The following is a 137,117-nucleotide window of genomic DNA, read 5'->3' as shown; positions in this document are numbered from 1 at the left end:
CTGGTGCCTTAATCTCATGGTATGAGACCCTGCTGCTTCTGATAAAATCTTTATAGCAATGGGAAGAGACAGTTAAGTGGCAATATAAGAGCCTCAATAGGCCAACAGGCAGGCTTACTACTTGCCATCTATTCCACTGCAGGTAATATTCCAATGGCCAGAGGAAGTCATTGGGGATGGCCCATGACATCCTTCCTGATACTCTGATTCCTCCACTTTCTAAGTCTCAAGACGGAAAGGGTTGTAAAATTTGGTCTGATACTGCAGATGATTCTCTGGCTACTATGATTTGGGTAAGAATGTAACCAGAAAAAGAGTCTTGTCCAGCTGGGCAATTCAGAAGAGACATTGAAAGAAAATACCTGCTCAATGGAGTTGAAGACTCCATGCAAGTCAACAAGGAAGATGTGTGATAGTTCACCTCAACCTCAGTAATGATAACTTTGAGAATAATTTCAATACTTTGGTAAAGCAGGGAAGAAAGGGAGATTGCAAACAGAACAATAACTTACAAGGACGAACGGTAAAGCAGTCTGATGTAAAGTCACAGACTTGAAGTGTTAACTATGCTTCCTTTTCCCAGTTATTGCTTAAGCTGATGAGTATTTATGACATCTTCAGATTTTATTTCAAATTTCCAGTATTCACAGTGTTTTGCTCCTGCATTGAGATAACAACAGGTATTTTGTTCAGGACAGAAAGAAATGATCATTCAAAGTAGAAGTTGGTACAATTAATATCAATTAATAGAAAGCCCATTGAAGAGAGGTTAGCAACCTGTTGGGTGAAAATAAGGTCAAGGGAGCAGGAGGTGGGTCCTATAGACAGGAAAAATCTCGGATAAAGTTCAATGAAGATAGAAAATAATCCAGAGATTGATACGAGATAAGGACGGTCAATTACATATCCACCTTGATGCTATCCACTTTAATTTTAACAAATTTATCCTTTATTACAGTTAAAAATATTTAATATTATCCTTGCTGTTCTCAATTTTTTTCTTTGTCGTGCTGTCCTACAGTTGACTACTCACTATGTGACACTATGGCAAGGTCCTTCACATGACTACAAGCTAGGTGACATGTTTGTATAGCATTGTATTTCTTTCTCAAATATCTCCTTTCATGCATTATCATTTACATCGTGATTTTCCTAAGTTACCTACTATTCTCACTGCTGTTCTCATGCATTAGCAGTTTGTTATTCTCATCAGTTTCTGCAAAAGTATGAGACAGTCAGTATTTGAACCATTCCAGTATTTTAGTGGTACCTGTATGTCTTGTTGATGGCTGTTCACCTGGATGATGTTTTCTCTCTGGAGTGTGTTATGTTGTTGTTATTATAGTACCCGTAGTTGCCTTCCTGATCAGACATCTGTGGTGAAGGCATAGCTTTCCTAATTATATGTAAGTGCTTGCAGTTGTGATGGTCTGCCAACAGTTCACTTTCATCGTATGTGATCAAGCTGATGACTGCTGCATACAGATCTCAAATTTCCACTTGAGCTAACATTTGTTGAGAGCATTGGAGGTTTGTACCCTGACTGGCTTTCCAACATTCAATTGTTGATGGCACATGTGCCAAATGGAAATTGGCTTTCTGCCATTTCAGTTTGATTTTGTCACTATCTCTGGTTTTAGTGGCTTTTCTGTTGTTGAAAGTGCAGCTTGGATGTGGTGTGCCATTACTCTTTGTTTTGGGCTACTTTCCAGTTTACTGGGGAGGTCATGGAGTCGATGTTGGTATTGAATTTCCAATCCTTTGTGAAACAGCTGAATTCTTCACTCGTGAACTCAGGGCCTTTGCCACTCATCACAATGTTGTAATGATTAAAGCATGCTTTGATGCATTCCACATCTCACCAGCTGACATTAAAATCAGCTGGTCTACCTCGAGTAGTCAGAATAATAGTCCATAGCAACAAGATAATCAGCCTCTGTGAGGATGAAGAGTTTATTCCCAGCATCATGATCCATTTGAAATTCTCGTGTCAACAGTGGCCCTCCAACTTACTTAGCTTGGTATTCATTATAAGCATTGCACTGGCTGATGTGACTCTTGAATTCAATGCTCGTGTTTGGCCATTACAGGACTTGTCTTTCTCAACTCAACTCAATTTCTTGGTGACTTGCATGGATACACTTTAGCATCTCTCTTTTCAAATCCTTAAGGATAATGACTATAGTCTTTGTACAAATGACATTTTGGGCTGTCAATTCATTGCTGCATTACGCTCTTATGATCATTGGAGAACCTTAAGATTTTCAAAACTTCTTGCAAAACATGGAGAATTGCACTTGGTCAGATAGTTTACTTGATTTGAGTAAGGCACCTGTCTGTTAGATACGATGTCTCTGCTGGGTTAATGACTTCCAGAACATGTTGAGCTGTTGCTTCAAATTAAATGTGGGCAATTTCATATTCTATTGTAGCATCTTCTAATTATTCACCAAGAATTCTGCTCTTGCTTTTTAATTAACTCTGTTATAATTGTTTAGCTTTGGCATTGTTCGTGGAAAACTGCCAGTTCTGTTCCATATCACCTTTTATTTTGACGAGCACCAGGAGGTGTGACGATACTGCCTCTTTAACAAGGTTATAATAGAAATATAGAATCCCTCCAGTGTGGAAACAGCCATTTGGCCCAATAAGTCCACACCAACCCTCCAAAGAGTATCCCACGTAGACCCATGCCCCTACCCTATTATTTTACATTTTCCCTGATTAATGCACCTTAACTACACATCCCTGAACACTGGACATATTAGCATGGCCAATTCACCTAACTTGCGCATCATGGGACTGTGGGAGAAAACCGGAGGGCACACGCACAGTTAATTTAAATTCTGTTTTCTTTTGTTCGTATTTCAACCGTACTGTGTAAATAAATTGTTTTGCTTGCAGCTGAGTGGTTTGACCCGCTGCATCACTCCTGGAATATTCACTTTACATTTTAAAAAATAAAAGTTTGGGTCTGGGCTACCTTCTTAAAATATTATGAGCGGGTCTGGCCCAGTCCATAACAGAAGGGCTCACCTGATTTCTGCTTTAGGTCTTGAAGTTCATTGTGTTGATTCCTATATTTGGCTTTGACTAGAAGGGTGTGATGAAATTTTTGAAAATTTTTGACTTGGTATTTTTAGCTTTATTCAGTTCCCAACCAGTATATTCTCCCTGTGTCTGCGTGGGTTTCCTGTGGGTGCTCCGGTTTCCTCCCACAGTCCAAAACTGTGCAGGTTAGGTGAACTAGTCATGCTAAATTGCCCATAGTGGTAGGTGCATTAGTCGGGGGAAATGGGTCTGGGTGGGTTACTCTTCGGAGGGTCAGTGTGGACTGGTTGGGCCAAAGGGCTTGTTTCCACACTGTAGGGAATGTAATCTAATCTATATAAGTGTTTATACACCTTTCTTCATGCCCACAAAAGTATGTCCATGTTCTTTATATTTTAGAGCAGCACAAAAATCTCAGAGAGTTCTCAGGTTGAGACATTGCTTCAGTGGGAGCCAAAGGAAATTCAATATGCACAGAGATGAGGATAGACAGAACTTGGTGTGAAGATATGGACAGCAGAGGTTTGGATAATCTTAGTTTTATAGAAGTTGGAAGCTGGGAAACTGATAATTAATTGCATTGCAATATTCAATTCTAAGCTAATACAGGCAAGCATGGGAGTATCAGTAGCAGATGAGCTGAGACTGGACAGAGTCAGATAATTAAACCATAAACAGATTGGAGTTAGTACATGTGATAATTCTGATAATCATTCAGGAACAAAACATTGGTACTTGGGAGAAGTGAACTGTGTTGAAACTTTCTTCTGAAAGGAAACTGAATGTGTACTTGCAAAATTAAAACCTACAGGGATTAGGTCTATTGGATATCAGAGTCAGCACAAGTTCAAAGAAATGATTGACCTTTTTCTCTGTTGGGTGATTCTGTGATGCTTGGGCATATCCCTTGTAATAGGGCAGCAATAAATCATGTTATTTTACACTCCTTTATGACATCCTGGTTACTTTAAGTCTTAAAGTGATGGGAAGAACTTTGATTTTATTTCTACACAATAAATGTACATGGTTTACTTTGCAAGAGTGTTACAACCAGGTGAAGAGGAGGAACTTGTTTTTTTCTTTTTTCCCCACTTCTTTCCTGTAACAAGTTTTCAAATTAAGAACAGGGCACTGTTTTGTGAATACAGAACATTCTAGGCTGATGTACTCGGTAAGAAATAATCCAGACCAGTATCCGTGATAAGAGTTAGGTTTATTGCTAAAATCTATTAAGATTACAAGTACAAAAAGAGTTTTAAAATCTACAAATATGCCCCACTTCTTACTAATGCTTGTAAACATACACAATTGCCAAGTCTACAAAAGGAAATACAACTTTACAGAGTATAGGATGATCAACCTAAGTTAAAAATGCAAATTTTTAAAAATCAATAATGATTCACTCAATGCACAGATACGGTTTCTTTAACTGAAGTGCTGGTTTGAAGTTGTGGCTGACATGTCTATTTTCATTACTGTTGAATTCCAATGGTTTTCCAAAGAGGTTTTATCTGCTGAAATAATGTAATCAAGCATTTATTTCTTGACAAAACAGTGTTCAAACGCTAGATGGTGTATCAAAGACAGATGGAAGGTTTGATGCCTCACTGGGGTATTGTGCTGAACGCCAAGTGTCGTTATTCATGGAATCATCGCAAAAGTTAAAGATTCTAAAAAAGTACATTAAATTCCCCAATTTACCAGTCCTTTATAGCTAGGTTGCCAGAAAGCAAGAACCAGGTTTTCATACTTAACAAAAATAACTATTCATTACAAATAAATAGATTTTAGCCACAGATAAATAATAATAAACTATCAACACGTAACTCTAATTAAAGCTCTTGCGCCCCTCATAAATATCTTTCTCTGCACACATACAGTCAAAGGGAAAAAATATTGATGCGATGGGCAGAGGAAATGAGTGGGATGCAGTTTAATGGTCTCCTTTTCACCAAGTTCACTGAAATGGTCCTTTTCGGTTTTCGGGATGTGTGGCTCCTTGATTCTTCTTCTCCAGCTACATTTACTTTCTTGTAGAAGGTGGAGGGTGGCTAGTTCACAATTACAGTATAAAGCTCTTGGGCTTAATGGTTAAGCTTACAGCAATTTTTGAGGGCAAAATAAAATGGCTTTCTTTCAGCTTAAGATCACTTTTACTGGAGAGAAAAGAACCAGTGCTTGCCCTTTCAGACAGCTGGTGGCTTCTCCTACACATTCACGCCCCTTAACCTACTCAACTACCTGGTAGCCAATATCATAGTCACTGGCAATCAGAAGCCATGTTCATTGATAATTAGTCACTACTCCACAAACCATTTAGCTATTTGTTGCTGGCCAAACTTTCATTTGTACACAGCCCACCTGGCCCCAGCTAATCTTTAAACAGGCTTCCCCTACTTGAATAAGAGATGGCCAGCTTGACATTTGAATAATAACATATCTTTGCAGGATAGACCAAAACATATGGAGAAAAACAAAAGGTTTATCCTAGTATATCTTTATAAAAAAGGTCACAAGAGGGTGCTATCACATTGTTTTGGATTAGTGGTGCTGGAAGAGCACAACAGTTCAGGCAGCATTCAAGGAGCTTCGAAATCGACGTTTCGGGCAAAAGCCCTTCATCAGAATAAAGGCAGTGAGCCTGAAGCGTGGAGAGATAAGCTAGAGGAGGGTGGGGGTGGGGAGAAAGTTGCACAGAGTACAATGGGTGAGTGGAGGAGGGGATGAAGGTGATAGGTCAGGGAGGAGAGGGTGGAGTGGATAGGTGGAAAAGGAGATAGGCAGGTAGGACAAGTCCGGACAAGTCATGGGGACAGTGCTGAGCTGGAAGTTTGGAACTAGGGTGAGGTGGGGGAAGGGGAAATGAGGAAACTGTTGAAGTCCACATTGATGCCCTGGGGTTGAAGTGTTCTGAGGCGGAAGATGAGGCGTTCTTCCTCCAGGCGTCTGGTGGTGAGGGAGCGGCGAAGGAGGCCCAGGACCTCCATGTCCTCGGCAGAGTGGGAGGGGGAGTTGAAATGTTGGGCCACGGGGCGGTGTGGTTGATTGGTGCGGGTGTCCCAGAGATGTTCCCTAAAGCGCTCTGCTTGGAGGTGCCCAGTCTCCCCAATGTGGAGGAGACTGCATCGGGAGCAACAGATACAATAAATGATATTAGTGGATGTGCAAGTAAAACTTTGATGGATGTGGAAGGCTCCTGTGCAAGTAAAACTTTGATGGATGTGGAAGGCTGCTTTAGGGCCTTGGATAGAGGTGAGGGAGGAGGTGTGGGCACAGGTTTTACAGTTCCTGCGGTGGCAGGGGAAAGTGCCAGGATGGGAGGGTGGGTTGAAGGGGGCGTGGACCTCAACAAGGTAGTCACAGAGGGAACGGTCTTTGCGGAAGGCGGAAAGGGGTGGGGAGGGAAATATATTCCTGGTGGTGGGGTCTGTTTGGAGGTGGCGGAAATGTCGGCGGATGATTTGGTTTATGCCAAGGTTGGTAGGGTGGAAGGTGAGCACCAGGGGCGTTCTGTCCTTGTTACGGTTGGAGGGGTAGGGTCTGAGGGCAGAGGTGCGGGATGTGGACGAGATGCATTGGAGGGCATCTTTAACCACGTGGGAAGGGAAATTGCGGTCTCTAAAGAAGGAGGCCATCTGGTGTGTTCTAAGGTGGAACTGGTCCTCCTGGGAGCAGATACGGCGGAGGCGGAGGAATTGGGATTATGGGATGGCATTTTTGCAAGAGGTAGGGTGGGTAGAGGTGTAATCCAGGTAGCTGTGGGAGTCGGTGGGTTTGTAAAAAATGTCATTGTCAAGTCGGTCGTCATTAATGGAGATGGAGAGGTCCAGGAAGGGGAGGGAGGTGTCAGAGATGGTCCAGGTAAATTTAAGGTCAGGGTGGAATGTGTTGGTGAAGTTGATGAATTGCTCAACTTCCTCGCGGGAGCACGAGGTGGCGCCAATGCAGTCATCAATGGAGCGGAGGAAGAGGTGGGGAGTGGTGCTGGTGTAATTACAGAAGATCAACTGCTCTAAGTAGCCAACAAAGAGACAGGCATTGCTGGGGCCCATACGTGTGCCCATGGCTACCCCTTTGGTCTGGAGGAAGTGGGAGGATTCAAAGGAGAAATTGTTAAGGGTGAGGACCAGTTCGGCCAAACGAATGAGAGTGTCAGTGGAAGGGTACTGTTGGGGACGTCTGGAGAGGAAAAAATGAAGGGCTTGGAGGCCCTGGTCATGGCGGATGGAGGTGTAGAGGGATTGGATATCCATGGTGAAGATGAGGCGTTGGGGGCCGGGGAAATGGAAGTCTTGGAGGAGGTGGAGGGCGTGGGTGGTGTCTCGAACGTATGTGGGGAGTTCCTGGACTGGGGGGATAGGACAGTGTCGAGGTAGGTACAGCACAGCAGTTCAGGCAGCATCCGAGGAGCTTCAGCAAAATCAACGTTTCGGGCAAAAGCGCAAAACGTCGATTTTGCTGAAGCTCCTCGGATGCTGCCTGAACTGCTGTGCTCTTCCAGCACCATTGATCCAGAATCTGGTTTCCAGCATCTGCAGTCATTGTTTTTACCTCAAGGTAGGTAGAGGTGAGTTCAGTAGGGCAGGAGTATGCTGAGACAATGGGTCGGCCAGGGTGGTCAGGCTTGTGGATCTTGGGAAGGAGGTAGAACCGGGCAGTGCGGGGTTCCCGGACTATGAGGTTGGAAGCTGTGGGTGGTAGATCTTCTGAGGTGATGAGGTTCTGTATGGTCTGGGAGATGATGGTTTGGTGATGGGGGGTGGGGTCATGGTCGAGGGGGCAGTAGGAAGAGGTGTCCTCGAGTTGGCGTTTGGCTTAAGCGGTGTAGAGGTCAGTGCGCCAGACTACCACTGCGCCCCCTTTATCCGCTGGCTTGATGGTGAGGTTGGGATTGGAGCAGAGGGATTGGAGGGTTGCGCGTTGTGAGGGTGAGAGGTTGGAGTGGGGGAGGGGGGTAGACAGGTTGAGGCGGTTAATGTCCCGGCGGCAGTTGAAAATGAAGAGGTCGAGGGCAGGTAATAGGCCAGCGCGGGGTGTCCAGGTGGATGCAGTGTGTTGGAGGTGGGCGAAGGGGTCCTCGGAAGGTGGGCGGGAATCCTGATTGTGAAAGTAAGCTCGGAGGTGGAGGCGACGGAAGAATTGTTGGAAGTCACATTGTTCCTGTCTCATTGAATATGTTACACAATGTCCAATACTCTTGTTTCCCAGTTATTTAGAAATCTTGCTCAACGACTTGTTGGGTGTTCCTCAGAGGATATTTCCTTTCTTGATTGAAACATTCAGAACACAGGGAAGAACGTTAACCCATTTTGTGGTGAGAATCTATTATACCTGAACAAGCAGCTACGCAAACAGTACTTAGAATGAGTTTCAGGTTAATTACCTTTTTAAAAAAAAGTCATCATAGAGTCATAGAGATGTACAGCATGGAAACAGACCCTTCAGTCCAACTTGTCCATGCTGACCAGATATCCCAACTACTACCCTCGGCGTGAAAATGTTGCCCCTTAGATCCCTTTTATATCTTTCCCCATTCACTCTAAACCTATGCCCTCTAGATCTGGACTCACCCACCCCAGGGAAGAGACTTTGTCTATTTATCCTATCCATGCCCGTCATGATTTTATAAACCTCTATAAGGTCACCCCTCAGCCTCCGATGCTCAAGCCTGTTCAACCTCTCCCTCTCACTCCTTCAAGAATTCTTTGTTTTTATAGCAGTCCTTTTTGTCCCCTGTCCACAATCAAAAATAAAGAAAAATTTTTAAAAAGTGCCTTTACAAGGGATTCTGGCAGCTTATGTGTTCTCTGTCTGAAACCAAATTCAAAGTCATAGTCATATCATTAGAGTCATAGAGACGCTACAGCATGGAAACAGACCCTTTGGTCCAACTCATCCATGCCGACCAGATATCCTAACTTAATCTAGTCCCACTTGCCAGCACTTGATCATATTCCTCTAAACCCTTCCTATTCACATACCCATCCAGATACCTTTTAAATGTTGCAATTGTACCAGCCTCCACCACTTCCTCTGGCATTCCATACATGCACCACCCTCTGTGAAAACGTTGTTCCTCAGGTCCCTTTTAAATTTTTCCCCTCTCACCCTAAACCTATGCCCTCTAATCCTGGACTCCCCCACAATCCCCGGGAAAAGATCATGTCTATTTACCTTATCCATGCCCCTCATGATTTTATTAACCGCTATAAGGTCACTCCTCAGTATCCAACGCTCCAGCGAAAGCAGCACCAGCCTATTCAGCCTCACCAGATCGATCAAATCCTCCAACCCTGGCAACATCCTTGTAAATCTTTTCTGAACTCTTTCAAGTTTCACAACATCCTTCCAATAGGTAGGAGACCAGAACTGCTCATGATATTTCAAAAGTGGCCTAACCAATGCCCCATACAGTCACAAAATTACCTCCCAACTCCTTTATTCAATGCTCTGACCAATAAAGGAAAGCATACCAAATGCCGCTTTCACTATCCTATCTACCTGTGACTCCACTTAATTAAACTCCATCTGCAACTCCTCAGCCCATTGGCTCATCTGATCAAGATCCCATTTTATTCTGAGGTAACCTTCTTCACTGTCCACTACACCTCCAATTTTGGTGTCATCTGCAAACTTACTAAGCATATCTCCTATGTATACATCCAATTCATTTGTATAAGTGATGAAAAGCAGTGGATCCAGCACCAATCCCTGTGGCACAGCATTGGTCACAGGCTTCCGGTCTGAAAGGCAACCCTCCACCACCATCCTCTGTCTTCTACTTTCACGTCAGTTCTCTATCTAAATGGCTAGTTCTCCCTGTAGCTCATGAGATCTAACCTTGCTAACTAGTCTATCATGAGGCACCTTGTCAAAAGCCTTACCGAAATCCATATAGATCATGCCCACCACTCTGCTCTCATCAATCCTCTTTGTTACTTCTTCAAAAAACTCAATCAAGTTCGTGAAACATGCACAAAGCCATGTTGACTAGCCCTAATCAGTCCTTGCCTTTCCAAATACATGTGAATCCTGTCCCTCAGGATTCTCTCCAACAACTTGCCCACTATCAATGTCAGGCTCATCAGTCTGTAGTTCCCTGACTTTTCTTTAACACCTTTCTTAAACAGTGGCACCACGTTAGCCAACCTCCAGTCTTCTGGCACCTCACCTGTGACTATTGATGATTCAAATATCTCAGCATGGGCCCCAGCAATCATCTCCCTAGCTTCTCACAGAGTTCTAGGGTACAGCTGATCAAGTCCTGGTGATTTATCCACTTTTATGCATTTTAAGACCTCCAGCACCTCCTCCTCTGTAATATGAACATTTTTCAAGATGTCACCATCTATTTCCCCACATTCTATATCTTCCATGGCCTTCTCCACAGTAAACACTGATGCAAAATACTCATTTAGTATCTCTATCTCCTGCGGTTCCACACATAGGCTTCCTTGCTGATCTTTGCGGGGCTTTATTCTCTCCCTAGTTACCCTTTTGTCCTTAACGTATTTATAGAATCCCTTTGGATTCTCCTTAACCCTATTTGCCAAAGCTATCTCATGTCCCCTTTTTGCCCTCCTGATTTCCCTCTTAAATATACTCCTCTAAGGATTCACTCGATCTTTGCTGTCTGTACCTGATATATGCTTTCATCTTTCTCTTAACCAAAACCTCAATTTCTCAACTCAACCAGCATTTAATACACCTACCTGCATTGCCTTTGGCCCTAACAGGAATATACTGTCTCTGTCTCAGTAGTAGCCACACACGCAGATGACAAGCAACATGAATTCGACTGGGACAATACTACTATTAAAGGACAAGCCAAACAGAGAACAGCCAGGGAATTCCTAGAGGCATGGCACTCATCCACAGATTCAATCAATAAGCACATCGACCTGGACCCAATATACCGACCACGGCAACGGTCGGCTGGAACTGACAACCGGAAGCGGCAGATTCAAACCACTACAAATGGCGGAGGAAAGATCACAGAAGCGCTTCACAGGAGGCTCCCAAGCACTGAGGATGTCACCTAGACAGGGGACGAAACGTCTGCAACACAAATTCCCAGCTCAGCGAACAGAACCACAATAATACCTATGGCTTATATATTTAATATTTAATCAAGACACAGAACTCAATAAAATATATAATCAAGAAAGAACTCACTCTACTCACTATTGTAGATTTACAGCAAGGTTACACTTAAAAACTATGCACTTATCTGTTCTTGTGCTGTGAGCTCCTCTAAAGAGGTTCCTCCAAAGTCAGCTGTGACTTTTGCTGTTTATTAATTTTTCCAAGACACACTCCAATGTCCACTGATACTGGAACTCAAACAGCAAAGGCAAAGGCAGTAACTGTGCAGATTCACAGCTGTGTCAGACAGCAGCATAGGTTTCTTTCTCTGACCATGTGGACCTTGCCTTTGATTGTCTTCCTCCATTTTGAAGTGCTGTTGTTTTCATACTTTTTCCCCCAAAGATCCAAACAATGCAACTCTGAGCTGACTGGCCATAGCTAGTTACTGTGCACAAGAAAATAAAGGGTGATTTGGTGATGGGATATCTGCTTCTGGACAGTTATTTCAGTGGCGACAGGAAGAAAACTACATTCGTGAAGAACATTTGCTTGCAACAGTCATCTTGGAGTTGGGGTAAGCATTCTGGCATCATGACACGATTAAGGAAGCTTGATTTGTTTGATCCCGGGCCATGTATGTGGAACGGATGTGATATTTTTTCCGGGCAAATGACATTTGGGCAGATGAAAAGCAACAGGTTTTCCTTCTGACTGCTGTGGACCTGCAGCATTTTCTGTTGTTAGGGACTTAACTTTCCCAGAGGCAACACCACTGAAATGTTCCAAGAGTTGATGGAATTGGTTAAGGAATATTGTAACCCCAAACCTCCTCTAATTCTGGGATGCTATCGGTTTTATTTGGCATTTAGAGAACGAGCAGAATCTGTATCTGGATTTTTGATGATATTAAAATGATTGACAGAGGCATGTGATTTTTGGGTTAAGCCTGAATGAGATGCTGAGAGACCGTTTGGTATGTGAGATTATTGATGTAACCATGCAGAAGTGCCTATTAGCTGGAGCTCAACTAGACTTCAAACAGGCACTACAGCTGACTTTGTTATCAGAAAATATGGCAAGTGAAGCGTGGGAGCTACAGGGCATCCCAATGGAACTGGATACACTCATTTATCTGACTGCGCTTGGGGAACACCACTTGACAGTAGGCAATTGCAGGGCATTTCCTCAGCAGAGGGACACCAGGCCATCCCACAGCAGCATCTCACAAAAAGCCAAGCTTTGGCCAAGTGGCTAAAAAGGCTCTTCAGGATCTGGGGCGGCAAGCCATTGTAGTTGCTGCTGGTATGCAGACTTGAAAACAGCAAAGAAGTAGTACAAGGCCTGACTTGAGCAAGAAAACTCATTGAACAGTATCCAGGAGAATGGACACTCTGGGAAGACCCTTTAAATGTGGGTTGGAACAATTAAATTGCTTTGTGACATTCAAATTCTATTAAAATTAATGTTTGGTTAAATGGTCACACAGTTCTTTTGGAGGTCGACATTGTAGCAGCTCTGTCAGTATTTGCAGAATCTGTCTTTAACAAGATTCGCTTGGTGCTTCAATCCTTAAGTTTGCGCAAGACCTTAGCCATACTAAGAATATACACTGGGGAACCATTAAGAGTATGGCTTCGGTTCCAGTCGCCTATAAGAAGCAGTTGGTGCAATTACCACTAAGAGGTTCAGCCTACTGGGTCAGAATTGGTTGAACAACATTTACTTAGATTAGCTCAACACTTTGCAATTACAAAATGGCTGCCTCAGTCAACTCTTAGTGAAATACCCAGGAGACTATCAAAGGGCCCAAAGCCACATTTCATGTTGACCAAGAAGCAATTCCATGATTTTGCAAGCCCGCCCAGTGTCATTTGCTTTGTGGGCAAAGGTAGAGATGGAAATCAGGTGGTTGGAGAGAGAAGGAATCATCAAACCAATGCAGTTTGCAGAATAGGCAGCATCGGTTGTGAAGCCTGTCAGCTCAGATTGTTTTTGTGGGGATTTTAAGCAAATGATAAACCGCTTCTTGCAACTGGATAATCCTTCACAAAGAGGACTTGTAAGCAAAGTTGGTGATGGGGTGAGCTGTGCTTTATGAAGCCGGACATGAGCAATACCTACCTGCAATTGTGACTGGATGAAGAGTCCCAGAAGTATGCCACAATTAACACTCACAAGGGTTCATATTAATATACAAGACTGCCATTTGGAGTATCATCGACCTGCACTCTTTTCCAGCGGATGACGGAGAACATTCGACAAGGGCCACCCCACGTTGTCATTTATCTGGAATGGAAGAACAATAAAAAGCACTTGGAGAACTTGAACATAGTGCTTAAAGGTTTCTCCCAGACAGGCATATGCCTTAGAAGGGAAAAATATATGTTCCAGGTACTCAAGTGAGCTATTTGGATTACAAAGTTAACAAAACCTGGTTACGCACATTGGAAGAGAAAGTGAGAGCAATAAAAGGCTCCCACATCTGTACCGGAACTTAGGTGTTTCGTTGGGTTAGTGAATTATTATGGAAAATTCAAATGTAACTTGGCCTCCGTTTGGCACCTTTACAACTGCTATTGCACAAGGGTCAGCCTTGTAAATGGTTGCATAGCCAAAAAGCAGCTATCGTCATCTAAGGTGTTGGCTCACTACAATCCGAAGTGAGGTGATGCTGACATGTGATGCCCCTCCATATGGTATCAGGGGATGTGTTGGCACACCGGTTGCCCAATGAAGAGGAAAACCCAATAGCGTATACTTCCTGAACTTTGGTTGATGCCGAACAAAATATGCCCAGATAGTGAAGGAAGGTTTGGCAGTCACCTGTGGTGTGAGGATGTTCCACCAGTACCTTTACAAATGGGAATTGTCATGGTCACAGATCATAAACTCCTGCTAGGGATATTGAAGGAAGACACAGTCCACGATGAATGCAGCCTTGATACCATTACTGCCGGAAGAAGATGAGAAAACTCTCCTAAGGTGCTCCGGGCGCAAGAGCTGGGCTACACACCGCTCGTGTCAGAGTCCGAGGCAGAGGAACCGGACTTGGGGCAATAACATTGTAGGAAAAGCTACAAACCTGGCCTACATCCTCGGGCTTTTTTGTGGCGGGGGAAGGAATGTAATGATTGAAACCAGGTGGATCTTCTTGACTGAGATCCTTGATTGGCACAGGTTAGCAAGCCCAGTCAGGAAACCCTAGCTGACCAATATAAACAAGGGATCTAAAAAAACCAGGGGATTTGACTCCAAGCTAGTTGGCCACAGTAAGTATACTGTGCACTCGTAAATAAAGGATGACTTGGTGATGGGACCAAGCCTCTGTGCAGTTATTTCAATTATGAAGTTAAAAAAAATCAAATTAGAAATCCAACATGATTTAATTTTTTTTCTCCCACTCCTCTAATGTGAAAGGTACTGACACATTCTATTTTACACTAACATCAGTAAGGTTCTTGTGTCCCTATCAAGCAGCAGTTCTCATGTTGTGGTTCTGTTCGCCGAGCTGGAAATCTTGTTGCAAACGTTTCGTCCCCTGTCTAGGTGACATCCTCAGTGCTTGGGAACCTCCTGTGAAGCGCTTCTGTGGTGTTTCCTCCAGCATTTATAGTGGCCTGTCCCTGCCGCTTTCGGTTGACAGTTTCAGCTGTCCGCTGTAGTGGCCGGTATATTGGGTCCAGGTCGATGTGTTTGTTGATGGAGTTTGTGGATGAGTGCCATGCTTCTAGGAACTCCCTGGCTGTTCTTTGTTTGGCTTGCCCTATAATGGTAGTGTTGTCCCAGTCATGTTGCTTGTCGTCTGCGTGTGTGGCTACTAAGGATAGTTGGTCGTGACGTTTCGTGGCTAGTTGATGTTCATGGATGCGGATCGTTAGCTGTCTTCCTGTTTGTCCTATATAGTGTTTTGTGCAGTCCTTGCATGGGATTTTGTACACTACATTAGTTTTGCTCATGCTGGGTATCGGGTCCTTCGTTCTGGTGAGTTGTTGTCTGAGGGTGGCTGTTGGTTTGTGTGCTGTTATAAGTCCTAGTGGTCGCAGTAGTCTGGCTGTCAGTTCGGAAATGCTCCTGATGTGGCTTGTCCTTTAGGTTGCGGCATGTCCTCGTTCCATTGTCTTTCTCATAGGCATCTGTTGATGAAATTGCGCGGGTATCCGTTTTTGGCGAATACCTTGTATAGGTGTTCTTCTTCCTCTTTTTGCAGTTCTAGTGTACTGCAGTGTGTTGTGGCTCTTTTGAATAGTGTCTTGATGCAACTTCGTTTGTGTGTGTTGGGGTGGTTGCTTTCATAGTTCAGGACTTGGTCTGTGTGTGTGGCTTTCCTGTATACCTTTGTGGTGAATTCTCCGTTCGGTGTTCTCTGTACCATCACGTCTAGGAATGGGAGTTGGTTATCCTTTTCTTCTTCTCTCGTGAATCGGATTCCTGTTAGTGTGGCGCTGATGAACATCAACTAGCCACGAAACGACACGACCAGCTATCCTTAGTAGCCACACGCAGACGACAAGCAACATGAATTCGACTGGGACAACACTACCATTATAGGGCAAGCCAAACAAAGAACAGCCAGGGAATTCCTAGAAGCATGGCACTCATCCACAAACTCCATCAACAAACACATCGACCTGGACCCAATATACCGGCCACTACAGTGGACAGCTGAAACTGACAACCGGAAGCGGCAGGGACAGGCCACTATAAATGCCGGAGGAAACACCACAGAAGCGCTTCACAGGAGGCTCCCAAGCACTGAGAATGTCACCTAGACAGGGGACGAAACGTTTGCAACAAAAATTTCCAGCTCGGCGAACAGAACCACAACAACGAGCACCCGAGCTACAAATCTTCACCCAAACTTTGAGTTCTCATGTCTCAATAATGATTGTTAATTGGCTATTTAACCATGAATGGTTAAGCTAATGCTATCTGTGTCCAACATTAACAATATGCATCCTCCACTAGCAATTAGAATCAGAAACATCACTTGGTTTTAACTAAATGGTCCAGGATTGCAGAGGCCAATTATTACGTTCCTGCCACTCATTCAGCACTCTATAGCTCAACAGCCTAGACATTACAGCATGTTTACCATAATTATTTCTATAGTTCTGTAATCTTAGTTGTTAATTTAGCTTGCATTGTTGAAAAGCTCGTGATTTAGAAGGTGGCATTTATAACTTCATAATATGATCGAGCATAAAGGGGAAATTATGCCTGGCAAATTTACAGGTAGGATAGATAAAGGTGAAGCAGTGGGTGCAATATATTATAAACAGGGGATTTAGCATCTTCTCAGTTGGGGGGATTGACTCTAAGCTGGCTGGCTACAACCAGTCTACTGTGCGCAAGTAAATAAAGGTGACTTAGTGATGGAATACCAGCCTCTATACAATTATTTCACAGACAAATATGATTTTGGTACAAACTGACCAATAACATCAATGCATATTCCCCCTGCCAACCTTGGTGAACAGAAGGTACTACCAACAAAGTACTCTCTTAAAATGGGACAAGACATTTTTGTGTACATGCCCCCCTATGTTTTGAATGTTTCAATCAAGAAAGGTGTTCTTAAGAGGATATTTCCTAACAAGCGGTTAAACAAGATTTGTTAATAAACTGGGAAACAAGAGTGTTGAGCATTGTGTAACATTCACAGAGGAAAAAAAGGGACAGCAGCCTGTTGCGACCTTTTATATATGGATATACAAAGCTAAAGTAGCTATTGTTTTCCATTAGTGAATAAACTGTTTTAGTCTATCCTGCAAAGGTATGTATTCATATTCAACATCACAAAGTAGCCGATCATATTATTACATTATTGTTTGCTGTACCCAGATTGAATCACAAGCACCAACAGCCAATCAGTATTTCATTGGCTCTCAAGTGGCGCTACGTCAATGCAACTTGTCTTTCCCTGATCGAACTGCAGCTCTTTTTTTAATGTGGGCGGGGCGCACTGTTGAATCAGTTTGTACCGTACCTCCTCCTTTTGCTTTACGAAGGGAACAGTGTGTAGATCTGACTGATCGGGAACTGGTTGTGACTGGATTAGAGCCGCGTCCGCCGGTCACTCTCGCTGTAAAATGGCGGCGGTCGAGGCCAACATCGAATATTCGAAAAGGCTCCAGAGCCGTTTGGAGCGCGTGAGCGAACTGTCTGAGTTCGCGCGGGAATGCGGTCACTCCATCAACGGCATCCTGTCTGAGCTGGGCTGGAGCGGAGAGAGTCTAGGCCTCGGCATCCCTCTTGCCGGGACAGAGCCGGTATGAGAGGCCCATTACGATGATCACACATGTACCCATTGTAGGGAGAGGAGGAACAGTCTGCAATTAGCCCAGTTATAGAGTGTACACATTGATATAAACATATATCTAATTTGCATGAGAGGTCTAGTCTGCAGCCAGCCTTTACATATAGATCGTACATACTCTTGTATACAATTGACGAGGCCTCTGCTGTCATAAACCTATGTGTAGGAGAGGCCGCGTGTGCAATCGGTTTTCTGATAAAGTCGGAAGTCACATGACATCAGGTTATAGTACAACAGGTTTGTTTAAAATCAAGCTTTCAGCATGTTCGTTCGTCGAGTGAAGTCATTATTTTAGATAAACCTATTGGACTATAACCTAATGTCTTTTGACTTTGTCCACTCCAGTCCCAACACCAGCATCTCCACATCACGGTATTCTGATAGTGTGTAAATCAGAGAAACCTGATCTGCAGTCAATACACAGTCTAGACTGGTCGATTTTATATATATTTGCACGTGCAGTAGTTACCTGGATAAATTATAATATGCACATAGTAGGTGAGTCAGGACAAGGCAGAGGTTGAGTTTTTTTTCACTTGTGTGATGAGGGCCTTGAACTCGCCTGAAACAATAGTAGAACAGAAACCCTTACCACTTTAAAATAAAGTGTTTAAGCATTTGTAGTCCCAAAACCTGCCTATAGAATGAGAGCTGAAAGGTGGAGTTAGACTGGATAGGTTTTGGGCTGATTTGGTCTCTTTCTGTGCTGCAAATCGTTGTAGGCTATACAGTTGGGCTTTTTAGGATTCACTGTTGTAGAAGAGGTTTAACCAAAGTATTGCTTGTCGTAAGATGTGCTATATCTTAAAATGTATTTTACTTTTTATACCTTCTACATTTAAAACAAAAAACACTTAACTATGGCCAGTAGGCTGCATTTATTGCATGAGTCCCAAGATTGAGAACTTCAAGTTCCATTCGCAAGCATTGCAAAATCTAGGTTGATACTCCTTGTGCATAACTGAGCATGATTTTTTAATTCACTCCTGGAATGTGGACATTGCTGGCTGGGCTAGCATTTATTTCCTATCCCTCGTCCTTAAGATGTGGTGAGCTACTTTCTTAAACTGCTGCTTAAAGTGTGCTATCGGTAAACCCACTTAGCCCTTAGCAGGGAATTCCAGGATTTTGCCCCATTTACAGTGAAGGAACAGTCATATGATTCCAATTCAAGATGGTGAATGGCTTGGAGGGGAAATTGGTGGCTTCTCATGTGTAGACTGCCCCTGTCCTTCAACATGGAAATGGTCATGGGTTTAGAAGGTATTGTCTAAGAATGGTGTATAGAAGGAGGTCATTCATTCCATCATGTCCAAACAGGCCAAAAAGGAGATTTTCAGTCTAATTCCACCTTCCAGTTCATGGCCCATTATCCTGTAGATTACAGAAACTCAAGTGTATATCCAGTTTTAAAATGTGATGACAGTTAAGCCGAGGCCCCTGTCTGCCCTCTTGGATAAGAATAAATTATGCCATGGTTCTATTTGGAAGAAGAACATAAAAGTAAACTGCCATTTTTAACTGGCAGTTAAAATTTCTCTAAAAGGACATGTTATTCAGTGAGTATAACTTTGTTTGAGGAAGTTTGCTATTTATAGTTTGGTTATTGCTTTATGTTACAACAATTATAATGTTTCACAAATACTTCATTTTTTAAAAGCGCTTTTGAATTTGGATACAACTAACAAATATTTTTAGGTTAAAATGAAACCATATTTGTAAACAATAAACCAGATGTAACTTGTAACAAAAGTTTTTGAAAAAGTACAAGTTATTAACACATCAGGTTGTGAATTAAATTAAAAGGAAGAATATTTATTATAAAGTGAAGGGGCATTGTGTCATATGACACTTTTCTTTGGTGTTTAACCCAATTTTACCTTGTAGGAATGGGAAGGATTATTGGGTTTCATTAGGTTAAACTTTCCTTTTAGCTCTGTCTGAATGTAGTGTTTTGTTTTATATCGAGCTTTATTTTCTCTGTATATTACAATTTAGAAATATCTTGGATGTAACCCTTTCTTCCCTATAATCTTTTCAGCCTGATCCCATTGTTACTTGCCCATTCGATGCGAATCACAGGCTTTTAAAATCATCACTGGAAAAACATACTGCATCTTGTAGGCTGAGGAAGCTGGAATATTGTCAAGAAGAAGAGGTCTGTATGCAAGTGTTCAAAATATAGTTGACTAATTGTTCATGGCATAATCCAGGTGCAAATCAGTTTTTGTTCAAATAACTTTATGATTTTCAATTTTCTAGAAAGTGATAATTTTTGTATCAGAGATGCAGATTAGAAATGTAAAAATGTTGCAATTTGCCCTTTAAATTTAATCAGTTCATTTATTCCATGATGGTCACATCATGGTATTTTTCCATAGTGATTTTTCAGGTGGTGTATTTTTTTCTGATCTGCGACTTCAGCTCTTTTATCCATTTCCTGTTGAAGTTAATTAGCATTGCTGGCTCCATGGAATAGAATGGGTTATGAGTAATATATCTGGAATAGTAGAGAGAGAATAACATACAGGTTTTTATCTGCAGCATAGATATTTATATATAAAGGATAGAATTTAGAACATTACTATTGCCATACAACTATTTAAACTGTATCAATCATAGAGAGCTCCCTGAATTATTTTCACAGTGAAACTCAACATTACCCTTCTGCTTTTGCCTTTCCCTTTCAGAATGTAAGCTAAAATGTAAATCATTTTTGAAATAATAAAAAGGACCCACATGCTAAGAATGCTTTGTTATACCTGAGTCAGGGTTTGTAGTGAAGTATCTAGTACATGAAGTTTGGTAAATGTGATTTTTGTGAAATAGTAAAATCTAAAAATGATTTACTTGAATAGACATATTTGTAGGACAATCCTTTTTTTAGAAGGCATGTTGATTGGTATTTTAGATGCAAAGAGTAATGTTTCTAACATTAAAAGGTTATCCCAGAATTCTTGGGAATGTGTTAAATATGATTGTTAATAAGTAATCAATCATAGCTCATCTTTAAGTTTTCGTTTCTGTGTAAGTTCATGTTTTAATTTTATGATCTTTTCTTGATTGTTTTAATGTTTAGGCTGAAATGTATGATCCCTCATTTGCCTATGAGAATACTGTGGTATCTGCATTCAAAATGGGTAAGTATAACAACATTGGTTTCAAGGTTACTCGTGTATCTTCGAGGTTTCATTTTCTTGATAAACTGATTTCATTAAATTTAATAAGCTTGTAATAATTAATGACTACACACTTAAAACTTAGAAATGATAGGTACCTATTTTACAAAGAATTGGAGGATATAAGGCCCAAAAGCAGACCAGTTGGCCTTCAGTCTAGACCAATGCTCATGCTGCACCTCAGCCTTCTTCCATTTTATCCTTTTTCTAAATTTATCACTGTAGCCTTTATAATTTCTTCTCCCACGTATGCTCAACCAGGTTCTCCTTCAATGCATCAACACCATTCACTTCTTAATGCTATGATAGTCTGTTTTGTATTTTCTACGTTCTTTGTGAAGAATTTTCCTTTAGCTCTTTACTGGATTTCTTGGTGATGATCTTAAATTAATGGTCTCTAATTAGTCTCCTCTTCACTATAGGAAATGTTCTGTCTGTAATTCTGTCTCTTCAAACCTTCCATAATTTTCTCCCCTCAGCCTCCACTTCAAGAGAAGAATGTGTACCCAACATTTCCAGTATCATCCTTGTGAATCTTCTTTGCAACTTTTCCAGTACCTTCTATATCCTTTATAGAATATGGTGGTCAGTGGGCCTGGGGAGAAATCCTATTGGAACACTTGCTATGTGGTGCCATAAGAAAGTTGACAAATAGTATTGGGTTGCCAAAGTATTGTATTTTAGTCTTTGCCTCAATAGAAATCCCTAATGCATCAGTTTTTTGTATGATCTATATTTTGAAAGTTTTTCTGTCTCAAATATGATCTTTCTATCAATGAATTCTCGAATTTCTTTTGAGTATCAACAAACCCCATTTAAAAAACAGGATTATTTTAGTTGCTGATTGTGGAGCTAAAGGCTTGACACTTCTAACGTGTAGTTAACGTTTGAATCTTTTCTCTGGGCATATGTATTCGTATTCTGGATGTTACATTTTCCATGTTAAAAACACAATTAGGTACACTTTCTGAGTAAAGACAAACAGTCTCAGTGTACTTTTTTGAATATTTGATTTGTTTGTGTATGAAATGCACTGTGCAAAACAGAGAATTGAGGGGATCGTTTTTGGTTCTATTTAGATAAAGATTTGCAAGCTCAGATAATTCAACAAGCAAAAAGTAAAGCTCCATTTGGAAAAGAAGATAAAGTGTTTTCTCAAGGTGAGAGTATTCATGTTTTTCTCATCTGCTTAGAATACGATTTCAATAGGCTTTTGAAGTTTTTTTAAAAAACTGCTATTTAAATAGGGTGTTAGTTAGCATGGAAATGTGTTGCTGGAAAAGCGCAGCAGGTCAGGCAGCATCCAGGGAACAGGAGAATCGACGTTTCGGGCATAAGCCCTTCTCCTGTTAGTTAGCATCCCTAATCACAAGATGGTGCCACTGTAAAATAGTCTTCTTGAAATAGTTGGAACAAGCCTTTTGGCTGAACTATTAGTTATATTATCAGTGATAACTGATTAAGACCAGGCTTTCATCTTTCAATTGCTACCTATCAATATGTATATAATGTGCAGAGAGATTAAAATGTCATTACTATTTTGAACATTGAGATAAAGCACATCAAGTCTATCAATAATCGCTCTGTCCATTAAAAGATACGATCTCCTGCATGTTTTTTGTCACTGCTACTAATGCAAATTCTAGGGAAGACAAAAACAATTATGAACAATTTCAGGACACGCTCTTGGGAAATTCTTTTTAAACTTCAAATGTCTAGCTTGTTCAAGATATATTATTAAATGATGCTAATCCTTCTCCTAGTTCTTACGCACAACGAAAGATTTGGCTTGCTTTAGTTTATCAAGACTAAAATTATTTTGTTTTTCTTGGATGAGGCTATCACAGAATAAAGATACAAGTTGAGCTACGAGACAATTGTGAACCAATTTAAAGGTGAAGATGGGCCCATGTTGTGTGCACTATTTCAAAGTTAACAGATTTCAGACCCGTTTCTGAGGCCCTTTAATAGCATTGTCTTCAAAAATGTCTGAAATTTTGTTTAAAGATTCAGACATCCTCTCAAAAGTAGCTGTATGTTAAACCTGTATTTTTATCCTCCTGAAAGTGAATAGAAATTGACTTCTCCTTGTACTAATATAGAAAATCATTTTAGAATCTATTTAATCTATTCCTTTTGAGGGCTTTAAATACCACAATAACAACACTGTTCAGCTTCATTTTCTTCCTCTTTAATGTGAGAAGCCCTGGTACTGCTTGTCTTTCTCCATTAAGGAGATGTCCAAAACTATTTATCAGCAGACAGAAGAACCTTGTGTTTTAATAGTCGTGATAGCTATTCCAGTTCAATCATAACTTAATCCTGTAATTTGTGGTAAATGCCCTCTGTTGAAATTAATCATGCCTTCTATTGTTAATCCTTGTTATGGTTGTGACTGAAATTATTCAGTCTATTATGCAAATACATGGAGATAATTAACTCAAGTCTGCAGAGTTCGGTATTTGTCAAAAGCCATTCACCTTTCATTTGTGGTCAAAACATTTTAAAAATAGCACAATAAAATTGTATAGCAAGACCTCAGTTTTCTTTAGTGCTAAAACTTGTGTCCTGCTTGACCTGAACTTTTCCTATACTAGCCAGTAGTAGTGTATGTGTTGGAAGTGGGGTAGGTTAGTTTAATTGGCTGGATGGCAGGTTTGCAGTACAGAGTAACACCAACAACATTGATTAATTCCTGCACCAGCTGAAGAGGACTGTTTTTCTCAACCTCTCTCCTGACTTCAGACATGTTGACCCTCAGGTTAAACTACCACCAATCATCTCTCTAATGAGAGAGCAGCCCAGTGGTCTGGTTGGACTGTGGCACCTTTACCTTGTTGAAGATTGGATTTCTGTGTTTACTATTTTGATTATCCCTCTTATTGACCCTTGCAGTACAGAAATGCAGTTCAAGAGAAAACCAAAAACTATGTTTTATGTAAGCTGTCATCAGTTTGGATGAGTGAGGAAAATCTTTTTGTAAATTTTAATTCCTACTCTTAAAGGACTGTCTATCTCTAATGAAAATGTCAAAATAACATTTGCCAATGGCTTTGAGCAATAAAGTACAATTGCAGTTGTATTCTAGTTTACTTTACTAATAATTAGAGACATGTTTGCCCTAGTTAACTCTCCATTATGGCTGTTCTTCTCAATTAATAATGTATTGCATTTGCGAGATGTAGGTGCTGTTTTTTTTCTCTTTTGTTTGAAACAGTTGCACGAACTTCGTAATAATCGTTACCATAGAGAAATCTTTTTCATAATATTTGGTAGCATGTTATGCCTTTTTCTCTTCCCTTCTGGATATTTCAGTACATTTGGTTGGCAATGAGGGAGAGTAGGTATGCAGTTAGCTGGAGGCTGATACAAGTGACAAAACAAGCAACTTATGTGAAATGTAGCTGCATAAGCTTCACAATATGTGCCCTTCCACCCAACGTGCATAAAAGATTTTGCCTATCAAATATGTGGAATTAAAATTTTGCTTCCTTCACACTAGTTGTTAAATTTTGGTTCCTATAGCTAACGACAAACTTCAGCTCATGCTTTGAACATAGTTCTAACATTGTTACAATGACAGTAAACTACTTTACTGTAATTATGTTGATGCACATTTCACTAAATAGTTGGATTCCTTTTTGAACATGATAATTTAAACTTCTTGGTTTTTCTCTTTCAGTAACAGGGGTGAGTATATTTGACAGGAATGATGAACATGAAAGAATGTTCTCCTCATATACAGATTTGCACAGAATTTTACTTGATGTCATACAGTATCCTTTTAAAATTATTATATCCTTTAAAGATGAACTTCAACTTAATGGATTGGTTAAATAAAATTAAACTATTGTATTAAGAAATTTGATCTGTACTTGATGATTGCTGAGTAGACCTACTCACACATAAATGTGCTTTGAATATACTGCTTTTTTAGCAGATCTGTTGTTTACAGGTCTGTTTATATCTGACTCCATTAGCTGGCGCAAGAAAAGATGATGAACTTCAATAATTAATTAACATTTTTCAAATCTAATTTTTGGTTGTTGCCATGCAAATTGACTGCTAAAGGCAAAAAATATTATCTGTAGAGGTTGATATCCTACTTAAATATGTGTGAAGAATTCATACCAGGAAACAAAACAAAGAATTTTAACTGTGACAACAGCCTTTGTAAAGCCTTTAGTATAATAAAATGTCCCATAATCATAATCATCAGAAAATTAGTACAGAAAATAATGGAGAAAAGATTAGATCCAGTTGGTCAAAAATATAAGGTTTAAGGAGTGGTTGTGAGTGAAAATTAAAGAAGCTTATGGAGGGAATTCTGGAGCATCAGGCCTGGACAGTCAGTGGCAAGGCGACCTAAAATAAGCTGAAGGAATTGGTGTGCAAAAAGCAAAGTTGGAGGAGTTCAGGACTTTCAAGGGTTCATAGGAATGCAATAGTTTAGAGACATAGGGCAAAGCTTTGGCTGGATTTGAACAGGAAGATTGAAAATTTTAAAATCAAGGTGTTGAGGGATTTGGAGGTAAGGCCTGTCATTGAGTCACAAGTGAACAAAACCAGTTATAGTGCAGGTTGCAAAGCTTTGGATGTTAATTTTTGGAGAACAGTAAACTTGCCTGGAGGCCTTGGGAATGTTTGAGTGGAGAAGTAACAAAATCATATGTCAAGATTTCAGCAGCAGAAGGGGCTGAGTTATGGAATTAGGAGTTGGTAGTCTTGAAGAGATTATGGTAACAGAAGTTTTGGGTCAAATAGAATGCTGACGCTGCATGCCATTGTGCTGATTAAAGCATGTCCAGAGGTTTTAATAAATAACTAGATGGATCTAGTTTACAAAGTTAAAGAAAAACACCCACTTCATCAACATACTGAACATTGGATAGTGCATAATGGTAATAAATGCATCTTGGGTAAGTAATTATATAAGTAATGTTACTTGAGGTAAATTGCACTGGGCAGATCTGGAACTGGTGTCTTATTTGCTCTCCCTGCTGAAACATCATAGCTTTTCACAAAATATAAAGGCTTCTTTGATACTATGATAAGAAGTTTAGAACCCGTAATCTGCATGTTTTCATATGTGTCTTCTTGGTTTCAGTGTTTTGCATTAAATTACCAACCTTTCAACATTTCCTAGATGACCCAATATTGAGGCATTACCTTTTCCCCAGATTTCTCAAATTTTTGACAGATTCACTGCAATTTTAGTTAATTTTTGACAAATATTTAGAACATCCTACTTTAAATCTATTGCAATAAGCTTGATTTATCAACAGCACATAATAGTGAATTTAAAGTGTAGTTCATTTTAGTTTTGTAGAGACAAGTGATTTTTATTCTTTGCAATGCTTCTTACTGATCTCCCAAGATACATAATCAAGGTTGTCATTTCACTAGTGCTACCAATAACACTTAATGTCAGATTGTGAAACGGCCTGAATTTGGTGTAGAGGTTATTCTTTTTTTTAAACTTGTTTTTCTATCTGCTTTTTATGATCTGAATGAATTTGATTAGGTTTGAGAAGGTAGAAGTCTGTGGACTGATGCATTCCACTACTAATGCCATCCTGAATTTTATTTTGGAAACAATTCAGACTTTGTGTAATATTGTGTATTCATAACACAGAATTCTATATTTTTTGGATGAAAAGCTGCTTTGTAAACTAATATTTTTGCCTGGGTTTCAATTTCTACTTCCATTCCATTTTTTAATTGCTCAAATAGAATAATCTGGACTTTTGATATATTGCAGTTGGTAACTGATGAAAGGATAATTCTGTGATTTAATGCTCATAATAAGGAGAACATTGAGGAGAAGTCACAGGTTTCATGCTGAGAATTTCTGGACATATTCTTGTGAATGCTGGCCCCTATTGTCAGCATTTATTGTAGAATTATCCTGAATGTTTATTCAATGATGTGACCAGATTGCTTTGAGTATGTTCAGTGGTAGAGCATTTGACTGTAGATCATAAGGTCTCTGGTGTCCCCTTGGGTTAAATCAACACTCATCCAAGGCCGTTAAAGCTTTTTTGTTTTTCCGTGGGTAACGCGCAAAGCTTGTAGTTTCAGTGGAAGTGTTCCAGTTAGTTGTGCTGGTTTTGATACTTCCAAGAGTTCTAACTAGTAGCCTGATCATGCCATGGTAGCTTTGGTATTGAGGATTTGCTTTGGAACTCTAATTATATCAAGATTGTTTATATTCTCAATACTACTGGACTTGCTGTAAATGTGAAACAATTTTTGTATATTCAAAATTTGACAATTTTGAAAACATACTTGCTCATCACTAGATTTTTTGATCACTGAATTTATGAAATATAAAAATAAATGCTTTCTCTTTTGTGTTATATGCATACAATAGGCCATTTTCATTCGGGAATTGGACATTTGCACAATTTTTGGAAAATTATGTAAAGTTTAGGAGTAACTGAGTAAACTGTTAATATACATAGGTGATTATTCGTCAGTACCTTGTGAGGTTCCTGAGAATCATAAGCGTTTCATCTGTGACCTAACTCCTGCTGATCGCCTAGCTATCTATGAACATGTTGTTCGAGAAACCAGTCAGCAAAGAACTAAATCTTTTGAAAATGATGGTGATTTATACGTGGACCTTGCTGCAAAACTCAGCCGAGGTTTGTATTTAACTTTTCTTTTAACTTTTAGCTTAAAATAGCCAGTGTATTCATATAATATTGTAAGAAAACAATACCCAATTTGAAGTACCGGTGTTGGATAGAATACAACGATCATCTGTTTCCTATTTTCATGTGACTCAAAACTTTTATAAAAGGGAATGGTCGGTCCCTAGGAAGTAGTAAGAATCAGAGGGTCCTTTGTGTACATGTGCTCTAGTCCCTTTCAAGTAGCAAGACATATATATAACTGGTTAACAAGGCAAATCGAATACTTGCCTTCATTAGCTGACGCATAGAGTTTAAAAACAGGGAGGTTGTGCTGGAACCATATAAAAAGTTGGTTAGGCCACAGCTGGAGTATCGTGTGCAGTTCTGAAATCCACATTATAGGAGGAATGTGATAGCACTGAAGAGGATGCATAAGAGATTTTCAGGATGTTGCATTGAAGGAGAGGTTAGATAAACTAGGGTAGTTTTGCTTGGAGCAGATGAGACCGAGGAGGTTGGGGGACAGGATAGACAGGAATAAATTTATTCCCTTGGTCGAAGAATCAAGACTGAGGACACACATTTAACATAAGGGGCAGGAGTTTTAGAGGGGATATGAAGAAACCTTTCTTTCACCCAGAAGGTGGTGGCAATCTGGAACTCACTGCCTGTCAGGGTGGCAGAGACAGAAACCCTCATGCATCTTAAAATGTATTTAGATTTGATTCCCTACAGTGTGGAAACAGGCCCTTCAGCCTAACAGGTCCACACTGAAGAGTATCCCACCCACACTCATTTCCATACATTTACCCCTGACTAATGCACCTAACAACACTGTGGGCAATTTAGCTTGGCCAATTCACCCAACTTACACATCTTTTGGAATGTGGGAGGAAACCAGAGAACTCGAAGGAAACCCATGCAGACACTGGGCGAATGTGCAGACTCCACACAGACAGTCACCCGAGGCCAGAATCGAACCCGGGTCCCTGGCGTTGTGAGGCAGCAGTGCTAATCACTGAGCTTGTGATGCCAAGACAAACAAGGTTGCGGACCAAGTGCTGGAAAATGGGATTAGAGTAGTTAGATGCTTGCCTTTGATTGGAGCACACTCAATGATCCGAAGGATCTTTTTCTGTGCTTTAGACCTCTGACTACATAAATGATTCGGATGCGAGCATAAGAGGTACAGTTGTAAGTTTGCAGGTGACACCAAAATTGGAGGTGTAGTGGACAGCGAAGAGGGCTACCTCAGATTACAACAGGATCTGGATCAGATGGGCCAATGGGCTGAGAAGTGGCAGATGGAGTTTAATTCGGATAAATGTGAGCTGCTGCATTTTCGGAAAGCAAATCTTAACAGGACTTGTACACTTAATGGGGAGTGTTGCTGAAAAAGAGACCTTGGAGTGCAGGTTCATAGCTCCTTGAAAGTGGAGTCGCAGGTAGATAGGATAGTGAAGAAGGCGTTTGGTATGCTTTCCTTTATTGGTCAGAGTATTGAGTACAGGAGTTGGGAGGTCGTGTTGCAGCTGTAGAAGGCATTGTTTGGCCACTGTTGGAATATTGTGTGCAGTTCTGGTCTCCTTCCTATCGGAAAGATATTGTGAAATTTGAAAGTGTTCAGAAAAGATTTACAAGGATGTTGCTATGGTTGGAGGATCTGAGCTACAGGGAGAGGCTGAACAGGCTGGGGCTTTTTTCCCTGGAGCGTCGCAGGCTGAGGGGTGACCTTATAGAAGCTTACAAAATTATGAAGGGCATGGATAGAATAAATAGACAAAGTATTTTCCCTGGGGTCGGGGAGTCCAGAACTAGAGGGCATAGGTTTAGGGTGAGAGGGGAAAGATATAAAAGAGACCTAAGGGGCAGCTTTTTCACGCAGAGGGTGGTACCTCTATGGAATGAGCTGCCAGAGGATGTATTGGAGGCTGGTACAGTTGCAACATTTAAGAGGCATTTGGATGGGTATATGAATAGGACGGGTTTGGAGGGATATGGGCCGGGTGCTGGCAGGTGGGACTAGATTGGGTTGGGATATCTGGTCGGCATGGACAGGTTGGACCGAAGGGTGTGTTTCCATGCTATACATCTCTGACTCTATGACTATAAAAACATATAGGGTCATAACATAAAATCAAGGAAGGTCACTAGGTCCCAAATATAACTCTGATTTCTCTTCACAGATGCTCCCAGGCCTGAGATTTTTCAGCAATTTCTATTTTCGTTTCAGATTATAGCATAGTTAATTTTGTTAATGAATTGTGATAGACTATTTATAATCCTTTATTTGAATGAATGTATAAATATTATGATTGCTACAAATAAAATAAATGGCTCTAAATTAAAGTTTGTAAAATTGTTATGCATAATAAATTGTGCAGAAAATGGCAAAGAATAGATTAATGGTGATGCAGCAAAATTTTGACAAATGGAGTTCCTTAGAGAGAGCTATGAGGTCAACCAACTTAGATATAATATAACTAGATCAAGGTAATTACTGAAATGGAAGAGTAGAAATGTTTAAAATTTCAAAAATCACGCAGTACTGGACAGTTACAAATAAAAAGGCTCATGAATATTAGCCTTTATCTCAAGCAGGTGAAATCACATGAAATGAAAATTATGCTACAGTTATATAAAGCTCTAATTGGGCTGTTTATTTTCTGTGCATTCTACTTTAGTAATACATGCACTGAAGTATGTTGAATTGTTCTGACAAGTTGCACAGATTCTGTTTGTTTCCTTGAATATTTAAATCTGAGGAGTTGGATTGAGGTTTTAAAAACAATCAAAAGAATTGACATGTAACATGGAGCAGGTGGGCAAGTCAAGAACAACTGTATGTAAAATCAGAGCTAAGCTATTCAGTGGGAATATCCCCAAAAGAATGCTTTTCAGATCAGGTCAATTGAAAATTTCAGGATTGATAGATTTTTATCAGGCAAGAATATTGAGGGTTACAATAGATGAAGTTGACATATATCTGGCATAGTCTTATTGAATGTGGAACAGGCTCAAGGGGTTGCATGACCTGTTCTGTTTCTCTCACTTTTCTTTTTTCACTTGTGATCCTACTGATTCTTTGTAGTAACCTATTCTCTGGCAATTTGTACCGATTATTGATGAAAATTATTGCATGTGGTTGCAATAAGTAGGGTCATTTGGTCATCTTGAAATGAAATACTTCTGAGAGTTTCTGTTCACTTATTGAGTGTCTCTAGATATAATTATAACACAACTATGCTATCCAGATATTGTCGAATAATGTTTGGAACTATGGAATTATAGTATTGTTCTCATGTAGATTAATAGTTATTGGAAGTTGCTTTGTATGTATAACCCATACTTGGATAAAACTTTGATTTTACAGCCCCTTTTCTATATATAAAATCAGTATTTATAAAACGTTTTCCACATCTAAACACAGATGATGAACAGAAAGGACCAAAGTCACATCTTGAAATTCTTGCTGAAATGAGAGATTATAAACGTCGTCGTCAATCGTACAGAGCCAAGAATGTTCATATAACGAAAAAATCTTACACAGAGGTAAGTATCTGTAAGTTAATGATGCAATGTCCTGTATTTCCCTTTTCTCTCTCTATCTTTACCTCAGTTCTTTCCCTGTTTATCTAATATGCCTCATCAATAAATAAAGAATAGATGGAGGACACAAAATGCTTGCAAAAGAATAATAATATGAAGGTATTAACAAAGAGTTAACTGGGTATCTAGCATTGCAATCCTTGCATTTTTCTGTGGAAGACATTATTTCTGCAGCAAACTAGAAGTATAACCCATTTTATCAGCTTGTATGTATTCTGCTGTGGTTCTGTTTGCTGAGCTGGAAGTTTTTGTTGCAAATGTTTCGTCCCCTGTCTAGGTGACATCCTCAGTGCTTGGGAGCCTCCTGTGAAGCGCTTCTGTGGTGTTTCCTCCGGCATTTATAGTGGCCTGTCCCTGCCGCTTCCGGTTGTCCGTTTCAGCTGTCCGCTGTAGTGTAAGAACAAACAGTCTTACCACAAATTCAACCTAAACTCTGGGTCAGATACGTTGATGACACCTTTGTAATCATTAAAAACACGGAAATAGAGAAAACACACAGGATCATCAACTCCACACTCACAGTAATCCGATTCATGAGAGAGGAAGAAAAAGACAACCAACTCCCATTCCTAGACGTGAGGGTACAGAGAACACCAAACGGAGAATTCACCACCAAGGTACACAGGAAAGCCACCCACACAGACCAAGTCCTGAACTATGAAAGCAACCACCCCAATACATACAAACGAAGTTGCATCAAGACACTATTCAAAAGGGCCACAACACACTGCAGCACACCAGAACTGCAAAAAGAGGAAGAGGAACACCTATACAAGTATTCGCCAAAAACGAATATCTTCGCAATTTCATCAACAGATGCCTAAGGGAAAGACAACGGAATGAGGACATGCCGCAACCCAACAGACTAGCCACACTACCATACATCAAGAACATCTCTGAAATGACAGCCAGACTACTGCGACCACTAGGACTTATAACACCACACAAACCAACAGCCACACTCAGACAACAACTCACCAGAACGAAGGATCCGATACCCAGCATGAGCAAAACTAATGTAGTGTACAAAATCCCATGCAAGGACTGCACAAAACACTATATAGGACAAACCGGAAGACAGCTAACGATCCGCATCCACGAACATCAACTAGCCACGAAACGACACGACCAGCTATCCCTAGTAGCCACACATGTAGACGACAAGCAACATGAATTTGACTGGGACAACACTACCATTATAGGGCAAGCCAAACAAAGAACAGCCAGGGAATTCCTAGAAGCATGGCACTCCTCCACAAACTCCATCAACAAACACATCGACCTGGACCCAATATACCGGCCACTACAGCGGACAGCTGAAACTGACAACCGGAAGCGGCGGGGACAGGCCACTATAAATGCCGGAGGAAACACCACTGAAGCGCTTCACAGGAGGCTCCCAAGCACTGAGGATGTCACCTAGACAGGGGACGAAACGTTTGCAACAAAGATTTCCAGCTCGGCGAACAGAACCACAGCAACGAGCACCCGAGCTACAAATCTTCTCTCAAACTTTATGTATTCTGTAATTTACTCAATTAGAGCAAAAAGAAAGAGTTCTGAAGTTGTTATTCTCCTTGAAAATTGGGACACACATTAATCACTTTTAGACACGGAATTTAATCTATGTTATTTGTAATCTCGACCACATTGCTGAAAGATTACCCAAACATCAACTTGAAAGTTAAGGATTTAGTGCCCATTTGTTTTAAACATAATTTTTGCACTTTTGATTTGTTACCTGCAAATGCCTGTTGTCCACCACAAGTAGGGAGAGGGTGCCCTCTAGAAGGTAAATAATGGAGGTTCACTTAATTCCACCAAAAAATATAAAATCAGAAGGTCTGAGCATGTTTTCAAAGTTGTTGTTTGCACACTTGTCAGTTTATCGTTTATGAAATGTAATCTTGTTTATTTTACAATTAAATTTACAGATAATTAGGGATGTTATTAGTGTACATATGGAAGAACTCTCAAGACAATGGAAAGACCAAAATGACTCTGGGAACTCAGAAGAGCATGATGACCAGAGCTATTCATTATCTTTGAAAAGCTCTTCAATTTCTCGCAGGTATGCAGTCTGTTGAAATTGTTTTCATTCAATCAACAAGAGTGATTAAAATTCAGATAAAGGATGAGGTGGCATGTTGATAGTGAGTGCATAATCCTTTACTCTTCCTCTATTTTAAATATGCAATAAATACCTAAAGAAAATTGGCAAAACTTCTAAATGATTAAACTTTTACTCAAATACTAAAGTTACATTTTATTTGAAGAATTTGAAGCACATATGCAACAACATAGAGCCTCACTGTCCAAAATATAAGGTCAACCATTTGACTGTTGTACGAGATGTAGTGTCATTTAAATTTGAATGCTGTACATTCACTCATAGGAGCCAATATTGAAACTATAATCAGTTTCTGTAGGACTTCATTTATCAGGAAAACAAATTCAAACAGTATTGTTTAAGTAGAAATATCTAAATGTTAAATTCCTACAATGGTAAATGAAATAGCTCTTTTAAAATAAAATATATTTATAAATAGCCACTTCATAGTACTGAACCTGATAGAGCCCACAGAGATATGTAAGGAAATTCTTGTGCTTAGTTGTGGATTCAAATATGGCAAACGTATCCATCTACCATATCATAAATATGTAAGTGGTTCTGTGCTATTTCATCAAAAAACATGTTTCATGGAATCTAACAGAGATGTTTGTAAGAGCTGCTGCATCTCCACTAGGCTCAGCATCTACTTGATATATTGCTGCAGTGCAGATGTGCATGAGTTCCTCGAGTGGTACATTGGTGAATAGGCTAGCAATGTCAAATGAACTCATGGACACTATTGTTATTGATGCGTAAACCCTGTATTGTCTTCGTAAATGTGAACGAGTCCTTCACCATGTAAATAGAAAATACGTTCAAAACTAGTTGTAGCAATTCATTACAACTATTTGGCCAATTCATGCTGTATTTGAATCCAGAACTGCATGTAAGAATTTATTTGCATTTCTTGAGGATACTCTAGCTTTCCTGAGCAAACAACAACTTTGAAAAACATGTTTAGACCTTCTGATTTCATATTTCTGGTGGAATTAAGTGAAACCTCCGTTATTTACCATCTAGAGGGCACCCTGTCCCCACTTGTGGTGGTTAACAGGCATTTGCAGATAACCTTCCCGAATAAACCTGCTGAGGTATAACTGGACCTTGGCACATGCTATCATGTAAATATGGAAGTTTGACTGTTTTCTGTGCGTAACAAATTTCTAAATTTCGTGAAGGTTAGAAGATAGAAAGATTGAGGAAATAATAAACTAAAGGCTACATCCTACTTGTGTAGCCAGATGACAAGTGGTCCATACTATGGCATATCATAGTGAGCAAAACCCCAGAAGCAGGTCACACCTTGCTTGAGACAGGAGTAGTGGGAAAGTCCCAAGATGAAGAAAGGAATGTGGAATCAGTATTGCTTTGCTGACCTTTATTGGCAACATTGCAGCATTCTCCTTTCACTTTACATGAATTGAAAATCACCTTTTCATTTTACTTCTCTAATTGCAGAAATAGCCTTGTGTTAAAGTTCGCATTTACATGGGTGCATGTTTTTCTGTTATAGAAGATCTGGTGATCAGAGGTCTCCTTCAATGGAATCTAAATCTACCAGAAGTAGTAAGATTGTAGAACATGACAGCCGGAAAAAGAACCGCAGCCAAAGTCCATGTGACCGGAGAAGAAGTCCAGATTGGGAAAAAGAAAGAGATTCAAGAAAAAGAAGAGAGAAGTAGGTTTATCTCTGATTGGGAAGTAGTTCATTTGCAGACAATTGAATCCTTGTGTGTATCTGTAAAAATGTAACATTTTTGATGAATAATTTCAGAGAACATCATCCTCGTGATGAGGACCGGCATCGAAGTTATAAGCGGCGCAAGTGAACTGGAAATACGGATACAGTGAGGCTTTGGAATCCAACTTATAAATTCCTTTACAAGTACTGAGTGCAAAGACTGATTTTTCTTTTAGAAACTGTTCTTAAATGAATGTCCACAGCTGATTGCACAAAGTGAAAATTGTTAAACATCCAGTTGATATGACAGTGAACTCATCTGACTCACCCCCTTATTACTTTAAATAATGTCTGCAGTGGTGAAGTAAAAAGTAAGAACAGTTCTCACCCAGAATGTATTGTGAAAATTAATGAATGTATTTCAGTGGCAAATCTGAGTATCATGAGTTTTAAATTGTATTTCCAAATTGCTGAGTTTCATTTATGTGTGACATTGTCTGAACTGTTAAAACTGTTTACAGCACAGTACTCTTGCGTATCAATTCATCTCTGTATGATTCCCTGTTTACCAACTGTAATTTATTCATATTTTCAAGGTTATCTTTTTTAATTAAATGTTTGAATGATAAACTGAATTCAGGTGACTCAATGTTTATTTAGCTTCAAATAAAATTTCCCTCTGGTCATATTTTGAGCAACTTTCTTTTAAATTAAAAGTAACTTTTTTTTCACATTGAAGCAATTAACTCCTTTATATGCTTTATAATTAATGAATAATTCTTGGGTTACCTGATCTTACTAACTGTGAACTTTCAGTTTTGTATATATATAAGAAAGGGGACTAATTCAAATTTCTACATTTTAAAATAAATAAACACATACTGGGTAACAAGTTCATTGTTAATTTACTTCAAGAAAGACCTTCATATACAGATGAAAGTTTTTAATGATGTATCTTCATGATATTGGAAAATACTTTACAACAAATGGATTACACTTTGAATTGTTTTTATAGGTATGCAGACAGCCAAATCTGGCATGGCAAATGAACCAATAACTGGAATTTATGGTTTTGTTAGTTGTGGAAAAAACTTTGTCGAATCTTTTTAGTAGTTTCACCAATGCTTCATCTGACATATTGCATTTCCGACACTGCAGAACTCTGTTTGCACTTCAGTGAATTGTTAGTTAAAATTATTTGTTCACCTCTTGAGGTTTGAACTTACAACTGGGAAAAATCAATGCTAACTGAGCTAAACTTGACAATTGTGGCTGTATTTACAAATTTGAATAGATTGTTTAATGCTTCACACTAAAATAAAATATGTTTTCCTAGATTTTTTTAAACCCCTGGTTTATCCAACATTGGATTTTTGTATCTGTGGTTATACTATAATTTGACTTTAGTTTCAATGTAAAGTTAAAGATTTAGAGCTTTACTGACCACTGGCCTTGAAGCAATTAGCCAATGTATTCAATCTTTCTGCAGTTATTCATGCAGTGAGTCACATACAGCCAATGTACACACTGCCAACTCCCACAAACAGTAACATCAAAATGACCACATAATGTGGTTTGGTGGTATATATTGAAGGACAAATATTGGTCAGAACACCAGGGTTCACTTCAAAATAATGCTTTGGGATCAGGATGGACAGGAACTTGGTTTAGTCTCTTATCCAAAAGATAAGATTAGGATTCTACCTTAAAGTGTAAATGAAGTTATGTTTTTATTGTACCTATAGGAGGACTACAGAAACATTTCAGCCATGTTTAGTAATCAGATTTCTAGTCAGTTCCCATTTAAGATGCTGGATCAGTATTTAAATATAGATTTCCTTAAATTTCTTGTCCAAGATCAGATCCCAAGATGTAGGCACAGTATATCTGCAATGTCAGGGTCAAGTTTAGAGTGGTGCTGGTAAAGCACAGCAGGTCAGGCAGCATCCGAGGAGCAGGAAAATCTATGTTTCAGGCAGGAGGCCTTCATCAGGAATGAGGCTGGAAGCCTCTGGGGTGGAGAGATAAATGGGAGGGGTTGGGTGGGGAAGAAGGTAGTTGAGAGTGCAATAGGTGGATGGAGGAAGGGGTAAAGGTGATAGATTGGAGAGGGTGGAGCAGATAGGTGGAACAGATCATGAGGATGGTTCTGAGCTGGAAGTTTGGAACGAGGGTAAGGTGGGGGAGGGGAAATGAGCAAACTGGTGAAGTCCACATTGATACCCTGGGGTTGAAGGGTTCCGAGGTGGAAGATGATGCGTTCTTCCTCTAGGTGTCGGATGGTGAGGGAGTAGTGGTGGAGGAGGCCAAGTACCTGCATGTCCTCAGCAGATTGAGAGGGGCAGTTGAAATGTTGGGCCATGGGGCTGTGGGATTGATTGGTGTGGGCGTCAAGGAGATATTCCCTGAAGCGCTGTGCGTCCAGTCTCCCCAATGTAAAGGAGACTGCATCGGGAGCAACAGATGCAATAAATGACATTTGTGGAAGTGCAGGTGAAACTTTGGATGTGAAAGTCTCCTTTGGGGCCTTGGATGGAGGTGAAGGGGGAGGTGTGGGCATAGGTTTTGCAATTCCTGCAGTGGCAGGGGAAGGTGCCAGGGTGGGTTGTTGGGGGTAGGGGGGCGTGGGCGTGGACCTGACCAGGTAGTCATGAAGGGAAGGGTCTTTGCGGAAAGCAGATAGGGGTGAGGTGGGAAAATATATCCCTGGTCGTGGTCCATTTGTAGGTGGTGGAAAGTTTGGTGGATGATGCAGTTTATGCAGAGGTTGGTGGGGTGGGAAGTGAGGACCAGGGGGATTCTGTCCTTGTCAGCACTGATATCTACAATGTCAGTGTGGTATTGTGCCTGTATTGACCTTGCAGTAATGTGTGTACATCGTTTGCAACTGACTTCTTGCAGAAAGTAAAGGAACCTCATAATTTGTTTAAAGAAGCCTATCTTTGTATGGGCTACATATCTGAAATAATTAACTGGTGTGACTAACTGCACATGTAAGGTTTATCCTGTAACAATTCTAGCTCCATTGCCTGGTGTTACTAAACTGAACTGATCTCAACATCCCAATGTTCTAAAATTGTAAACCTGAGTTATTGAGTAACATGCAGATATAGGCAAGAACATATGCTGCAAAACTAATCATAGTGTGCAAAGCTCACAAAAATTTAAAACACTGCACTCACGTAAGTATGGGCTGTCCGACAGCATATGTTCATTATTGCATGCATTATTTTTCACTTGTGTTGCTTGTATAGTAAAGGGGATATCTGTTTAATGTGGATGATGCTTTCAGTTTTTATTTTCCATAACTTCTGTATACAATAACATTGCAAGCTTGCTATTTTTTTAAAAATCCTATTTTAAGCAATAGGATCTTTTGCTGTGTTCAAAAAATATACATTTATCAAATGAGTGACTAATACTGAACAAGAAAGCAAAAACAAACTAATTTTTAAAGTTTTAATCCCACTTGAAAATCATTATCTAAACAATTTTGACTGTAAAAACTATAGAAAGTAACAGCCACAAATAAATATTAAAGCTGACATTTCTCTGTTCATCAGAAAGCTGTTGGATAGTCTTTCAAATGTACTGCCTATAATATGGAGTCAGAAAGATAGCACAGTAAAGTCTTTAAGAATGCTGAAGAGTTACAAATTTGGTTTTTAAACACTCCTTGGACTATTCAGCTAGGCCAACTTTTTTATGGAATGCTTGGGTTATAAGTCATCGTAAGTACAATGATGTGACGCAGTAACGGTAGAAATACCACGTCATGGTCATAAATTGCAGGCTTAAATTGGTAAATTTACAGAATGTTTGTGTTGAAGAACTGAAGTATTTCACACTTTGAGCAGATGGTCCTCTGAAATGAGCCTGAGTGAAATCACATAGGGGCAGATGAAACTTGCATTGAAGAAGCCTGTATCATGAGACCTATCTGCCAGATAGTCCCGAGAGAGAAGATTTGAGAAATCGTCCCCTATGCTCCATTATGAACCAGAGCATTTGAGCTTTAAGTTATCTGGAAACCTTGTTGTGGGTGAATTTTTTGTGTAGACTAAAATAATGGCAGCTACAAAAGTGGAGGTAAGATATATGCTGTTAGAATTACCTAACAAAAATGTATTGATGAATCCGATTCCACATTAGAATACTTGGGTTCCATTAGGCTTATCTCCAAATATTTTGGTTTTCAAACATGATGGTGTCTAAATACTATTTCTGTATTTACTGTAGATCTCAGCTTGATTTGTAGCAACACGGATTTCACCTAACCGTAGTTATGTGGTTGGAGGAACTTTTTCAGCCTTAATTGAAAGCAAAATCAGCAGGAGAATGAGTGACTATTGAAATAGTTTTTTTTAAATGGCAGGAACATGTTTCCAAGTCATGTATCTGACCCCACCTAGCAAGGATAGCCAGCTAATAAAATAAGAGAATTAGTACTCTAATGCAATAGATGATCAATACACTGAGCTCAAAGGCATCACATATTGGGTTATAACATTTAAACTAGTAGTTACTATGTCTGGTTCTGCATTAGACTGACTACTCTCTACTCCACCCTTAAGATTTTCCGTGCAGTTAAATTACTTAAGAAATAGTGTTGACTAAGTTAACCAGGATAATGGTATTTTGATATTTTACAGTATTTTGGAAAGTCAACTAAGTTTTATTCAATTCCAGCTAACTTCAAGAGAAAAGATGCAGGTTTTTTTGAGATTACATTAGTTGAACATGTAAGGTTGCAATGTCTCTCATTGGTAGCACAAAGACCCAATAAAGATTTTTTTTAACTATTTAATATCTTACAACTTTTGGGTATAGCTGGTAACTTTTTATAAATGCACTATTCCACATTGTAAAAAGGAAGCAATAAAATGTTGCATCATTGGACTGTTTAAATTTGGAAAAAAGAATGAAGGTAGGTGTTAGGAATTAAACAGGTTCGCTATAAACCTCGCTATATATCTTTGTGTTCAACCTAGGCAGTCCAAAATGCTGAGAGCTAGGAACAATTCAATTTGCCATGATATTTTGATGTTCTTCTTTAAGAAGAATCTCCAGGCCATGGAGATGATGTTAGAGGTTGATTAGGATGATAACAAGGGTGAGGGAATTTGGTTATGAGCAAAGTCCAAAGAAAATTAAGCTCTTTCATTGGAACAGAAAGATTGAAAAGGTACCTGAAAAAAGTGCTGAGAATTATTTATAGCTTTGCAAAATTAAAAGTCAACTACTTGGTAATACTTCAACATTTTCATGAAATATTTCACTTTTAAAGAATGATATTTATTACATTCTGAATGGTAAAAATGTTTACGCTGAATGGCTAGTTATTGAGTTAAGTATTGAGTTGAAACTTCTTTATAGCTTATTATTGAATTAATGACAGTTCTGTGAATTGGCCCGTTTAAGAATCATTGGTAAGGAATAGTTTAAAGTAGATAGATAAGCCATGATAGGTAAGTATGTAATTCTCCTTTTTTTTATTAGAAAAGGGTAAGTTTTATGTATTACTTGAAAAGGGAAGAGCATCAGAGCCACGAATATATTGCATTATTTTCAGTTCAGACCATGCAATGGAAGTTGAAGGATGTAGCTCCACTGGAAAAAAGGTGCTGAAAATGTGAGAAAAGGATTAAAACTAAGCATTGAGTTATGAAATGGGACAAGACAAATGAAAGGATGCAATGTTTAACGGCTAGTACCTATTACTAAAATATAAATAATACCTAACATCCAGTTTCTGGAGTCATAGGCTAATGATTTGAAGTCTTTATGATCATTTCAGTTCTTTGTAATTTTTGTTGAAGTCATATACTTTAAGTGTTAGTGTAATTTGAGTAGGCAATATGCATGTGTTAATATATGGAAATGTGCAATATCAAATGGGAAAAGTGTACAAAATGTAATAATTTAAAGTGCAACTACTGCAAACACAACTTGAGAGAGAAGTACCACCTCTCTCTATTTGTACTAGTATAGCATTTTGTTTATTTCGCATGCTGGGGTGAACTAACTAATTGATTCAGACAGACTGACCGATGCTGGATCATCCTTTCTTAGCCTTTGAAGATAATGAGAATTGCTCCCTTCATGTGAAATGTTTATCTTGTATGAGAAATAATTGATTCATCCGGCTGGATGACAAAGACTCACTTTATTACAATGAGATCACCTGTAAAATCCAATAAGTTAAAAAAAAATTTAAACTTAGGAATGCTGCCAAAATTTGATAGAATAAAATTTTCAAAGCTATAATAATGAGTAGAATTGAATCTGCACATTTTGGATTGAAAGTGATTTAAGGAAGTCTGTTCTTCTTTTTGGATACTGTTGAATTTTGTATTTTTCACCCTTCTTTTCTTACTAATTCTATTCTCCCCTCTTGAAGGCATTGGGTTTTTGTTTGGCACAGTTCCTGAGAATCTAAATGTTCTTGCCCATGTTTCTCAAACTGTGTAGGATTAGCAGGGGCCAATAGAATTCAGGTACTTCTTCCTTACCAAGCATTGAGGAGACTTCAGTTTTGCCAAGCACAGATAACTGAGCAAAGAATGAAAATTAAACTTAAGGCCTTCCTGATGAATAACTAAACCTTGTACAGGGAATAAACAAGAGTAATGAGATGTCAGTCTTTTCAAAAAGTAAGCTTCATAAGTGTAGTGGGGTCCAGTTTTGGCTCAGCCTGTGGAGGAATTTTTTCATTTTAGAGGTAGTGCAATGAAAGGTCATAAGATGGAAGGGTTGGCCAATCTAAAAGATCAACGAGGAGAAATTGAATACAACGGACCTTCTTCTAAATTCTAGAGTTTAGAAGAATGACAATTGATCTCATTGAATTATATAAGATTCCTTGAGAACCTGATAGTCGATGCAGAAAGCATCTTTCCCTGGCTGGACAATCTAGAATAAGGGACAAATATTATGGCTTTAGGCCGTAAGAAATTTGTTCATTCAAAGAGTTGTGAATTTTTGGAATTGTGTATCCCAGAGTGTCGTGGATGCTCAGTGTGGAGCATATTCAAGGCTGAGTGTGAAGAGTTTTGAGTTCTAATGATATCAAAGGATACGGATACTCGACAGAAAAGTGGAGTTGAAGTTATCGATCAGCCACAATAAACTGATTGGTGGAGCAAGTTCAAATAGCTCTGTGGTATACCGCTACTCATGGTTTTACTTGTGTATTGTTTTGATTCTGTCATCTGTGTTACAACTATTAACATTGCCAGTGATAGAAATATAACTCCAAATGATTACTCTTTTATGTAATTATGGAGAGGAGATCATAACAAATGTGATGGCATGTAATTTATTGTCAGTCCAATTAATTTATAAGTTGATACTAATATCATTTGTGGTGGATGTTGTCAAATTAATTACTGATAGATTAATGTACAGTATGCTCTATAAATTTCACATTAACTTCAGAAGTAAACAATTATTTGATAACCTTTGCAGGTTTCCTATTGTGAATTAGGCATTCGGTGATCGATGATTTATAAAGGGATTTAGGTTTTTTGGGGGAAAGCTAAGTCTGTCAGAGGGTTAACCTTTGACCTCAGATGGAATCCAGCTGGAATGAAAGCCTCTTCTGTATGCTGGCTTTAATAGGCCTATGTGAAATATGTTTGGGCAGTCTCACTAAGCATGGGTGCATAAGCATTATGATACTCATTATTTAGTACAAAAGTGGCAAATTTTGAAGTGACAGAATGGTCAATTCTGCTAAAAGTTATTTTTGATAGAATATAAGGGTTTTTCTGAGGGTCTGGCATATTGTTTCTAATTGTAATTACTTGTTAGTTTATCTCACTGTATTCATTACTACCTTATACTAGAAATATACAGTATGTGTAGATGCTAGAATTATTATTATGGCAGACTTGTTATTGGCCTCACTGTAGTTGGAGTAGGTATGTGAAAAAAATCAATGAAAATTTCATGATCCCGATCAAGGGCATAATCCACCTCAAGGTGGGTTGTGCTAAGAAATGTCAGGTGAGGAAAGGGTCTGTTGATCTAAGATTTTGCATTCTTCACCACAGTTGAATCATCAGTTGTTAATTTGAAAGCATCATACATAAGATTAGGCGAAAGTGAGAACTGCAGATGCTGGAGATTAGAGTCGAGAGTGTGGTGCTGGAAAAGCACAGCAGGTCAGGCAGCATCTGAGGAGCAGGAGAATTGACGTTTTAGGCAAAAGGATTCCTGATGAAGGGCTTTTTCCTGAAATGTTGATTGGCTGTTTGGCACCCTGGCATGGTCATCTGATTTCAGATAAAAGCAAAATACTATAAATACTGGAAATCTGAAATAAAAACAAAATGTTGTACAAACTCAGCAAGTCAGACTGCATTTATGGAGATAGAAACAGTTAACAATTTGAGTTCAATATGATGCCTTCAGAATGCTGCTGTTAGGGCAACAAGGGAGAATATTCAGAACAATATATTTTCAGTCATTAGCTAAAAGTTAATGTTTAGGGCCTTCAAGTAATGTTAACAAACTTAGGAGAATGCATTCACATTCATGATTTTGTCCTGCCTATATTTGGGATAGGGGTGTCGTGGTTGGGGAACACAATGACTTAGTGGTATTATCATTAGACTGTTAATGATGGTGGAATTTGAATTCAAATTTTAAAAAGTCTAGAATTAAGAGTCTAATGGTGACCATGAATCCACTGTTGATTGTCAGAAAAACCAAATTGGTTCATAATGCCCTTTAGGGAAGGAAACTGCCATTCTTACCTAGCCTGGCCTGTGAATCCAGACCAACAGCAAAGTGATTGACTCTTAACTGCCCTTTAGGCAATTTGGGGTGGGCATTAAATGCTGGCCTGGTCAGCCACACCCTCATCTCTTTAACAATTTTTTAAAAAAATTGATGAAATAAAGGGAATTCCTGTAGGATGGCATACCCTATCATGGCCAGTGGCTTGGCAATATTTGACAATGTAATTAACAACAATCCAAACAACACTTGATAGCTTTATGTGTCGTATTCATGGCAGATTCTACCTCTCTGGTATTGTCCTCTTCAGCCATCAGTAAAGATTTTCTATATAAAGTTACTCCTATCTGAAATGGAATGTTTTCACAGATAAAAGGATACTGATGACAAATACTTAGTTTTGTTCATATTTACATTTTACAAAGTTTGATTTGGTAAATTTATTTGCTGCAGTAAAGAATTTGTTGACGTATTATGCTAAGAGATCTACAGAAGATAAGGAAAATTGAAGCACTCAGCAGATGAGGCAGCATTCTGTCAAGAGAAAAATAGGGTTACAGTTATGGGTTTATAATCTGTCATGACTTCCAGATAACTATCTCATTCCCATTCACTTCAGAGATGGTTCTTCGCTTACAAAAGATTTTTTTTAGCATTTATTGTTCTTTAAGCTGAAATCAAGTTCTCAAATTGTCACAGTAGGATTTCAACCTGTGTTCTCGAGATTACTAATCCAGTATTTTAACACTAAATGTCTCCACAGTGCAGTTTGTTGCAAAAGCAGATGGTCTCCTTAACATACATGCTTCTAATATTTCCTGTCGAGTTTACTGCCCCTAGACGTTTGCTTGAGAGTTGGATATATTGAAGGATTGCTGTGTGCATGGAATAGACTTATTAAAGTACATTCCAGACACACCGCTATTTACTGACAGCTATTTTTCAAGTTGGTAGTTATATGATAATTGAGCTTTGTCACTCTGTTCACTGTGTTGTATTTGTTCAAATAAGAAATGGGAATTTGTGCTTCATCGTAGTATTAACTTAATGAACCCTTCCATTGGATTTCATTGCTTTTACTTGCACTTCCCTAACAAGGATGTTCTAATTGTATCAGGATAAGAAAAGGTGATTTGTAAAATATTGGGTATTAAACATATAACGTTTCTTTACCTTTCAATTATCAATTTATAATGTTTTCAATCCCAAATTACAGATTTCTTCAACACCTGTGAGGAGACATGTGCTGTGGCTAGTAGTTTGTTTCCTAATTTTTCGACATTCACTTGATGTTAGTTGTGAGGAATATTTCGACTCCATCTCTGGTGAGTAGAATCTGAACAACCAATTTATTATTACTTGATTTGGAGTTTCTTGGTCCAATGTTCTCTATTTATTTGTCTTTCATATCTGTTTAAATAAGATCATGAACGAAGTGTCTTTTCATTATCTAAACACTGATGGAAGATTTTAGTACAAAATAAAGACTAACCTTCACACACACTACCTTTACAAAAATGGGCGGCATGCTGGTTCTTTGGTGAACACTGCTGCCTCACGGCACCTGGGGCCTGGGTTTGATTTCATTCTCGGGCGACTGTCCATGTGTCATTTGCATATTCTCCTTGTGTTACTGTAGATTTCCTCCCAGGTGCTTCGGTTTCCTCCCACAGTCCAAAAATATGCAGGTTAAGTGGATTGGCCATGCTAAATTGCCCAGAGTGTCCAGGGATGTATCGGCTAGATGGAATAGCCATGGGAAATGCAGGGTTGAGGAATAGGGTAGGGGAGGTCAGCGTGGGATGCTTTTCAGAGGGTTGGTGTGGACTCAATAGGCCAAATGGCCTGCTTCCACATTGTAGGGGTTCTATGAGAAACCATTTGATAATCTCTGCTTTTATTGGAGAGTTTAGTCTTCAGACTAAGTTATTCTTGGTCAAAGTTAAATATTTGTCTTAATTGTCATCTTGTCTTGAGAAACACATGCTTGAATTTATTTATTTATTTATTTATTACATTTATTTGCTTGTTTATTGAGTTTAATTTGATATTTTTCAGATATTCTCCAAGATATTTTTTCCTGCCATTTTTATCAAATCATGTAAAATGTGACCTGTTTTTATACCATACCTATGTTTATTTTTGAGTAATTAGGATAATAAAAATGGGTGGGGCAGCACAGTTGTCTGGATTGCTGGTTTATGAAGTAGAATGATGCCAACCACATGGGTTCAGTTCCTGAACCAGCTGACGTTACCATAAAGAACCCTCCTTAACCTCTCCCCTCACCTAGGGCATAGTGACCCTCAGGTTAAAACAATAACAAGTCATTCCTCTCTAAAGAGAGAAGGAGTCTGAGGTCCAGTAGGACTTTGGTGACTTAATTCTTTACCCTAGAATAACAACTTTCAAAAACAGAATGGAATTAATAGAAAGTTTTCCTGGCTATGATGGCATACTTTTCTGTCCTTTCTGGAGTTTTGCAGTTTATACATTTCACAGCTTATTGCTTAATTTAAATTGTTTCTGGCTGTCAAAATGAGTGCAAAGATTTTTAAGTGTCAAAATTGTTCTACAAAGTTAAGCTGGAAGACAAGGTTTGTTATTTATCTGGCAGCAGCCATTTTCTACACGACTTCCAGCTAAACTCAATGTATTAGGGTTTTCTGTATATTATCTCTTTACCATGTTTTATTCTCATTTCTTTCTAATGAAGTGAAATGATTTTTAAAAATCCTCTATGCATACATTCTTTGTAGAAAAATTTCTGAATTCAGTTTTTCTATAGCTAATTGCCATTGCTGCCTTTTGTTAGAGTGTGCTTTTGCACACTAATCAACGCACAGTGATCCTGATAATGAAATGATTTTTAGTGAAGCCATCCATTTTGTTTGTCCAAAGAATTTAATTTCATGTTAGATAAATAAACAAAGTTTAAGGGTTCTTGGGGAGGCAGTTCTTAAAAAAATGTAATGTTTGGATTAGTTTTTTGTTTTTTAATGCCAAAGCACATTTTCTCTGTGATTTATGTTTTAAAATAGCCAAATCCTTATGAGCAAATACATAATTAGAAGGGGGATTTAGTAATGGATTTTGAACCTCCGGATTGTGAAGGGAATATTTTTATTGATAATGCCAGGACATTTTAAATATTATTAAAATTATGAATTATAAGTTAATACAGTTCATTGAAATGCAAATGACTGAAAAATATTGGCAGTTTTGTAATTAGCTCAAACCTCCTTATCATAATTACATGTTCAGTCTTGGATTACGACAGTTTTTTAAAAAATTCCTATATGGTATGTGGGTATTGCTGGCAAGGTCAGCATTTGCTTCCCATCTCTAGGCTGTCCTTGCACTGAGCTTGCTAAGCCAAATAAGAAGGCTGAAAATACAAGACGTTCTGAAGCTTTGTCTCATCAATCTATAATGATCAAAACGTTTTGTGCTTGAATACCAGTAGCAGAGCTTCACAAATCCTTCTGTTCACAGACCAATCTCCCAGGTCTGTATCACTCAGATGTAACTCATCACACAGACTTGAGCATCATCGTGAACTAGGGTTATTGGAGTGTAGGGCTGGAGGCATGGAGAGGTCTAGGCCTGTCAGTTTCCATTTTCTGGGTTACTGTTTCCTGAAGGCAACTATTGGGGTCAAGGCTTAGAGACATCAGTTCTCCATGCTGTTGCCTCTAACTGGACCCTTCTGTTGGCTACTCAAGATGCAGAAAATACCTCTGTAAATCCAACAGTCCACATCAGGTAATGTTGCAACTGAAGTTAACTGTTGTTTCCTTTAGGAGATGATGAAATAAATTCCTTTGAAGCTCTAACAGCTGAAGGTTTGCACAGAAATGCATCAGGAAGCCTTTCTTATGAGAATGAACTGTCTGGTGATGGCAATGTAATCACAACAGACACTCATGATATTACTGAATCTCCATCAGGATTTTATCCAGAAATGAAAAGACCTGACTCTGATGACCTATACCTCACAGCTTCTGGAGATCCTGACCTGGAAGAAACTGGGCCCAGCATACCTAAGGACACAGATTACACTAACCATACAAGCGTTTACATTCCTGCCTCTGTCCACACCAAAACATTTACACACCAAAGAGAATCATCAGATACAGCGACTGAGTCACTTCCCATCCATGATCTCTTAGAGAGTAAAGGTACGTGTGCTGGTTGATATGTGGTAATGTACATGCATGCAATGAAAACAGAAGTTAGCTACCATCTGATTTCGTGTTCAAAGTCATGAACATAGAACCAGATTAAGAGTGTGGCCATTTCAAATTGAGATAGAGAGAAATTTCTTCAGTCCAATGGTTCTGGATCCTTCGAATCGTCTGCTCTGGGGGCCTGTGGTTGTTCAATTCTTGGGTAGATTTGAAACAGAGTTTAATGCATTTTTGGACATGAAGTGATGTGGGGATGTTATATGAAGATGGAGTTGAAGTAGAAGATCAATAATGACATGAAATGGGAGAACAGGCTGAAAGGGAGAAAAGGGTTATTGCTATTGCAGTTACTTCTGTTCCAGAATAGACCACCCATCTTCAATTTAACAGTTGACACCACTTATTATTTGCATTTCTTTCAAAGCTTGTACTCCCAAATCAAGAGCTTCAAAGTATTAACAAGAGTAACATTGGTACATGACTTATTTCTTTTCTTCTTGATACTTTATTTTATTCCATCTTATTTTGTTTTCTTCCAACCCAGTCCTGAGTTGTCTTTGCTCGAAAGTATTACTGTTTACTATACTTTAATTTATTAGTGTCACTAGAAACTGTGAAACTACTGTCTTGACTCACTGGCCAGGATTATATGGGCCCTCCAGAGGCGTTAGGAAAAATCAGGAGGCAGGAAGGGGTATGGAATACCCTTCTCCTTCCTGTTACTATGGTATTTTGCTTGCATCAGGGAACGTGAATAAAGAACACAGAGGCTAGTTCAGGGTCTCTTCATGCCACCACTAGCAATGACTCCTTGTGATCCTTCACTTCCCCATTGTTTTTCATCATTACAACTCCTGTCCTCGCCACTTCATGCCTGACTGTGTTCCCTATGACCCTCAAAATCACTTGATTTGCTGCAAGGCCAGCATCTATAAATGAATCTTGCAGCTTGATACACTCCCTGCAATGGCCACTACTCCCAGTGGTGCTTTTGGAACTGAGGTACTACAAGTCTTCTCATAGATTAGTCAGGATCTGTGCCATAAAGGGATGGGAGCCCCATTGGCAGTTAAGTTGCCAGAAAATACATTTGGCTGTGGGATTTGTAGTGATTGTAAGGAGGTAAGCCAGGTGGACCTCATAAAATGAATTCCCTGATTGGGGCTGTTAATCTGATCCTATCAGGGAGCCCTGGCTGACAGTCTTTCACTGTGTCTCCCACCTGCACACACACAAAAAAAAAAACAAAAAAAAAAGAGCAGGAGTGTGACGTCCGGTACGTGGCCACCGCCATCCGACGCCTTAAAACGGCGGTGCTCGGACCCGACTTAGTCCACCAGTTGGAGGACGCTCAGGTGTGCGGTGGGATCCCGTCCGCGCTCACTCCAGCCCGGACGGAATTTCACATTGGCTCCAAGGTCCCGTACTTCCCGCGGGAGCCTGTGCCCCACAATCTGAGCCGCCTCCGAAATTTTAATCTTGTTTCGTTTAAGGAGGTGAAAAGGAAAGCCCTGTGTAGACTGCTGCTGCACACCGTCCACCTCTTCTCCCTCATCCACCATCCGGATACGCCTTGGCGTGCCCATTTGCCACCGGGCGGTGGGGATCCCCAGTGGAGGGCTCTCTACGCGGGAGTCCTCCCCCTTTCTCTCGGATCTGGGGTGGAGGGTACTGCACGCAGCAGTCCCCTGCAACCGCAGGTTGCGGTGGTTCACGGACTCCCAGCCCAACTGCTTGTTCTGTGGCGCTGTGGAGTCCGTGGACCATGTATATATTGGGTGTGGGCGTTTGCACTCCCTTTTTGATTTTCTGAAAAACCTTCTCCTCTGTTTTTGGCTGCACTTCAGTCCCACGCTCCTGATCTTTGGGCACCCGGTACGGAGGAGGGAGGGCAGGTCTGAAGACCTCCTCGTGGGTCTGCTCCTGGGCCTGGCCAAACTGGCCATCAACAGGTCCAGGCATAGGGCTGTGGAGGGGGTCGTTAGGGCCGACTGCCTGCCCCTCTTCCGCGGCTACGTTAGGGCCTTGGAGAAGGAGCACGCGGTGTCAACCAACACCCTGGAGTTGTTCAGGGAGAGGTGGGCACCGCAGGGAGTGGAGTGCATCATTTCTCCCTCCAATTCTATTTTGATTTAGTCCCTACCCTCCCCTTCACTGTTTTGATCACACAGCACTGCCCTTTGATGTGAAGGGCAGTGTTTGTCACTGGCCACCCGCGTGTTTTCCTATCTTCCTGGTGGTGGAAATTGAATAAAGATTCGTGCACTTTGTGTCTTTCACTGTGTCTCACACCTGCACACACACACCATGGGTGCTGAGAAAAAATAAGCACTACCGCACTTAGGTGGTAGTGTGGGGGTTAATAAAAAAAAGAAAAAAAATATATATAATCAAGAAATTCGCGGTGTCCACCAACACCCTGGAGTTGTTCAGGGAGAGGTGGGCACCGCAGGGAGTGGAGTGCATCATTTCTCCCTCCAACTCTATTTTGATTTAGTCCCTACCCTCCCCTTCACTGTTTTGAACACAAAAAAAAAAGAAGAGAAAAAAAAAAGAAAAAAAAAAGAACAGGAGTGTGACGTCCGGTCCGTGGCCACCGCCATCCGACGCCTTAAAACGGCGGTGCTCGGACCCGACTTAGTCCACCAGTTGGAGGACGCTCAGGTGTGCGGTGGGATCCCGTCCGCGCTCACTCCAGCCCGGACGGAATTTCACATTGGCTCCAAGATCCCGTAATTCCCGCTGGAGCCTGTGCCCCACAACCTGAGCCGCCTCCGAAATTTTAATTTTGTTTCGTTTAAGGAGGTGAAAAGGAAAGCCCTGTATAGACTGCTGCTATACACTGTCCACCTCTTCTCCCTCATCCACCATCCGGATAAGCCTTGGCGTGCCCATTTGCCACCGGGCAGTGGGGATCCCCAGTGGAGGGCTCTCTACGTTGGAATCCTCCCCCTTTCTCTTGGGGATCTGGGGTGGAGGGTGCTGCACGCAGCAGTCCTCTGCAACCGCAGGTTGCGGTGGTTCATGGACTCCCAGCCCAACTGCTTGTTCTGTGGCGCTGTGGAGTCCGTGGACCACGTATATATTGGGTGTGGGCGTTTGCACTTCCTTTTTGATTTTCTGAAAAACCTTCTCCTCTGTTTTTGGCTGCACTTTAGTCCCACACTCCTGGTCTTTGGGCACCCGGTACGGAGGAAGGAGGGCAGGTCTGAAGACCTCCTTGTGGGTCTGCTCCTGGGCCTGGCCAAACTGGCCATCAACAGGTCGCGGCTGTGGGCCGTGGAGGGGGTCGTTAGGCCGACTGCCTGCCCCTCTTCCGCGGTTACGTTAGAGCCCGGGTGTCCTTGGAGAAGGAGCACGCGGTGTCGACCAACACCCTGGAGTTGTTCAGGGAGAGGTGGGCGCCGCAGGGAGTGGAGTGCATCATTTCCCCCTCCAACTCTATTTTGATTTACTCCCGACCCTCCCCCTCACTGTTTTGATCACACAGCACTGCCCTTTGATGTGAAGGGCAGTGTGTGTCACTGGCCACCCGGGTGTTTTCCTATCTTCCTGGTGGTGGAAATTGAATAAAGATTCGTGCACTTTGTATCCTTCACTGTGTCTCACACAAAAATAGAAAAACAGGTGTGCTCCCCTTCACTGTTTTGATCACACAGCACTGCCCTTTGATGTGAAGGGCAGCGTTTGTCACTGGCCACCCGGGTGTTTTCCTATCTTCCTGGTGGTGGAAATTGAATAAAGATTCGTGCACTTTGTGTCTTTCACTGTGTCTCACACTTGCACACACACACCATGGGTGCTGGGAAAAAAATAAGCACTACCGTACTTAGGTGGTAGTGTGGGGGTTTAAAAAAAAAAGGAAAAAGAAAAAAAAAGACAAAATAAATAAAAAAATAATTAAAAAAAAGAACAGGAGTGTTCAGTGGTGAAGGACTCTCCATTTTGTGTTAGGACTGACTCTGAACTGCCTGGACCACACAGTCAGTGTATTTTTTACTGCTGCTGTGTAAGAAACAGAAGAACAGGAGTGTTGCCCACTGTCCACCGCTTTTCCCTGATCCACCGACCCGAGCTGCCTTGGCATGCCCATTTGCCACCAGGTAGTGGGGATCCCCAGTGGAATGCTCTCTATACCGGAGTCCTTCCCCTTTCACTCGGGGAACTGGGGTGGAGGATGCTGTACATAGAGGTCCCCTGCAACTGCTGATTGCGGTGGTTCACGGACTCCCAGCCCAACTGCTTGTTCTGAGGTGTTGTGGAGTCCGTGGACCATGTATATATTGGGTGTGGGCACTTGCACTCCCTTTTTGATTTTCTTAAAAACCTTCTTCTCTGTTTCTTGTTGCACTTCAGTCCCACGCTCCTGATCTTTGGGCACCCGGTACGGAGGAGGGAGGGCAGGTCAGAGCGCATCCTCGTGGGTCTGCTCCTGGGCCTTGCCAAACTGGCAATAAACAGGTCCAGGCAGCGGGCCGTGGAGGGGGTCATTATGGCCGATTGCCTGCCCCTCTTCCATCGTTACCTTCGAGCCCGGGTGTCCCTGGAGAAGGAGCACACAGTGTCCACCAACACCCTTGAGCTGTTCAGTGAGAGGTGGGCACTGCAAGGAGTGGAGTGTATTACTTCCCCCTCCAACTCTATTTTGATTTAACCCCTGCCCTCCCCTTTACTTTTTTGATCACACAGCATTGCACTTTGTTGAGAAGGGCACTGCTTGTTACTGGCCACTCTGGTGTTTCCTTTCTTCCTGGTGGTGGAATAAAATAAAGATTTACACACTTGTTGTTCTTCACTGTATCCTACACCTGCACACACATGACATGGGTGCTGAGGAAAACATAAGCACTACTGCTGTTAGGTGATAGTGTGGGGGAAGAAAAAAAAGTAAAAAGAAAGAAAAAAAGAACAGGAGTGTCAGACATCCTGTTCGCGCTGAGAGCTGGCTCTGAGGGAGCTGGATCAGCATTGAGAACTCTCTACTTGTAAATAAAGGGTGACTTGGTGACAGGATGCTGGCCTTGGTAGAGTTGTTTCTGAATTGACTCCAGTATTCCTGCCCTTCTAGAGCCACCATTACCCCAACAAAATCCTGCTCAGTGTATGGTTTGAGATTGCCAAACCTGCCAACTCCTATTTCCTCTCCTGGGCTTGCTTTCTCTTTTTGACAGAGTTAAGATCCACCACCATTGTGCTTAGCTTTAGTTTCAGGCTCTACCACAAAAGACAGCATTACATATGTTCACTCCAGCAAACTGCACATTCACATTTCAGACAGAAGTGAGAATATGAGCATGCAAGTTAAGAGCAGGTACAGGCTATTCAGCCCCTCTTTACTGCTCCATCCTTTAAGAAGATCATGCCTGATCAGATTATGGCCTCAAATCTATACTCTTGCTAATTCCCAGTTGATGGGTGTGGAATAGATCTTCATGGTCCTTTTTTGCTCATCTACATTTAACAGATAGAAATTTTGTTCCTGTGTTCACCAGCCTTTCATCTCACCGCAGATGAAATTCAATAAAGGTATTATTGTGATCTCGCGAACACAGGAACAGAAAACACTAGATAACGTGAGCATATGCAAAGTAAATGAAATTTTACTTTCAGTCTGACACGTAATAGAACATCTTCAGAAAAATTATGGTGATATGAATTCTCACTCAACATCCAAAATTAAGCATGGTAGACCTGACAAATTAATTTTTATCTTTTACCATTTATAATAAGTCTTTAATACATTTTATGACTAATATTGGTGTACTTTTTAAAATTGCCAATAGCCTTTTCTTTGTATGGGGGGAGTAGTGGCTCAGTGGTTAGCCATTGCTACCTCACAGCAACGGGGATCAGGGTTTGGTTCCATCCTCAGGCGACTGTGTGGAGTTTGCACATTCTCCCCATGTCTGCATGAGTTTCTGCTGGGTGCTCCGGTTTCCTCCCACAGTCCAAAGATACGCAGGTTAGGTGGACTGGCCGTGCTAAATTATTCGCAGTGTTAAGGGATGTGTTGGCTAGGTAGATTAGCCATAGTTAATGTTGTGGGGATAGGTGGGAGATTGGATTTGGGTCGGATACTCTTCAGAGGATTGTTGCAGACTGAATGGGCCGAATGGCCTCTTTCTGGACCCTAGGGAGTCTATGAATCCTTGGAAGAACTAACTTTAATCTAGAAGTTGCTATATGTCCCTGATATTTGTTTTAGTGCAATTTTTAAATGAAAGCGAGAATGTCGGAGGATAATTTGTGACCAGCAATTCTCCTCAACTGTTTTCTTACAAGGTTAATAAATGTACCACCATCCAATGTGTCCTTGCCTGTCCCATGTTGCCTGTTCAATTCTAATTCCAACAATTAATAAATTAATTAAATGTTTAATTTAAGTTTCAACACAAGGATCTGTTCTGAACTGTCAGCACTGAGATCAGTTATATCCTCTTATCGTCAACTAGAAAACTAATCCTTTTCACAGAGAACTTTACTTGCCTTCCCTTCCACAAATTCTGTGTTAAAAACCATCTGTCACAAGACAAACTGGAACCTTACATCATCAGCAATTAGCTTGTTTTTAACCCCCTCCACGGCCCGCTGCCTGGACCTGTTTATGGTAGCAGTGCTAACCACTGTGCCACCGTGCCGCACAGCGCCAGAGACCCGGGTTCATTTCCCGCCTCAGGCGACTGACTGTGTGGAGTTTGCACGTTCTCCCCGTGTCTGCGTGGGTTTCCTCCGGGTGCTCCGGTTTCCTCCCACAGTCCAAAGATGTACAGGTCAGGTGATTTGGCCATGCTAAATTGCCCGTAGTGTTAGGTAAGGGGTAAATGTAGGGGTATGGGTGGGTTGCGCTTCGGTGGGGCAGTGTGGACTTGTTGGGCCGAAGGGCCTGTTTCCACATTGTAAGTAATCTAATCTAATCTAATCTAATTTTCGAAAGCTGATTGGAGGCAGATGTTCGCAGGTAAAGGGACGGCTGGAAAATAGGAAGCCTTCAGAAATGAAATAACAAGAATCCAGAGAAAGTATATTCCTGTCAGGGTGAAAGGGAAGGCTGGTAGGTATAGGGAATGCTGGATGACTAAAGAAATTGAGGGTTTGGTTAAGTAAAAGAAGGAAGCATATGACAGGATAGATCGATGAATCCTTAGAAGAGTATAAAGAAAGTAGGAGTATACTTAAGAGGGAAATCAGGAGGGCAAAACAGGGACATGAGATAGCTTTGGCAAATAGAATTAAGGAGAATCCAAAGGGTTTTTACAAATACATTAAGGACAAAAGGGTAACTAGGGAGAGAATAGGGCACCTCAAAGATCAACAAGGCGGCCGTTGTCTGGAGTCACAGAAAATGGGGGAGATGCTAAATGAATATTTTGCATCAATATTTACTGTGGAAAAGGATATGGAAGGTATAGACTGTAGGGAAATAGATGGTGACATCTTGCAAAATGTCCAGATTACAGAGGAGGAAGTGCTGGATGTCTTGAAACAGTTAAAAGTGGATAAATCCCCAGGACCTGATCAAGTGTACCCGAGAACTCTGTGGGAAGCTAGAGAAGTGATTGCTGGGCCTCTTGCTGAGATATTTGTATCATCGATAGTCACAGGTGAGGTGCCAGAAGACTGGAGGTTGGCAAATATGGTGCCACTGTTTAAGAAGGGCGGTAAAGACAAGCCAGGGAACTATAGACCGGTGAGCCTGACCTCGGTGGTGGGCAAGTTGTTGGAGGGAATCCTGAGGGACAGGATGTATATGTATTTGGAAAGGCAAGGACTGATTTGGGATAGTCAACATGGCTTTGTGCGTGGGAAATCATGTCTCACAAACTTGATTGAGTTTTTTGAAGAAGTAATAAAGAAGATTGATGAGGGCAGAGCAGTGGATATGATCTATATGGACTTCAGTAAGGCGTTCGACAAGGTTCCCCATGGGAGACTGATTAGCAAGGTTAGATTCATGTAGTACAGGGAGAACTAGCCATTTGGATACAGAACTGGCTCAAAGATAGAAGACAGAGGGTGGTAGTGGAGGATTGTTTTTCAGACTGGAGGCCTGTGACCAGTGGAGTGTCACAAGGATCAGTGCTGGGCCCTCTACTTTTTGTCATTTACATAAATGATTTGGATGCGAGCATAAGAGGTACAGTTAGTAAGTTTGCAGATGACACCAAAATTGGAGGTGTAGTAGACAGCAAAGAGGGTTACCTCAGATTACAACAGGATCTGGACCAGATGGGCCAATGGGCTGAGAAGTGGCACATGGAGTTTAATTCAGATAAATGCGAGGTGCTGCATTTTGGGAAAGCACATCTTAGCAGGACTTATATACTTAATAGTAAGGTACTAGAGAGTGTTGCTGAGCAAAGAGACCTTGGGGTGCAGGTTCATAGCTCCTTGAAAGTGGAGTCGCAGGTAAATAGGATAGTGAAGAAGGCATTTGGTATGCTTTCCTTTATTGGTCAGAGTATTGAGTACAGGACATTTGTTAGAAAACAACATGCAATTCTGGTCTCCTTCCAATCGGAAAGATGATGTGAAATTTGAAAGGGTTCAGAAAAGATTTACAAGATATTGCCAGGGTTGGAAGATCTGAGCTACAGGGAGAGGATGAACAGGCTGGGGTTGTTTTCCCTGGAGTGTCGGAGGCTGAGGGGTGACCTTATAGAGGTTTACAAAATTATGAGGGGCATGGATAGGATAAATAGACAAAGTCTTTTCCCTGGGGTTGGGGAGTCCAGACCTAGAGGGCATAGGTTTAGGGTGATGGGGAAAGATATAAAAGAGACCTAATGGGCAACTTTTTCACACACAGGGTGGTACTTGTATGGAATGAGCTGCCAGAGGATGTGGTGGAAGCTGATACAATTGCAACATTTAAGAGGCATTTGGATGGGTATATGAATGGGAAGGGTTTGGAGGGATATGGGCCAGGTGCTGGCAGGTGGGATTAGATTGGGTTGGGATATCTGGTTGGCATGGACGGGTTGGACCAAAGGGTGTGTTTCCATGCTGTACATCTCTATGACTCTAATTAGACTTTATAAATGTTTCAAAATAGTTATAATAAAGTTTAAATAGTGCAAAGAATCTCATTGTTACACTTTCAAACCATGACAAATATCACACAGCTTTTGAACACAGTTTCATGATACAAATGTGTGCACAAGGAGTGAATTGAGAAATAATTAAAAAAAACTAAGGTACTATTATTTTAAAGTTAAATAATTTTTAAAAAAACAAGCTGAACTATGCAAATGGAAATCAAGCATTTAAATACCTCTAACTGCATACAGTCTTAATTTCAACATTGAAGCCTATTTTCATGAAATTGTTTTCTTATGAGATAAAGTTATGTGGAAACCAGTATAAATACTATCAGTTAACAGTGATATCAACTTACACAAACGTACTGCAAGAATGGAGCTGTCCAGGTACCAAGATCCAAATTGGATTTCTCCATAACAGAACAGCTTTTGATCAGAACACTTGGCAAAGGACTATGTGAGTAAACTCTGAGATTAAAAAAAACATGGCTTAATTGCACATTAAAGAACAATTATCTTCCATTCATATTGCATCATTAGGATGACGTGGTCGCTCAGTGATTAACACTGCTGCCTCAGCAGCGCCAGGGACCAGTGTTCAATTCCAGAGATGTGCAGGCTAGCTGGACTAACCATGGGAAATGCAGGCTTATAGGGATAGGGAGGTGGGTCTGGGTGTGCTGTCTTTTTGGTTGGTGGGGGGAGACAGTGTGGACTCAATGGGCTGAATGGCCTGCTTCCACACTGTAAGGATTCTATGATTAATTGTCAGCTCATTACATCATTAACATTCATAGCTTTGCTAACAAACATTTGAAACACTATCCATCACTGTTCACCACTAAAATATGCTGGCTATAAAACTCCGAGGTGATCTTGTATTTTGCATCCACTAGGTTGCAAAGTATGCCTGGCATTCATAGTGATTCAGTTATAGTGATGTCTTAGTTCTATTGGGGCTTGTCTCATGAATTCTTCAAGTTGTATCTTAAATATAACATGAGGCATCACTATAGTGTTATAATACTGGCTGGCTCCCACTAGCTTGGCATTTGCCTCTGAATGTTGAAACTTATTGTGCTGTCTAGCATTTTCCATGCTGCTCTCCAGAATATTTTGTTTGCCTTTTAACTTGGTTTATGCTGTATTTTTCTGTGTGACATGCAATGTTGTGTTGTTCCTTAGACCATCGTTTTAAAAAGAAAAAGTGATTATGAAAGATTTCTGATTCTTCCTGCTAAAGAGATCTTGCAATCTTCAGATAAAAGTATGCAAAATGAAGCATTATTTAGGAGCATTACTGTCTAAGTTGAATAATTATCTATAGATTTGGTGACAGTTGCATTTTCCCTCTGTTCCAGTTACTGACATGTTGAAAGCATTAGGAGTGTCAAGCACAGTTGGTGTCTACGAAGTGGAAGGATCCCAAATTAATTTAAAGGCTTATCGTCTAGAGCCAAGTGTACAGATTAGGAGAGAATCAAGGTATGAAATATCAAAGAAAGTAAGCTTTACATCCATGTAGATCCATTTATGACCATCTGACATCATAAAATGCATTACAGTCAATGAAGTTCACTGATGTATAGGGAGTCAACTATAAAGTTTAATGTGCAGATTACTTTAATTGCTTCTTGCTAAATGTATGTACGCATCCTCAAAATAGTTAAATAAAAGGATCACTCTCTAAAGCTAATATACACCCCTCTGATAGCTTTTTTTCTTAACACTAAGTGCAAATTACTTTACATTTATAACCAATTTACAAAGTGAATATTCCCCACTTGCTATAAAATATTTTAGAAAGATTATCTTGGATATTTCATTAACCTATGATTGTTATGAAGATGTGGGTGTACTGTACCTTTAAGAAAGTTAAAAGCTAGCAGAACTATCTGACAACATCAAGTGTTCTGAATACAGTAACAGTGGGGTAAACCCTCCTGCTTAATTTAAACCAGCAACACAGGAAAGATTTATCCCATGCAGTAATCTGTGAAAATTCGATAGGCCAAAAAAGTAACAACCATATTTCTTAAAGTATAACAGAGAAAAATTAACTAACAACTCTTTACAACTCCTTCCTCTAACCTATCTTTTACCTACCCCTTCTACAATACTAGTCCGATAAAAACCCCTGATTAAGATTTACCAAAATTCAACTTTTCAAAAACCAGCCAGACATCAAATCTTTTCTTCTTCTTAGGGATTTCTGCTTCACAGGTTACTGATTGATAAAGGTACCTTTTAAGAGAGCTATTCTCTGGGCAGTCTGCAGATGTCACTGGCATGGCAGTTCTCCTTCCAACTGTTCAATTTTCCCCAGTCTTATACTCCCAAAGCATCGGATTGTGTCATTGGCTATTAAGATTGTCAATATACTAAATTCAAACTGGATTGGAGTTTGGTATTTTTTAGGGTAAATTTAAACTGATTGGCCTAATTTGAATCTGCTTTGTTGTTTCCAGGCAACCCAGCTAATGTAGCTTTCGACCAAGTATTATATTGTTACCTTATTCAGAACAGTTGATGCTGTCAGGTAGTTCTGCTAGCTTTTAAGTCTCTTAACAGTACAAGTACACCCTCATTTTCATAATAATCATATTGTTGGGATGCTTTGTGTTTCTGGACAAATTCATAAATGAATAGGATGTCAAGATATTAACTATTATAAACAGAGAACTGTTTTGTGTTAATTGCTATTGCCTTCTCTACTTTGTTGTGGTACAGTTAGAATGTGTCCGTGATTAAAAGTATAATTAAAGCATTCATTGCACACCACAAAATATTATTAGCAGTGAATGAGAGAGTATAATATTATTACTGTCAAGGTAATGCTCATTAGTGATAACATTTTAAAGCAAACTAGTTTATTTTCATACCAAAGCTGCTGACTCAGCATTAACCGAGAAAATGCCGCAGCTTTGCTGATTCAGTTCGAGAGCAGGTAGGTATTGATCCAACAGTTTATGAATACATTAAGCTTTTATTGCATATGGAATGGAAGAAAACTTGCATCAGTGTAGATATCTGACTGAACCTACTGCTTTGAGGTTGAGGTACGTTCTGTGCTTGCATTTTTGAACACATCATATCAACATTCTTTCCTGTGAGTCTCATTAACAATGTTTGGACTTCTATTACATGTAACAAAGAAAGTAGAACATGAGCAACATTTTTTGCTGATTTAACTGCCTCTATGGAAAGAAAGCAAAGTAAATATGTTATGACCGTGGGCGGCACGGTGGCACAGTGGTTAGCACTGCTGCCTCACATCAATTCCCGCCTCAGGCGACTGACTGTGTGGAGTTTGCACGTTCTCCCCGTGTCTGCGTGGGTTTCCTCCGGGTGCTCCGGTTTCCTCCCACAGTCCAAAGATGTGTAGGTCAGGTGAATTGGCCATGCTAAAATTGCCCGTAGTGTTAGGTAAGGGGTACATGTAGGGGTATGGGTGGGTTGCGCTTCGGCGGGGCGATGTGGACTTGTTGGACTGAAGGGCCTGTTTCCACACTGTAAGTAATCTAATCTACAGCTTATGACCAGTGACAACATCAGAACACTGGACTTGAAACATGATCTTTGTGTTCTTCCCACAGATGCTGTCAGATTTGCTGAGTTTCACCAGCAATTTCTGTTTTTGTTTCAGATCTCCAGCATCTGCAGTTCTTGTTTTATTTTTGCTGAGTTATTGTGTTTCAGCAAATGCCTTTTATAAATGCAATTAGAAGGAACTTTAGTTTCCTCTCTAATATTCACTTCACAATAGGATTGTGTCCTATCATTTCATTTTTGCCTCTTTCTGGGAGGGAAAGTGCTCTTTGTTTGGTTTATCCCTGACCATCCAGTCAAATTCTCAAATTCATTGGCCATGATTTTTGTTTGATGTGGGGAGGGATCCAGAGGGTGTAGGGCAATTTTCCAACTGGGAAACCCAGAATAATTTGTTTCCCTCAGCTTTGTCAAATTTAACTGTAGGATTCAAGCACAAAGTTTTGCTTCTGATTTCTCGGCCATAGCTACACTGATGCAAAGCTTTGGCCAGTCAGCCTTTCCACACAAGGGCACAGATAGGGAATAGAGAGGAAAAAATTGGAAAAGCCAAAGTTTGAGGAGGGAGATCAGAAACCAGAGTGCATACAGATTTAAGGTTAGAAGGTAGATTGTGCATCAAAGCAAGATATTAAACCACAGCAAGTGTCAAATCAGAGGCCAAGGTCAGGGAAGATCACAGGCCAGAAGGCATATCGGAAGGAACTGCATGGGGTTGGATGAGGCAAGTAAGCTGGATATAGCAGGGCATACCCAGATATCACCACCCTTTTGATACCAAGTTTTTCAAGATCCTAGAAACCATAAAGAGAGCTAAAATTTAAAGTACTATTTGAGGCAGCTTCTGGGATGGTTGGTTACCTGCAACATTCTGTCTTCTTTTCAAAAAAACAGTGGATGCATTAAGAGAGATTTGGGATCAGAAATCAGACTACTAATGTTTTTAAATTCTAGTTGACCCAACCCCACATATTTTTGGCATTTAAAATTCCCCCTCCCCCCCCCATTATGTTGACAGACCTCATGACTTATCCCACTGTGGTTCAGTTCATTAGTACAGTATTGTGGGTGACACTGGTCAGCAGTGTTCCTTCGTTAGAAAGTTCTCATCACTTTGCTTTTGAAATATATTGTTCACATTTGTGTGATGAGAAATATGATTTTTGTTTTGCACATTTTTCAGGTTGGTTCATCCATATGGGTTTCCCAACGAATTATCAATTGTCGCAACCTTTAGAATGAGAGAAAATACCCCTAACATGGTGTGGAATCTGTGGGAGGTAACTGACAGATATGACAACGAGCAATTCCGACTCAGACTGTATGGTGAAACCAATGCTGTTGAACTCTACAATGTGGCAGCTGTAGGAGAGGAGGTCACCACTTTTGAAAATGTGGGACAACTGTTCAACCAGGCCTGGCACAAGCTCTCACTTAGTGCCACAAAAACCCAGCTGACTCTGTTTGTTGATTGTCAGCAGGTTGGCACAGCTCCCATTCGACAATACGGATTCATTGGTACAGATGGAGTTACTGTTTTGGCAACAGGAGCAAGGAGGAACACTACACTTCCAGTAAGCAACTCTTGTACTCCATTTTTCTCATCATCTCTTTAGCCACACTATACCTTCTCATGGGAACGTAGGAGATTGAGAGGTGACTTTATAGATGTTTATAAAATCTTGAAGGGCACAGATAAGGTGAAAGTAATGGTCTTTTCCCCAGGGTAGGAGAGTCCAAAACTAGAAGGCATAATTAAAAAAGACCTGAGAGGCACCTTTTTCACATAGTGGGTGATTTGTGTGTGGAATGAACTGCCACAGGAAAGGTAGGTGCAAGTACAGTTATAACATTTAAAAGACATTTGGACAGGTACATGAATAGAAAAGGTTTAAAGGGATATGGGCCAACTACAGGCAAATGGGACTAGTTTAGTTTGAGAAACTTATTCAGCATGGACTAGTTGGACCAAAAGGTCTGTCTCTGTGAGGTATGACTTTATGACTCTATAACTTAAGTATAGTCAAAATTGGACTTTTGAGGCAATTTGAGAGGCTTTTAAAATTGAGAAATTTTAAAAGCTTTTAATATTTTCCAGTATACTAGGATTATAAATCAAGATAATTTGACAATTCTATCTATGCTCAAATATTCTATAACATTCTGTTCTAAATGATTACAATTTTCCATATTCTTTGATGAAGGGCAATTTATAGTAAATTATATCTACCCAATTTCATAGCTCATCATTAGATAACGAGAGGTGATTTGGAAGTGGTGAAGGTATTTAACTAGATTGCTAACATCAATGCTGTTAATACATTATGAGCAATAAAGCAGAAACACGGGTAACATTAATAAAGTTCCATGCTTCAAACACCAGATCAAGTTGCAAACTATGTAGATGATCATAAGTTTAATGTCACAAATTAGCTTAATTCTTGCAAGATGAATAGTTGCCTCTTGCTTTTTGTATGTGAAGCTTCAAATTATGTTGAATCTTGGCATGGATTTTGCAGTAATACTGATTCTGAAATTCGGTTTTCCCAGTATTACAAATCTGAAGTGGACACCAATTCTTGAAATCTGCACATGTTCACAATAACATGCACATTTAGAGGTTACTGTCAGTGATACTATACTCCTCTAGAAGGTGTTGTATTGATTTGACAAGGACTTCCACTCACACCCTATTAATCTCTCTACAAAAGGACTTGAAAAAGTCACGTCATTAAAAGGTGTACCAACTCCATGAATACTCCTAAGTGCCCTCAATCGCTTGGGATGAATAATTTTCTATTTATGAAATGTCCATGCTTTCTGTTGTGATAAAACAATGCCCCATTTTCAAAATAATATTTTAAAGTATGTTTATTTTTGATTTACCTCCTATCTTAATCCAGTCATAATCCTTTATTTAACATACAAAAGTTTCAATTAGAAATAAAGTTGAATGATGCTTTTCACTCCCTTGTATGTTATTTGTCAATATTTTAATGCAACTATTTACTCCTGTTGACATCATTACTGATGCATGTCAAGACATTTTCTTGACTTAGCACTAGATTTGACCATTAGGAATAGGGAAATTCCTGCCACAGAGATTGCTTGACCTTTGTAGGCAGCATTCTACAATTTACAGATGATACATTTTACTGCACCACTGTCTGCAAAATCCAAGTCAGTATTATGCATTTGGACCAAAAAGATAAAACTGCTTATTTAACCAATGACCACACATATACTAAGTTAACCACATACTGTTAAAGTGCTGAAACTGAACAATTCATCATTATAATTTGATACTTGTGGGCCCAGTTTCAAACTCTGCACAAGCAAAAAGGATTTTGACTGAATTAAAGTCTGGTTCAACATTATTTGTGGCACAGTGGATGAATGGTTAGCTCTGCTGCCTCACAGCACCAGGGACCCAGGTGATCGTCAGTGTAGCATTTGCACATTTCCCTGTATCTATGTGGATTTCCTCTAGTTGTTCCAGTTTTCTCCCACGACCCAAGGATGTGCAGGTTAGTTGGATTGGCCATGCTAAATTGTACCATAGTATCCAAGGATGTGCAGGATAGGTGTAATACCTATGGTAAATGCAGGGTTATAGGGATAGGGTAGGGGCTAGGTCTGGACAGGATGCCGACTCCCACAGCTACCTGGATTACACCTCTTCCCATCCTACCTCTTGCAAAAATGCCATCCCATATTCCCAATTCCTCCGTCTCCGCCGTATCTGCTCCCAGGAGGACCAGTTCCACCAAAGAACACACCAGATGGCCTCCTTCTTTAGAGACCGCAATTTCCCTTCCCACGTGGTTAAAGATGCCCTCCAACGCACTTCGTCCACATCCCACACCTCCGCCCTCAGACCCCACACCTCCAACCGTAACAAGGACAGAACGCCCCTGGTGCTCACCTTCCACCCTACAAACCTTCGCATAAACCAAATCATCCGCCGACATTTCCACCACCTCCAAAAAGACCCCACCACCAGGGATATAATTCCCTCCCCACCCCTTTCCGCCTTCTGCAAAGACCGTTCCCTCCGTGACTACCTGGTCAGGTCCACGCCCCCCTACGACCCACCCTCCCATCCTGGCACTTTCCCCTGCCACCGCAGAAACTGTAAAACCTGTGCCCACACCTCCTCCCTCACCTCTATCCAAGGCCCTAAAGGAGCCTTCCAAATCCATCAAAGTTTTACCTGCACATCCACTAATATCATTTATTGTATCCGTTGCTCCCGATGCAGTCTCCTTTACATTGGGGAGACTGGGCGCCTCCTAGCAGAGTGCTTTAGGGAACATCTCCGAGACACCCGCACCAATCAACCAAACCGCCCCGTGGCCCAACATTTCAACTCCCCCTCCCACTCTGCCGAGGACATCGAGGTCCTGGGCCTCCTTCACCACCGCTCCCTCACCACCAGACGCCTGGAGGAAGAACGCCTCATCTTCCGCCTCGGAACACTTCAACCCCAGGGCATCAATGTGGACTTCAACAGCTTTCTCATTTCCCCTTCCCCCACCTCATCCTAGTTTCAAACTTCTAGCCCCACACTGTCCCCTTGACCTGTCCGGACTTGTCCGACCTGCCTAGTTCCTTTTCCACCTATCCACTCCACCCTCTCCTCCCTGACCTATCACCTTCATCTCCTCCCCCACTCACCTATTGTACTCTATGCTACTTTCTCCCCACCCCCACCCTCCTCTAGCTTATCTCTCCATGCTTCAGGCTCTCTGCCTTTATTCCTGATGAAGGGCTTTTGCCCGAAACGTCGATTTTGCTGCTCAAGTCGGATGCTACCTGAATGCTGTGCTCTTCCAGCACCACTGATCCAGAATCTGGACAGGATGCTATTTGAAGGGTCAGTTCAGCCTTGATGGGCCAAATGGCCTCTTTCTGCATTGTAGGAGTTCTATGATTCTATTCAGACTTTAATTTTTCTTGACCTAAAAAAACAAACAGATCATGTTTCAGATTGCAGTGCTGGAATTCTTATGTAATATCTCTTTGAATTCACCTACCAAACATCTTCTATATCTCAGGTGGACATACAACAATTCACAATCTATGGAAACCCAAGTAAAGCAAGTGAAGTAACCTGCTGTGAATTGCCTGGTATTGTAAGTATGGATACTTTATTGCTTTCCTGTCAATGATGAAAAATGGCCACTTTTATTTCACTTTATCAGAATCATTTGAGTTTATATATCATCTGTCTTACACCTATTTTGTTTCACTGAGAGTTTCATTCTTTGCATCCGCATTTCTCATTCAAGAGAGTGGGTGAGAAACTTATCTTCAAATCACTGTCAACTCAGCTGTTCTTTGGTTTTCAAGAGATGGGAAGAGAGAAGATAAGTTGAATAATACACTGCTGTCTTTATTTTACTACCTTGGTGTTTGCTTTAACCTTTTCTTTGCAAATGCGATCAGGAGTTCAGCATGATAGACATGCTCAACTGGGTCACTCCATCAGGCACAGTGCACTGGTACTAGCAGCATAGAACTACAATTAAAACATGAAATTTGTTGCTAATAAATTCCAACCCAAACTATTTACTAAAGTCATAATTAAAGTGCACCCTGACTCCATTCATCCACCCTGAATAACTTTGTCTAGCAAAACTCTATCACTAAAATAAAACGTTGAAAATGCACCCTGGATTTGGATGTGGATGCTGGAGATCTGAAACAAACAAAAACAGGAGTTGCTGGAGAAACCCAGCAAGTCTGACAGCTTCTGTGGAGAGAAAGCAGGATTCATGTTTCGAGTCTAGTGACCTTTCTTCAGAAATTATAGCACCTCGGAAGAGGTGTTATTTATGCTGAGGATCCTCTCCTCATCCTTTCCCTCCCAAAACAACGATAGTGGCCCCTGGTTCCTCACCTATCACCCCACCAGCATCCATATCCAAAGGATCATAAGCTACCATCTCCACCACCTCCAGCGGATGCCACCATCAGACACACATTTCCCTCCCCTCTCTTGTCGGCTTTCCACTGGTTCCATTCCCTCCGGGACACCTGGTCTACTCCTTATCTATTCCCAACAGCTCCCCACAAAGCCCATGACACCTTTCCATGTAGTTGTAGAGGATGCAACAGTTGATAATTTACCACCTCAATTTTCATCATCCGGAGCCCAGGCACACCTTCCAGTGAAGCAGCAATTTCCCCACACTTCATTCAATTTAGTCTACTGTATTTGATGAGACGAAAGACTGACTTGGTTTTTGCAGGATATAGCATTGGATATCCTTCATTGTCATGTGTACTCAATTACAGGAGTACAGTGAAAAGTTTACAATGTTGCCTCACCTGGCGCTATCTTATGTACAAAGTATCAAGATACAAATCTTAGGTACAAAAAGAGGAATAAAAAAGAAAAGCAGTTGCATTAACATACGGTGATTCACAGTATAAGTTAGAAATAAGATGTAGTTAAAAGGATAAACATTATAGTTAGATAAGCAAAATACAAATAAACATTTTTATATATATATTATATATATATATATATATATATATATGCTCAGTTGGTAAAAATAACCCGGAGCATCCAATTATCTGCCACTTCAACACACCACCGTGTTCCCATGCCAATGTTTCTGTTCCAGACCTGCTGCAGTGCACCAGCGAGGCTCAACGCAGACTGGAGGAATGACACCTCATCCTCTGCTTGGGAATCTTACTCTCTTTCAGGATTCAACATCGAGTTTAACAATTTTAGAACATGAGCACGTTTCCATATTCATTACCGACCCCTGCACCTGTCATGAAACAGGTTGCTTTCAGCACAGCCAACCCATTTTTTTTTACTACTCAGAGTCCCCATTATCACCTATCTAGCTTCCCTTTTTCTCTGGTTTATTATCACTAATCCCTTTTTTCTTTCCCTCTCTTTCTCTGATTTCTGTCGTCCCCTATCCACTCACTCCATTTCTCCCATCCAACCATTATTATCAGCATTATTACCCCTTTTCCGTGCCATTTCTAATTATGAGAAAGGGTCACTGGACTCAAAACGTTAATTCTGTTTTTTCTTCAGTGATGCTATCTGATCTCCAGTAATTTCTGTTTTTCTTTGTTAAAAATCTATAGTTCTTGGATTAACTTGCTAATTGGTCTAGTATGAACTGAATTAATAACTGATTTCATAATCATGCAGCCCCTTGGTAAAATTGATCAAAACAAAACAAAATTGAATTTCCCATTCCCTGCAGGAGAGAAGCTTGGGTCTTGCATGAGTATATTGAACTTGTTATAACAAGGATGTGCCAATAGAAATGGAAGTGAAGTTAAGGTAGGCTGGTCAAGTTGCAATGACAGACAGTCAGGAAACATTTCATAACATTCAACTGTATTACATTCTAGTGAGAAAGAAATCCTCTCGGAGAAGAATACACCCTCAGTAGTGAATTATGAAAGTTCACGATAATATCGAATTGAAAGAAAACCAAACAATTCTGCAAAGAATATTGCAAGGTCAGAAAGTTGGATAGACGATGAATCCAGCAAAGCTGGAAGGAAGAAAGGATATTATTATATTGGAGGGGGTTCTGAAATGATTTACCAACGTGTTGCCAGTACTAGAGGCTTTGAATTATAAGGACAGGCTGCTTAGGCTTGGACTTATTTCACTGGAGTGTAGGAGGTTGAGGGGTGACCATTTATAAGGTCATGAGGGATATGTATAAGGTGGATAGCAAAGGTCTTTTCCCTAACGTGGGAAAATTCAAAACTGGGGGACATATTTTTAAGGTGAGAGGAGAAAGATTTAGAGGGATCTGAGGGACAACGTTTTCATACAGAGGGTTATTCTTATGTGAAATGAATTGCCAGAGGAAGTGGTAGATGCAGGTACAGTTACATCATTTAAAAGACATTTGAATAGGTACTTGAATAAGAAAGGTTTAGAAAGATATGGGCCAAATGCAGGCATGTAGGACTAAAACCAGTGTTTTTGTGGAAGAGATTTCCACACTTGTACCGTATTTTGCATGAAGTATTTTCTGATTTCTCTTTTGAATTATATTTTTAAAGTTGGTGTGCCATATCACTCTGCAATTAGATCTTATAGTTTTCTGTTCCAAAAAGAACTGGTCCAATTGTTTGTGAATATTTGCAAACTGAAAGTGACTACATTGTATTTGTTTTAATATTTTGATTAATTCTAGTGTGAAAAGCAAAGCAGTGATGGCACCTCAATTGGATGTCCCTGCAGACCTACAAAACCTGGATTCCTTGGATTCTCTGGTCCAAATGTAAGATTCTTCCACCTACTCTGGAAAATTTCCACAGAATAACTTCTTTATACTTCCTTTTATGAGAGGTTTGCATGTATTTAAAAGTAATGATGTAAACATCACTGTTACAGGGTTATCCAGGTGACAAAGGCAGGTCTGGATTTCCTGGATCTCAGGGTAGAAAGGTATGTAAGGGCATTTTGGAAAGGCCTACACTTGTTTTCGTACTTGGACTACACATTCACTTAGAACAGTTTTGTTTTTAAGAGAAATACCTATCTAAATGAATCATCTATGTGCATTTGCTTGAAAAGCTTGGTGACCTATTAACTGGGGTAATAAATTGTTTCACTTACCAAGGGTTGAATTAAATCTGTATTGTTTTGTGGTGTCAAATATATGCCTTATGCTGTTAGATTCCTAGATTAGCATAGATATCATCAAAGCTAGAGGTTCAGATGTGGAACAATGTGATAGTACTATCACACTGTTCTATCATTTCCCACATAACGTGGAGATGATGATGTTGGAGTGGGGTGGACTAAGTTAAAAATCAAACTTTATTGCTGGAACAGCACAGCAGGTCAGGCAGCATCCAGGGAACAGGAGATTCGACGTTTCGGGCACAGGCCCTTCTTCAGGAATTTCCTGAAGAAGGGCCTGTGCCCGAAACGTCGAATCTCCTGTTCCCTGGATGCTGCCTGACCTGCTGTGCTATTCCAGCAATAAAGTTTCAACTTTGATCTCCAGCATCTGCAGACCTCACTTTCTCCTCTAAGTTAAAAATCACCCAAAATCAGGTTATAGTCCAACAGGTTTATTTGAAAATACAAGTTTTCAGAGCATTGCTCCTTCGTCAGGTACGCAGAGACATTCTATTTTGTTCAAAAAGCTAACCAGTCCACCTTGTCGAAAGCCTTATTAAAGTCTCTTTAGATCATGTGCACCGCTCTGCCTTCATCAGTCCTCTTCATTACTACTTCAAAAGTTCGATCAAGTTAGTGAGACATGATTTCCCATGCGCAAAGCTATGTTGACTCACCCTAATCAGCCCTTGCCTTTCCAAATACGTGTTAATCCTGTCTTTCAGAATCCCCTCCAACAACTTGCCCACAATTGATGTCAGGCTCACTGGTCCATAGTTCCCTGGCTTTTTCTTACCATCTTTCTTAAATAGTGACACCATGTTACCCAACCTCCAGTCTTCCAGCACCTCACCTGTGGCTTTCGATGACACAAATATCTCAGCAAGGGGCCCAGCAATCACTTCTCTTGCTTCTCACAAAGTTCTCGGGTACACCTGATCAGGTCATGGGAATTTATCCACCTTTTAAGACATCTAGCACCACCTCCTCTGTATTATGGACATTTCTCAAGATAATCAGGAATAATCCTTCCAAGTTTTGTTTCTACTGCTTACAAAAATTTGTGGCTGTACATGTTTCCAATAAATGTAAAAATTCAATGATTTGTATGTGTTGTAGGGTTATCAAGGTTTTAAAGGGGTGCAGGGAAGACGAGGTGATCCAGGACCAAGGGTAAGTATTAAGTGTAATATGTGATAAGTACATTTCATGTCCTGATGAACTTACATTTTCTATCTGGAGATTGATTTTTTTAATTTTAAAAACAGCTTGTTTGCTTTGTTTTTGATGGGTAACCTGAATGAATTTGTACTTTTAATGAGTGTTGAGTACTTGTCCTTTTAATATCCATAGTTCGTTTTTTGAAGAAGGTATGCTTGTAGCCCAGTGAATAAGTGATCTATTGTACTATTGAAGCCATAAAGCAGGAGTAACCCAGACTTGACTACTGTTTGTAAGTTGATCTCGCAAGTCTGTGACGTGGTGGTTCAGAGACCTTTGACCTCAGAGGAAATGGGTTTTTCACTGTTATTGAAAGACCAACCTTGTCCCACTGTCTGTTGCTGTAAAGATATTCATGTGTGGGTACCAAACTGTGACTGGATTTGACTTTATTGGAATAATCTCTCAGATTCAACAAATAAAATCTGAAAGTAATAATGGATATGATGGATACATAATGTACAATATCAATACTCAGACAAATGTTAGACATCAATTGTTCAATACTGAATTTATGCTGCAGAGTAGAGACATTGTTAGTGGAACCTTGAGTGATGCAAAATGCATTTTAATCAGTGCACAGACTCTAATACATGCATGTACGTATTGTTTACAATAATTTTGATTTTATTAGTATATTTCTTAATATGCGTAGTGGATTGAGCAGTTACTTAGTTTTCCTTAACAATAAGTTAGTATTAATGGTGAAGATTTTTTTTCTAAAATGAAACCAAATAAAATGTAAATATTAAAAGAAAAAAGAGAAACAGGAAGATTTAGATAAATAAATGATGAATACTTTAACAGTGACAGAGAAAGTAACATGGTCATTTATGATTAACTTATTTACAGATTAAAAGGATGAACATCATCTTTGTTGGTGAAACTGTGGTTCTGAGATGTGGCTTTTACATATTACAAATGGGTTCTAAGATTTTATGTCTTTCAGGGTGAAGAAGGTGAAGAGGGTTCTCATGGAGATCCAGGTTACTCAGGAGCTATGGTATGTGTGAATCACTTTATTCAAAAAGACAATAAAAATATCGAAGAATGTTTTCCTTATATCATGTGAACTGTTAAGGTTAAACTGTTTTTGCATTATAGGGTATTCCTGGTCCCCCTGGAGAGAAAGGTGTGCTTGGTGCAAAAGGGAAAAAGGTACTGAGAAAATACTTTTCATAAGGTAGACCACAGATTATGCTTGCCAACATATGCAAAACTTTGGCTAAGCATAACTGATTGGCCTTTGGTGCAGTATTGGGGAATGAGCTATCATTATATTCAAAGTAGCTAGTATTGTTCTACAATTAAAAAAGTGCCCACTGGGAACTGTCCCTGCCTTTCTTCCAATCCCACACCCCATCCGCCTTTCCTCACAACACCCAACCAGAGAACCCCCCCCCAACAAATCACTTTCCAGAAAACCAGGTCCTCTGTGTTCAGGAGTACTTATCCACCAGCAACCACAGCTGTCTCCTACTGTGCTAAATGCCCCCAAAGTTCAAACTATGGGGGAGGGCATGAGATTCTGACCAGTGACAGAAACGTCTATCACCAAATCTCTTGTTATTGATCTTTCCTGTCTTCTACTCTATCACATATATTTCCTTTTTTTCTTTATTCCACCCACCCTTCACCTTCCACTTGCTTAATATCTATCACTTTAATACAGTAAAATGCACCAAGTACTTCATAAATTTTCTTTGAAAGGCTAATCAATCTTTTAGGTGAAAACTTCATCAATTATTTTGTTCACTTCAGAAACATTTCCAGCATTGAAGGCCATTTGGCTCATTGTGTCTGTATCAGCTGCAAATGATCTATCCTGCCTTGTTCGACATTCCTGCTGTCGGTTTGTAACTATGGAGCTTACAGTCTTTCAAGTGCACGTCCAACTATGTAATGATGATTTCTCCATCACCATCATTTCAAGTTGTGAATTTTTGATGCACACCACCCTCTGGGTGAACAATTTTTCAACTCTTCTCTAATTGGTCTGGCAATTGCTTGAAATCTATGTTCTTTGGTTATTGACCTCTGTGCTAGGGGAATTTTAAGTCCTTCCTATCTGGCCTACTGAAACCCCACATAAATTTGTGCACCTCAATTAGATGTCCCCTCAGCCTTCTACATTCCAAAGACAATAACCCAACCTCTCCAACCTTTACTCATCATGCAACCTGACAATATACTTATAAATTATCTCAGAATACTCTCCGATTTGTTTGGACTGGACATAGCACTCTAGCATTGGCAAAAACTGATACTTTAAGCAAACAAATGCTGGCGTTCTGAAATGAAAACTAATGCCCATGACCAACTCTTGTGTTATTTGGTCTTTCCTGACTTCCATTTTCTAAATGTTTATTTCCTTCTGTTTTTTAACCCCACCCTTCTCCTTTCACTTGCTTAATATGTATAACGCTTCTTATGTTTTCAAATTTTGATGAAAGTTATTGACTTAAACCACTACATTTTCTTTTGCTACAGAATATGGCTGACCTGAGTACTTCAAACATTTTCTGTTAGTGTTATATACAATTCTAGATTAACCTTTCCATTTTTATGTTCTGTACCTTGGTTAATAAAGGAATGTATCACATACATCTTCTTAACCACTTGCTATTTTCCAGATTTCATAGAATCCATAATGTGTGAAAGCAGGCCATTTGGCCCATCGAGTCCACACAAACTCTCCGAAGAGCGTCTACTCCATTCCTGTGGCCTTGCATTTCCAACGGCCAATCCATCTAACGTGCACATCTTTGGACTTTGGCATTGAAAAAAACTGCTTGACTTTGGCACATAGAGGGACATGGGGACAATACACAAACATTTGCCCATGGGTGGAATCGAACCTGGCTGCCCAGCATTGTGAGGCATCAGTGTTAACTGCTGAGCCAACGTGTTGCCCCAGCAGTCAATGAATACTCTAAGATTCCTCTATTTCCCTCTACTTCTCAGTGTTCATTTGCCACTTTTTTACTGACCTGACAAGTTGATTGATATCTTGCAGCATCCAGAGCTTTCATCCTCATAACACAGTTCATTTTTATCTCATCTGTATTCTTCTTCTATATTCCCTCCTACATTAAAGCAGTTTGCTCAGCTGGCAGGATGGCTGGTTTGTGATACAGAGTGATGTTAACAGTGCGGGTTCAATTCCTGCACTAGCTGAGGTGACCATGAAGAATTGTCCCTCTCGATGTCTCCCCTTGCCTAAGACCTACTGAAACTCAGGTTAAACTACCAGCAATCATATCTCACTCTCCAAAGAGAGTGCAGTCTGATAGGAATACAGTGATTTTACTTTTACTGTATTATCTAGGAGCAGATTTGTTCATTTCTTTCAACAATAGCTGAATAGTTTAATCCTGTATGATATTTTGAGAGTTTAGCACTGGAGTGTAAAATTTCTAGGTGAGATGCTTATTGTAAAACTGCTTGACCTTTCCTTCTGTGACTTATGATAAGGAGATCTGACCCACCTCTGCATTTTATGATTTGGCAAACAGTTGAAAATTTTCTCCAATGTTCTGTTGATCTCTGGAGAAGTTTATTTTGTGAAAATGTGTTCTAACTTATATATTGATTGTGTGAAAGTAGTAACACATAGTGAGATGATGCTTTCATTGACTGCACTTTGTAGGGCGCTGCTGGATATTCAGGGCCACAAGGAGAACCAGGACCCAAGGGTGAAATTGTAAGTGCCTCAATGTTCGTTATTGTCAGTTATGATCAATTCTAATTAATATCAATTTGTATTAATAAAATGAGAGCAGCAATATTTAATAAACAGGAACTGATTTTTAAAATTTATTTTAAGGGAGATACTGGAGAATCTGGTGAAGAAGGCAGTGCTGGGTCCCCTGGCGAAGTGGTAAGTATTATTCCAAAGAACAACGGTTCCACACAAATGGATGTTTCATTCAGGAATTCCAAGTTAACAACTCCATTGTGTCAAATCAAATATCAGTTTGTGCTATTATTTGAGAGATACTAGAATTAGTTTCTAATTTAATTGTATTTATTGTTTGCAAAAGGGTGCTCCAGGAAACTCAGGACCTCCAGGGCCCCCAGGTATCAAGGGATTAAAGGTGATTTCCAAGAAATTCTTGTCTTTTATTTTTGAACAAAATCAGAAGATAAAATGTATAGATGAACTACATCTAGAAATAAAGTAGGCCAGGTGAGTAGAAGATGATCACAAAAAGGTATGAGGTGCTGTTGATAGTATCAAGGGCTATTGCAGGGTGCAGCGCGACATAGACAGGATGCAGAACTGTGCTGAGAAATGGCAAATGGAGTTCAATTCGAATAAATGCAAAGTGATGCATTTTGGAAGGTCAAACTCGAATGCTGAATATAGGATTAAAGATAGGATTCTTGGCAGTGTGGAAGAACAGAGGGATCTTGGTGTTCAAGTACATAGTTCCTCAAAGTTGCCACCCAAGTGGATAGGGTTGTTAAGAAAATATATGGTGTTTTGGCTTTCATTAACAGGGGGATCGACTTTAAGAGCCGCGAGGTCTTACTACAGCTCTATAAGTCCCTGGTGAGACCACACTTAGAATATTGTTTCCAGTTCTGGTCGCCCTACTATAGGAAAGATACAGAGGCTTTAGAGAGGGTGCAAAGAAGGTTTACCAGGATGCTGCCTGGACTGGAGGGCTTGCCTTATGAAGAGAGGTTGACTAAGCTCGGACCTTTCTCTCTGGAGAGAAGTAGGAAGAGAGGAGACCTGATCGAGGTATACAAGATAATGAGAGGAATAGATAGGGTCAATAGCCAGAGATTTTTCCCCAGGGCAGGATTGACTGGTACGAGGGGTCATAGTTTTAAGATATTAGGAGAAAGGTATAGAGGGGACGTCAGAGGAAGGTTCTTTACGCAGAGTTGTGAATGCATGGAATGCTTTGCCAGCGGTGGTGGTGGAAGCAGAGTCATTAGGGACATTAAAGCGACTGCTGGACATGCACTTGGACAGCAATGAATTGAGGGGTGCGTAGGTTAGGTTATTATATTTTACATTAGGATTAATCCTCAGCACAACATCGTGGGCCAAAGGGCCTGTTCTGTGCTGTACTTTTCTATGTTCTAAATATGAATATATAAAACATGACTTTGCAAATGTCTTAGGAAGCAAAATGTACTTTTTGCTAGGCAAGATGGTGGAAGCAATGTTATTAGGAATGTTCAAAATGTTGCTGACTTGGACAGTCAGGTTATTCGATAGCATGACAGTTGGGATAGTGTGAGAATGAGGTAGTAGATCATTGAATATGATAAATTTAGGTTGCTATGTAACTGGGAACAGTGAAAATTGGGGAGGTTATGGGGTTAGAAATGATAAATGTTATGTTACAATGTTAGTTGAAACAATGATAATTAATGTAGTTTATTGCTGGATAGCATGGGAATTACGTAGCTGGATGCCATGATAGGTAAGATGATGTACAACTGGATAACATGAGAGTTAGGGGAGTTTTTGCTGGACAGACTGAAAGTTTGTGTGCTACAAGGAATGCGCTCAATGTGCCAAATAACTTTTGTTGTCCTTGACTTCATTTTCTATTTCTCTGAATTATTAACATAATTTTGTATCTCTGAATGTAACAGGGATTTCCTGGTTATTCTGGATTCTCAGGAGATATTGGGGAACCAGGAGATTTGGTAAACTCTTGCAATTCCACACTTTATATTCACGTGTAAACTTACTCGAGTATGTGAATTATTTTAAGATTATCAGAGACCTGCACACCATTAGCAGTCAATCAGTTTCTTTGTTGCAGTTGTACTGCTATAAACATAGTGATTCTTTCACCAAAGCCTTTATTAGAATCAGAAATTATGACTCTGGAAAAAGTCACTTAAAACTGTTCATGTGTAAAAACAGCATAGAATTACAAATTTCATTAAGAGTTTGACCTTGAGGCTGTTTATAGTCATAGAATAGCTTATTAGGATAAGTTTATTTCTGAGTTGAAAGAGCAGTTTTTCATTTGTAGGGCTCAATAATTATTCAAGGAATAAACACCCCTAGCTACAACTCATTCAGTACTCGTGTTCCAGTAAGAGGATGCGCTATACAAAACAGTACGAAATGAAAATAACTTTCCTTTAAGAAAATATAGGGTGGGTTATTCTCTTGATGTAAGATGTTTAGATTTTTCCATGAATATGCTGGTGCAGCAAGTAAATGGAAGGCAAATGCATTATTGGGCTTTATTGCAAAGGGGGTTGGATATAAAAATAGAGAAGTCATTGTACAGATATACAGGCACTGATGAGACCACACCCAGACTATTGCATATAGTTTAAGTCTCCTTACTTTAGGAAGGATACACTTGCTTTGTAAGCAGTTCGGCAGAGTTCACTCATTCCTGAGACTAAAGGGTTGACTTATGTGGAATGGTTAGACTGGAATATCCTTTATTGTCACGTGAACTTCACTGCAGAAGTACAGTGAAAAGCTTTTACAATGGCTGCCTCTGAAGGCATCATCTTAGGTACAAATCTTGGATACAAAGAGGAATAAAAGGAAAAGTAAGAGCAGTAACTAGTGTCTGAAAAATAAGTTAGAAATAAGATAGTTAAAGGGGTTGACATTACAGTTTGGTAAAGAGTTTCAAATAGCAGCAGCTCAGCATGTGGTCTGACTGCCTGCACCAGGCCCCAGTCCACCTGTGTCCCGCTCTGCTCCAGCCTCCAGATTAAGCAGGTTGGACCTATTGGTTTTAGAAGAATGAGTGGTGGACTTACTGAAATGATGCTGAGAAGATGTTTCTCCTTTTGGGGGCATCTCTATTCAGGACACATAGTTAAAAAAGTAATTTATTCTGGAGATGAGAAGGAATTTCATTTCTGAGATTTTCAGTCTTTTGAATTCGTACCCATAGAGAGCAGTGGAAGCTGTGTTATTGAATTTATTCAAGGCTGCCAGGAAAGGAAATGGTATTAAGATGACAATCAGATCAACCCTGATCTTAGATGGATGGCAGAGCAGGCTCGAGAGGCCGAATGAGCAAGTCCAGCTTCTGTTCCTAATGGTTTCATTCTGATCTCCTTGCTGACGTGAACTTAACTGGCCAACAGATCTTCTTACTAACTCTTAACAACTTATCTCTCACCTTCCACTTCATTCAGTTGACCTTCCTGCTTGGCATTGCCTGCTCGCTGACTCTCCCGATGACTGTCTTGCCTGATCCACTGGCTAGCCACTTCCCTGACCCTCCCACTTGCATCTTATTGCTACCCCTCACCTTCTCTCTCTTGCTCCCTCCCTCTCAATATTCCCATCCTGAGCCCTCAGTCACGATGACAACTTAGGAGAAAGTGGCGGTTAAGAAGCAACAAGGATTTGGGAGAGGGAGGGATGGAACAAGAGGGAAGCATCAAGTGGGAGAATTGGGGGAAGGGAAGTGGCAAGCCAGAAGGTTGAGAGAAAGAAGGGCTAAGCAGGAAGGATGTGGGAAGGCAAGTAGGGAGCGGCAGAGTTGTGCAGCAGTGGTTTATTTTCAAAATAAAAACCGAGCTGAAAGGAAAATGAAGACAATGTATTTGAAGGAACTTTCCTAATTTACCAAAATTGTGCTAAAGCAAAAATGCGTTATTAAACATGCTTTAAATGGAGGGTAACTAAATTTGTTTGAAATCTACCTGTTATACTTTCAACATCTGACATCGAAGAAAACAGTTTCCTAACTACCAGTCTGATGAAGTTCTTTTTAGGATTCAAGTTCCTGAGCAGCATTTTAACTGCTCCTCTTAAAGTCTGTTTGTGTTGTGCAAGTCCATTGTAGTTCACATGTGTCGAAACAATTATAGCGGAAGTTATAGACTATTATAATCCTCTTCATCAATAGAATCAATAGTGATGCATTCGTTTAAACCAAATAGCACAGAAAATAACTGTTGCTATTAAATTAATTTGGTATTAAACAATTATCCCTGATATTTTGCCACAGGTGACTAATTCCACAATCTTATCCACACCTCCCCTGCCATCTTCTTCCCATTCTTACCATCCTCTTGCCTCCCATCAGTACCCTACCATCCCTGTTGGAATCAGTCTCTCTTGTCAGAGTGGCTTTATTACTGGGGGCCTTTTACCTTCTGCTGTTTTGTTCTCCATCAATCTCTCTCCTGTTCCACTTCACCTATGCTCCTATCATCGCTAATGGTTGGCATCCCCATAAAGTCTCTGGCTGTACCATCCAATGGACTTGTGCACCTCTGTACCCACCAAGTAAGCTCACTTTAAAAGACACACTCCTAAAACTGACCAATTAAAACAGTCTATGGAAAAAAAGTCTGTTATTATTGTAAATGTTGTTTTCTTTTTAATTTATTTTCATTGACAAAATCCATTAAGTAGTTATCATAGAATCCCTACAGTGTGGAAGCAGTTGCCCCAGCAAGTCCATACCAACCATCCAAACAATGTCCCACTCTATCCCTGTAACCATGCATTTCCCATGGCTAATCTACCTAGCCTACACATCCCTGAACACTCTGGGCAATTTAAAGCTCCCCACGCAGACATGAGGAGAACATGCAAACTCCACACAGACAGTCGCCCATGGGTGGAATCAAACCCAGGTCCCTGGCAGTGTGAGGCAGCACTGCTAGCCACTGAGCCACCATGCTGCCTCTAACATGTGATTGTTTTAAGTATCTCAATGAGCAGAATAGTAAAGCAAATACAATGAAAGGAATTGGAATTATATGGCAAGATGACATACCTTTGAAAACAAAAAGCCATGAATTAAAGAGGAAATTAGGCTAAACCACTTCTTAGAGTTTACGAGAGAACATTTGCAGAGATATGAAGAAAGAGCAGGGGTGTGGAATGAATTAGATGGCTCTGCCAAAGAGCAAGTGATGCATGATGGACGGAACGACCTGTGCTGCATGATTCCATGATGATATGAATAGTTTACTCAGATTGTGTAGTCCTTCTAAACAGAACTTAAATTTTACTAAATACATAATGGGAGACAACAGATTGCATGTTCACTTGCATGTACAGGTACACAATCCTTTATCCTAAACCCTTGGGACCAGCTGGTTTTTGGAATTCAGAATTTTTCAAATTTTGGAACAAATGACAGTTTGACAGTGACATTTAAAAAAATCTTACCGAACAGCAGACTCGCTATGAGTAATACGGGCCCTCAGACAGAATTGAGACCTGCCAGTGCTGGACCATGCCTCCCCCACGTTGCACCTGAGTGACATGCATCGAGTGGGTGTGGAGTTGGGTTAACTGTTTGCACGCCAAACAACCTTGTTAATAGGGAAAAAAACTTCATGAAAAAAACATTCAGATTTTGGAGTTTTTCTGATTTTGGAATTTCGGATAAAGAATTGTCTACCTGTATTATTTGACAATGGTATCAGAATTAATACTGGAGGCTAGTTTTACTTAAACTGTTCACTTACATGTATTGTACATATATATTGTTATGATCCCCACAGAGACCATTAACTTATGAAAAGAGATATGAATTTTTTAGCGTTTTAAATTAAAAATTATACAAGTTGTCCCATGCTAAGACTTTAATGGTAACAAGCAAACTAAAATGTAGTAGACTCAACACTACTTAAAAGGCAACCAATATACTAAACTGTAGAAATAATACTTTCTGTTAGCTAAGCAACTCAGCAAAACTTATTTGTATGTCACACCATACTCTCAGTAAATAGGTACCTACGAATTAAATCCCACAACCCTCCCAGATTGTCAAAATGCTCCCTTTCATCTGCCATGAGGGCAAGCCTTCCAGTTTACTTCACTTACTCATCTGAGTGTATATACTGACTACCAGGCACAAGTCCCTTCTGTTTGAACAAACACACAGATCCCCTCAGCATCCTACTCAGTGGTTACACATGACAGTTGTTTTATTTGTTTTGCAATGTTTTTAGTCTCCCTCCCTAGGTTTCTGTGGATTTTAGAGCTTATGTCCAATAAGACCAGCTGTCACTTTTTGTGCTGAGGTATAAAAACTGGCATTTGATTTCTTATGACTCTTGCCGGGGCTGCTTTCTCCATGGCAATTTAATTGGATGGTCCTGTTACCAAGCAGAATTCATCATATACTCTTGCTCTCTTGCTCGTGTTTTTTTTTCTCTCTCTCTCTTTCTCCCTCTCCCACACACTCACTCCAGAACATTCCATTTTGCTTAAAGTATGCACTTTAAACATGCCTTATAAGTCAAGAGAGCCAGCAACATACATGTGCCATATAAGGCTGAAGTTACATTTTGAAAAAGCATGTAAATAAGTAAACGAATTTAGAATCTAAAATAAATTTTGTTTATTTTTACTTAACAGGTTGATCTTTCATTGATACACAAGCCTCCAATGCTGCATAAGACCATAAGACCATAAGACCATAAGACATAGGAGTGGAAGTAAGGCCATTCGGCCCATCGAGTCCACTCCGCCATTCAATCATGGCTGATGCGCATTTCAGCTCCACTTACCAGCGTTCTCCCCGTAGCCCTTAATTCCTCGAGACAACAAGAATCAATCAATCTCGGCCTTGAAGACATTTAGCGTCCCGGCTTCCACTGCACTCCGTGGCAATGAATTCCACAGGCCCACCACTCTCTGGCTGAAGAAATGTCTCCGCATTTCTGTTCTGAAATGACCCCCTCTAATTCTAAGGCTGTGTCCACGGGTCCTAGTCTCCTCGTTTAACTGAAACAATTTCCTAGCATCCACCTTTTCCAAGCCATGTATTATTTTGTACGTCTCTATTAAGTCTCCCCTTAATCTTCTAAACTCCAACGAATACAATCCCAGTATCCTCAGCCGTTCCTCATATGTTAGACCTGTCATTCCAGGGATCATCCGTGTGAATCTCCGCTGGACACGTTCCAGTGCCAGTATGTCCTTCCTGAGGTGTGGGGACCAAAACTGGACACAGTACTCCAAATGGGGCCTAACCAGAGCTTTATAAAGTCTTAGTAGTACATCTCTGCTTTTATATTCCAACCCTCTTGAGATAAGAGACAACATTGCATTCGCTTTCTTAATCACGGACTCAACCTGCATGTTTACCTTTAGAGAATCCTCGACTAGCACTCCCAGATCCCTTTGTGCTTTGGCTTTATTAATTTTCTCACCATTTAGAAAGTAGTCTATGCTTTTATTCTTTTTGCCAAAGTGCAAGACCTCGCACTTGCTCACGTTAAATTCCATCAGCCATTTCCTGGACCACTCTCCCAACCTGTCAAGATCCTTCTGTAGCCTCCCCACTTCCTCAGTACTACCTGCCTGTCCACCTAACTTCGTATCATCGGCAAACTTCGCTAGAATGCCCCCGGTACCCTCATCCAAATCATTAATATATAATGCGAACAGCTGTGGCCCCAGCACCGAACCCTGCGGGACACCGCTCGTCACCGGCTGCCATTCTGAAAAAGAACCTTTTATCCCAACTCTCTGCCTTCTGTTAGACAGCCAATCCTCAATCCATCCCAGCAGCTCACCTCGAACACCATGGGCCCTCACCTTGCTCAGCAGCCTCCCGTGTGGCACCTTATCAAAGGCCTTTTGAAAGTCTAGATAGACCACATCCACTGGGTTTCCCTGGTCTAACCTACTTGTTACCTCTTCAAAAAATTCCAACAGGTTTGTCAGGCATGACCTCCCTTTACTAAATCCATGTTGACTTGTTCTAATCAGACTCTGCTCTTCCAAGAATTTAGAAACCTCATCCTTAATGATCGATTCTAGAATTTTACCAACAACCGAGGTTAAGCTGATTGGCCTATAATTTTCCATCTTTTGCCTTGATCCTTTCTTGAACAAGGGGGTTACAACAGCCATCTTCCAATCATCCGGGACCTTTCCTGACTCCAGTGACTCTTGAAAGATCTCAACCAATGCCTCTGCTATTTCCTCAGCCACCTCTCTCAGAACTCTAGGGTGTATCCCATCGGGGCCAGGAGATTTATCAATTTTAAGATTTTTTAACTTTTCTAGCACTATCTCTTTCGTAATGGCAACCATACTCAACTCAGCCCCGTGACACCCTTTAATTTTTGAGATATTACTCATGTCTTCCACTGTGAAGACTGACGCAAAGTACTTGTTAAGTTCTCCTGCTATTTCCTTATCTCCCATCACTAGGCTTCCTGCATCAGTTTGAAGTGGCCCAATGTCTACTTTTGCCTGTCGTTTGTTTCTTATGTACTGAAAGAAACTTTTACTATTATTTCTAATATTACTGGCTAGCCTACCTTCATATTTGATCCTCTCCTTTCTTATTACACTCTTTGTTATCCTCTGTTTGCTTTTGTATCCTTCCCAATCTTCTGATTTCCCACTTTTCTTAGCCACTTTATAGGATCTCTCTTTTTCTTTAATACATTTCCTGACTTCCTTTGTCAGCCAAGGTTGTCTAATCCCTCCCCGGTTAATCTTTCTTTTCTTGGGAATGAACCTCTGTACAGTGTCCTCAATTATACCTACAAACTCCTGCCATTTTTGCTCTACTGTCTTCCCGGTTAGCCTCTGCTTCCAGTCTATTTTAGTCAGTTCCTCTCTCATGCCCTCATAATTACCTTTATTCAACTGTAACACCATTACATCCGATTTTGCCTTCTCCCTTTCAAACTCCAGACTGAACTCTATCATATTTGGTCGCTACTTCCTAAGGGTTCCCTTACTTTAAGATCTTTTATAGAGTCTGGTTCATTGCAAAGCATTAGGTCCAGAATAGCCTGCTCTCTTGTGGGCTCCATGACAAGCTGTTCCAAAAAGCCATCCTGTAAGCATTCCATGAATTGCCTTTCTTTAGATCCACTAACAACATTATTTACCCAGTCCACCTGCATATTGAAGTCTCCCATGATCAATGTAACCTTGCCTTTCGGACATGCCTTCTCTATTTCCCGGTACATGTTGCGTCCCTGGTCCTGACCACTGTTAGGAGGTCTATACACAACTCCAATTACGTTTTTTTGCCTTTGTGGTTCCTCAATTCCACCCACACAGACTCCACAGCATCCGACGCTATGTCATTCAATACCATAGATTTAATTTTGTTCTTAACTAACAAGGCAACCCCACCCCCTCTGCCCACCTCTCTGTCTTTTCGATAAGTTGAAAAACCATGGAGGTTTAACTGCCAGTCCTGACCCCCCTGTAACCAAGTCTCTGTGATGCCTACTACATCATAATCATTCATTATTATCTGTGCCATTAGTTCATCGGCTTTGTTATGTATGCTACGAGCATTCAGGTAAAGTGCCTTAATGCTAACTTCCTTATCATTAGAGATGTTGGAAGTCATATGTCCTAAGTTATCCTTGCTTTTTACTACATTCTCAGTCTGCCTCAATTTTAAATCCGCCTGGAAACATTCTATCCTGCTGCTTATCTTGCCATTTACCTCTATACTCCCTGTCGCTTTCACTTTCCCTTCCCCCCAACCCAGAAGTTTAAAGTCCTACTGACCACCCTATTTATCCTCTTCGCTAGAACATTGGTACCTGATCGGTTCAGGTGGAGACCGTCCCAACGGTACAGATCCCCCCGTTCCAAAACTGATGCCAATGCCCCATGAAGTGGAATCCCTCTTTCCCACACAGATTTGGCTTTAATGATAAAGCAGACAGTTATTATGCAAAAGAAATAAAAATAAAATGGAATAAACTAAATTATTCATTTTTTAAAAAAAGTATGAAATCCATACGCACAGAAAAATACAACCCCATCTATCCGAACACCATCGGAACTGAATCATCAGCGATCACTTCAATAGGGTTGACATTACTATTTCTTCCAAATGCTTTTCAATGTTTACTCTATCGAATGGTAAAGCTCACTCAATGCAAACAAATCCCCATTATCACTCTCTCATATTGGCTGAAATAAAATAAATACTTATAGATTAATAATTAATCTCTTCTACACATTAAGATCAAAACTCACACTTCACTAGTTCAAGCCCAAATTCCAAAATAAATAATACTAAAAATATGCAAATCACACATAACTTACATTGTCAGTTTGAAACTGTGCTCAAGGCATGTTATTTTAGAGTATTTTGGTAAATTGTAAACAGTTCTGGCCCTACATAGGCAACACAGACTTCTTAGTAACATCCACTGCTCCTCAACTATAATCCATATACAGTATTGTCAGTTGCAGTAAGTATGGTGTTGAACTTATTCAGTTAAAAGCAGACAACAAAATTAAAACAGTTTATACTATTCACTTACAAAACCAATGGAACCTGATAATTAAATTGTAGGTTTGGTGGTGAGACAAATCCCTGTTAATGTTACTAACATCTATGTATGTAGAATACAAGAGCCCTTTGAGGGATTTCTGTTTCCTGTACAAATAACATACATGTCCCTATCCAATGTTATATGAGACATGCACAATAGTAAGTGTTGCATATATGCGTAGTGTGTGAACAGAAGGTGACTTCTTACTAAATTTAAGGACATTAAGAACATAACCTTTTAAAATCGTAAAGTCATACAGCATGGAAACAGATCCTTTGGTCCAACCAGTCATAGTGTCATAGAGATATACAGCATGGAAACACACCCTTCGGTCCAACCCGTCCATGCTGACCAGATATCCCAACCCAATCTAGTCCCACCTGCCAGCACCTGGCCCATATCCCTCAAAACCCTTCCCATTCATATACCCATCCAAATGCCTCTTAAATGTTGCAATTGTACCAGCCTCCACCACTTCCTCTGGCAGCTCATTCCATACCCGTACCACCCTCTGTGTGTGTAAAAGTTGCCCCTCAGGTCTCTTTTATATCTTTCCCCTCTCACCCTAAACCTATGCCCTCTAGCTCTGGACTCCCCGACCCCAGGGAAAAGACTTTGCCTATCTATCCTATCCATGCCTCTCATAATTTTGTAAATCTCTATAAGGTCACCCCTCAGCCTCCAACGCTCCAGGGAAAACAGCCCCAGCCTGTACAGCTTCTCCCTATACCTCAAATCTTCCAACCCTGGCACCATCCTTGTAAATCTTTTCTGAACCCTTTCAAGTTTCACAACATCTTTCCGATAGGAAGGAGATCAGAATTGCACGCAATATTCCAACAGTGGCCTAACAGCCGCAACATGACCTCCCAACTCCTGTACTCAATACTCTGACCAATAAAGGAAAGCATACCAAACACCTTCTTCACTATCCTATCTACCTGCAACTCCACTTTCAAGGAGCTATGAACCTGCACTCCAAGGTCTCTTTGTTCAGCAACACTCCCTTGGACCTTACCATCAAGTATATGTCCTGCTAAGATTTGCTTTCCCAAAATGCAGCACCTCGCATTTATCTGAATTAAACTCCATCTGCCACTTCTCAGCCCATTGGCCCATGTGGTCCAGATCCTGTTGTAATCTGAGGTAACCCTCTTGGCTGTCCACTACACCTCCAATTTTGGTGTCATCTGCAAACTTACTAACTGTACCTCCAAATCATTTATGTAAATAACAAAAAGTAGAGGGTCCAGCACTGATCCTTGTGGCACTCCACTGGTCACAGATCTCCAGTCTGAAAAACAAACCTTCACCTTCTACCTTTGAGCCAGTTCTGTATCCAAATGGCTAGTTCTCCCTGTATTCCATGAGATCTAACCTCGCTAATCAGTCTCCCATGGGGAACCTTGTCGAACGCCTTACTGAAGTCCATATAGATCCCAGTTGGTCATGTTTCCAAAGTCAACTAGTCCCACCTGTTGTGCTTGTCTTGTATTTCTCCAAACCATTCCTATACATGAACTAATTCAAATGTCTTTTAAATGTTCTCTGGCAGTTCATTCTACACATGAACCACGCTCTGAGTAAAAACATTGCTCCTCGTCTTTTTTAAATCTTTCTCCTCTTACCTTAAAAATATGCCTCCTAATTTTGAACTCCCCCATCCTAAAGAAACAACTCTTGCTATTTACCTTATCTATGTCCCTCAGGATTTTATAAACCCAAATAAGATCATCTCTTAACCTCCTACACTCCAGTAAAAAGGTCCCAGCCTTTCCAGTCTATTTTTATAACTCAAACCCTCCATTCCTGTCAGCATCTTAGTAAATCTTTTCTGAACCCTCTCCAGTTTAATAACATCTTTCCTATAACAGGGCAACAAGAACTTCACACACTATTCCAGAAGAGGTTCTTATGTTTTATTTTCTACTCTATTTCCTAGGGATACCCAGGATCAATAGGACATGTTGGTACTCCCGGCAGAAAGGTAAATGCTGTAAATTTTTAGTGCTTAGCGTGTAATGCTTCTGTGTCATGAATATATAAAGCTAATACTTTTTGTATGTTTGTTTTCAGGGTGATATTGGAATGGCAGGAAGATCTGGTAGTGATGGTATGCCAGGTGGTCATGTAAGATGAAGTTGACTTCAATACTTTTAAAATGGGCTTTGCAAAAAATATATATCCAAAAAATAAAGCACTCCAAATATCCTGTTAATTGGTTTCAGGGTCCTCTGGGAATACCAGGGATATTCGGTGAAACAGGACAAATAGGACCAAAGGTACTTTTGCACATCCAATTCAATGCATATTAAATATTTTAAAAACATATTATATTTGGATAATGATGACAGTTAACTGTTTTTCACAGGATCATTAACAGAAGAACATTTTTCTTTTATTTAGGGAGATAGAGGGGATCCTGGTCCAAGAGGACCACAAGGCCCACGTGGTTTTCCAGTAAGTGTTTTGCTATTTTGCAATTTAAAATATTTTTCTAAAACAACCGAAACTTTATAGTATTTTACTTATTATTGAATTTTCTAAACTGCATCTATTCCCAACTCTGCTCAATATAAGGGGACCTAAATGTATATTATCTCACTAATACCTACTTGGTCGAAAAAAATTTAAAAATCATGTTTACAGCCCTTCTCAAGTTATTGACTGCTGCATGCTTTCCCTTGGGAAAGCCAAGAAGAGACATAAAAATCATAAACCCTGGCATAGACTAGTTGGGCCAGTTGACCTTTTCACGTGTTAGGTATTCTATCCAATACAGGTAGGCAAAAGTGAGGACTGCAGATTCCTGATTAAGGGCTTTTGCCCGAAGTGTCGATTTTGCTGCTCCTCAGATGCTGCCTGACCTCTTGTGCTTTTCCAGCACCACTCTGATCTAAACCCTATCCAATACAGGTGTTAGTGTGAGATATGGCAGCATAGCGGTTGTATAACTAGACTAGTAAGCTAGCAGCTTGGATGAATGATTTGGTGCAGGTGTGTAGAAAGCTCATCAGGAAGCTGGGGAACTTAAATGCAATTAATTAAATAAATGTTGAATTTAAAAAGCTACCATCAGTCATAGTAACCAGGAAACTGCCAGGTTTTTGTCCCAATCTATTCAGCTCACTAATGTCCTTTCAGGAAGGAATCTGCTGTCTGTCCTCACCTGGTCTATATGTGATTCTAGATTCCACAAAAATGTGAAAGATCTGGCAGCATCTCTGACTTCTGAAGAAGGATCCAAGGATCCAATATACTAACTCTGCTTTCTCACCACACACACAATCATAGAATCCTTACAGCAAGACATTCGGCCCATTGAGTCCACACCAACCCTCCAAACAGCACGCCATCCAGCCATACGTCCCTATTCTATCCCTGTAACCATGCATGTTCCATGGATAATTCCCCTGAGTTGCACAACCCTGGATGCTACAGAGCAATTGAGCATGGCCAATCTAATTAAACTGCACATCTTTTGACTGTGTGATAAAATCAGAGCACGTGGAAGAAACCACACAGACATGGGGAGAATGTCCAAACTCCACACAGTCACCTGAGAGTGGAATTTAACCCGAGTCCCTAGTCTGTGAGGCAGCAGTGCTCAGCACTGAGCCATCGTGCCTGCCTGTGCTGTCAGACTTACTGAGTTTCTCCAGCAATTTCTGTTTTTAAGATTTCCAGCATCTGCAGTTCTTTGTTTTATTCCAAACAAATTGTGGCTGACTTCTAACTGCCTTCTGAACTGGCTCAGTTGTATTCAAGAAAGTCATCACCTCTTCAAGGATAATTAAGGACTAGCCATAAATGTTGGTTTTGCCATTCCATGCTTTGTGAATGATTAAAAATATATCGTTTGGGAGCTGGATTACTTCACAATCAATGTTGGTATAAATTGGTTTGACATATGATATATGAATGATGATTTGTGAAAGGACCATCAATTCAGCACCTGCTTGTTTCAGGTGGTAGGCCTCAGGCTTCCAACTCAGAAATTTGTAAGTTCAAGCCTAACTTGAATATAGAAACTAAACTGACCCTTCAGACATACATTTTACATAGCCATTACACAGCAGAGGGAATAGGACTGAATTAATTAATCTACAGAAAAACCAGCATGGACTCAATTGGCAGAATGGCCTCCTTGTTGTGTTTTATGTGTAATTCCATAATTCTATGTGCCTCAACCACAATTATAATTGAATTTTATATTCAGTTTGAGAGACAGATGAGTGGGTGCAAGACAGATTTGTTAAACTTACATAAGAGCAATTATGAGAGCATGAAAGCAAAGCTGGCCAGAATGAATTGGTAGACTAGGTTAAATTATATTTCAATAGAGATATAGTAGCAGGAATTTAAGAAGATGTTTAAGGCAAATCAGAATACACAGAATAGATACGTTCCAATAGGTAGGAAAATTTTCAAGAGATGGACCCACCGTCCTTGGTTAGCTCCGTTATCATCCCAGCTCACATTCCTATTGGCTAAGTCAGATCCCAGAATTAAATCTGGCTCAGTAGATACTTTATAAATATAACATGGTGGTCTTTCACTGAAACATAAGCACATCAGGCTGCTGATTTGGTTTTAACAATAAAATAAAATATTTCTAATACCTGGCGAACATCAAAATCCAGAGACATTTTCCTTCCCTATTAAGTCTGTAGTTAGGCTTACTGCTTCTTTTTGATTCCAATCCTGTTAATTGTGCAGTCTTTTTCTTTGACTCTCACAACTGAGATCTTAGATTTGCTCAGCTTTGAATAACCAGCTGCAGATTTCTAACCAAATACTCTGCATTTGAAGTTTACTCAAACTGAAATCCTTACACTGAGGTAACTTATTCCATTAACTGCTGTAAACAAACTTCTTTTTTTTCCCTTAGAAAAGCTATTCTTGCATCTTATCCCAGTCAGGTCATCTTCAAACAGAATTCAGAAGTTTCTAACTAAATTTTAAAAACTCAGTCCCCCTAGCTTCTGCTCAGCTATTGGCTGAATGTTTCAGTCTTCACTTGTCACAAAACCCCACAATATAAACAAACTTCCATTAGCCCTCCAGGAGGTCTTCAGCATTTGCTCTTTGAAAAGAAATAGTTTAAAATCGTGGTTCTTAAAAGACTGACCTAGTTGATTATTAAACTCCATCATTCAAATAGACCAAACCTATGTACCACTAGTTTTAAAATCTAAACTCTAAAACTCTTCTAAAAATGATAATATATAAAATGTATATCATACACCTTTTAATATAACTGGAAAGGTTAACACTAACATCAAACATAAAGAAAAAGCATATAAATGTGCAAAAAAAGGTAGCATGACAGAAAATTGGACAGTACACAAGAGCTGGGAGGTTATGCCAAAACTGTGTTTCAAATGTGTAAAATGCTGAAGTATTGTATACAGCTCTGGTCACCCCATTATAGGAAGAATGTGATTGCACTAGTCATGGAACAGAGAAGATTTACCAGGATGTTGCTGGGGCTGGACAGTCTGAGTTAAAAGGAAAGATTGGATGGGCCGGGTTGTTTTCCTTGGTGTAGCAAATGTTGAGGGGGGACCTGACAAGTTGTACAAGATTATGAGGGGCATAGATAGAGTGGATAGGAAGTCACTTTTTCCATGAGTAAGTGGAAATAATCAGGAGGCACAGATTTAAGGTAAGATATAGAAGGTTAAGTGGGGAGTTGAGAATTTGTTTCACCCAGAGTGTGTTGGGATTTTGGAACTCACTGCCTGTTGAGTTGGAAACCCATGCACTATTTAATTAGTATTTTGAAATTCACTTATGTTGCCATCACCTTCAAGGGCTATGGACCAAAGTTGGAAAATGCGATTAATATAGTCAGATCTTTGTTGATCAGCATGGCCATGATTAGCTGAATGGCCTCCTTCTGTACTATATACATCTACGAGTCTATGAGAATATATAAAAACAATATAAAATTAATAAGGAGGGAAAAATTGGAGCACAGAAGAACCTTGTCAAAAATATTAAAAACGGATACTGTGTTTCTATAAATATTTTGTGAAGAGTTAACTGATGAAGCTTCGGTCCTATGCAAAGTGAGCCTGGAGAATTAATAGTAGAAACTAAAGAGATGGCTGGTGAACTGAATAGGTATTTTGCATACGTCTTCACTAAAAAGGATCTAAGTAACATGCCAGCTACAAATCAGGGAAACAAAGAGAAGGAAGAGCTCAGGAAAATTACAATCAATAGAAAAGTGATGCTGAGTAAATTGTTGGAGCTGTGGGCTGACAAGTGCCTGGGTCCTGACTGATGTTGTCCTAGGGTCTTAAATGAAATGATTTATGAGATAATTGATGCATTGGTTTTAATTGTCGGTAACTCCCTTGATTAGGGAAACTCCCACCAGTTTGGAAGCTAGCAAGTGTACCATTAGTATCAATCGAGGGAACCAACTGTGCATGGCAATTGGCATCAGCACGCCAACTGCTGCATGGATGTCTGATGCCACACATGGGCTTTGGATGTGTGCACAGCCTGTAAGAAAATTAGAGTTGAACACTGGCACCAACAACAAGTGCAGGAGGGCAGGATAAGGGCATCATCAGGCATGCCTTAAAAACGAAGTGTCAGTCTGGTGAAACTACAACATAAGTCTACTTACACACCAAACAGCAGAAACAGTATGTGTTAGACAGCTAAATAATATCGCAATAAGCTAAGATCAGATCTAACTTTTGTAGTCCTGTTACATCCAACATGGACGCAGCTGGGCAATTTAAGAACGCCAACTGCAGAACGAGGCTTCACAAGTAGCTCCATCAATGTTATGGAAGTCTGGAATAACAGTGCAAAAGTAAAAGCTGAAGCATTTGCAAATGTCTTCAGCAAGACATGCTGAGTGACTTTCTCCTGAGGTCCCCAGCATCTCAGATGCTTTTAATCAATTTGCTTCATCCCACTTGATATTAAAAAAAAACAGCTGAAGGCATTGAATATAGCCAAGACAAATGGGGCCTGACAGCATTCAGCAATTGTCCTAAAGACTTGTGATCCAGAGCTAGCTTTGCTCCAGGCAAGCTATTTCAGTACAGCTACATGATGAATATCCATCCAGCAATGTGGAAAATTGGTTTGTTCATAAAAAGCAGGAGAAATCCTGCATGAATAATTGGCACCCTCTACCCTGCTGTCAATCATCAACAAAGAGATGAAAGGTGTCATTGACAATGCTAACAAGCAGCATTTACTCAACAATAGTCTGGGCATCACGGTGACTCAGTGGTTAGCACTGCTGCCTCACAGTGCCAGGGACCAGGGTTCAATTCTAGCCTCAAGTGGCTGTCTGTGTGAAGTTTGCACATTCTCCTCATGTCTGTGTGTGGATTTCCACCAGGTGCTCCAGTTTCCTCCCACAGTCCTAAGATAAACAGGTTAGGTGGATTGGCCATGATAAATTGCCCATAGTGTGCATTAAGTGGATTGGCCATGGGAAATGCAGGGTTACAGGGATAGGGTAGATGTGGACTTGTTGGGCCGAATAGCCTGTTTCCACACTCAAACTCTCTGAAACCTGTTTATGCACAGCCACAGTCCAGAGATGAATAGCGAGTTGGTTGGTGTATGTGTGTTGCAGGTGGGGAGAATGAATAATTAGCGGGCTTATATTTTTAAAAAAATCAAAGGCTAGCAGTAAATTCTGTGAATGTTAATTATCTACACGTAATCTGTATACTTTTGAATGTTGGCCTCAAAAACATCTGTCTGAATGTCATCTGAATTAGAAGCTTGGGTCTGGAATTCTACTTGCTCATTTATGGATGGATTACCACTGATTCCTGAAAGGGCACAGGGGAAGAAAGGAGAGGGGCAGGCAGAAAGTGGGAGGAGAAGGGGAAGGTTGAGACATGTTGTTAAGTTTGTACAAAAATACACTTTGTTTTAAATTTAACTTCCTTCAAAAGATTTTAGAAATGTGTTTTTCTGCTAGTTGGCATTGGGTAATATCTGAATGGGAAATATAGATTGATTACTGTATGCACTTGCTCTTTATCATTGCCTATTATATGTCCAATTATTGAGTATATTTTCTTCCAGGGGATGAAAGGTGATGCAAGACAAAGTGGAATACCTGGAAAACCAGGAGAAAAGGGAGTGAAAGGCTTACCGGTGAGCAAATCTATCATTGAAGCTGCAATTAGTTATAAAATAATCCCTTAAGCAAGGAGGATCTCATTTATTACATGTTTTCTTCACAGGGCCCACAAGGTGAACCAGGGCCTGATGGTGAGAAGGTAAGAATCCAGAGTGGGAGACACAGAATAGCAGAACAGTTTATCAAATATCCTGCAAAGCCTTGTCTGAACAATTTTAGTATGTATGGCGATAGAGATTGTTGTTGCTAATATTGACAGATGCTTTGCATACTGGGCTGAATATTCATTCTTGGGTCAGGACTCTGATATCAGGACCATTTCATTGAGGTCAGAGCATGCCAAGAAATCAGTTTGCCATAATTTTCCCAGCATGGCCACATCCACCTCAGGGTGAAATTCAGCTTATTGAATAACACTATTGAGTTCATATTTCCACAAGGCATTAACTTAATGTGTTAGTGCTCCACTTACCTTATCAGATTTGGGACTGTCAAACAATAAGTGTTTGTCAATGAACTGCAACAGTAATTTCAACAATCTTAAGCATTAGCCAGTGTTTTTTGCTTGTTAAAAACTAATGTGAAAATCCACAAGATAAACCGTTGAAAGCAAAATAACATTAAGTTAATATAAATAATTGTGGCGTTTTTAAAAATCCTCATGCTGCACAATACCATTTGACCATTAATGTTGGCAAGCCCCACCCCTGCCAAACTCCAGGTCAAGCTACTGTGTGACCAGACACTAGGCAGTGCTCAAGAATCAATGAGATCAGATGAATCATCCAGTATTTACTTCCCTCTCTTGGTAAACAAGTAGGACATATTGTAAACCTAATCCCCAGCATGGCAAGAACTGGAAGTGGACAGAATGAAGAATCAAAGATATGAAGCTGAATTCTACCAGAGTAGGAGCTGTTGCATCATTGGATGTCATTTTGCATAGGTGCTCTATTCCAGCAAATTTGTACGAATGAATATTCAGTTCTTTTTGTCAGAATATGGAAATACTAATTTTCCAATTTAAACTTTTAATAGGGTGAAACTGGAAAAACTGGAGTTCAAGGCAAGTCAGGACCCAAGGTATTTTATAATCAGTGACAATTAAACTGACAAAACTAATTGAAAGTTTGTAGATCTATGCATAGCTGACCTTTTTTCTCTCTATACAGGGTGACAAAGGTGACATGGGTGACAAAGGACAGGTTTGTATTTTTTATCTTTTTCAAGCAGAGGTACATATTCATTAATATGAGTCCAGGAAAATTATATTGTAAATCATTGTATAACTTTCTGTAATACAACATTCATGGGTAACTTCCTTAAAAAAAAAACACTTTAACCTGGGATCTTTCTTTCATAAACTGTTTGTTATTGTCTCAGTGATGCCATTAAATCTCAATCACACAATGTAGTGTGGAAGTATGAACAAAATTTGCTTTAAATAAGTTAACATCGATTTGACAAAGTGTGAGATGTGTTTTCAAGGGCAGATAATGAGTTAAGCACATTGGAATTTTGAACCATGACACATCAGTAAATGGAATGTTCAGGGCAGAATTGAACTATTCAGACTTGAATGGTCCCAAGTTTAATCACTGGTCTAAATCATAAACTGATTATAGCTGGAAAGATTTTAACAGTGAAATGATTATCCTGTAGGTTTGGAAGGGGTGCTGATTAGATCTCTGCTAATTGCTGTCACAAAATATTTACAGGTGACATTTGGCCCATACATTCAGAATGACCCCATTGTAATGATTCTTGACTGATTCAAGTATTTTTGGATGAACTCTGTAATTCCATTCCATCTATTCATCAATTTATATGAAGTGTGGCATGATATCAGTCCTAAATTTAATATTTATTTTAATGAATCTGTGATCTCTTGTTTTATTCTAATAATTTGGTTGAAATGATTTTTTTCTAAATTTATCTTTTCTATATCTTGTATAATTCTATAAGATGATCCTTTCAAGATCAAGAACCTAAAACTTTTTAATCTTTCCTTACAGCTGACCTCTAACTTTAGGAAAAAATCTTTTGACTCCTTGCAGCACTATTTCCAATGCTTCAATGCTCTTCTTTGTCTTGATCACCAATACAGACCAAAAGCTCAAAGTGTGGAGTAAACCAGGGCACACAAAGCTGGGTGGGAGGATGAACTGTGAGGAGAATGCAGAAATGCTTTAATGTGATTTGGACAAGTTGAGTGATGGACAGCAGATGAACAATAGTATAGATAAACGTGAAGGTTATCCACTTTGGTGGCAAAAACAGGAAGGCAGATTATTATCTTAATGGTGATAGATTGTGAAAAGGGGAGGTGCAAAATTGTCCTTTTTGCTCAGTTGCAGAAACTAAGTATGTAAGGACTGCAGTTGTTGAAGAAGGCAAAGGGTTTGTTGGCCTTCATTGCAAGTGGCTTTGAGTACAAGAGCAGAGATATCTTTCTGCTATTGTACAGAATCTTAGTGAGATCAGACCTGGAATACTGTGTGCAGTTTTGGTCTCTTTAACTGAGGAAGGAAGTTCTAGTTATGCAATGAAAGTTTGCCAGATTGATTTTTGGGACGATAGGATGAAGGGAGATTGAATCAGTTTGGACGGTATTCCCTAGAATTTAGGAAATTGATTCAGGATCTCATATAAACCTAGATGGGAAAGGATATTCTTTATGACTGGGGAATCCAAAACCAAGGGTCACAGTCTAAGGATACAGGATAGGCCATTTAGGACTGAGCTGAGGAGACATTGTTTCACGCAGACTGTGGTGAGCCCATGGTATTCTCTGCTACAGAAAGCAGTTGAGACCAAAACATTGAATATTTTCACTAAGTTAGATATAGTTCTTAGGGCTAAAGGTATGAAGGCTTTGGGGAGAAAGTGGGAACAGGGTACTGAGATGGATTATCAACCATGATCACAAAGGCATCCTCCTATGTTCTGTTTATATAGATTTCTACTTTATTCTGGTTATAGAGTCATAGAGATGTATAGCATGGAAACAGACCCTTCCGTCCAATCATCCTTGCTGACCAGATATCCGATCCTACTCTAGTCCAATTTGCAGTAGTTGGCTAATGTCCCTGTAAACTCTTCATATTCATAGAACCATCCAGATGCCTTTTAAATGCTATAATTGCACCAGCCTCCACCACTTCCTCTGGCAACTCGTTCCATATACACACCACCCTCTCCATGAAAAAAATGCATCTTAGGCCCCTTTTATATGTTTTCCCTCTCACCCTAAACCAATGTCCTTTAGTTTTGGACTCCACCACCCGAGGGAAAAGACCTTGTTTATTTACCCTATCCATGCCCCTCATGACTTTATAAACCTCAATAAGGTCAACCTTCAGCCTCATACACCTCAAGGACAATAGCCCTAGCCTATTCAGCCTTTCTCTAAAGCTCAAATCCTGGCAAACCTGGCAACATCCTTGTAAATCTTTTCTCAACTTTTTCAAGTTTCACAACATCCTTCCAATAGGAAGGAGGCCAGAATTGCATGCAATATTCCAAAATTGACCTAACCAATGTCCTGTACAGCCATAACATGATCTCCCAACTCCTGTACTCAATGCTCTGACCAATAAAGGAAAGCCCACCAGAAGCCTTCTTCACTATCCTATCTACCTGTGACTCTACTTTCAAGGAACTATGAACTTGCACTCCACAGTCTCTTTGTTCAGCAACGCTCCCCTGGACCTGGCCATTATGTGTATAAGTCCTGATCTGATTTGTTTTTCCAAAATGCAGCACCTTGCATTTATCTAAATTAAAATCGATCTGCCACTCCTCAGCCCATTGACCGATCTGATCGAGCTCCCGTTTTACTCTGAGGTAACCTTCTTTGCTGTCCACTACACCTCCAATTTTGGTGTCATCTGCAAACTTACTAACAATACCTCCTATGTCCACATTCAAATCATTTATATAAATGACAAAAAGTAGAAGACCCAGTACTGATCCTTGTGGCACTCCACCGGTCACAGTCCTCCAATCTGAAAAACAACGCTCCACCACCACTATCTGTCTTCGACCTTCGAGCCAGTTCTATATCCAAATGGCTAGTTCTCCCTGTATTCCATGAGATCTAACCCTGCTAACCAGTCTCCCATGAGGAACCTTGTTGAATGCCTTACTCAAGTCGATATAGATCACATCTACCACTCTGTCCTCATTAACCCTCTTTGTAACTTCTTCAAAAATCTCAGTTAAGTTCGTGAGACACAATTTACCGTGCACAAAGTCATGTTGACTGTCCATAATCAGTCCTGGCCTTTCTAAATATATGTAAATCCTGTCCCTCCAGGATTCCCTCCAACAACTTGCCCACCAATGACATCAGGTTCACCGATCTATAGTTCTCTGGCTTTTTGTTACCACCCTTCTTAAATAGTAGTACCACATTAGCCAACCTCCAGTCTTCTGGCACCTCACCTGTGACTATCAATGATACGAATATCTCAGCAAGAGGCCCAGCAATCACTTCCCGAGCTTCCCACAGAGTTCTAGGGTACACCTGATCAGTTCCTGGGGATTTATCCACTTGTATGTATTTCAAGACATCCAGCACTTGCTCCTCTATAATATGTACATTTTTCGAGATGTCACCATCTATTTCCCCACATTCTATAACTTCCATGTCCTTCTCCACAGCAAACACTGATGCAAAATACTCATTTAGTATCTCCTGCAGCTCCACACAAAGGCTGCCTTGCTGATCTTTGATGGGTTCTATTCTTTCCCTAGTTACCGTTTTGTCCTTAATGTATTTATAAAAACTCTATTTGATGAAAGTGATCTCATGTCCCCTTTTTACCCTCCTGATTTCCCTCTTAAGTATACTCCTACTGCCTTTATACTCTAAGGATTCACTCGATCTCTCCTGTCTATACCTGACATATTCTTCCTTCTTTTTCTTAACTAAAACCTCAATTTCCCTAGTCACCCAGTATTCCCTACACCTACCAGCCTTTCCTTTCACCCTGACAGGAATATACTGTCTCTGGATTCTTGTTATCTCATTTCTGAAGAGTTCCCATTTTCTAGCTGTCCCTTTACCTGTGAACATCTGTCCCAGTCAGCTTTTAAAACTTCTTGCCTAATACCGTCAAAATTAGCCTTCCCTAGTTTACAACTTCAACTTTAGATCTGGTCTATTCTTTTCCATCACTATTTTAAAACTAAGAGAATTCTGGTCACTGTCCCCAAAGTCCTCCCCCATTGATACCTCAGTCACCCGCCCTGCCTTATTTCCCAAGAGTAGGTCAAATTTTGCACCTTCTCTAGTAGTACATCCATATACTGAATCAGAAAATTTTCTTGTACACACTTAACAAATTCCTCTCCGTCTAAACACTTAACACTATGGCAGTCCCAGTCTATGTTTAGAAAGTTAAACTCCCTACCATAACCACCTTATTATTCTTACTGATAACTGAAATCTCCTTACAAATTTGTTTCTCAATTTCCCTCTGACTATTAGGGGGTCTATAATACAATCCCAATAAGGTGATCATTCCCTTCTCACTTCTCACTTCTCACTTCCATCCAAATAACTTCTCTGGATGTATTCCCAGGAATATCCTCCCTCAGTACAGCAGTAATGCTATCCCTTATCAAAAACGCTGCTCCCCTCCTCTCTGTTCTCCCCCCACCTCCCCCCCACCCCCCGGCCAATCTTTCTAACCTTTCATGTAGCATTTGTATCCTGGAACATTAAGCTGTTAGTACTGTCCATCCCTGAGCCATGTCTCTGTAATTGCTTTGATATCCCAGTCTCATGATCCTAACCATGCCCTGAGTTCATCTGCCTTCCTTGTCTGGCCTCTTGCATTGAAGTAAATGCAGTTTAATTTTCATTCCTAACTTGTTTTCTGCTTTATTTCTGCTTGCCCTGACTGTTTGACTTGCTTCTTTTCTCAAATGTACCAGTCCCAGATTGATCTCTTTCCTCACTATTTTCCTGGGTCCCACCCCGCCCTCCCCCACCTTACTAGTTAAATCCTCCCTCACAGCTCTAGCAAGTCTCCATTCTGGTATATTAGTTCCCTCCCAATTCAGGTGCAGTCCATCTTTCTTGTACAGGTCACTTCTAGCCCAGAAGAGATTCCAATGATTCAAAAATGTGAATCCTTCTCTCCTGCACCTGCTCCTTAGCCATGTAATCATTTGATCTGTCCTCCTAATCCTACCCTCACTAGCTCATAGCACTGGGAGTAATCCAAATATTACTACCTTCAAGGACCTCCTTTTTAAGGTTTGCTAGCTGAGCTGGAAGGTTTGGTTTCAGACGTTTCATCGCCATACTAGGTAACATCATCAGTGAGCCTCCAGATGAAGCACTGGTGGTATGGCTTGCTTTTTATTATGTGTTTAGGTTTCCCTTGGGTTGGTGACACCATTTCCTGTGGTGATTACATTGCCTGTGGTGATGTCATTTCCTGTTCATTTTCTCAGGTGGTGGTAAATGGGATAAAATGTCAATGTATTTGTTGATAGAGTTCTAGTTGGAATGCCATGCTTCTTGAAATTCTCTCGCGTGTCTCTCTTTGGATTGTCTGAGGATGAATGTATTGTTCCAGTCGAAGTGGTGTCCTACATTTCTAGATGTTGTAATAGAGCAAACAGCCAACGGGGAACTTCAAACCAGCGACCACAGGAAAACAACACATACAGACCAAAGACTGAACTACAGAAGCAATCATCCCAACATTCACAAACGAAGCTGCATTAGAACATTATTTCAACAAGCCACCATGCACTGTAGCACAGAGGAACTACTAAGAGCAGAGAAGAATCACTTATAGTGTGTTCAAAAAGAATGGGTATCCAACGAGCACGGTGATTTCTCAGCAACAAACCCAAACAAGCAGACAAAACACGTCCAGAAACCTAAGCCACTCTCCCCTACATCAAAGACATCTTGGAAATGACTGCCAGACTACTCAGACCTCTTGGCATCAGGATAGCCCACAAACCCACCAATACACTAAAACAGCAACTAATGAACTTGAAGGCCCCTATACAGACAACAAGCAAAACTAATGTCACTTGCAAAATACCTTGCAAGAACTATAAGAAACACTACATTGAACAAACAGGCAGAAAACTAGCCACCAGGGTACATGAACATCAACTTGCCACAAAAAGACATGACCCATTCTTACTAGTATATTTACATACAGATAAGGAAGGGCATCACTTCGACTGGGATAACACATCTATCTAGGACAAGCCAAATAGAGATGTGCACGAGAATTCCTGCAAGTATGGCATTTCAATCGGAACTCGATCAACAAACACTTTGATTAGGATCCCATTAACCACCCCCTGAGAAAAAGAACAGGAAATGATGTCACCAACCCAAGGAAGTCTAAACACATATAAAAAATGTGGCCCATACCACCAGTACTTCATCCGGAGGCTCACTAATGATATTACCTAGTATGGTGACAAAACATATGAAACCGAACCTTCCAGCTCAGCGAGCAAACCTACATTCAGAACCTCAACCAGAAATATAGATCTTTTCAAAACTCACCTTTTTAAATTCCTGCTTTACTTTCTATATTCCCTCTTCAGAACCTCATCCTTTTTCCTTCCCATGATGTTAGTTCCAATGTGTACAATGACCTCCTGCTGGTCCCTCTCCCCTTTGAGAACATTCTGCACCCTCTCTGAGACATCCTTGATCCTGGCACCAGGGAGGCAACACATCATGCTGATTTTTCGCTGTTGGCTGCAGAAACATCTGTCTGTGCCTCTGACTAGAGAGTCCGCTATCACAATCGGTCACTTGGTACCTGACATACCCCTCATTACAGTTGAGCCTGTCTCAATACCAGAAACTTGGCTGTTCATACTACATTTCCCTGCAAGTCCATTGCCCCCTATATTTTCCAAAACAGCATACTTGTTTGAAATAGGGATAGTCACAGAAGACTCCTGCACTACCTATCTACCTCTCCTACCTTTCCTGGAGTTAACTCATCTACCTGATTGTATCTGTGGCTTTTGTCCCTTCCTATAACTGCCATCCATCACACCCCCTAGCTCTTGTAAATTCCTTATTGCCTCTAACTGCCACTCCAATCAATATATGCGCTATGATAGGATTCGCAACCAAAGACACTTGCTGCAGATATAATCATCAGTAACATGAAAACTCTCCCTAAGCTCCCACATCCAACAGATGTACATCTATCACTCTACTAAAGGCCATCTTTGATCTTTCACAATCTATAGACCCAGAAAATAGCACCGTCTGTTTGTTCTTAAAATAAAACAGTGCTCCAGGCTAACATTGTACTTATGGTTTACATTTTTAAAATTTAATCAAGAGATAGATTTCAATAAAACATATACAGAGGAACCTCGATTATCTGAACGAGATGGGCAGGCACTATTTCATTCGGATAATTGATTTTTTGGTTAATTGATTCCCTCTGGGGCTTGGAGTTTTCTGTGAAGTGTGCTCCCCGTTCAGGGAACTAGGCAAAAGCACACTGCGTATGAGACCCGCTCCCTGCCCCCTCCCCCCATCCGCCCCCAACCCTGTCCACTCTCACCCTGCCTGACCCCAACCCTGTCCAATACCACCCTCCCGGTCTGCCCGCAACCCCAACCCTGTTCCCCCAACCCCACATCCCTGTCCATCCTCACCCACCATCCAAACCCCGTCTGCGCCCCTGACCCATCCAAACCCCCTCCCCCAACCCTGGAGCAGCCGGACTGTACACCAACAGTAAGACTGCTGCTGCCTTTTTGGAGTAAGTCTCATGTTCCACCTCTGCCCTGTACAGGACAACGTTGGAGAGATTTTCTGGGGAAGGGGGGGGGGGGTTTAGAGTTCACCCCTGTGTAGAACTCCAGGGAAAGTGTTGGGGGAGGGGGGGAGAGAAAGAGAGAAGGCGGGAGGTCAGTCATTTTGAGACGGTGCCTGGACTGTCCAGGACTGTTCTCAGCAGTATTTCAGTGAGCTGAGTTCATTTTTAATCAGTGTACCTATAAACAAAAGGCGCGATCAGGGTTGAAACAGCTCTTTAATGTAATGTTTCTATTGGGACCTTGAGATCTCCTTTGGATAATTGATATTCGGATAATCGAGGTTCCTCTGTAATCAAGAAAGAACCCACTCTACTCACTACTGTAGACGTTAAAAACTATGCACTTTTCTGTTCCTGCGCTGTAAGCTTTCCCACACAGGTTCCTCCAAGGTCAGCTGTGAATTTTGCTGTTTGTTAATTTTTCCCATGAACTCAATCAGCAAAGACAGTAACTGCACACATTCACTGCTGTGTCAGTTAGCAGTGTAGGTTTCTTTCTCTTTCTCCCTCACAAACCATGTGCTCGCTGCTTTTGGTCTGTCTTTCTCTCTTTTAAAAACGGTGTTGTTTTGACATTTTTTCCACAAAATTCCAAAACAATGCAACAGCATACGAAACAGTAATTACTGCTCCTGGAATTCGAGGAAATCACTTCCAACACCTAAAATACCTCAAAAAAGGAAAAGCTTTTACAGCCACAAGGTAATCATTGAGGCATGTTGTATGATTATTCTTTGGCACTAGGATGATGTGGTCTTCTTGGAGCAGGTGGGTACTTCAGATCATAGGTAACACTGTGAATACCACGGCTGGCAAGTTCTCCTCCAAGCCACTCACTACCCTAACTTGGAAATATATTACCATTCTTTCACTGTCGCTGGGTCAAAATCCTGGAATTTCTTCCCAAAGGGCATTGTGTGTCTACCTACAGGGTGTGGACTGCAGCAGTTCAAGAAGTCAGCTTAGCACCACCTTCTCAAGGGCAACTAGGGACAGGCAATAAATGCTGTCAGTGATCCCCATGTCCCACGAGAGAATTTTAAATCAAAATGAGTTGTGCTGCAGTGCTACAGGAGAACTAGGTTGGAACAAAAATGAAAAGTGCAAGAAGCATTTTTGTTTTTTTCTCTCCACAGATGCTCCTAGACTTGCTTGATATACCTGGCATTTTTGTATTTTCTTTAAATTATCCAGCGTCTGCAGTATTTTTTTTTATGGTTGAAGTTGAACAGCAATTTTGACTGGGCTGTGCAGGAGTCAACAATAAATGCTGTAGGCATGGGTACCCAAACTCAGAAGATACAGTTAAGATCTGACAAAGAGAACTCAAGAGGGCTGATTCATGAGCAGACTATTAGCAAGTTAGATTCAGTATGTACACATTAAATACATTCTATCCTATATGTAATTCATTTGAGGGATGAGATCATTACAGAAGTTGAAAAGGGTCCTAATTGACTAGCCATTCTTCATGTTAGAATCATGTGTGGAGACAACAAATGGAGGGAAATAATATGATATTGTCAAATCCATTTGGTCATATGTTACTAGTCAGGCACACTTTGGGTATTATATACGGCTCTGACTGTCTCAGCCTAAGGTAACCCTTTGGACCACACTGAATTTGCAGAGAACAGAAGGAAACCTGTTCCCAACCTTAATTATGGTAAAATACGACTTGTTGGGCTCAGAGCAAAACTTCTCTGAGAGGTTCTGATGGAGATGAGATACAAATCTTCTTTCGAATTAACCTGAAACAAGGTCGCAAAATCAAGAAACCATATATTAAGGAGAGAAAAGGTGAAAATTATGACAGATATTTGGAAATATTGCTGCATAGCGAGTGATGATCAAATAATAAGGGCAGCTCAAAAGTTTAATTGAGATCAAAGCCTGATTTATGAAATAGCTGCAAGGGAAAGCTAGCACCACGTTACAAAAATATGCAACAACATGTTCAGGATCGGTTTTATCTAAATGCACTTTTTTGAAAATTTGTACAATTCCCTTTTTAATTACTGCGGTGAACAGTAAGCACATGTTCAAGCACCTGCTTGAACACATATTGTTTAGTGGGCATGCTTTAAGTGGTTAAATTATTGTAACTACTCCGTTGAACTTTTGTTTTTAATTTAGTTTGGACGACCTGGCCCTCCAGGGGATGTTGGAATTGAAGGCAGACGTGGTGTGCCTGGAATTCCTGGTCCACGAGGCTTTCCAGGGCCCATGGGGGAGCGAGGTGAAGCAGGGCAAAGAGGGGAACCAGGATCTGTAGGAGCGCATGTGAGTTCAATTTCATCTTAAATTAAGTTTAGAAGAAAAGTCAAACTGTTCAATCTCTGCTTTTTCTGGAAAACAAATGCTTCAAGCTACTTTAAGCTTTGTCTTCCATTTCTAATTGTGTTGAAACCCCTTTAATCACATTTAGCATATATAAAATTGCTGCATTTCTGACATTATATTGACAGTGGTGACTGCACTTCATTGTTTATAAAGCACTTTGAGATGTTTGATGTCACGAAATGATCATGTCATTTCCAAGCCTGTGCACAATGGCTATCACTAGAGAAAAATATGTTAGGAAAACTAATGGGGCTAAAGGCTGATAAATGCTCTGGACCCAATGGGTTGCATCCTAGTATATTAAAGAAAGTAGCTACAGAGATACTGGTTGCACTAGTGGTCATCTTCCAAGAATCCTTAGATTTTAGATAAGTCCCAGAGGACTGGAAAAATGCCCACGTAACACACTTATTGAAAGGGAGGGAGCTAACTGGAGGCCAGTTAGTTTAATAGCTGTCATTGGGAAGATGTCATTTTTTATTGGAAGGGATGTAATAGCAGAGCATTTAGAAATACATAATATAATCATGATGTCTGACAAATTTATTACAGTTCTAGGGGGAGGAAACAAACAAATTCATCTAAGTAGATGGCTGGTGAGGAAGATCTTTTAACGTGGGAACGCTATTGCATAGACCTTGACAGAAAGTAGATTCAGTTCCAATGGCAAGGAATCCTCAATGACTGGGAATCCAGGAACAGGAGTAGGCCATTCAGCCCCTTAAACCTGTTTCAAGATTTATGGAGATCATGGCTCTTCTGTGGCCTGACTCCATATACCTGACTGGCCCATATCCTTTAATACCTTTGTTTAACAAAAAAAAATCTTTCTCAGATTTAAAATTAACATCTGATCCTGTATCCAGGAGAGTTCCAAACATCTACCACCCTTTGTGTGTAGAAGTGCTTCCCAACATCTCTTCTGAATGGTCTAGCCCTCATTCTCAGACTATGTCCCCCAGTTCGAGAGTCCTCAAACAGTGGAAATAGTTTAACATTGTCTATCCTGCCTTTTCCTATTCATAACTTGAAGACTGATCAGATCGACTCTTAACATTCTAACTTCTAGAAAAATAGGCCTAATTTGTGAATTCGCTCCCCGTAACTCCTAAAGTCTAGGTATCATTCTTGTAAACCTATGTTGTACTCTCTCCAGGGCAATATATCCTTCCTAATGTGTGGTGCTCAGATCAGTTCATAGTACCCCAAGTGGGGTCTAACCAGGATTTTGTATAACTGCAGCATAACTTCTGTATCATTGTATTCCAATCCTCTAGAAGGCATAGGTTTAGGGTGGGAGGGGAAAGATATAAAAGAGACCTACGGGGCAACTTTTTCACAGAGGGTGGTACGTGTATGGAATGAGCTGCCAGAGGAAGTGGTGGAAGCTGGTACAATTGCAATATTTAAGAGGCATTTGGATGGGTATATGAATAGGAAGGGTTTGGAGGGATATGGGCCAGACGCTGGCAGGTGGGACTAGATTGGGTTGGGATATCTGGTCGGGATGGACTGGTTGGACCGAAGGGTCTGTTTCCATGCTGTACATCTCTATGACTCTAGCCCATCTCCCTATTACTGCAGCCATTGCAACCATTGATATCACAGGACTATCTTACACTTGAATCACTGTGGAGAATTGCATTTTGTCTAATTCCTCCCCACCCTATCCCCACCTCCAACCTTACTGTCAAGAGTGACCCCGACCATGCATTGAGACCTCCTGACAGCATTACTGTCAGGATGAACGGAATTCACATACTCCTCTGAAACAGCAAGGTGGCAATCCATGGAAAGTGTGGTATATTAGCATGGATAGAGGATTGACTAATTAATAGAAAACAGAGTTGGAATAAAGGGGCCATCTTCAGGATTACAATCTGTATCTACGGGAGGACCACAAGGATCAGTGCTGGCACTACAGTTATTTAAAACATATATAAAGTACTTGGATGGTAGAAGTGAATGTATTCTTTCGAAGTTGGTCGATGACACAAAAATGGCTGGGAGACAAGTAACACGAATGACGCAAGGAATCTACAGAGGGATGCAAACAGATTAAATGAGTGTTCAAAAACTAGGAAAATGGAATATAATATGGGGCTATGAATTTTGCATGAAGAGAGGAACTGAAAATTATTTAAATGATGAAGGATTTCACAAAGCTGCAGCACAAAGATATTTGGGGGTCTTCATGCATGAATCACAAAAAGTTAACATTCAAGTTCAAAAAGTAATAATGCAGATGAGTCAACTGTTAGCCTTTATTTCAAAGGGAATGGAGTAAAAAAAATGGGGAATTTGTTATTGAATAACTAAACAAAATGATAATGGGAATCAGGAATTAGGTCTATGATCAGTATTTTTACGCATAGGCAAGGAGAACCAGTCTTATCATTGTCTGGTGTAAAACTAACTCTGGTGGGTTAGAGACATCCCCTCGCTTTATACAAAGCATTACAATGTACTACAGTTCCCACAATGTTTTTATCTGGGTGTCTTAGGTTATCTACTGTTTTCCCACAGATTTCACAGGCGTTACCTGTATTTCAGCCAAGGCCAGCACTATCTTGCTGATAGTGTATCTCCTATTAACTCCTAGCCTGTCTTTCCACATCTATAGTTCTCAGTTTCTATAAGACAGGATTGAAAGTTTAAACCTTAACTTACTGAAACTACTTCAACACCTTCAGAGATCTTGCTAAAACTAAACAAGGCATAGTCAGACCATACCTGGAATATTCAGGACAGTTTTGGTCTCTTTATCTAAGGAAAGCTATATTGGCATTAGAAATGTGCCAGATGGTTCATTAGATTAGTTCCAGATATGGAGGGATTTTCTTATGAGGGCTATATAAGTAAATTAGTTAAAAGGTATACATTTGATCATGAAACAAAAGGAACAACACTCAACAGGAAAGGGAGAAGCGCGTTTCTGATTTCATTGTAACCACGTTACTTAGTCTGCAAGTTTTTCTTATCCAAAAAAAGAGTGAGCTTTCATCTTGGCAACAGCGAGCTAGAAGCACCACTCCCTCTTACTTTGAGTCTCAGCTCTTGGGCTAAGTCCTTATTTCTCTCTCTCTATTTCTCTCTCTCTTGACTTGAGATTTGTTTGCTCTCAGGCTCAGGTTGGTGCATTATAATGCATGCAGTGAGCACAGTACACATTGCATGGCCATGACCTTTGAAGAAAGCAACACTAAAACCTGCTAATGCTGCTTACTGGTTTGACTTGTATACCTCAGAACAGTGCTCCAGTATGACCAGTACATTTATTTCTAAATATTACTGTTTTTTTTAACTGATTTTTCCTTGTGGAGGAAAACATGCATTATGTACCACCATGCTAACTGTGCAGAAATGTTGCTTGAGTCTGTAATTACCTTTCAATTAAGTGGACTCTGTTGCCATTGCAAGTTAATTTATAGTTTTAAAATCTCCTGAATTGCTTTACATAGTTGCTATGAGATTGAAGGAAAGTCTGGTCTTATTCTGGCCTATTCGTCACCCTTTACAACAAGACCCCTTCAGACCTTGCCCAGGCCTCTGAGTGTCCAATGTGATTCTGTTGCACTTTACGTGTGCTCCAATTACAAACCTGCTTTTGGGGTCTACTCCAGGACCTTGCAATGGCCACCACGCCAAGTTCCACTGCTTGTACTGGAGAGAGCTGCAAACTTCTAATTGTCCAGCAGCTCTCCCCAGCAGCAGATATTCCCCCATGGCAGACTGGGAACCCAAATGGCTGCCAGCAGATTTCCTCCCTTGGGATTTAATGGACTCTCAGTAATGGCCATGTCAGGTTTACCACCTACAGTACAGCTGTGGTGTACCAGCCTGCTTCCATGACCATTAAAGTCTAACCTTTGGTTTCACCCTGTGCGAAATAATTAATTTTTAAGGTTGGTTTCCGAGCCCACAAGGTATTGAATGCCATCTTTCTGGCTGCTCTCACAGGTCAGGACTATCAACCACTGAGAGAAGCTAACAATCAGAAACAAAGGTCTTGAGTTTAATATTGAACAGAGGGCATTGCACAGCATGCTCCCACTCATCTGTGTAATGGAGCTGTGCGTGTATGGGTGTGGAGGGGTTGTGTTTGGTGACGTGAAAACCAGTTATTTGTATGTCTTTCGGGAAGGCACCAAACACATGGGCGGACTGCATTTGGAATGTGCAGAGCTGAAGCCGAAATATCAGAAGGAGCATTCAAACATCCCACCAACCACTCCTTCAGTCATCACCTGCTGCACACATGGCAGAATTTGCAGATTTGGACATTGTACCAACCATCTCAGAACACATCATATCAGAATATCATCCTTGATCTGGAGGGGCTACCCAAGAAGAAAGATTCTTTGAACTTAAGGCTACTAGTTTCCATGCAACAAACATGGAGAACCAATCCCATATTTGTGTAATAGACAGTTGAGACCAATATGTTTGCAGAGAACCACTTCCATTAGTTATGGTGAAAGCAAACAGACAATCTGATCCTAATGCACAAGAAGAGAAGCACCTTATCCTTCATTTTATTCTGAAACCAAACACAACCCAACTGACATCTGAAAATTGCATGTGACACATTAATATTCGAAGGAAGATGCTGCAAAAAATTAAAAAGTGAAAGCAAAAGGATCAGATGAGGCTAAATACATAACGTTAAAAGTACATCTCCCTGCACTAATATTTTTTCTTCAAAATGTTATTTCTAGTTCTCCAATGTTTATGCCAAATATTTAGAAGTCACAAAGCCAGATTTATTTCAGTGGGGATATTTGGTAAAATTTGATTATTTTTGTGATTGTAACAGGATAAAAAAATTGTTGTCAGTCTAATTCACACGTATTGTACTGACTATTGTTCAGTCCAACATACTTAATTATCTTTTTTTCTGGTATTGTGTTGCCTGTAAAAAAATGTGATTTTGAAATCAGAAGCTTTACAAATATTTCTGAGGTGCCATCTGTTCTTTTATAGCCCTGTTTATTTGTTGACATTTTTCCAAAAAAAATATTTACAATATTTTATATCTATTAGGGTCCAGGAATGCCCTTGGAACAGGTTTTTGAGTTGTGCAAAAGAGTAGTGAATGAACAATTAGCAATCTACGCATCTGCAATCCGGCGGACATGTGCAAGGGCATGTCCGGCCAATAATGTAACACTGATAGGGCCCCCTGGTCCTCCTGGATTACCAGGGAAAAGAGGAGAACAAGTAAGTTACTTGCTACTTTACAGAACACCAACTAAAATGTGACTTTTTTCTGTATGTTTTCCATGTGTTTTACCTCTTTCAAGTTTTTTTCATGAGTAAATTATGGACTATGGATGAGAAATACTGTAAACAAAGTGAAAACTTTCAGATTGAGTGTCAGTTGAGTACAAAATAATTGGAATCTCATGGCTTCTGTCCTATTTGTTGCTTAGGAGACTTGAATCACTTTCACAAATAAAGAATTGCTGATCTATGGATGTGGCATTACCCTTGAGAAGATGGTGACTTATTTTTCAAGTGTTATATCCTTATTATGCACACAATTTATAAAAGCCATTTCCTTTTGATAGAAGCACACGGGTTAAGCATAAAATTGACCATTTTTCTTAAAATATCTCAGGATAGATTTCCTTCTTTAATGGACCTGGAGAATTGGTGTTCCATAGCTGCAATGAAGTGGAAAAAGTGATAGAATCTATTACATCAGATCTCCTTTTCCTCCTCAACACCATAAATTTCGTAATGTAATGCAAACTGGACTGTGTTTAATTTAATATTTTAATACTCTAAAGACTATCAGGCACTCCATCCAACTGACAATTCCTAATGTGAGGATTCCAATCAGGACCCTCATAGATGGAGGGATCATCAGAGGCTGCTTAAAAATTTTACTTTGAACTTTCTCCCCACATGACAACTGTCGCGCACTCAGTGGCCCAGTTAAATAACAACTACATTCATGTTTTCTGGCTGGACTTCAGCTACAATGTCCTGTCAGACCAGTGAGCCTGTGCTGGAAGAACTGGGACGAGAATAGTTAGGTGGCTATTTTTGACCAATGTAGATTCGCTGGACTGAAGGGCCTTATTCTGTACTGTAGACCACTCTGCATTTAATGGAACTGGGCAAGAAAATGGTACTCTGACAGGCCACACTGCGCAGACAAGCATATGAATTGGGAAGCAGAGAGAAAGGCCATTAGGCCCTTCAGGCCTGCTCAATAAGATTGTGGCTAATTTGTTTGTGTTCAGAATTCCACATTCCCATCTATCCCTAATAACCTTTGATTCCCTTCCTGAACAGGACTCTGTCTACCTCCACCTTAAAAATATTTAATGACCCTACCTTCACTACAGTTTGAGGAAGAGAGTTCCAAAATCCCTCCGAGAGAAGCTCCCCACATCTCTATCCTAAAAAGGTGATCCCTAATTCTGCACTCAACCACAAGAGTAAATACTATTTCTAAATCCATGTTCACCTTGTCAAGATTGTCCAGGATCTTTTAAGCTTCAATCATGTCACTCCTGATGTTCAGAACTCGAGTGAAAACAAGCTCAGTATATCCAATTATTCCTGTTGAGATAGCCATGTATATTCTAGGTATCAATGTATTTGCTCGTGCTGTCAGGGAGGGTTTAAGCTAGAATGACATGGGATGGGAACCTGAGTAAGGAGACAGAGGAGGGAGAAAGGAGACACAGGAAGGAGAAACAATGATAGAAACAAAAGGAAGATAAGAAGCAAAAGTGGAAGGCAGACAGAATAAAGATGAGAAACAAATTGGACCACAGTGCAAAGTGAAGTTCTGGTGAATCAAAGGTAAAAAGGCAAATCTGAAGGTTTTGTATCTTAATGCTTTTGAAGCATTTGTGGTAAAGAGATAATTAACAGCACCAAAACGGTTATAATTTTGATTTCAGAGACATGCCTGCAGTATCATATTCGAAGGGATCACCCTTTTAGGATAGTGATGTGGAGACTTTTGTCTGAATGTTGAAATATTTTGATTGAATATGTGAGCTAAATATACAGTGCTTTCATAACTGAGAAAGATCAAAAAGGGAAAGGAGATGAGTTTGCATTGTTAGTAAAGGAATGATCAATGATGTAGTGAGGAAGAATGTTGGTTCAGAAAATCATGGAAACTGTATGAGTGAAGGTAAGAAACACTAGGGGCAGAAAATGTTCTTGGGAATTGTAAGAAAAGACATCGATCAAGAAGTTAGAAATGTGTGCAATAAGGATAATTGTAATCATGGGTGACTTAAATTTGCATACTGATCAAACAAAACAAATTAGCAATAATATCGTTGAGGACAATTTCTTGGAGTGTGTACATGATTTGATTTTAGATCAGCACATTGGGGAACAAACCAGAGAACAGGCTAAACTACACTAGGTACTTTGCAATGAGAAAGGATAAAGTAACAACCATGCTGGAGTGGGGTCCTTTGGGGAAGAACAACCATAATATTATAGAATTTATCATTAAAATGAATACTTGAGTCTGAAATCAGGATTCTGATTTTAAATAAAGGGAATTGTAAAGGTATAAGTCATGGATCGGGGAGCCTTACCAAAGAGTTTAATTTTACATTGGCAATAGTTCATATTTAATGAATGTGTACATGAATTATAGCAATTATTCATTTCTGTCTGGCATAAAAATAAGAGGAAACGTAGCTCAACCAAGGTTTACAAAAGAAATTAGGGATAGTATTAAATCCAATGAGGAGACACATTAATTTGCTAGAAAAAGCTACATATTTAAGGATTAGGACCGTTTTAGTATTCAGTAAAAGAGAACAAAAGCTTTATCAAGAGGGGAGAATAGACGGAGGATAAAATTTTGAGGAAAATAGAAACTGACCATAAAAACTTCTATAAACAATTGAAGAGAAAAAGATTAGTCAAGGCAAATGTAGCTCCCTTACATTCAAGAGCCAGGGAAATGATCATGGGGAGCAAAGAATTGGCACATACTTCGATTTTGTCTTCAGAAAAGAGGGCACAAATAACCTCTCAGAAATGTTAGGGAACCAAGGGTCTGATGAGAGGATAGAATTGAGTAGAAAGAGTAAATTGAGTAAAATTTAGTAAGAAAATAGTGTTACATTTAAGGGCTGACAATCCACCAGGACCTGAAAATTCCAGAGTACTAAATGAGGTAGTCCTGGAAAGACTGGATGCATTTGTGGACATCCTCCAAGATTCTATAGACTGGAGGAGTTCCTACAAATTAGAGAGTGGCAAATATAACCCACTATTTAAAGGGGGGGGGGGGGAGAGAAAAAAAAACAAACGAATTATAGACCAATAAGCTGAAAATCAATGATGAGGAAAATACTGGGGACTGTTATAAGGGACATAAATACAGAACATTTGGAAAGCATTAATGGGATTTAACAAACCAGCATTGATTTATGATACATATATCAAGCTTAACAAATCATTTTTTAATGATGTAGCTAGTAGAATAGATTAAGGAGAACCAATAGATATGGAGCATTTAGACTTTCAGCAAGTCTTTGATAAGGTTTCTCATAAGAAGTTAGTGGGTTAAATTAAAGCATATGTGATAGAGTAATATACTACCACGGATCAAAAATTGGTTGACAAATGGGAAGCTGAGACTGTGAATAAATGTTTTTTTCCCCAAATGGCAGGCAGTGACTAGTGGGTATCACAAGGATCCGACCATGGGCCCCACATATTCAGATAATTTATAAATGACCTGGCTAATGGTACCAAATAGGATATTTACAAGTTTTCTGACAACACAAACCTGGACAGGATGGAGAGTTGTGAGCAGAATGAAAGGTGATTTAGTTAGTTGAGTTGGCAAGCATTTTGGCAAATGCAGTACAATGTGGCCAAATGTGAAGTGATATATGTTGGTGTGAAAACATAGAAAGAAAGAATATATATGATTTAAATAGTGAGATATTGGGAAGTATAGATGTACAAAGGAATCTGGGTGTCCAGAAAGTAGGCAGGCAGGTGCTGCAAGCTGTCTAGAAATCAAATGGTCTGTTGGCTTTCATTGCAAGATTATTTCAGTTCAGAGGAGGAGTTGAGAACAGTTTCAACTCTGTAAACGTAACTCCGTTGAGGAGGCCCCTGAAAATTACCTTGTCAGTCTGAAAAGATGAAAAATGTGTTGCTGGAAAAGTGCAGCAGGTCAGGCAGCATCCCAGGAGCAGGAGAATCGATGTTTCGGGCATAAGCCCTTATTCAGGAATGAGGAGGGTGTGCCAAGCAGGCTAAGATAAAAAGTAGGGAGGAGGGACTTGGGGGAGGGGCGTTGGGAATGCGATAGGTGGAAGGAGGTTAAGGTGAGGGTGATAGGGCGGAGAGGGGGTGGGCGCGGAGAGATCGGGAAGAAGATTGCAGGTCAAGAAGGCGGATGCTGCCTGAACCGCTGTGCTCTTCCAGCACCACTAATCCAGAATCTGGTTTCCAGCATCTGCAGTCATTGTTTTTACCCTTCAAGAAGGCGGTGCTGAGTCTGAGGTTGGGACTGAGATAAGGTCGGGGGAGGGGAAATGAGGAAGCTGGAGAAATCTGCATTCATCCCTTGTGGTTGGAGGGTTCCTAGGCGGAAGATGAGGCGCTCTTCCTCCAGGCGTCGTGTTGCCATGGTCTGGCGATGGAGGAGGCCAAGGACTTGCATGTCCTTGGCGGAGTGGGAGGGGGCGTTAAAGTGTTCAGCCACGGGGCGGTTGGGTTGGTTGGTGTGGGTGTCCCAGAGGTGTTCTCTGAAACGTTCCGCAAGTAGGCGGCCTGTCTCCCCAATGTAGAGGAGGCCACATCAGGTGCAGCGGATGCAGTAAATGATGTGTGTGGAGATGCAGGTGAATTTGTGACGGATATGGAAGGATCTTGGGGCCTTGGAGGGAAGTGAGGGGGGAGGTGTGGGCGCAGGTTTTGCATTTCTTGCGGTTGCAGGGGAAGGTGCCGGGAGTGGAGGTTGGGTTGGTGGGGGGTGTGGACCTGACGAGGGAGTTGTGGAGGGAGTGGTCTTTCCGGAACGTTGATAGGGGAGGGGAGGGAAATGTATTCTTGGTGGTGGGGTCTGTTTGGAAGTGGCAGGAATGACGAAAGATGGTACAATGTATCTGGAGGTTGGTGGGGTGGTAGGTGAGGACCAGTGAGGTTCTGTCCTGGTGGCGATTGGAGGGGTGGGGTTCAAGGGCAGAGGAGATGCGGTGGAGGGCATTGTCAACCACCTCTTGGGGGAAATTGCGGTCTTTGAAGAAGGAGGCCATCTGGGTTGATCGGTATTGGAATTGGTCCTCCTGGGAGCAGATGCGGCAGAGGCTAAGGAATTGAGAATATGGGATGGCGTTTTTACTGGGGGCAGGGTGGGAGGAGGTGTAATCTAGGTAGCTGTGGGAGTTGGTCGGTTTATAGTAAATGTCCGTGTTGAGTCGGTCGCCCGAGGTCTAGGAAGGGGAGGGAGGAGTGTGAGACAGTCCAGGTAAATTTGAGATTGAAGTGGAAGGTATTAGTAAAGTGGATGAACTGTTCAACCTCCTCGTGGGAGCACGAGGTAGCACCGATACAGTCATCGATGTAGCAGAGGAAAAGGTGGGGGGGGGGGGTGCCAGTGTAGCTGCGGAAGATGGACTGTTCCACATATCTGACAAAGAGGCAGGCATAACTGGGGCCCATGTGGGTGCCCATGGCTACTCCTTTGGTTTGGAGGAAATGGGTGGATTGGAAAGAGACGTTGTTCAGAGTGAGGACCATTTCAGTCAGTCGAAGGAGGGTGTCAGTGGAAGGGTACTGGTTGGTATGGCGGGAAAGGAAGGAAAGGAAGAAGTGGAGGGCTTTGAGGCCTTTGTGATGGGCGATGGAGGTATACAGGGACTGGATGTCCGTGGTGAAGATAAAGCGTTGGGGGCCGGGGAAGCGAAAATCTTGGAGGAGGTGGAGGGTGTGGGTGGTGTCCCGAACGTAGGTGGGGAGTTCTTGGACTAAAGGGGACAGAACCATGTCGAGGTATGCAGAGATGAGTTCGGTGGGGCAGGAGCAGGCTGAGACAATGGGTCGACCGGGGCAGTCAGGTTTGTGGATTTTGGGCAGGAGGTAGAAATGGGCGGTGCGGGGTTGTGGGACTATGAGGTTGGAGGCGGTGAATGGGAGATCCCCTGAGGTGATGAGGTTATGGATGGTCTGGGAGATGATGGTTTGGTGGTGGGAGGTGGGGTCATGGTCAACGGGGCAGTAGGAGGAGGCGTCCATGAGCTGGCGTTTAGCCTCAGCAATGTAAAGATCGGTGGGCCAAACTACCACCACGCCTCCCTTGTCTGCCAGTTTGATAGTGAGGTTGGGGTTGGAGCAGAGGGAGTGGAAGGTTGCCAGACATCTGTCTCTGTTTACTGGGACTTTATACCCAGTTACAATGATGCGTCAGGCCCTCAAACCATCACACACCCGACATAGGTATAGACCCAGTACTGATCCTCCATATGCATTCCCATGTCTAGCATGCCCCCTCCATCCCATACCCTCATACCCCTGTGTCCCTTTCATACCTCTTTGCATTCTCCATATTCACTCTCCTAGTATATATTCCACGTAGAACCAATACTTCACACAATTTTGGCAAGTCTTTGAAATAATCCTGAAACTGATATAACAAGCCGAAACTTTGAAAAGTTCCTTTGAAGAACAGCTGAGTTTATAAAATCCCAAAAGTATCAATGTCAGAAGCTTCTGTACACTTCAGACCTTTTTTAATCCTGTGTAAATAAACAGGCAGTGAAAACATGCTTCAAGAAGCAACAGGTTATTAAAAGGAAACAGGCCATCGAGCAATTGTATCAACAAAGCAGTCTGGTCAGGTGGCCTCATTATTGATTGTTTGGCTGAGCATGAAGAATGGCTAATGCACTTAGACCTCAGTAAGCAATGTTTATATAGCTGCAGAGGGGACTAAAAGCTTGATTGCTCATCACCTCTATCTTCTAATTCTAATTATTGTTATGTAGGGCGTGCTTTCAATATATATGTACATAAAACAAGTGGGAGGTCAGAAATCTCTGAGCCTCAGTTATTGCTGTTATGAAAAATGGTCAGAAAGCGAATGAAAGCAGCTTTTGTGTGACTCTTTCCTTGATTTTGTTCTCCTCACCCAGTAATCTATTCCTCACTTCTGATCACGAATTCTATAGAATAGGAATTGAAGCGCGATTTATTTTCTGGCTTAATTGGCATTGCACATTGATACTCTGGCACGCTCCAGACTGACAGAAGCCGAACTTTCTTTTATTGAAATATAATATCGTTTTGGAAATATTTGCTAATTTAATTCTATATGTGACTATAACACACAGGAATTTTTCAGAAAGCTAATTTTAAGAAATAGTTACAATTAAAAATAATGACTTAAGACATTTTAAATAATATAAATAATCATTTCTCTACAGGGTGAATTTGGTAATGGTGGAAATCCTGGTAAACCTGGGCCAAAGGGTAGACAAGGATTAGCTGGATTAAGGGGTCCTCCTGGAGAACCAGGTAATCTTTAGTTGTTTGTACACTGATGCTGCACTTGGGTCCTTTCTGTTCAGACCCATCCTTAGCAGCAATAATTATTGCTGGCTTTAACTACAATCCATTTTTACTTTAGGAGATAAAGGTGAAAAAGGTGAAAAAGGAGCTCAAGGGGTTGGACTTCCTGGAGCAGAAGGAATACAAGGACCAAGAGGTTCATTCTCTCTTTCTTTGTTGTGTTTTAAGCATGAGTAATGTGTATTTGGTAGTATGAATCAATCTTAGTTTTCCATTAGTTTGGCTAAACATTGTGACTAGAGTCCATTGGGTGAATTTTATAAGGGTACATATTCCTTGTTCACCCCTCCCACCCCCCAAAAAGACAGTGGGCATGTCACTGATTTTAAATCTGGAGGCCCTGTGGCAATAATATGCTGAAGGTGGCGTTACTGAGGAGATGGTGGACTGTCAACCCTCAGGGACAGGAAACATTACTTTCATAAGACCGGCAGCTCTGTTGTCCCGGCTGTACTAGAACATAGTAGTAGACATGGTAGAGTTCCAAAAAGAAGTGAAGTTCTCTCCTGGAGGTGATTCCAGGCATTTTGAGAGAGGATGTTTTTTGTGATTTTAACAAAGAGAGGGGATAATGTTGGGTGTTAGAAGCTCAAATGGTTGGAGGGAAGAGTCATAGAGATGTACAGCATGGAAACACACCCTTCGGTCCAACCTGTCCATGCCGACCAGATACCCCAACCCAATCTAGTCCCACTTGCCAGCACCCGGCTCATATCCCTCCAAACCCTTCCTATTCATATACCCATCCAAATGCCTCTTAAATGTTGCAATTGTACCAGCCTCCACCACATCCTCTGGCAGTTCAATCCATACACGTACCACCCTTTGCGTGAAAACATTGCCCCTTAGATCTCTTTTATATCTTTCCCCTCTCACCCTAAACTATGCCCTCTAGTTCTGGACTCCCCAATCTCAGGGAAAAGACTTTGCCTATTTATCCTACCCATGCCCCTCAATTTTGTAAACCTCTATAAGGTCACCCCTCAGCCTCCGACGCTCCAGGGAAATCAGCCCCAACCTGTTCAGGCTCTCCCTGTAGCTCAGATCCTCCAACCCTGGCAACATCCTTGTAAATCTTTTCTGAACCCTTTCAAGTTTCACAACATCTTCCGATAGGAAGGAGACCATAATTGCACGCAATATTCCAACAGTGGCCTAACCAATGTCCTGTACAGCTGCAACATGACCTCCCAACTCCTGTACTCAATACTCTGACCAATAAAGGAAAGCATACCAAACGCCTTCTTCACTATCCTATCTACCTGCGACTCCACTTTCAAGGAGCTATGAACCTGCACTCCAAGGTCTCTTTGTTCAGCAACACTCCCTAGGACCTTACCATTAAGTGTATAAGTCCTGCTAAGATTTGCTTTCCCAAAATGCAGCACCTCGCATTTATCTGAATTAAACTCCATCTGCCACTTCTCAGCCCATTGGCCCATGTGGTCCAGATCCTGTTGTAATCTGAGGTAACCCTTTTTGCTGTCCACTGCACCACCAATTTTGGTGTCATCTGCAAACTTACTAAATGTACCTCTTATGCTCGCATCCAAATCATTTATGTAAATGACAAAAAGTAGAGGGCCCAGCACCGATCCTTGTGACACTCCACTGGTCACAGGCCTCCAGTCTGAAAAACAACCCTCCACCACCACCCTCTGTCTTCTACCTTTGAGCCAGTTCTGTATCCAAATGGCTAGTTCTCCCTGTATTCCATGAGATCTAACCTTGCTAATCAGTCTCCCATGGCGAACCTTGTTGAACGCCTTACTGAAGTCCACTTTGATCACATCTACTGCTCTGCCTCATCAATCTTCTTTGTTACTTCTTCAAAAAACTCAATCAAGTTTGTGAGACATGATTTCCCACGCACAAAGGCATGTTGACTATCCCAAATCAGTCCTTGCCTTTCCAAATACATGTACATCCTGTCCCTCAGGATTCCCTCCAACAACTTGCCCAACACCGAGGTCAGGCTCACCGGTCTATAGTTTCCTGGCTTGTCTTTACCGCCTTTCTTAAACGGTGGCATCACATTTGCCAACCTCCAGTCTTCCGGCACCTCACCTGTGACTATTGATGATACAAATATCTCAGCAAGAGGCCCAGCAATCACTTCTCTAGGTTCCCACAGAGTTCTCGGGTACACCTGATCAGGTCCTGGGGATTTATCCACTTTTAACCGTTTCAAGACATCCAGCACTTCCTCCTCTGTAATCTGGACATTTTGCAAGATGTCACCATCTATTTCCCTACAGTCTATATCTTCCATATCCTTTTCCACAGTAAATACTGATGCAAAATATTCATTTAGTATCTCCCCCATTTTCTGTGACTCCACACAACGGACGCCTTGCTGATCTTTGAGGGGCCCTATTCTCTCCCTAGTTACCCTTTTGTCCTTAATATATTTGTAAAAACCCTTTGGATTCTCCTTAATTCTATTTGTCAAAGTTATCTCATGTCCCCGTTTTGCCCTCCTGATCTCCCTCTTAAGTATACTCCTACTTTCTTTATGCTCTTCTAAGGATTCACTCGATGTATCCTGTCTATACCTGACATATGCTTCCTTCTTTTTCTTAACCAAACCCTCAATTTCTTTAGTCATCCAGCATTCCCTGTACCTACCAGCCTTCCCTTTCACCCTGACAGGAATATACTTTCTCTGGATTCTTTTTATCTCATTTCTGAAGGCTTCCCATTTTCCAGCCGTCCCTTTACCTGCAAACATCTGCCTCCAATCAGCTTTCGAAAGTTCTTGCCTAACACCATCAAAGAGACAAAGGGGGAATATTATTTCAGAGCTTTGTCCCTGATGGACACAAGGGACTTCAAAAGAGGTATCCCCCACACCCTTACCTGTCCAATGAAAATTTCTGGGCTGTACATAATATAGTGGCAGAGAAAGAAAGAGGTTCTTAAGTAACCATCAATTGGTCACTTAAGGATTCCAATCAGCGTTTGGGTGAGTAGGTCGGCAGGCCAACTAACATCTTAGTTATCTCCCTTAAGAAGGGGAAACAAATCAAGGTGGGTATGAACATACTGGGAAGGCTGTCTCCTTTTTTTCACATGGCCCAATAATTTGCCTTCATTTCTCAACAAGAATAAGATTGAAATAATTACTATTGATCGAATGCAAGACACTAGAAATGCTATTGTTATATCAAGGAGAAGAGCTATTAGATGTGTCTACTTTTTTCATGAGGAACCCATTCACATGGTAGAGTCATAGAGGAATACAGCATGGATACAGATATCCTAAACTGATCTAATCATATTCCTCTTCACCTTTCCGATTCACGAAGCCATCCAGGTGTCTTTTAAATGTTGTAGTTGTATCCACTTCCACCTCCACCACTTTCAGCAGCTTGTTCCATAAACACATCACCCTCTGTGTGAAAAAGGTGCTCCTTGGGTCCACCTTTTAAATCTAATCACTCTCACCTTAAATCTAATCTCTTTAGTTTTGAACTCCCCTAACTTGGGTAAAAAGACCTTGGCTATTCACCTTATCCATGCCCCTCATCATTTTATAAACATTTATAAGGTTACCCCTCAGCCTTCGATGCTCCAGGGATAAAAGCCTATTCAGCCTCTCTTTATAGCTCAAACCCTCTAATCCTGCCAGTAAATCTTTTCTGAACCTTTCCAAGTTTAACAACATCTTTCATCTAGCAGGGAGACCAGAATTGAATGTAGTATTCTAAAAGTGGCCTCAGCCGCACATAACGTACCAACCCCTATACTCTCTGCACTGACCAACAAAGGCAAGCATGCCAATGCCACCTTCACCACGCTGTTACCTGTGACTTCCCATTCAAGGAACTATGAACCTGCACCCCAAGGTCTCTTTGACCGGCAACATTCCACTCTACCATTAACTGTATAAGTTCTGCTCTGGGTCTTACCAAAATATAACTCTTCCCATTTATCTAAATTAAACTCTATCTGCCATTCCTCAGCCTTTTGGCCCATTTGATCAAGATCCCATTATACTCTGAGATAACCTTTTTCAGTGTCCACTACATCACCTATTTTGGTATCATCTGCAAGCTAACTAACCATACTTCCTATATTCATGTCCAAATCAATTATATAAATGAAAAAATGCAGTGGACCCAGCACTGATCCTTGTGTCACACTACTGATCACATGCCTCCAGTCCAAAAAACAACCCTCTACCACCATCCTCTGTTTCTACTTTCTAGCCAATTCTGTATCCATATAGCAAGTTCTCCCTGTATTCCATATGATCTAACCTTGCTAACCAGTCTACCATGCGGAACTTTGTTGAATGCCTTGCTAAAGTCCATAGAGACCACGTCTACCTCTCTGCCTTCAATCTTTTTTCTCACTTCTTCAAAACACTCAATCAAATTAATGAGCCATGATTTCCCCCGCACAAAGCTAAAAAGACATCTGGATGGGTATATGAATAGGAAATGTTTGGTGGGGTATGGAGCAAGTGCTGACAAATGGGACTAGGTTAGGTGGGGACATCTCGTCAGCATGGGCAAATTGGACTGAAGGGTATGTTTCCTTGCTATACATCTCTATGACTCTCCCTAATCAGTCCTTGTCTTTCCAAATATATGTAAATCCTGTCTGTTAGAACCCCACTCCAATTACTTAGCCATCACTGATGTAAGGCTCACTGGTCTGTAGTTGCCTTGCTTTTCCTTACGATCTTTCTTAAATAATGGCACAATATTAACCACCCTCCAGTCTTCCTAGACCTCACCCACGGCTATCAATGATACAAATATCTCAGCAAGGGGCCCAACAATCACTTCCCTAGCTTTCCACAAAGTTCTGGGAAACAACTGATCAGGACCCTGGGGTATATCTACCTTTATGTTTAATTTCTTCTTCTATAAAAGGACATTTTCAGGCTATCAGTACTTATTTCCCCAAGTTCCTAAGCTTCCACATCTTTCTCCACAGTAAATACTGATATGAAATATTCATCGGTATCTCACCCATCTCCTGTGGTTCCACATGTACATGGCCCCATTGATCTTTGAGGTGCCCTATTCTCTCCCTAGATCTTGTCTTTAATGTATTTGTAGAATCTCTTTGGATTCTCCTTAACTCTATTTGCCCAAGCTACCTCATGTCACCTTTTTTGCCCTCCTGATTTTCCTTTTAAAGTATACTCCTACTGCCGTTATATACCTCTATGAATTCACTCCATCCAAGCCCTTAACACTATGGCACTATGTTTGGAAAGTTAAAGTGTCCTACCACTACAACTCTATTATCCTTACAGATATCTGAGATTGTGATGACCCTTCTCAGTACAACGTACAATGGAAGTTTGGTGATGTTTTAATTTGCTTTTACAAATTGGGAATTGTTAAAACAAGTTAAAAGACACACTTGAATATATTTCTGCTAATGAGAAGACATTTTTCTTTACCTGCAGACCTGTTTCAGGCATTAGTCTTTTTATAATTTCAATTATTTTAACTTGATTCATAAAATCAAAACTAACTCTAGCCATGTTTCGAACATAAATCTTTTATACCTGGAAGAAGTTGGTATAGGGACAACTGAAATAATCCCCGGTGCCTGCTAAAATCCACCTTAAAAAATGGAGGAACAATTCTTGCTGGTTGGGTTATTTTCTAGTTAATTGACAAGTTCTCTTCTATTTAATTTGATGGAAGATAAAAAAAAATCATAAGTTAACTTTGTAACATGTAAAGAGTGTTGCCTGAATCTATGATCGAGCAGTAGCTGAGGAAAGAGATTTGTGTTGTAGCCTGAGTGTCTTGTGTTGAGAAACATAATAGGGGCATGAACTGCAGACACTGATGTGAGATAGAACATAGAACATAGAACATAGAAGAATACAGCGCAGTAGAGGCCCTTCGGCCCTCGATGTTGTGCCGATCCAAGCCCACCTAACCTACACTAGCCCACTATCCTCCATATACCTATCCAATGCCCGCTTAAATGCCCATAATGAGGGAGAGTCCACCACTGCTACTGGCAGGGCATTCCATGAACTCACGACTCGCTGAGTAAAGAACCTACCCCTAACATCTGTCCTATACCTACCCCCCCCTTAATTTAAAGCTATGCCCCCTTGTAATAGCTGACTCCATACGTGGAAAAAGATTCTCACTGTCGACCCTATCTAAACCCCTAATCATCTTGTACACCTCTATCAAGTCACCCCTAAACCTTCTTTTCTCCAATGAAAACAACCCCAAGTGCCTCAGCCTTTCCTCATACGATCTTTCTACCATACCAGGCAACATCCTGGTAAACCTCCTCTGCACCCGTTCAGTGCCTCCACATCCTTCCTATAGTATGGCGACCAAAACTGCACACAATACTCCAGATGCGGCCGCACCAGAGTCTTATACAACTGCAACATGACCTCAGTACTCCGGAACTCAATTCCTCTACCAATAAAAGCCAGTATGCAATATGCCTTCTTCACCGCACTATTTACCTGGGTGGCAACTTTCAAAGATTTGTGTACATGGACACCAAGATCCCTCTGCTCATCCACACTACCAAGTATCCGACCGTTAGCCCAGTACCCCATCTTTTTATTACTCTTACCAAAGTGAATCACCTCACACTTAGCTACATTGAACTCCATTTGCCACCTTTCTGCCCAGTTCTGCAGCTTATCTATATCCCGCTGTAACCTGCCACATCCTTCCTCACTGTCTACAACTCCTCCGACTTTCGTATCATCCGCAAACTTGCTCACCCAACCTTCTAACCCCTCCTCCAGGTCATTTATAAAAATGACAAACAGCAATGGTCCCAAAACAAATCCTTGCGGAACACCGCTAGTGACGGCACTCCACAATGAACCTTTGCCATCAACTACTACCCTCTGTCTTCTTCCAGCCAGCCAACTCCTAATCCAAACCTCCAACTCACCCTCAATGCCATACCTCCGTATGTTTTGCAGTAGTCTACCATGGGGAACCTTATCAAACGCCTTACTAAAATCCATATACACCACATCTACTGCTTTCCCCTCGTCCACCTCCTTAGTCACCTTCTCAAAGAATTCAATAAGGTTTGTGAGACACGACCTGCCCTTCACAAAACCATGCTGACTATCCTTGATCACATTATTCCTATCCAGATGTTCATAAATCCTATCCCTTACAATTCTCTCTAAGATTTTGCCCACAACAGAAGTGAGACTCACCGGCCTATAGTTACTAGGGTTATCCCTACTCCCCTTCTTGAACAAGGGAACCACATTTGCTAGCCTCCAATCTTCTGGCACTACTCCTGTAGACAACAAGGACATAAAAATCAAGGCCAATGGCTCTGCAATCTCCTCCCTTGCTTCCCAGAGAATCCTAGGATAAATGCCATCAGGCCCAGGGGACTTATCTATTTTCACCCTTTCCAGAATTTCCAACACCTCTTCTCTACATACCTCAAAGCCATCCATTCTACTTAATTGTGACTCAGTACTCACATTGACAACAATGTCCTGTTCCTGATTGAATACTGACAAAAAGTATTCATTCAGTGTCTCCCCAATCTCTTCAGCCTCCACACGCAACTTCCCACTACTATCCTTGACTGGACCTATTCCTACCCTAGTCATTCTTTTATTCCTGACATACCTATAGAAAGCCTTAGGGTTTTCCCTAATCCTACCAACTAAGGACCTTTCATGTCCCCTCCTTGCTGCTCTTAGCTCTCTCTTCAGGTCCTTCCTGGCTACCTTATAGCTCTCAATTGCCCCAATTGAACCTTCACGCCTCATCTTTACATAGGCCGCCCTCTTCCATTTAACAAGGGATTCCAATTCCTTATTAAACCACGGCTCCCTCACACGACCCTTTCCTCCATGCCTGACGGGTACATACTTATCAAGGACACTCAGTAGTTGCTCCTTGAACAAGCTCCACATATCAATTACACCCTTGCCTTGAAGCTTACTTTTCCAGGCCACACATCCTAAGTCATGCCTCACAGCATCATCATTTCCCTGCCCCCAGCTATAACTCTTGCCCTGTAGTGCACACTTATCCCTCTCCATCACTAGAGTAAAAGTCACCGAATTGTGGTCACTGTCCCCAAAGTGCTCACCTACCTCTAATTCTAACACCTGGCCTGGTTCATTACCCAGAACCAAATCCAGTATGGCCTCACCTCTTGTTGGCCTATCTACATATTGTGTCAGGAAACCCTCCTGCACACATTGGACAAAGACTGACCCATCTAACGAACTTGAGCTATAGCTTTCCCAATCAATATCAGGAAAGTTAAAGTCCCCCATAACAACCACCCTATTACTTTCACTCTTCTCCTGAATCACCCTCGCAATCCTTTCTTCTACGTCTCTAGGACTATTAGGACGCCTGTAAAAAACTCCTAACACGGTGAGCTCACCTTTCCTATTCCTAACCTCAGCCCAAACTACCTCAGATGGCGAGTCTTCATCCATCGTCCTTTCCACAGCTGTAATACTATCTTTGACAAGCAATGCCACACCTCCCCCTCTTTTACCCCACCTCTGACCCTACTAAAACATTTAAACCCTGGAACCTGCAACAGCCAATCCTGTCCCTGTTCTACCCATGTCTCCGTAATAGCCACAACATCGAAGTCCCAGGTACCAACCCACGCTGCAAGTTCACCTACCTTATTTCGTATACTTCTTGCATTGAAATATACACACTTCAAACCACTTTCCTGTTTACAGGCACCCTCCTTTGAAATTGATGCCATGTTCCTAACCTCCCTACACTCCAGGTCCTGCACCCTAAAGCTACAGTCTGGGTTCCCATGCCCCTGCAGAGTTAGTTTAAACCCCCCCCAAGAGCACTAGCAAACCTCCCACCAAGGATACTGGTGCCCCTCAGGTTCAGGTGCAGACCATCCTGTTTATAGAGGTCCCACCTTCCCCAGAAAGAACCCCAGTTATCCAAATACCGGAATCCCTCCCTCCTGCACCATCCCTGTAGCCACGCATTTAACTGTTCTCTCTCCCTATTCCTTGACTCTCTATCACGTGACACGGGTAACAAACCAAACACAACAACTCTGTTCGTTCTAACTCTGAGCTTCCAACCTAGCTCCCTGAAAGCCTGCCTAACATCCTCAGCGCTCCTCCTACCTATGTCATTGGTCCCAATGTGGACCACGACTTCGGGCTGCTCCCCCTCCCCCTTAAGGACCCGGAAAACACGATCAGAGACATCACGTACCCTTGCACCTGGGAGGCAACATACCAAACGTGAGTCTCTCTCGTTCCCACAAAACCGCCTATCTGTGCCCCGAACTATCGAGTCCCCAATTACTATTGCTCTGCTCTTCTCCACCCTACCCTTCTGAGTAACGGGGACAGGCTCCGTGCCAGAGGCCTGAGCCCCGTTACTTACCCCTGGTAAGTCGTCCCCCCCACAAGTATCCAAAACGGTATACTTGTTCTTGAGGGGAACGGCCGCAGGGGGTCCCTGCACTGGCTGCTTCCTCCCAGTCCCCCTCACTGTCACCCATCTATCTGCCATCTTTGGAGTTACTACTTCCCTAAAGCTCCGATCTATGACCCCCTCTGCCTCCCGAATGATCCTAAGTTCATCCAACTCCAGCTCCAGTTCCCTAACACGGTCTTGGAGGAGCTGGAGATGGGTGCACTTCCTGCAAGTGTAATCAGCAGGGACGTCCATGGCATCCCTCACCTCAAACATGTTGCAAGAGGAACATTGCACTGCCTTCACTGCCATCCCTCTGAAAGTAACCTTTTATAAAAAAAACTGGGTCTAAAGAATACAACAAGCAACATGCAGCACTTACCTACTTACCACAACGGGTCTTATTATTTAGGTTAGAGGAGGAGGGCGGGTGGGAGACACTACCTCTGTAGTGCCTCGGGTTCCTCTCCTGCGCGCTTTTAAAGGGAAAAAAACCTACCCGGCTGCCCCTCTGGTCTTCGTCACTTCCCCCTGCTGCTCCCGCTCTTTCTGTAAAGAGAGAAAAAAAACACCGCTGCCCGCTACCGGTAAGTAATTTTAAAACAAACTGTCTTACCTTAGCTGCTGCTCGCACTCAAGATCACCCCACAATTTTTCAGGCTGCAACCCTAGGTTCTGTATTCAGAAAAAAAAGATGATTTGAATAACTCCATTACTTGTGCAATTAATTTTCTTTGAAACTTACTTTCATTTCAGTGTGAAAACTAATAATTGTCTCTTTCATTATCTTTCAGGCTCTCCGGGTTACCCAGGTGTTGCTGAGGAAGGAGAACCAGGTCCACATGGGCCAGTGGGATACAGTGGGCCTTCAGGGCAGCCAGGAATGCCTGGCGAGCAAGGAGTTCCTGGGATTTGTGAAACTAGCAACTGTGCAATCCATGCTGCTGCTGTTCAGACCCAATATAGACTTCTGAAAAGACCAAATTATTAGCATTCAGGCAATTACAACAGCACAGTCTGGAATTTTTACAAAAATGCAAAATAGTAAGAATTCATCATGACGCTGAAAAATAAAACAGCTAACATTTATTTATAAAGCACCTACATACCACAGTAAAATAGTCATCATCAATTTGATAATGAATGGTTTGCTTACCTGTTCGTCAGGTTTAAGTGACACTATTAAAATTGTGCTCAATGATTATTCTTCAAATTACATATTTATGAAAGTAGCTAGTCAGATTTCTTTTCATAACATATTCAGGCCTTTATTTCTAATTTTGCTGTCTTTTTATTGGCAGTTTGAAATCCCAGTTTATTTTTCTCCAGATATTTTCATCATCCTTTTTACGGATTTAATAAAAGGACATGTGGGGTCAGTTTAATCCCAAATTACCCAGGCAAAATTGGAGAAAATTATTTTTAATATTGTTAACACTCAAATTAATTGAGCAACTTCAGAAACAAAGAGTCAAAATCAATGTCAACCCATAATTATTTATACCATTCATGGTACCACTTTTAGAGGGTTTTGTTATCACACTCGCACTTAAACATATAGACCAATAGTTCCCAAAATGTTTTGTTCATATACCCCTATACAGATTAATCATTCATTTGGAAGCCCCTACAATCAGTTTTCAAGTAACCTTCTAATGAAACATGTTTTGTAAATCATTTAAGTTACACGTTAAGGTAAACATATCTACAGTATTTCTTTAAACTTACCATGAACATGATGGATGAGATTGTTTCCTTGAGCATAAGTATTTGAAATTGAGAGTGCATCAATGACCAACACAACCCCGTCCCATCAAAGAAGCAGCCATAGCTCCTCTTTTCAACCATAATCCACTTGTCTCAGTCAGCCCTCTTCCCAATATCTCTCCCCTCATTCTAATGACAACACCTTCCGTAAATCATTTCAATTACATGTTATAGGTAAATAATGTCTACAATGATATTTTTGATTGAAATTTAATGTGATTATGAACTTGTTTATTATATCCTAAGCATTTGAAATGGAACTGACCCTCTCCCAGTCAGCAACCTTATTTCTCAAACTCTATCTAGCCCTATTCTCATCTGCTCAGACGTCCCCCTCCCCAAATACGCCCTCCTCTCACTCACTTAGCATCCCTGTCTTCTTGAACCCAGTCTACATCCTTCTCACTCAGCAGCCTCCCATTTCAAACCTCCTACGGCCACTCACTCTTTTGTACCTTTGTGAGATGGCTCCATGAGGATGACAACCCTGGCCAGGCAGGCTATTTCCGACCAGCAGTCTGCTGAGCTGCAGGTTACATAGCTAGCTCTCCAATGCAGACAGTATTTTGGTCAGCAGCTGCTGCCCTCACATCACCCTTGTACTGGGGCCTACATGCTGCCACTCCCTTTCCTGATGTTTGCTGCTCTTCCAATCACAGCTTGTTTCTGTCCAGTGCTTGCTGCTAATAGACTCAACAATATCTCTCCAGCATGCCTAACCAACTGGAATTAGAAAAGCAGTGGGAGTGTGAACGGCAGGGCATGAGTCTGACCACCAGAGACTCTTGTGTTTAAGAATTCCTGGATGATGGAGATTGCAAGACCAAGATCAAAAAAATGCTCTTATCCTTGAATATCTGTCATGACACAACTTAAAAACAAAAAAAAGCCCTTGCAGATATCTGTCTCTGGGGTACATATTCCTTACTTTGGGAACCGCTGCCCTAGATAGTCATTTTTAAATAAAAAGAAATTTAAAGAAACTCTAATTACTGTTGTAGCTTTTGCCAGTTATCTGCCACTGATACATCAAGCTATTTAAAAATGACTGAACTGAAGTTAATATATAAGTGATCTATCATGATTTTGATTATAATAAAAATTGCCTTCAGATTGTGAGTCTGTGATTGATGACCCAAGTCTTTCTGTGAATGTTACAGTAGTCATTGGAGCTGTTCACTTTTGTTCCTTCCTTCAGACCTAACTAGAAATGAAAGACTGACATTTGCTGTAGTGTAGGAACAAACTTAATATTCTAAGGGAAGCATACTTTTTAAAATGTTTTTAACAAAATATTGCATTTTTAAAAAAAAAGCACATGAAAGATTCAAAAAATGAAAGATTCCTCTTTTTGTTATTGTTCTTCTTGCTCTCCACTCTAATATGGAGGTAATTGTTTGCCCTCTTTGCCCCACCGGAAAATTTGTTGGAGATGGGATATGTAAAATAGGACCACTTGTTCGCTCACTGCCTTCCTGGTTTCCAAGTCAGGACGGTGAGTACCTTGGAGGGGAAATTGCAGGCTGTGTTGCTGTGTATTTGCTGTCCTTGTCCTTCTGGCTGGTAGTGGAGCTAGTTTTAGAAGATGCTGTCCAGGGAGCTTTTGGTGAAATTCTGCAATGTATCTTGTAGCTGGCACATACTGCAGCTACTAAGCATCAGTCGAGAATGTGATCTAGGTATCCTGACCTTAAGATCAGTGAACATATCTTCAAACATTATTTCACAGAAATTAATCATTGACTACCACTCAATTATGAACAATATAGCTCACGTTCATAGCTTCAGTTCAGCTTCTGACGCTTAGCACCCTGAAACCCACAGCTCATGGCTTTAGCACACTGCCAGCCATTCATTCATTCATTCATTCAATCAATCAATCAATCAATCAATCAATCAATCAATCAATCAATCTCTCTCTCTCTCACACACACACACGCAAATACACACCCATCTCACTTGCAGGATAAGGCAGTGTGCAACTGCAGCAGCAGCAGGTAAGTGGTAGCAACCAGGCACTGTATGTCTTCAATCTTATGGTGAAGACGATGCTTACCATAATTAGACTTGCTATGATCTGTGGTGGGTTTGGTGTGGTCATATCTAACCCTCTTTCTTACACCCTATGGCGCCCTCAGCCCACAATCTTTTTTTCTGATTTACAAGTTACAGGAGGTGTAAGCATACACATCTTGTTTAAAATCTCCATACCCCTGCCATCCTTCACCCTAACCACCTCATGCACTACAACATGGGCAGGCAATGGTGAAAGAGAAGCTGATGGAAGAGCAGGAAGAGAATGAACATTATGGACCCATCCATGTGGCAGTGTGACCAACAGAAGCCACTCAACATGTGGGTGCTGCATTGGAAGTTCAGGGTAAAGCCATCCAAGCTCAGCCTGTTGTCAGGTGAGGTCACGCTAGTTTACCCCTGGCTGCAGCTATCAATATGCACAGAGGCTTTCAGGTTCCCCCACTGCAATGCAGCTATATTGTCTTTCAACCCATCACTGGGATTGCTGGGGAGAGGGATTTGGAAGGGAAGATGGTCAGGTCTTGTTGCCTGGAGAACAAGTGATCTGTGCATAACCCTTGAAATCAAGTCCATCAATATCACATTTCATAGACCTTAGCAATGTTTAAATAACACTACATATCATCAAATGCTTCTACAATCTCAACAAGAACGAACAGAAACTTATCAGCATCTAAACTGTCAGTTGTTGATGAGATCTTTTGAAAGCCCTTTACCTGAAATGTCAACTGCTCTCCCTCTTGATGCTGCCTTGCTTGCTGTCTATTTTGGAAATTTTCCAGCATCTGCAGTCTTTTGCCAATAACTGCAGGTTAAATAATATGAAAATAAGAGTGTTAGCTCGAGTGTTACATTCCAAAATGGTGGCACCAAGATTGATGTCGTGATGTGTCTGAACTTCATGTTTTCATGAGCTGTCCACTATGTACCAACTAAAGGCCACTCTCTGATGTGCTATCTGACATAATTCACCACAAACTACAGGCACCAATTTGAATTCTAAGGGCACTCACAATAGTCACAATATACAGCCATCAAGCCAACTCTTTCTCTTATATTTGTATTTCAAGAAGGGGTAACACTGGTCTTTTATTTCTTGTTGCTGATTTTAGCGTAGGAATAGGAGATTATTATTCTGCATAAAAGGGAGCTACCCTGTTTGTATTGGAACTCAGCAATGTGTTTCAAGCAAACAGGTTTTGATATTATCAGGTCAATTTCCTGTAGTGCCTATAGCAATGGACCTTACCTTACTGCCAATATGCTTTGGAAAAATCACAATGTCCAAATGTCTTTTACATGTGGGCTGGCAAAAAGCATAGTCTCAGAAAATACACATATCTTATCCAAAAATGTGTACATTTGACCCAAGTTCGCTAACAACAGTACAACATCAAATCAACATAATATTCAATACCGAATGGCACAAAATAACACTAACAATGCTTTCTTACTAAAGAAAATTATACATCAGAGGAGGTTTTAAGTCTTTTTTATATAGGCACAGAGGCATCTATTAAACAGTTGAGGGCAGCTACTTGATTAACTAAAGAGGATTCAGTGTTAAAACCAAAAGGATTAAAGAGCAAAATGCAAAGAATATAATATTTCAAACAGATTTGTAAAAATGTTTTAGTGGTTTGCCAATGGTTGAGTTGCTCTTGCAGAGAACTAGCATAGATCCAACAGGCCAAATGGCCTACCTCTGTACTGTTAACGCTCTGTGATTTCATGCTCCTTGCTGCCATTTATTCAGCAAGCAACTGAGAAGAGGATGAGCAAAGACAAATAGAATTTTTTTACCAATAATTGCCTGTCCAATTCCCTGTTTCCCAACCCTACACTCTTTCTCTCCGTTCAATCATTATTGCCCACGTGATTAATTTTAAAAAAGGCACGAGGAACCAAAATCAAATCTATAAATTAAATTGTATTGTTTTGCAAACTAAGGGAAAAACAATTCTTTAATAGGATGTGGGTGTTGCTGGGAAGGACAATATTTGTTGCCTATTCTTAATGCGATTGAACTGTGACTTTGTGAGACCATCGCAGAGAGCAGTAAAGAGTCAGTCTCATTACTGTGGATCTGGAATTGCGTGTAGAACAAAGCACATAACCTTCCCTGAACTTTAGTTAATGCTGAATATTGGGATCTGCTAAAAACTGAATTTTCTTGGTATTTGCTGTATGGCATGAGATTTAACAGGTTCTCGCAGTATATAACTTTCCAAAACTGTAGCATATAAAAACAAAGGTAAGTATCATAAAAAGTACAGAATACAACTCCCATTGCACACGCATCAACAATTTATGAGGCACCAAATGCACCCTACTATCATTGTGTTGTTTTCAAAAATAAGAAGTATTTGCTCTTAGGAAGAACAAACCCTCAGATGAAAGTAGACAAGGGGACAATGGTTCCTGTTAATGGCCATTGGCCAAAAGTCTCCAAACAATTGATTGCCACAGCATTAATTATCTGCCCTAAAAATATGATGTACCAATAAATGCTAGGGGAAGCGGGCAGTTCTTATCAAGGAGACCTTGCAGGCAGCAGTTCCCATCAGGTGGATCCCAGAGAGCAGTCTTCAATGAACAATCTTCACCAGGCAGATGGAAGATATATCCAAAGGACAGGGGGAGAGTCAGGGAAAAGTTCTCTAACACCTCAGTTAAAGAGCAGGATGCTGCCCACACACCAACAGCCTGTTTATCCTCTAGCATTGGTGAATTTTCCCCAGTTATCGCAGGTGTATGTATATGTTCTTTGTCTAATTAACAAATGACATATCTAAATTGCTGGTTTTTAACAAACTTAGAAAATTACTTAGAAATCATTAACTACCTATATTAGGTAACTGTGATCACAAACCCTGAAAATCAAGTGAACAAGGTCGCATTTTATCGCAATCAATTATAGTTTCATAGCGGTAATTACTAATACCAGTTTTTAAAAATGGAATTTATTAATGAATTTAATTCCAATTCCAGCAGCTTTTGAAATGGGAATTGAATCCAAATCCTCAGAGCAGTAGTTTGGACTGCTGGCTTACTCTAGTGAAATTACCATTGAGTCGCCATCTCTTCTCCTGTTTATTCTTCTGCAGTGTGTCTGTCTTCCATGTACCTTTGCCTGGCTCTTTGCTCCTATGCAATGGTACTCCAATGGATGCTTTGAGGCACTATATAAAGGCTCAGTTCATTTAGTTTCGTGCCATGCCCAATGCAGCCAAGATGTAAACATGAGTTATAGGTCAAAGATCAAACTATTTTGTTTACAAGTGGCTGTTAGGAATGGTGGGAGTGCCCACAGGTGAGTCACGTATGGCCAATGCTAGAATATTTTTCATGTTCATACTTAATCATATTTTCATGGCATGCTCTTGTCTGCACTGTCACTGGCTGCAGAAGCCCAAGCACAGCAAAGAATTTTACTGCATTGTTAAAGGATGTTCATTGTCAGAAATGTCTGACTTTTAAACAAAACCTGAAGCAGGTTTGTAATTTTACAATAATATTGATCCAACAATGTATTTATTGATGGTGAAATGTTGCTATATTGCTATGCCTCCGATCAATATCATTTCACTACTGCATGAATCAGATCAAATCACTTTTATATATTTCTTGCTACTTTTAGTAATTTCAATAAACAAAATTAATAATATTCAAATTTAGGAATGAAATTTTAATTTAACATAGAATCAAGAAAGCTCTGTGTAATAGGATTAGATTACACAGTGTGGAAACAGGCCCTTTGGCCCAACAAGTCCACAGTGACCCGCTAAAGCACACCCACCCAGACCCATTCCCCTACATTTACCGCTGCACCTAACACTACAGGCAATTTAGCGTGGCCAATTCACCTAACCTGCACATTTTTGGACTGGGGGAAGAAAACCACGCAGACACAGGGAGAATGTGCAAACTCCACACAGTCAGTCGCCTGAGGCGGGAATTGAACCCGGGTCTCTGGCGCTGTGAGGCAGCAGTGCTAACCACTGTGCTGCCCAACATTTGATTCCTCATCAAATACAGGAATTCTAATAAATAAAAATGATGTATTTCTGTTTCTCTGGAATTTCTGTATTTTTGAATGTTTTGAGGTGGAGTGTTATGCTGGTTTCCTTGTAAATTTAATTCAAAATTGGTGACTTTATTGTGTTAGTTAAAGAAAACTTTTGGTGCTTTCCACTCCCTATTTGTTTTTCTTCCACTTTAACTGTTTTTCAAGACCCTGTCTTCCCTTCCTTTACCTAAAGTGATTCAGTTTCATAATTAAAAAGATTTTGAAAGTTAGGCATTACCTTCGTCTTTTATTAATTGAACATTTAGCAACTGGCCCAGAGGATGAAACAAAAGCACTATTCAACAGCTTGACCACTAGGTGGTGATAAATATTAAAACTGCTCTAGTCTAAGAACGTGTTTCATTCAGGGTTTCAGAGATCATTACTATTAAAGAATATTTAGACTAATACATGAAGTAAATGCTGCATTTAATAAGAAGCAAAGCAGCATTTGTAAAAGAAAACATGGGAGAAAAACATAACTTTCTGTACTTCCGTTCTAAGTTTTCAGAATCTCTTACATACAATTATAGGAATTAGAAGTAATCCCTCTTTTAGCCTGCCTTTCAATAAGATTATGGCTGATCTGATTACTTCACATTTTTGCCTACCGAAATAACCTTTCACCCCCTTATCAAGAATCTATCAACATCTGCCTTAAAAAATATTCAAAGGCTCTGCTTCCACCACATTTTCGGGAAAAGAGTTCTAAAGACTCATGACTCGCTATGAGAAAAAGATTCCCCTCATCTCTGTCTCAAATGTACTAGCCCTTATATTTAAACAGTTATCTCTAATTCCAGATCCTCCAAACAGAGGAAACATCCTTCGCACCTCCACCTTATTAAGACCTCTCAGGAACTTCTATATTTCAAACAAGCCATCTCGCCTCCTTTAAACTCCAGGCGATACAAGCTCAGCCTGTTCAACCTTTCCTCATAAGATAACCCAGCCATTCCAGGGTTTTTGTCTAGTACGTTAGTCTGATCTAGAGGAGGCAATGGCCTGGTGGTATTATCGCTGAACTGTTAATCAAGGCACCTGGGTAATGTTCTGGGGACCAGGGTTTGAATCCTGCCATGGTAGAATTTGAATTCAACAGAAAAGAAATCTGGAATTAAGACTCTAATGATGACTATGAATAAACTGTTGTGGGAATAACCCATCTGGTTCACTAAAGCCCTTTAGGGAAGGAAACTGCCATCAATGTGGTTGACTCTAAATTTAATTAGGGATGGGCAATAAATGCTGGTCTAGCCAGCATCTCATGAATGAGCTTTTTAAAAATCTTTTCTGAACTGAAGACAGTTACATCCTTCTATTTTGAATAAAGTTACAATATATCAATATATTAATTGATATTTATCAATATTTTCAAAGATTTTGTGTTGGGAATAATGGTGAGGCAAATAATGCTGATTGTTATTGTGGAAGTAAGTTAGACAGTAATTTCTGGGCTGTTGGAAATGGAAATTTGGAAGCTGAGGTCTATTAAATCTCCTCTCAAGCAAAGAGAACACTCCCATCTTCTCCAATCTATTAATTTAATTGAGGATTTTCATCTCCAGAACAATTCTTCTGATATGTTTCTGCATCCCTTCATGATTCATACAGTATATTGACCAGAACCCAGATGCAATACTCTAATGGAGGCCAAACCAGTGTTTACAAAGATTTGTTACAACTTTTCTGCTCAATGCCCTTTTTATAAAGCCCCAGGATCATGTATGTTTTATTACCCACTTTCTCAACCTGCACTGCCATATTCAATGATTTGTGCACATATATGTCCCACTGGTTCTACATCCCCATTAGGATGGTGCTTTTATTTGGTCTCACCATCTTCTATCTAACAAAATGGACCAGTTTGCACTTCCCTGCATTAAATCTCATCTGCCACTTGTCTGCAAAAATCATCACGTCTACATCCTTTTGAAATTTAACTTTCTTCCTCATGATTTACAATACTAAGGAAATATTATACAACCTGAAAGATTTGAAATTGGGCCCTGTGCATCAATTAGGAAAAGCAACAGAGCACTGAGCAATTCCACGACAAGTCTTACTTCAGTCTAAAAACAGCAAGTGTTCACTACCAATCTCTATTTCCCGTCACTTAGCCATTTTTGCATCCCTGCTGTCACTTTTATTCTATGAGTTCTGCCTTAAGTTACAAGTCTGTTCCGTGGAACTTTACTTCCTAAATTTCTATAGGTCTGTTAAGCTTTTGGGGATTGATCAAATATTAAGCTTAATTCCTCAGGAATATTTTGCTCCTGTATGTTTAATTTCCATGGTTTCTTTGTTTGCTGAAAAAAATCTCATTTTCCATTGGTTTTAAGATTGGATTAGTTTCCCTTGGAGGAACCAAGTGTAGCTTGGTCTACCTTTAATTCCAAAAGATGAGTAAAATGCTGAGATTATTTTTTCAAGAAAAATGAATTTGTTTCAAAACAAATTACAGTATACTCACTTAATTTACTCTCAGTATTTCGTTTTGATTATTTTTTAATTACTTAAATCTATAACTAAACAAGGAGAGGGCTTTCAGGTTCAGAATTATCTCACAGTCCTTTCTATGGAACTTGTGAATTGTGACTTTAAGAAGTCTTTTTCCCCTCATTACAGCGACAGCAATCTTGGGTTTGGCTCCTATAATTATCGTCTTAGTGATGCGCATTGAGATTCTAACTGAAATGTTAATGAGGCCAACTTTAGAGAAGTCTTAGAGCCTGAGGAACTTTGAATGAACGTTGAACAATTTGTAGTTAAAGCATGGTCACTTTCTCTTTAGTATATTGTTGCTAGTGGATCTAAAGAAAGGGAATTCATGGAATGCTTACAGGATGGCTTTTTGGAACAGCTTGTCATGGAGCCCACAAGAGAGCAGGCTATTCTGGACCTAGTGCTTTGCAATGAACCAGACTCTATAAAAGATCTTAAAGTAAGGGAACCCTTAGGAAGTAGCGACCATAATATGGTAGAGTTCAGTCTGGAGTTTGAAAGGGAGAAGGCAAAATCGGATGTAATGGTGTTACAGTTGAATAAAGGTAATTATGAGGGCATGAGAGAGGAACTGACTAAAATAGACTGGAAGCAGAGGCTAACCGGGAAGACAGTAGAGCAAAAATGGCAGGAGTTTGTAGGTATAATTGAGGACACTGTACAGAGGTTCATTCCCAAGAAAAGAAAGATTAACCGGGGAGGGATTAGACAACCTTGGCTGACAAAGGAAGTCAGGAAATGTATTAAAGAAAAAGAGAGATCCTATAAAGTGGCTAAGAAAAGTGGGAAATCAGAAGATTGGGAAGGATACAAAAGCAAACAGAGGATAACAAAGAGTGTAATAAGAAATGAGAGGATCAAATATGAAGGTAGGCTAGCCAGTAATATTAGAAATAATAGTAAAAGTTTCTTTCAGTACATAAGAAACAAACGACAGGCAAAAGTAGACATTGGGCCACTTCAAACTGATGCAGGAAGCCTAGTGATGGGAGATAAGGAAATAGCAGGAGAACTTAACAAGTACTTTGCGTCAGTTTTCACAGTGGAAGACATGAGTAATATCCCAAAAATTAAAGAGTGTCACGGAGCTGAGTTGAGTATGGTTGCCATTACGAAAGAGATAGTGCTAGAAAAGTTAA

At 40.6% G+C, this 137,117-nt stretch overlaps 2 protein-coding genes and 1 long non-coding RNA gene across 3 annotated transcripts; 2 read left to right on the top strand and 1 right to left on the bottom strand.

The window, feature by feature from the left end:
• Positions 1-10,356: 10,356 nt before the first annotated feature.
• LOC148150141 (uncharacterized) lies at positions 10,357-17,306 on the bottom strand. Its single transcript, XR_015756959.1, has 3 exons — positions 17,126-17,306; positions 13,261-13,425; positions 10,357-11,584 (listed from the first exon to the last, which is right to left on the bottom strand). It is a non-coding gene; the product is annotated as an uncharacterized LOC148150141 (long non-coding RNA).
• Positions 17,163-35,310, top strand: snrnp48 (small nuclear ribonucleoprotein 48 (U11/U12)). The gene is made up of 9 exons (XM_043688581.2): positions 17,163-17,408; positions 19,497-19,613; positions 20,535-20,595; positions 21,714-21,794; positions 27,099-27,281; positions 30,703-30,824; positions 32,816-32,952; positions 34,508-34,672; positions 34,769-35,310. Exons 1-9 carry the CDS (start codon positions 17,229-17,231, stop codon positions 34,821-34,823), a joined length of 1,101 nt encoding a protein of 366 aa, XP_043544516.1. The 5' UTR covers positions 17,163-17,228; the 3' UTR covers positions 34,824-35,310.
• A 9,308-nt stretch (positions 35,311-44,618) lies between these two features.
• LOC122549492 (uncharacterized) lies at positions 44,619-128,420 on the top strand (the record flags this gene model as incomplete). Its single annotated transcript, XM_087985830.1, has 27 exons — positions 44,619-44,742; positions 47,221-47,598; positions 58,007-58,130; positions 61,378-61,768; positions 65,252-65,329; positions 68,387-68,473; positions 68,587-68,640; positions 69,940-69,993; positions 70,991-71,044; positions 71,146-71,199; positions 73,691-73,744; positions 73,868-73,921; positions 74,085-74,138; positions 75,661-75,714; positions 86,237-86,281; positions 86,371-86,424; positions 86,523-86,576; positions 86,701-86,754; positions 92,371-92,442; positions 92,532-92,567; positions 93,467-93,511; positions 93,601-93,633; positions 103,402-103,548; positions 108,652-108,828; positions 116,043-116,133; positions 116,246-116,323; positions 126,395-128,420. Coding segments are annotated over 27 exons (2,697 nt in total), but the record flags the coding sequence as incomplete, so codon positions are not given.
• Positions 128,421-137,117: the final 8,697 nt, after the last annotated feature.

This window comes from Chiloscyllium plagiosum, unplaced genomic scaffold (genome assembly GCF_037043375.1).
Source record: "Chiloscyllium plagiosum isolate Xiang-an unplaced genomic scaffold, Cpla_swu_hap1 HiC_scaffold_4, whole genome shotgun sequence".
Classification (NCBI taxonomy): domain Eukaryota; kingdom Metazoa; phylum Chordata; class Chondrichthyes; order Orectolobiformes; family Hemiscylliidae; genus Chiloscyllium; species Chiloscyllium plagiosum.
This window is presented reverse-complemented; position numbering and strand designations above follow the sequence as displayed.

What these genes read in the sequence shown, in the direction of transcription:
- snrnp48 (XM_043688581.2), top strand. Translation starts at nt 17,229, where the DNA reads ATGGCGGCGGTCGAGGCCAACATCGAATATTCGAAAAGGCTCCAGAGC. An exon ending in AATATTGTCAAGAAGAAGAG is followed by an intron (nt 19,614 to 20,534) that starts GTCTGTATGCAA and finishes TTTAATGTTTAG; the next exon opens with GCTGAAATGTATGATCCCTC. An exon ending in TCAAGAAAAAGAAGAGAGAA is followed by an intron (nt 34,673 to 34,768) that starts GTAGGTTTATCT and finishes GAATAATTTCAG; the next exon opens with AGAACATCATCCTCGTGATG.